Here is a 101,468-nt window from a genome sequence, read left to right as displayed (position 1 = left end):
AATGGTGCTCTTTAAACACATTTAAGTGGATCACCACGTACGTGCACACACACACGAACACACAAACATTCACACAGCCCGTGGTTCCCCTGCGAAGCCGCTGACAGTGGAAATGTTTTGCCTCGCTAATTAAAGTCAGATTTCCATAGGTGGCGTCGGGTGGCGGGGGGTTGTGGTTGGGAGGGGAGGGGGTGTGTGACAATCTTGTGGTTGCGTTTCATCAGTATGCAAAACTCAAACACTGCCACTCAAATGGGAAAGTTGTTTTGCATCTCTATAAGATGCTCATCAACTCCTCTAATTAATGTTTGCGCGAGTGTGTTTTATAGCGTCGGTATGTGTGTGTGCTTTTGCACCCATGAGTGCATTTTCACTTAGTAGTCGCTTCCACTGTTCTCGTTTTCTCTCGCTCCATTATTTTGTATTTTGGCTCAGTGAAATCAACCAGCTGTCACTAAGCTTTTTTTTTTTTTTTTTTTTAACATTATAATACAGGAAGCGACAATGTTGAAATGTCATTAGCAGAGCGGAGAAGAACTAATCCTCGAAAAAAATAATGTCAGCTACCAGTTTTGTAATATTTGTATGAGTCTGCTTGCAGTGATGTACGCCCGCAGTGCATCAGACGGCGAATGGTGCCAAATACTTCAATGTGATGATGAACATGATGAAATGTGAATACATAATAAAAAATGTCGCATTATGTGTACAGCATGTGGGAAAACCACCCTAACACATCGACCTAATGACAAATATGCAAAATTTAGACAATATCGCTTCGTATGACAAAACAGCTAAGTGAATGTTCCATCAAAAAAGTCAAAAACTATAAAGATGAAACAAGTCAATGTTTTTTTTTTATTTTTTTTTTACGTGTTGTACATGTTTAAGTATGAGTCTGACCTTTTTCAAATCTCAAACTAAGAGATTGCCTTCGAGGTCATAATAGGAAAAATATGTCACGTTTGAGACTACATCAGAATGGCACATGACCAAAGAGAGAGCCAATCACAAGCGTCGGCTTTCGAAGGAAGAGGCGATATGAGATTTAGTTTTAGCTTTTTGCGCCTATTTTTCCAGTAACTAAACTTGTAATTGTAATGGAAATGTTTTCCTCCCTCCCAGTAATGTAATGGATTACAATGATATTCCATATTCGTGTTACATGTAATTAGTTACTCCCAACGCTGACTATCACTGTGATTCCAACCCCTACTGTGCAATACTTTTAGTATCAAATCCCACTAAATCCTTGTGAGAGCAGCTTTCGAAATCGACTCAATAAAATAAGCATTCGGCGCAGTTGCGGGATGTTTTAAGAGGCGTTTAACCCGCTTTACGATGCAGCAGCATGCTCTAAAAAGACATCACAAGAGTGTCTTTTGTCGACATTTGCATCCTCCTACGTTGCGCTCGTCGAAGCCCGAGCGATTCGGAGAATTCCATTGTTGACTGTCGTGTACGTGGGCTTTATTGCAAAAGCGGGCCACGCTCGCGCCGAGCTGCGAAATGCGCCGAGGACGAGGAAAGCAGGAGAGAAGCGAAGCGTTCCACGCAGCTGCACGTCTTTCTGCATCCTGGAGCTACTGTATTTCTTCAAGCGCCGATGCAAACAGATTGCAGTCGGAGCCACAATCAGCGGTGGGAAGTGCAAGTAGATTTTTCAGCTATCTGTACTCTGGGTGGGTTGTTTCGGGAAGGAGATCCGGCGTAAAAACCATGCCAAAGAAATGACGCGAGTCCCTGATTGGACAAGCTGAGAGTCGCAACTACTTTTTGGACGTTGTACTTGTACTTAAATGTCCGTGCACATAAATGTCTTCGAAATGAGCAAAGAGTTGCTAACAAACCAGCCAAATTTCAAAATCATGAAAAACCAAGCCCTTTTTCCCTGCTCTCAAATTCTGTGGGCGTGGCCTCTGAATGCGTGAAACCACACCCCGCTGAAAAATGGCTGATACGTCGTCAAGCATCTTTCATGTGCCGACACATCTCGAAATGTTTGAGTTGCGAAAATAGATCCACTTGGGAGTCTTCCGCGGCTGGAATTTCGTGCACCGGGTTGCGGTTGGGCTTTCCGGCACCTAGCTCGCAAGCTAACAAGCTAGAAATAATAACTAGCAAGTGCGCCGGATAACCACTAATGTGAACGAAAGAGCTCACGTTCTTGTATAAGTGCGGGTCGCGGGACTCGTGCCTGACGCCCAAGCGTCGTTTTAGCCACATCCCAAACATACTGGAAAACTGCAATGGCGAAGAACATTCTAACGCAATATCTCCACAATTCACTTCTACATAGTTGTCAGTCGTTGCAACAATTTTAGCAATTACCTTCAAAAGTGTAGAATTTACCAAGAAACCAATCTCTGAATTTATTTTAGGGGGCCAAAAGGGGTCTTTTTTTTTTTTTTTTTTTTTTTTTTTACCTGTACTTCAACTTAAGTAGCGAGTGTGAGTACTTTTGCCACCTCTGGCCAGAATAGAACATTTGTCTTGATAACTTTAAATAAATAAATACACTTTTGGTGAATCATGCAAGCGAAAGAACAAACATTTACTGCATGTTCGGTGAAACTTTATGACCTTGCAATGTACTTTTTTTTTATAAATACAAAGGTGCTGTAGAAAAAGTAGAGATGCAAGTATGTGGTTCGGGTAAAAAGCTTCAAGGATAACTGAAGGACAATTCTAGTGATTTGTTCTTTCCCTTCGTGGGCCCCTGCTGCAGCCTCTGAACTTTTTAAGGCTTTTTTTCCAGGTGAACACGATGAGAGAGAAACGCTGCGGAAATGAATAAAAATGACTTTGATCGAAACGAGGCGAAATGCTGAAATACATCTGGATTGTCAAATTTCTCCAGCCGCTTTTTTCCCCCCCGTCTGTATGAATGTGGATCGTTTTGACAAGGTTATCGTTTGTACAGAAAACTTTTCAAAAATATTTTGGGATATTTGAACATAATCATAAATATATCAATATATATAATCATCACTTTTGTGAGCTGCAATTAGGATTCATTCCGACAATCAATCACACGAAAAGGAACTTTAATCTTGATGATTTTTATCATTTTTTTTAAATAACTACAGTGTTAAATCTGATTAAATGAATCATGCTAATAATAATCACTCAAGAAAAAGGATGGCACATTATTTGCCTGTGCTCAAAAAAAAATCTGGTAGTATTTTCGACAAAAACTAATAACATTAAGACTAACAAAAGTAGGTAAACACTGTAAAAATGTCTGGACAAGTGAAATCGGAACCGTTTCCCACGGCACCCTGGTTTGGAATCACTGCTAAACAATGGAATATATAATAAAAATTGAAAAATAATGTGGTATGTAAATACTTAAAAAAAAAAAAAAAAATTCTATTAAAATTTAAACAACTAAAATACATTCAAACGGCTGCATCGCACCAGAGCAAAACGATTTTGAAACAACAAGACAACACCTATCCAAATACCCCAAAGATGGTGTGCTTAGTGGTGTACATCCTATTTTTCTGTCATTCATTTGGCTTTCTGGTTTCCCCGGCGGCATCTTGTTGCCTCCGAGCCGTTTTCCTCGCACTGATGTGTGCAGTCACGTCGAGCGCTTCTATTTGCGTCCCGTGCTGTCAACACAACGTTCAAAGTCCGTCATCGGTCCCCTGAGGCCTACGTGACGATCGCTCCGGGTTTGCAATTGAGGCTTTTAGTGTACACTATGCGGCTGCAAATGGTTGCATTAGTCGTACTTCCGTGTGTCAATCCAACGCAATTTTTTTCCCACCGCACGGTGAGTAAAAACCCCAGAGGCTTGCGTGTGAACACAACATCGAGATAACATCTATACAGACGATAATTAGTCGCTTAGTGTTGTCGTGTAGTCGCACTTTCATCGGGTAGTTTTCATCGCGCTTCCGTTTCTTCTGAAAACATTTGCAAAAGTTTGCTTCCCACTGTTTACACTTTCATCACTCGACGGCGCTCCACTAATTAAAAGGCCCAACAAAGAAAGACAAAACATCAAAAGAACCACTTAGGAAAAGGGAAACGCTACATTTTTGGCTTCTTTTAACTTTCAGTAAAACAAAATGCTTAATGTTTATTTCATATTTCGACATATGAGAATTAGTACTCCCAACCCAGTTGAAAAACTGCATTCTATCGTCACCTATCCTTTTTTTTTTTTTTTTTTTTTACCTAAAATGTATCAAATGTAATAATAACGATTTCATATATATAAGGGAATGCTCAAATTTGTCTGGTTTGTGCCAGGCTGGAGAACTGACGAACCCGCTGAAGGAGCTCCCCGAAGGATCCTGATCAGTTTCTGCGGACACTACAAAGGTCACGACGCGACGCACGTGACAGCTTTGATAGACGATAGAAGAGTCGGATGCGGTGAAGGCATGCGGGTGATCGAGGACTGCGAGGACGGACCACCGCTCACCTGGGAGATTGATCATTGATTTGCTTCTCTTGAAATATCAGATGGCTTCTTTTATTTACACACAAACTGATTTATTCAGGCTCTTGTCAGGGCTCAGGAGGAGCCGGCCAATTAGACGTGAATTATTAACGAGGACCGCTCTCCGTCTTTTCTCCTTTCCACATTTGCTCTCGTTGAATCTTCCCTCACTTCCCTCCCTCTTCTCTCCATCTCCACCAGAAACCTCGCCCCCATATTTACTTTCACCCGAGAGCGGCCTGCTGCTTCTTCCCTATTTCTTGATGCATTACAAGGCTTTCAATACAAATATGAAATTCAAAGTTGCGGTGCACACCATCATGTATTTTCCTCGGCTGACACTGACAGCAGCGCTACTGTTTGTAGGCAAGAGCGTCTGGCTCCTGCTGATGTCGGTTACGCACATTCGACGCCGCTGAAAAAAGAAAACCTTTTAGTAGTTTTGCTGTTTTCCTCTCACCTTCTCTGCTTCATTTTCCTCACAATGCACCATAAACTGCTTTGTTACCCTCTCCGTGAATCAAGCCTGCACCTACTTAGTAACAAGATGGAATAGTCCATTGGATGAGAAGTGAGGGGGGAGCACTCAGAACGCTCACGATAGATTATGGATTATGTGTTTTTAAGCATGAAAATGAAGACGCAAACAATACCGGGAATAATGACTTCAAATCAACGGAAACTACTACTCAGTGTTTATTGGACATTTGAGTGCTGTCTGTAGTAATTTAAGTCATTTTATTTTTTTCCCCAATTGAACTAGATTCTATTGAAATATTTTACAGGGGCCAAAAAAAAATAAAAAATAAAATAAATCACCTAGGAAATTGTATGAATGAACTTTTGTGAAAATGTTGTACACATTGATAGTAAAACTATATCAAGTAGACATGCAGAGTTTAAAACAACATATTTACCATAATTCCATGGAAGTTTTTATTTTTATTTTTTTTAAGTAACTTCATTTCCTGCTACATTTATTTCAAAATTCAGTGCTTCCCAATAAAATCAACACGATATCCCTTTTTTTTTTTTTGGTACAAAATTCTACCTTAAAAAGTTCATTATAATTAAAAAAAAAATAATAATAAAAAATGTAGTTTCTTTTGCAGGGGCTGCAAGAATGATTACGTCAAAGATAGACTCGAATAAACACACATACACACAGAGAGGAAGATGCCCCAGTGCACAATGGGAAGGTGATGGCAGCTGACATTGTGTATTGCGTGTGTACAAGAGTTAAAAATCAGCATAAGAAGTAATTAGAAAGACACATGCTGGAGCATCATAACTGTGCTAATAGCAAATGTGTGTGCGTGTGTGTGTTGCCAAAGTTTGTCAGGCAAATTGGACCACAAAGAAGAAGAAGCAAAATTAGAAGAGCGTCAACACAAAAAATGTCACATAACATCCTCGCAATCTGCTTGATTTGCATAACCTTCGAGTAGAAAGAACGATAACTACACATTTCAGTAAGATTTAAGAGCATTTTTTTGTTTTGTCTTTACTCAAGTTTAAATCAAAGGGAGCTGTGACATGTTTACGAATATACAAACTCTGCCATAGATCAACTACGATGTGTCTTTTAAGTCAGGCGAAGGACACGCAAGTCAAGAGGAAAACAGAAGCGCTGGAACGCAGAAGAAGAAAAAGCCACCGCATGATTTCTCAGCTTAACGTGTCAAAGTCACCTTGATAAAGACAGCTGCTCCATGTCCTCAAATGAATATCTGATGGTTGTGATAAAAGCATTTCTTCTCCCTCTCTCTTTCTCCCTGTCACATAAACACACTTAATATTTAACACGGCAATATTCGACGCGTTAAATGCCGCGACACGCGTAAGTGCTTTAATCCATTACACAAATTCTGCCATCACGTCCAAAAACTCATGTTTAGCTCAATTGCACATTTATAAGATTGAATATGCTCTCATCCCTTTGTTGCCAAGTAATTTGTCCGTATTCATCACAATGGCTTTAAAACATTTCGCAACTGTAGGAGGAACTCTTGAAATTATCGATGCAAGTTTATTCAACATTTTCGAGGAAAACAATTGACTACTCACCTCAGTTTGAAGCTGTAGTTGTTCCAAAAAACAAACAAACAAAAAACATACCCATATGATAATCACTTGGGACCCTGGCTGACCAGGCACGAGAAATAATACCTAGTTAGAAACTAGTTATCCATTGTCAAAAATGAATCAAACCAGGCGCAATTCGGATTATCAGGATGAATAGCACTCTAATACCGTACTTTATTAAATACAAAGTAATGACATAATTAAATAATTGAAAATAAAGCACTTTGCATCACTTGAATGGCTATTGTGCAGCTGGCCGCTTTGGTCACCTGGGGGGGCAGTACAGACCGACAGATGTACTGTACATCGATGCCTCAGCTCCTCGCAGAGGACAAAGAATATATGACTGTGAGCACTCTTATATTGAATGTCTAAACGTGTTGCTGCGCCATTTGTGGCCAAATATCAGTCGCTTAAAGCGTAATGTGTACGCTTCCCATTGTGTGTTAGCATTAGCATTAAGCTAGCAGACTAAAAGCTAAACTGTGTGTGTGTTTTTTTAAATACACAACGTGTAGTTTTTACTGTGAGTGGCATTCAAGAACTTGATTATTATTATTATTTTTTTGCAACTACCCTTCATTTGCTAAAGTGATGCTTCTTGTGAAATGGGTTGATCTCAGTTCTGTTGTGTGGGACCCCCCTCGCACACGAGATGTTGCATCTCAAGGGGTTTATCCCACGTAAATAAAGAATGTTTGACCAATAGCATTATTAGGGTTTCTATAACATCCTTCACACTGTTCAATCTGTTGCTGCTCACACAAAACATGCAGTATGTTTGGCATCCTGTTCACTTACTGTAGTAATCCTACATTTTTGTGGTTTACTACTTACAAATTCATCCATTTGTGTTTCCGCAGGTTTTTGCAGGAAAACTCATCGACTTGCAATTCCTGTGCTTTCCGAAACACTGTAAGATGCCACAAAAGCTACGTCTAAACAGGGAAGTAGTGCAGTAATTGGTATCATGAAATTACGTTGTAGTGATGCATGTCATTTGGATGTCGGGGAGGAGCTAAGTTTAGCCTGGGCCGCTAGGGCGAGTCTTCCAGTGCTGTTATAAAAAAAAATAAAAAATAAATCAAGGTATGTAAAAAAAATAAATAAATAAAACCAAAAAAAAACAACATGATTTTTGGCGTACCGTTACTCAAGCAATTGTACATGTGGTTTTACTATTGTAACCCGCTCCACAAGCACGATGTGGCCCGTGCTTAAAAACAAGTTAGACTGCCCTGGTCTACCAAAATCGCGTTTGAGTCAGGATGCTCGCATGTTCAAATGAGAAAAAAAATACAAATAAAAAATTCAATTGTTGAAAGATCAGACGGAATGTAGAGAAGAGCACAATGACAGGAGACAGCGCGGGGCTTTGATCCATGATGATCTTTTTATTTGGTGACGTCTCCTCCATCAGGCAGCGAGGACTCTGAAAAATCCACTTGAGCGTATTCATTGAAAAATAATTTTGTCGCCTTTATCTGTGTCCTCTCTGCTCCTTTTCCTGCCTTTTGTGACCACGGATGATTACATTGAGTGATGTTGCCTCCGACTCGGGGGCCCGGTCTGATAAATGACTCTGCCAATCGACGAGGGAGGGGGAGGAAGAGGATACGGCGGGGGGGGAAGCCCGGGCGATAACCCCCCGCTTGTCCGTCTCCCTTTTGTGCGCGCGCCGAGAGGAGATTGGATATTGAACTGCGCTGGCCTCCTCGTCCAGGGAAGGAATGACACCGCAGCCTCTTCTACCTCCAAAGTGACGACTTCAGGGTCCTCAAATGAGCGGGTGTGTTCTTCATCTGCCCTCCGTGGGGGGAAGGCTACACTCCGACCGGCTTGGCCGACGTCCGTAAGCAGCGACTTCTCCACTCGCCGCCGACGCAGGAAGCCCCATCATATCGTACCCTGGCGCCTGTTGGAACACGTTCAATCCATGCCTCGCGCTTCCTATTCCACAATGGAGGGCGTCTCCCTGCACTCTCAGGTAAGCGGGCTCATTACCTGCCTCGCCACCGATTCTCCCGCCCGAGCGCGTCCCGCGGTCAGAGGCAGTCCCTGCACAGTGCCACCTGGCCGCGCCGGAAGTCCCTGCAGGGGCACAGGCGTCTGTATTTGGGCGACTGGCCGGCGCAGCTGAAGAGCAGCGGCTCGCGCTGAAGTGCGCACTCGCGCCGCAACACGGAGAAGCCCGGGAGGACGTGGTTCATCTCCGAGTCCAGAACATCACACTGAACCTCCAACCTACACACACACACACACACACACACACACACACAAAACAGGCTAATTTCATACAACATGTAGTGTGTGCAACGGGAGGGAATAAAACCTCCCGTCTGCCAAGGTGAGGATATTGGCACATCTTCAAATACATCTTTTGTTGCCTTCCTATTTATGAAAATGTGTATGTGACCAAGCGAGGCTAATTAACATTATAACCACCGCTGACTTGGAAGCTGGCACTTAAGTTCCGGAGTGAAAAAGCCATTTTCAACCAAGCACTATTATCTTAGTGGACATGGGTGTACAAATACAAAAATATATACAGTACATAAAAACGCCTGTAGTTAATAAAGTATAGGTTTTATGAAAGTGACGTTTTTTTTTAATATGATTTCATGGGGGAAAATGAATTGGAAATTTAAGCATCCTGGTTCAACCTGTTACAACTTTGCGATATGGACATCCTTATTGTTCATAAAAAAAGGTAAATAATGATTTGCAGGCTCACTATTTGGCGAGTTGAAAATAGTTCCACAGATTATAGTCAATTTATTGTGTTAAATATCTGGTCCTGTGGTCAGAATGAAGTGCTGCTGCTGTTTATAACCGGCATGGGGAGAGTGTTATTGTGAGGCGTTAAAATGTTATTTCATAACGAGCTACTTGTATTTATAACTGGCAAAGGGGCGCACTGTAGAACTCAATGCAGGCTCATTCATTGGAAAGCACGGGATTAATAAACACGTTCTAAACCTTTTATGAGGGTGCCCATTTTGAACAGAGCAACTAAATGCAAAAGATGCATTTCAGATGGATACAAAAGGCGTTACAAGTGTGTAGAAAATCACTGACAGAGACAATAGAGTTAGTGAAGAAGCAACCAAAGATGTTGGTGGCGCTGTTAGGCAGGTGCGAGACGAAAGATCGTTTGTGCCGTGCTGCAGACGAGCGCGCGCACGCACAGCAGACACGAGGATGACAGAACTCAAAAAGAAGAATGTCTCTATAACGCAACGAACACAAACGACAACTACACGTACCAGCAAAAAAAAAAAAAAAAAACGGAAGGATGCAGTGACAATAAAGAAGGAAACATGACTGATTGGAGGGGAGTGCGTGGAGAATAGCACTCAACACACAAATACACAATTTATACGTCAGGGCTGCGGGAAGGAAACATTTGAACCAAAGTTCCTGTTTTGGAGCAAAGTTAAATACATGCGTACATGCACTAGATTCTCGCTCATCGATGCTAAAAGCTCCCCATCACGTCTTCATATTTCTATATAGCAAACCACAATGGATTCATATCCGCTGACAGAATAGTTTGGGGATCCTTTGTGGCATGTTGCTCCATTGGTGCCCACTTTGACGTTGAATTTACTGTATATTACAATACATTGAAAAAGCACTGTATTCAAGCTTAATCAGGGAGTGGACATATACAGCACGTGTATCAAAAGAAGCTCAACAAACATTTAACCCCTTTAAGTTTTACAAAAAACAAACAAATCGTGAAGTTGACATTATTCCCTGATTAAGATGTCAAATTATAGTGACTAACCTGCATTGTTGAACACGGACATTTGTGGAAGTGGTTGAATGTTATGCTTGACTCCTGGGGAAATTCTCAGAGAAGACCCGGAGCTGCTCAAGTTTGGCCATAAAGAAGTGAATTCACTTGGAAATTCCTCATTCATGCTTGAAAAGGGAAAACGTCGACAGCTGACTGAAAGCGAAAGAGTCCGCATTCAAGGACTTGACGATGCCGAATGCTGCCCTCCCTGCTGGTGGTCTAATGCATTTTGTTCAGGATTGTACCAGGTGTGTCCCAAATGATATATTTCAAACCCAAACGGCAAACTACGAATTTTCCCTTTCAATGTGGGCCAAACAATCAACCAGCACGTCTACGAAAAGATCCTGCGGCGCTTGCGGCTGCTTCACCACGACAATGTGCCTGCTCGCAATGCATATTGTTACAAAAAGAATAAAATACAATTTTAAAAAAAGATCAATTATCCTCAGCGGGATACAATATTGTGGATTACATAATTATGAACTATGTTGCTTAAGCAAAGAGAAAGGAGGAGAACAAAATAACAAAAAGTGCCTGAGGCACTTGTTGAATTTGTGCTGCCATACCTGCGCAGAGCCTCCTTGTTGTTGATGAAGCGAAAGTGAGCGGGCTCGCAGACGAGGCCGCGGGCGCGGCACGCCTCGACGCACGACTCGCCCTCTTGCGACACCAGCAGCCGCAGCGAGCTGAGCGGGGGCCAGGCGGCGGGCGGAGAGGCCACGTCGGGCGCCCAGCCCAGAGCTGTGGAGTTGGGCAGGGGCGCAAAGAGAGGCCTCGCCAGGCCGCCGCCCACGCCGCCAGCAGAACCTTGTCTGGACACGTTGGCGGGGACGAACAGTGGCTCGGGGTCACAGAAGTCCTGAGGGGGAAAAGCACCATAAGCATTTGGAAAATAATTGTCAAGAATTTCACAGTTTTGTTTGGCTTAAGGGTTAACCCTAACCCTAGTGACTCTTGTAGTTCAGTTGAGGAGGTTCTTGGTTTCAGGTAAAGATGTACAGTGAACCCCTGGTATCCGTGGGTGATAAGGGACTGAGCCCTGCTGCGACGAGTAATTGAGGTGATTGCCTGTAGATGCCACAAGATGGCAGCAAAGCACTTCTTTCTATTAGACAAGGCTATGACCGGACTCAATGAAGCACCTTGACTCACTTTGACACAGTTTCTTGACACCAAGATTCCACAAGATAACACCAAAACAATATTTTTTAGATTAGACGTGGCTTTGGGCTATAGAATAGGTTCTTGTGGTAAAACAAAAAAACAAACATTCCGTAAATAGGTGAATTATACAGGTGGGACATAGTGGAAAATTGTTCTGAAAACATGTCTGTGTGCGAGACATGCTTTTATAACAGTGGTGGCTTCAGTCAATGAGAACGTGGTAGAAAAGTTCATTTAGTTCAATAATTCAATTCAAAAAGTTCAACCAGATTCGTTCCACACGACTCCTATTTTTGGATGGGTTATTGTGAAAATGTAAACACTTGCAGGATGTCTTCCATCTTTGAAGAGTGGTTGCCCTTTTTGATATGTAGCTGCACAGTGTTATACTTCAAAATAACTTCATATTTTCAGGCCGAAAAATCCAATTCTAGCTTAAATCACATTGTTTTGAATGCACATTAGGAACGATAGGGAGGCCCGCATGGGCCGGCCAGCGAACCAAAGACACTAAATCGTTTACTAAACAGTCTTTAGTCATGACTGACACCTGAGCTGTAAGTAATGACAGCAACTTTCAAAATACAAATCGTCATCTAGTTGCCATCCGCACTGCTAAAATACATCCTCTTGGCGCGTCCCCTCTTGCATGACACGCCCCTAGTTCATCAATATCATTAGATGTAGCGCTTCGGAGCCCGAGGGAGGGAGGGGTTCGATTTGTGAGTGAGTTGAGAGAAACTGACAAACGGCTGTAAGATATTGATGAAATGTTGTGGACTGGTGTTTAATGTACTGTGGTGGATGGTTTTGGAACTGGGGTCTGCAAGCCATAGCCTGGGGTTACACAAAATTTGCAAAAACAATCTTTTTAAAAAGCGCATATGAACCCCCCCCCCCTCTTGCCGCAGCGAGCTCTAGGCAGACCTTGCCTCTGCGTGTTGTTGCTGTACAACTGTTTGTGCTCATTCTGTTGCGTAAATGGTTGAAGCACCAAAACATCGATGTTAATTAGCATTCTCATTAAGCTAGGGGGCCCTTCTTCAGGCAGTTTGGCTGTGTTAAATACAGGTGTAATTCTGTTTGTTTTATGTTTAGTTTGACAGTAAAATGCAACTGAAAGTGGCATTAACCACCTTGAAGTGTTTTTTTTTTTTTTTGTGATGAATTGTTCACTACTTTCCAAACTGCTGTTTATTGTAGTGTGTTGACTTGAGTTCACAGACACCATAAAGCGCTCGTATCTCAAATCTGCGCTCACAAGTCAAAGGAAAAAAAGAAATCTGTTAAATGACGGCTTGTATCAAAAAAAACCGTTAAGTTGGATCACTTGTATCTCAAGGTACCACAATAAAAAATATAGTAAATGCTAAAGAGTCTCTCAGTCTGTCCATTTTCAAAATTTGCCCACCCATGATGTGTATGAATGAAGGTGACTAGCAGCTAGCATCTCACCTGCTGCTGTATGTAGGCGTGCACTCGCTCCAGCATGCCCTCACACGTGTACTCGTACGGCAGGTAAGGTTCAACCTGCCACACACAAACAGCACTCACAATTATGTCGCATATTGCAAATGGTCACCTCACTGTGGATGCACACGTCTGGATACATCATTTCAGCACATGCCGGATAAACTCCAGTAAAAGCGGCGTGGATGATGGATGGACCGCTCTGTATTTGCATGCCAGAGCAACAGAGTGCCCGCTGTGAGGCGACGTGTGCTTAAAATGCTTTATTTGCCTAATTAGCTGCAGACGAACTGCCGGCGTGATCTATAACTACAGAAATAACAGCACAAAGCAAATCAGAGTGGAGGTCTAGAGGTGCGATAGAATCGGGTCGCGCTGCACGATGATGCATTTTAAGGAGAAAAGCAAGACGGCTGGAGAGCTGATCTACTGTCATGAAACCTTTTTTTTTTTGTTTTGTTTTGTAAATCTTAAAAAACATTGAGATCCGTTTGATGAGGAGACAGAAAGAAAGAAAGATTTATTGGAACATGATGACTCGTCAGAGAGCAAAAGATTGCTTTGTCCTGCATGACTGAACAGAATGCGTGTGTGGTTTGTAGATAATGGCCATATGGTGCAGGTAGGACTTAGTGGGCTGATACAAAGAATTTCATCATCTCAAGACTATCCACAATCCTGCTATGGTCGTGTGTGTGTGTATAAACAAGCGGCAGGAGAAGAGCTTGCTGTGCGTTTTGCATGAAGGCCTCCACTGGCTGACAGTCAGGTCTGAGGAAATGTTAGCGTGCATGACAACTGAAAGGAAACCAGAGACAACCACAAGGAAAAAGAAATATTTTCATTTGCGAAAATAAAATAATTTTTATAATGAATGCTACAATTAAAAAAAAAATTTAGTAGTCAAGTAAATTCACGTATTGGTTGTCTAATTCAGTAAATAAAAATGCTGTCGGAATGTGTTAATGTCCTGCAGTGTCTATGAAAAAGAATAAATAAAAATGATCACAACATGCTAATTTAAGGGTGCTAAACTTTTATGCCGCAACAGTCTTACTCTGCAACAGTAGAGTTTTATATACTGCCACTGTGGTTTTTTGTATTATGTTGGATATTTATCATTATATAAATTTCAGTCGGACAGAACAAGGATTTAAAGGGGAGCGACAGAAAAGAAAAAAAGGAGAGGACAGGGAGAAAATTAAACAAGACGGGACACATGCTGGAAGAAGAACAAACAAAACAAAGCATTTTATGAATAATACAAAGTCGCATTGGATTTGATGTGACTTTAAGATTTGTAAGTTGAAAGGAGACTTTTACACATTATGGATTCCCGCTGCCCCCCCCTTACAATTTTACACAGTTCCCAAGTGTCTTAATATTTCTGTGACATCAAGATGCACCAAGGATAAAGAATTACGGCCCGCCTGTGTGAGGCGCAAGCACACGTCACAAACGCCAGCAAAAAAAATTAAAATAAAAAACTCACGTTAATTGAATCATGTGACAGGCAGTCTTAAACATGATTGAAATCTGTTTTAAAATCTACATTTTGACTTTCAACACGAAGCCCATTTAGTTTCATTTGGCTCGGACATGTACAGTAGTTAACTCAGATGGTCATGTTTCAAAGGATGTAAAAACAATTTGGGGACACCCTTTATGATGAGGTGAGGTTACCTTGGTCCGCATAATTTCTCTAATGGCAGCGTCAAACTCAACAGAGTTGTTGTAGTCCACCGTCATGACGTGAGGACGGCCGATGTACTGCTCCGCGTACGGATGCTGGGACGACACCTGCATAACAACAACAACAGCAATTTTTTTTATTTTGGACATTTTCTGTTACGGAATATATCACACTATCCATGGTCAACTTTTCATGCCACCAAGAGATCGAATTGCCTGGGTTAAAGCGGGCTGGCCTGTTTTATCCCATCATAAACTGGGATACTACGGAATATAAAATGAAGCAACACAAAATACACTCCATGATATAATACCGGCAAGACCAAATCCTGATATAATCTGGGGAGGTGTGACATTTTGGGCTGTTTGAAGAAACGGTGGCCTTGCCTCAAATCGTCCCTCAATGACTCGCCGAGTGCGCCATCCGCTGAAGAAATAAAAGGCCACACCCCAGCGCAAACACCATGAGACCATGATATCATATCATATATCTGGTCCAAGACATCTTCACCAGCACGGCGGACCTAGTATTTGTAAAGATGAAGTTTACAACGGCGAGTGCTGCTGTATGCATACCTCTTGCTACCCCTGGTACATTTGAGATACCCACCCCCCCACTCCCCCTCAGTTACTTGCTGAAAAAGTCACCTATTCGCAGCATTGTGTGTTTTTTTTGTTTTGTTTTGTAATGCCCTAAGATGTCACGAGATGTGCCAAAGATCTGGATAGTAGGAAAGTAGTAATCCGTGTTAAATCGAGTAAATCGAATGGCGACATCACTTTTTATATGTCGGGTTGCATGTGTATGTTTTGTGCTCTGCTGACTAGCTACGAAAAAGCTGAAGCTAACAAAGCATGGAGGTCTCGTGATTGCTTGACAATGGCTGTCTTGATGGGATGCCAAGGTAACACGCACGTGCATTTAGGGATCAGCTATTGACTTTTCTTAATGTTGTAAAATGAGTTTATAAAACTATTAAAGTGTTTGCGTACAGTTTGGGGTATATTTATGGATGAAACTATTAATATCGACAACAAACCATTTTGGGGGGGTGTCAATTATCGCAGGTTTTCGCTACTCGCTGCAGGGCTTGGTCGCTATCCCCGCACCAAATTTTGTTGGTATATACATGTGATTTAAGCTCGTGTGTCAATGAAGATAAGCGGCATAGAAAACAGACTGATGGAAAAACAACTGTCGATTGCGGCTTACTTCTCTCGAGGTGGGCTTTCCTTTGAAGAACTCGTGATTGAGCGAGCTGTGAGGCGGTTTAAATTTTGGCTGCAGGAAGACACAGCCGTTAGCGATGGCTTCCAGGGGGGCGGGGCCTTCGTAGGGAAAACCAAAGCCGATGAAGAGCTGCAGGCAGAGGAATAGACGCGGATGCTATTTTAACAAGTATGTAAAGTAGAGTCCATCTGAACAGGTTTCCCTTTACCACGAAACACAAAGAATGTCAGGTGACAACATTTTCACCTTGGCTTTGCGAAGCAGCTGCTGCAGCTCGTGCTGGGGCAGCAGGCCGTGGTTCTTGACGAAGGCCGGGACCTCTGGAGGTCTCTGCGTCTCGTAGTACACCGTGCCGTGGACCTCCATGTACTTGTGGAGAATCTGCAGGAAACCTTCTTTGCCCTGATGGGACCCACGAGGCAGACAAAAGGTGAGGCGGCTTGTGTTGCGTACTCGCAGCTTAGTTACAGAAGCACAGTATTGTTTTCCATGTTCAGCCGTAGTATTGAGTTAGATGTAAGATTTTTGTTTACTCAACTCCTCCGTTATTTGTACCAAAAATGCATCTTCCCTGGATGATGTCATAAAAGAACCCCTCACCCCGTTAATCCTCCAGCCGTAACTGGAAGCAGGAGCGATCGATCAGCTTCTCCGCGGGGAAGAGAGCGATTACTACGAGTACTAACAGCGTCAGACAATGGCAATTATTTTAAGGTGGAACAGAGGTGGCTTAAACTCTCCTTTGCTGTGCATTAACGTAGTTTGCAGGGCAATTTAGCTGCATATGTTACAGCTAGGCGGCACGGTGGCCGACTGGTTAGAGCGTCAGCCTCACAGTTCTGAGGACCCGGGTTCAATCCCCGGCCCCGCCTGTGTGGAGTTTGCATGTTCTCCCCGTGCCTGCGTGGGTTTTCTCCGGGCACTCCGGTTTCCTCCCACATCCCAAAAACATGCATGAATTGGAGACTCTAAATTGCCCGTAGGCATGACTGTGAGTGCGAATGGTTGTTTGTTCCTATGTGCCCTGCGATTGGCTGGCAACCAGTTCAGGGTGTACCCCGCCTCCTGCCCGATGACAGCTGGGATAGGCTCCAGCACGCCCGCGACCCTAGTGAGGAGAAGCGGCTCAGAAAATGGATGGGTGGATGTTACAGCTATTAAAGACGGATTCTTTTCCAGGAACACTTGTCACGGTGCAAGCCGAAACACAATTTCTGCCACGACCATGAACAGGCCACAAAACTGCTTAAATCTTGAAGCGGTCAGGCTTTGGGAATTCAGATTTTTCATAATTTATGATCAATTATAAATAAATTATAAAAAAAATGATTTTCTCTCAATAGTAACATTTCTAGGAGAATATACATGAAATGAGGAAAATAATTAATTGACTTGGCAAGATTTCTTTAATCAATTAAACATAGCTAGCCTCAAAACACCCACATATCTTAAAACTAGTGTATTTATCTAGAGATGTAGATTATCTAGCTAACCATTCATCCATCCTCAACAAAACAATCTAGTGACTTAATCTTTTTCTTGTCAGCTACATGGCTAATTGGACAACAATTGCGACAAGTTTTAGACATTTGATTGGTGGATTTAAGGATTAAGTGTCTGTTTTAATGATTTTTTTTTAGGGCCGTCAATTTTGGGGAAAAAAAAAAAGTATCTGTGGAGACAGTATGGATCATTTATACACAGAGATTAACACTCATTAACACTCTTACAATCTCGTGGACAGATTTGAACAGCTTTGATATGTGCGTGATTAGAAAGTGCTGGCTTGAATCGCTCTGATGTTATTTACACCAAGTAAAGATACACTTTTAAATTCGAAGCAAAAAAACACCTTTCAAAAATATATGAATTATAATTATGTTTAGCTATAACCCTGATATACGCTAAACCAATGCCTAATGCTTGTGCATCCACAAGTGTGTATACTTTTTGGAAATGAAATCCTACGGTGAGAAGTAAACATGCAATGGCTGTTAGGTGAAAGTTCAAGAAATATAATAAACAAGAAAAAAAAAGAAAGCGGCTTACCTGAAGCTTGTGTCCACGCAGACAGATGCAATGTGAGAAAGGGACAAAACAACTTTGTAAATATGCATTGCTAGACACCACATACATTTGGCTACAATTTGTAAACTACTTGAACCTAAAATAGGAACATAGCACGGGAGATTTTTCCCAGGCCAATTTTGCTTTGTGTTTGTCTGCCAAAATGGAAGCTTTAGCGTGTCGTAAATCCCGCGTTTGTCATTTGTCGTCGCTTTGTACCTTCCACATGCTGGCCTCCTTCCCGTACACCACTGCCATGCTGCTGACTTTGCTCTGCTGGATGCTCCTCTTCTCCGTGTCGTTCAGCTCCTCCGACACGAAGCCCATGAAGGAGTTGTCTGGCGTGTGAGCTAAATGCGGCCAACGGGGGCAATTCGTTCGCACGGTGAGACAAAAGGAGACAGACAAAGACAGTGTGTCGTGCTGTGAGTGAGATACACAGAGCATCCCGGTTTGTTGCATTCCACTGCTAATTCGGCCCTTCAGCTGCACGCCTCAAGTATTATAGTCATTGCTCGTGAGCCAGCTGCTGTTGACTAAGGACAAATAATACATGAGTGTGTGGGTTTAGTCTCAGTAGACAGGTAGTCCAAGTGAAACATGGGCAAGGACTGAAAGACGATAATGGCGCGGCTACAGCCGACTGGTTTACAAGTGAATGTGAGAAGAGCACCGAGTTATGTAGCCAAAAATTCAGTGAGTCACACTAAGGAGACAGAGAACAATAAGTGCGCTGGAAGAAAAAAAAAACAAAAAACATACATTTGTGGAGCTGCCAGTCGCAGCTAGTTAAGTGTGATGCTGCAGAAACTAGACACTGCAACGACGTTAAATAAAACAAGAGCAGACACATTAGTCACCTGTCAAATGAATGAGTCAATGGCCACTGTTTGTGATCGTTATAGCTAAGAGAACGTCTTCATTTTTACACTCCAACATTCTTTAATTACCCAACAAAATGTGCCACTGTAATTTCTTACGTATAATATGCATTTTTTCCTAAAACCAAACAAAAAAAACCAATCAAGTCGATAGAGTATATTATACATAGGTATAAGGAATTTCCCCCCCCCCCACATTGTACCTATGGGTTGTGTCCAATGTTATAAATGTATCTTGAATATAGTACATTTTCACTGCTCACTGGGAGTGCGTTCGTAAATTCAATCTGACACCTGAACACACAGGTGCCAAACTCAAGGCCCGGGGGCCAAATGTGGCTCTCCACATCATTTTATGTGACCGGCTAAAACAAATCCTGTGCATCGACTTCGTATTTCTTGCTAAAGACAGAAAAATAAACTATTCATTCATTGACAATATACCAAAATTGGAAACTGTCCTCACTTTTAATAACCGTGATATTACAAGCATTTTCTTGTCACCAATCCCCCTTTTAAAATCAACTGAATAATAGTTGAGCTAACAACTTTTTACTGGCTTCTGATATCAAAACATGCCATTCAGCAATTTTTTTTTTTTTTGCGTATGTTATTTTACGAGGTGATCATACATTTACATGGGTTCACAGTTATAACGGCCCTCCAAGGGAAACCATAATTACGATGTGGCCCGTGACAAAAATTTGTTTGACACCCTTCCCCTAACTCCACTCTGAGAGTGCGCGTGTTCCGCAAATTCCAATGTTTTGAGTTTCCAAACAGTTCGGAGTGTATCAGAGTAGTGCCGGAGTATATTTCCGACAGCGAGAATTTCCGACAGCGAGAATTACGACGGCCTCGCGGGTGACGGCATGTTGCCGTTTGATGGACGACATCAGATTTAGCGTCTCCGGCAGATTTATTTCTTGTACTGCCGCTTCACGGAGAATATCTCCCAAATTCAAACATTTACAAGGTACTGTACTGCTTTTAAAAAGAAAGTAAACATTGTTTGCTTGACTGAAGGGAACAGTGTAGCAGCTCAGCAGTTCAACATAAAACTAATGGAGGAAATCCAAGGAGAAGCTTCACTAGTAAGACTACTATTTTAAATTTTTCAGAGAATGTGGTTATTTGCGAGTGGATTTGAACACATCACGCTGCTCGGTGTGTGCGGGATCGGTTGAGGGAGAGAGACTAAATGTCGTGTTCAGTATGTTTTGTTTTGTCACAGGAGCAGCATAATACAGCAACAGCAGCCAGGGCAGTCCGCTTCGTCCTTGACAATTGCGCCCAAGTGTTTATGAGTATACTGCAAAGTATGTTTTACGTTTTCATATGTGACAATGAAGTTGATAAAAACCACCCTGAGATTCTTACGGAACATGGTCATGTACTGCCTGGCGTTCAGGTTCCAATAGCCCCAGTTGGTCCGGTAGCCGTGCAGGGTGGCGTACTCCTCGTGGTTGTACGCTGGCTCCGTCCCAAATGTGTCAATCACTCGGATGTGACACCTGCAACGACACAATACAGCCACTTTCAAAAAGTCACCTGGATGTTTTTTTTTTTTTTTTTACTTCCCCCTTACACACACGCACAAAAAACAACAACAAAAAAAAAACCAACAACAGCTTCAGCACAGAAAACACTAATAACACGTCAACAAACATCTGCAGCTTTAAATGATGCCAGTAAAGAAAAGAGAAAAAGTGGCAAACGAGTCGAATTAAAGTCTAAAGTGATTCATCGCGTGACAGCTGTTAAAAAACAACGAAGAAATAAAAGCTGTTTAAAAGTAAGAAGTGTGGTCAGGCATTGATGCATAGACACACATTTAACACACACACTATATGGCCCTGTGTGTGCCACTAAAACACTCACCATCTCACAAGGATTAACAAGGGCTAAAAGGTGGCTTCCACTTGCTCGCAGTCACATTTTCCTCCTGGCTGGCAATTACGGGAATATCTATTTTTAAAGTCTTTTTTTTTTTTCTTCCCCTGCTTCAACACTGACTGACTTGGACACAGGTGTGAAGCACAACTATTGCGTAACTGCGTTTTTTAAAGTGTGGGAAAAGTGAGGCTCACCTCAGAGAACAGCTGGTACAGTATTTTACATTTTTAGCCATTATTGCTGCTGTTACTATACGGTATCATCCTAAAACATTAATATTAACGACAATTGAAGATAAACAAATACATTACAGACATTACATATTGTGATCATTTCGACAGGAGTCTCTCGCATGCCGCATGTCTCGTGATGGACCCGTGTGATACAAATACAAGGAATGACTGTGATTCACGATTCGCCTCACAAGTCCCGTAGATGTATCGGTACATCAAGCACACACCTAACACAAATTCATGTTCTGCCACTCTCCCGTTTGATGGTCTATTGAAGCGGCTCGTATGGAGACATTGGTGTCATCGCCCCCGCTTCTGTGATGACATTTTTATAGGATTAAATAAATTGACAACTGAGGGTGAAAAAAGAAAAAAAAAATGTAACTGGGCCCTTACCTCCGCAAATAAGGGATGAAAATGTACCTTGCACAGCTGTTTGAGGCGTGGTATTGTATGAACTGAATAGAGAATGCAGTGGACACCAACGTTGTTAAACTTCACCATACTAGAAATGTGCAAAAAAATAAATAAATTCATGAACAAAATTGTGGCACGTATTTGTATTTAGATCGCCCTACAAAAGTAAGGTTGTATGGTTAGGTCAAGAGAAAGCGCAGAGTGAATTATTAATGAAAAAGTCAAATATTGCATCGCGTGTCCCCTCTCTCGCTGCCCTATCGCATATCACCCTGTCGGAAAGCGAACACTGTTTGCCATGGATAAGAGGTCCCCGAGGGAGGGAACGGGGAAAATAACGGTGGAGACATTTGAGCCGAATATCCAAGCAGGGATCAGAGTGAGAGGCTAATTTGGGTTAAATGGCTGCTCACAAAGGCTCATCTGATGTTAACTATGGAGCAACCATTTGATTTGATGTGTCTACATTTAAACTGTTGGTCAGCCTTTTTTTTTTTTTTTTTTAAAAGACGATCAATCTAGACAATAGTTATGCAGATTTTCAGTCCTCTAAGCGCACAAGTCGGTTTTAAATAGCTTTAAAATGACTCAGATGATGGCGCTACGTATCGTAGCTTGTGCATTGCCAGATTGGAATGGGATTCTTTTAATATTCCAACCTCCATCTGTGTCTCCAGTCAGGAGCTTCTACAAATTTACCAATTGGCTGAATTGTCATACATTAGTTAAGAGAGAGTATTTTCCTTCACACCGTCCCATTGAAAATGGGCGGATGCCACAATTTCAAGAACACAATGGCAGCCAACAGTTTGAAGATAGACTCCATTTCCTTACGCAGAGGCCGAGGAAGTTTATTTTTATCCGACTGAAGAGAGTCTATTAGGTTAAGGCCTTCATTTGTACACAATGAATGAATAATGCCTCTTTTGATATAGCTTCCTCCCACATTCCAAAAATATGCATTTTAGTAGCTCTTTAAAGACTGTAAATTGTTCATAGGTGTGAATGTGATCGTGCACGGTTGTTTGCCGATATGTGCCCAGTGATTGTCTGGCGACTAGTCCAGGGTGTCAAGTCAACCGGGATCAGATCCAGCTCACTCGCAACCCTAATGAGGACAAGCCCTATAGAAAATAGAAGGATAATAAATATTATATTTAATCTAAATTATTCTGTATTGTATTACAGACTCTCCATTGCGTTGTTATATTTCTGGACACGATTCAGTTGTGTCCTGCATGGAATAAATTCATATAAAAAAAAAAAAAAAAAAAAAAAAAAAAACCTCTTGAATAACTTTTTCCAGTCCTTAAATATTTCTGGGTCAGTGTCAAATTGTTTGCCAGCTTTTTCTCCAGAAGCACTGTAAGAACAAACTATACGCAGCAATTCATCTTAAAACAACATCGTACAGTAGATGTCAGCTTTACAGATGACAAATGTGCTCTACAGTAGGAGTGGAACTGTTTAGTCGACTAGTTAACGAATCAACTTTCCTGCACTGCATCGACGTTTAACGCTTGAGGTCAGCTTCTCGCTAATCGTGTTTTTGGCATCTCGTCTTCAATCGGCCAATTTACAGATGATTTTCGAATCGACTGTTTCGACTGTGCTGCCTCCGCCGGACTATAATTTTCTGCGTAGCAGCAAAATGTTCGGCCAGTTAACATTGTGAGACATTCATCATACGCCTGCGCGAGTCGGAGATTACGAAAATAAAGTGGTTGCGGATAAGAATAGCGGTTAGCCTCGCTAGCTTCGGCTATTCCGATTAAAGAGAGTCAAAGTGACGGCGAGGAACGAGGGCAGTGGTGGAAATATTTGATTAAAAATGAGACCTGCGGCACGGTCACTTTCAAAATATGTATGTTTATCCTCAAATACACAACGCAAGATGAGATCGACCAGTTGGTTGAACGGACACATGCGTGGGGCTCCCACTAATTGCTACAACTACATTTAGCGTAATGGTAAGTTGTACTTTTAATCATTAGTTTTTATTTGTTTCTGTGCATGCCCGTGAAAATATGACTTTATGTGAAATCCGTTCGTGGTGTAAAACTGGTTAAGGACCGCTGTACTGTGCTGAAAACATATCAATGACATCATCGATTAATCGACTTTCATTACATTGTAGTCGCCTAAACACAGGTGGTGTGTGTGTGTGTGTGTGTGTGTGGACATATCACCTTGATATTTTTTTTGTCCTGAGGGGAAATTATCAGTTCAAGTGATTCGGGCACCTGGGAATTAATTAGGGCATCTCGTCTATTAGAGCGGAGGCTGCTATTTAAGTATGCTACATTCATAACGCAACATATTGCAGCACGGTCTCATCCAGACACACCACAAGAACATTTAGAGTGATTGAAAACATAAAAAAGAGAGTAATTAAATGGAGCTGAAAAGCTCCAAAGCCCCAGAACAATTAATTAATGAGGCTTCTCTGCACCACAAGGCTTAACTGAACGGTTCCAGATATTGACGAGGAAGACCTTAGATGGAAGGCAGAGAACGCTAACCGTTCACAAGCTTGGCTATGTCTCAGAGGATTTTTGAGAATGAAAGAGTATTATTTCATATATTCATGCAAAGAGACCAGGAAAATGAAGCGAGATAAAGCAACGCCACACGTAGTTCGAGACAGACGGATGCACAGAGAGGAAAAAGCCATACGGAGACAGATGGGCAGGTAGACAGACCGAAAGACGGGCAGACCAAATGAGACCGAGACGGGCAGACAAGGACAGACAAAGGCGGGCAAGAGAAAGATTAGGCAACAACGGTGAAAGACTCACAGAAGGAAACAGACAAGAATAACAAAGAAAGACTGACTCAGGCAGGCACAGACAGTTTGTTGAAATGGATCAAGGTTACGATGGGAACGATAAACATAAGGAGAGACTTCCTGCAGTTGTACAGATTGATGCTGAATGATGACTGGTGCATGTTACACAGTCAAGCGTAAAAGATCTTCGTGGCTTGTAGGCGGATTGATCCAAATATCGATAGCACTGATGTTGATATTGATCGATATTAGCGTAATGAGGTCGATCCTTGACTTTCAGTTTCTCTCCTGTACGCACTGCTGCTGCAGGTGGATTTCGACACTTTATTGTACACCCACTGAATATGTTTTATTATTTTTTTCAAAGCAAGAAAATCAATCCACTGAAGGAAAGCCATTTAGCATTATTTTTGTATGACATTTTCTAAACACAAATGTTTTAAATGTTTCAAACATTTGTTATACTCACAAATAACATGGATTATAGTTATTATTGTTTTGGAGTGATAGTTTTCTAAACTACACCAAATAATTAGCGTCGTTTCTCAACGTTCAACTTGTTCTAGTGATTTTTTTTTTTTTTTTTTTTGTAGAAATAAAATCCAGAACTGAAAAAGTATAGGACGTTTTTGTTACCTTGTTATACACATTTATCATGATATATCATAATATAAAATACTAGAACTTTATTGTCAATGTTACAGGAACAATGGAAATCAGCTAAACGTCTCACAATTTGCAACGTTGAGGTAAAACAATTTAAGCACGCAATTATCAAAAAGACACTTATTTACAGAACATGCAGTTATTCACATTTGGGAAAAAGTCCATATTATGATGTGCTAGTAGTGTGACTATTTACATTCATGTTTTTGATCAGACAATATTGCAATTAGCTTCTTCATAATATTGCAGGTATGTGTAAATTAGTTCTTACCGTGGAGGGTCGCGGGGGGGGGGGGGGGGGGGGGGGGAGGAATTTTATTTACTCATTCACTCTGCCCAAATTCTGTTCTGGGCTTGAATGAATGAATGACCCAAAGAAAAAACAAACAAAAATTCATTCTGATTTATCATTTCACCTTCGCTACTTTGAAATCCTGATGACAGGCGAATGTATCGGCAATACTGCAAATTCTAGATGTTTTTTTTTTTTTTTTTTTAGTTTTACAGAAAGTGAAGAAAATGAAAATGTATGTTCATGTATGTTTTGCATCTTCCCGTGAAGCACTGAACTACTGTAATATTTAGTTCACTGCTTTTGAGAACTGCTTCACATCTGTGCTGCATGTACTGACCAGACTCGAGATACAAGCGCTGTATGGTGGCAGTCATTCACACACACACACACACACACACACACACACACACACACACACAAAACAAGCAGCAGTTTAGCAGATACAATTAGAAATAATTATTTAGGAGAGGCTTCAAGCTGTTTATTTCCACTCCAAGTCGAAGTTTGTCGGCAAACTAAACAAACCAAACAAAGACAAATTACACTTTGTGTATTTAAAACAATCTCGCTAAGCCTTTCAATCTGAGAGCTTAGCGCTAAGGTGAAAAAGCCTCAACGTCGTGGTGCTTTAACCATTTAAGCGATGGCCTGAACGCAAACAGTGCAACAACACATGCAGACCGACATAACGTTACTCAGTCACATATTCTTTATCCTCTGCATAGAACGACTAATACTAGTGCCGTACTGATGAGCTGAGTCACGGTAATCATAAAAGCTTCAACAAAATGCTACTTGAACACACGGAGCACCAACAGTGGATACGAGATTACACACATCAACAATGGCTATTACTGGAATTTAGTTAGAGACCTACACGGCCTTTTCTTCTTCTATTACGCTGCGTGTCTTTCAGTAGACCTCAGCGTGGCCCGCCATATTGCAGCACAACGTCATACCACCTCACAACTCCAAATTTGTCTTTGTCTGTAACAGTATACCGTATTTTAAAAACCCATAAAAAAATTATTGCTTAAACATCCACAATATAGCGGGGGTGTGAAAGGTGAGTGCAATTATCCACCTAAATAACATGTATAATAGGTCTGGGTCTGTGAAGAAAAGCACCCGGGTCTGGACCAGAGTCCATCTTTCGGAACAGTATTTCTATGGATCCGTCTCTAACGAGCTAATTGTCACACGGCACAAATCAAGACTCCAAACAACAACGCAGCACTGCTGTCCTCAGCAAGCAATTGGATTCAGACTGCTGCTGTGCGCTGACATATAGTCTGTGCTATTTTCGAAGTGCGACTGTGTGTGTGTGTGTATGACACACACACACACACACACACACACACACACACACACACACACACACACACACACACATGCTCTGAGTAAAAGAGAAGCAGCAAAATAGGTTGTGTTCAGGGGAGGGGGATAAAAAAAACTTCCTCTGTAATGCTTATAATTGGATTTTAAAAATACATGTCACGGCTTTCACAGCTCTGTGTTGTTTGCTACCAGGCGTGTCCCAGCAGAGGACTTTGTTTTTGTTTCGTTTTTTTGGGGCTTTTTGCTCTCTTTGCTCTATTGTCAACTCCCCACCTTCACTTTGGTTTGTATATAATCTCTGTTCTACTTTTAGCATTTGGCCTTTCGTCACATATCGCGCCTCCTCGATGCCGATCGCACTAACCACAAATGTCAATTGTTACCATCGTAGCAAGAACGTGATGAAGACTGTATTATAAAAGGATTTTCTTCCTGTGGTCTCATGGCCTACTTTCCAAGATGTTCCACCTCTGTGGGAATGCCAAAAGCTGTTAGGCGCACTCTGAGTTGTGCGAACATCCTACACACACGCACACACACAAGCAGGCACCTCCACATTTTTTGGTAATCTTAATGATATTGCTTTTGACAGGCATGCTATGTCATGTCTTTTTGCTGCTCCTTTGAATTTCCCTCATAGTTGACTCCAAGAACATAAAGAAAAAAAAAAACAGAAAAAAAAACAGAGCTAGCGCTAAGACCAGCTAATATGGCAAAATAGTCTTAGCGCCTGATTTACTAAGATCCCAACCAGCGCCCGTGAAATTGCGTTTACGATCTAACAGATAGCGCGCACTGTTGTTGGCCGCGTTACGCGTGATCGACTAAGATTGCGACTAAATCTCATCGTGATGACTTTAAATTTCATCGTGACAACTTTACAGTGCATCTCATCTTGACGACTTCATCACGATGACTTTAAAAGCGCGTCCTGTCGACTTTAAATTTTCTCTCGCCATCTCCCCACGATAGGCGACCCTAATATGCCGACGTAAAAGACAAATATTTTTTACTTACAGTTAAATAGAAGTGAACTGTACTTGGCCGGTGGTTCTTTCATGTAGTGAACAGCGTGTTGAAGTAAAAAATGTCATTTTGGTTTCTGAACATGTGCATGGGGCGCCTGAACAATGCCACTCATGACCCAGTCTGTTTTCCAACAACCTATGTCATTTGTTTCACATAAACGAGAAGAAGCCAACAAATTTGTTTGCCGTGGACTCATTTATGTTGATCCCTGTGATAGAGCACTTACATTTTCACACTTTTGCTGCTACTCCCTTTGTGACACACAAATGCACGGGGGAAAAAAAAAAAAAAAGGAAGTGCAGGACCAACTTGTGTCTTTTGAGCGAGAGCCCCATGTGCTGCTTCATCTGCTGCAGGCCGTGGTAGTCGGTATAGATGAGGTCAAAAGGCAGAGGACCAGTCAGTGGGCAACTGCCTCGGCCGGGGGGCACACCCAGGAAGCTGCAACACACACACACACACACACAAAAAAAATACATTTTTACAAGGGAACATGACGACTAATCGTAAAATATGAAATGACAGCCAAATATCCAAGCTTGCATGATTAATACGGTGTACTGTAATCATGTTTGTATAGCCTTATTTGCTTTCCATAAATACAACTGCATGATAATCCTATTATCGCAGGTTACTACTGCCTCACAGGCATGTGTTTAGCTTTGCCTCAGATTGCTGACAACAGCAATGAAAAAAACATTATGACAGTACATGGGGACTGCTGCTTTTTTTTTTTGCTGTGTGTGGTGCATTTTGGGCAAACAAAGCACAATTGCGGCATCACAACAACTGAGGTTGGCACAGTAGAGAGATTGTTTGATTGACAGATTATGTGAGCGATAAACAGCAGCAGTCGGTGCCAAATACATTCTCATAGCGATGCCTATCAACCAAAAGTTTCTGTCGTATGCAGATTTACTCAAGTGCACTGGTGCTGAAAATTGCAGAATATTTTGACTCGTGCGTTTAACCAATCACATAAAAGGAACACAATGTTGCTTCTCTGCTGCGCAATATCGGCTCGGCTCAGTTTTGGTTTCTCTTCGAAATAGCCCCACGGGAAGTTGCAAGTTTCACGGATCGAAGAGCAGAAACAAAAAATGAGGTGTTGCAGCAAAGTAAAGATTATGGAGTGTAATGCTGCAAAGACACACTCCGTGTCTCTAGACCTGTGTTACGGCTCCTGCTGTTTTCTTTTTTGGTAATTAGAGTGAGAGCTCATCTCATTGTGAGGATCTGTGTGTTTTGTTGCACTGTCAGCACTAAGCCACTGTACAACCTAAATTCTATTTGTTCCATGAAATTGCATTCGTTTATTCCCAACAGTCTATCCTCTTCATTTCATAGAGTTTCTCTTGGCTCCGCTGCTTCCAGCTCGTACATGTGGGTGTTCTGCCATGTCAACCTAAATCTGCTCAAGGCCTTCAGAATCAGTCGCGCCGCTCGATGTAACTTACTACGAACTATATTACCAATGGGACTGATTTTTCAATAAATCCGATTTCAAATTAGTCTCAGGAAATGGCGTCAGCGTTTTTCCATCCTCAGATTGGTTTGCCAGAGCAAGTTCAGTTCAACTGTTATGGGGTTCATAACCTGGAAACATCGGATGACGGGACCGTCGTAAACCGAGGACCTCCTGTAAAGATCTCGGTGATCCGAGTAGGTAGTGTGAAGTGAAAAAGGGTCAGAAGTATACGCTGGAGCAACGGGGGAGCGTTAATTGCCTTGCTCAAGCGCACCTCAGATGTAATTTCCAAGGGCTTTGTGAAGTGTGCACATTTCCGCATTTGAAGTTCCTAAGCAGCCAGAAAAATACAACTTTGCCGAAAGGTACGAAAGCATATTTTTCCACGAGGCAGCATCACATGCGTAGAGCGGTCGGTTCAATCAAAGTAAAGCCGGGAGTGTACCGGCCTTTGGCATAACAACACAAACAAACAAGATGAAAAGAGAGGATTGATGAGGACCTGGCTCGGCGGTACCTCGCAGCAGCAGATGGTCAAGCAATGGCGGGAAACGCCGCGGATGTGTTGTCGTGCGTATTTATTCATACAAACACAGCGTCTGCTGACACGCCTCCGTTACAAAACGCATCAACGCTGCATAAAATCACACTGGATTCATTGGGCGCGCGTGTAACCAAGCAAGGTGGACTCTGCCGTGACGTAGTCTTATCAAATACAAATAAAATGCTAAATACATTGATACATTGATCCAGATTGGATCAGTTGTGCAGCTCTCCAATACGATATACACTCGCGGGACACTTCATTAGGTACACCTACACAACCTAACACAGGATGAATAAAAGAAAAGCAATAAAGAGAAGATGGAGAAAGGGCACACATTAGTTCTTCCCTCTTCTCTGCTCTTCTTTCAATTGTTGGTGAACACAAAGGCACTGGAGCTGATGAAACCGCATTGAATACCTGTCTTAAGGTGAGTAGTGTGCAAAATAAACCACAGCTCCTTTTCCATTTGCCCTTTGTTAGAGCCTGGCGGAGAGTAAACAAGCGTCTCGCACTTGGCACTAGGCCAATGAATAACGCCCAAACACATTACGACACAGTAGAACTTCTACATTTCAACGTTCCTGAGGTTGTGCCATTCAAAATTTGACCAAAACTTTGGTTGCATATACTGTAAATTCACTTGTATCAATGTCGAAATACAGATTACGGAAAATGTACTTTTTAATTGCTTGTTTACAAATAGTTGGGTCAATGGCGGGATGGAGTGTCAAATTATACAGCCACGTATATCTTTCATCTTTGATTTTCTGAAAATGTGCGTGTCAGTGATACTGTAAAAGAACAGAATGTGTCTAAGCCTGGTGGTTCCACTGTACTGCTAGTAACTACATTAACAGTGTTCCTATGCAGAAGATGACAGTAAGAGACAAATAAAATGAAAGAGTTAAAAGCGCAGAGGGTTATTGGTTGCGTTAGCACACCAAAAACAAACAAAAAACCTACAAATGATCCTCAAACATAACCTTGCAAAGTCAAGGTTCCCAGCTACAAAAAACATCTGCTAACTGCTACAACCTTTACATAGCAGAAATACTTCTTGCATTTGGTGGCTTCTTTTGTGTTCCAACATAAATACACATAGACAGCATTTTTAGGGTTTTAGGAGGAAGTGAGCATGTAGGGGAAAAAAATAAATAAATAATTCAAATGATCAATGAAACAAAAAAAGGAACATCTGTAATTGAAATGCTTTTTTTCAGCATGTGGGCGGGCGGGGGGAGCACTTGGATTAATGATAAAACTGCACACTGCCATTATACGTACCAGACGTCTGTCAAATGTGCAATTTCTCGTCAGTACGCTCGACTGAGATCCGAAACAAACACGCACGCTCAGGATGGCAGCGCTGGCGGGCACAAGTCCAGCCCCATGCTGGGCCACACAGGATGCCAATTATCCTGTTTCTTACGGTCTCCAGGCAGCCGTGGTCAACAGGCACTCAGCGAACACTCCAAGTGACGGGCGAAGAAACGACCCCAAACAGCAGTCGTCCTTCAATGAGGATTCTGCTACCCGTTTAAACTGACAAAACTGTTTTTCTTCGTCTCTGTGACTGGCAACCAAACAGGACCCATTATGAAAAATGGACTTTTTAAAAAATACACACCAGAATATTAGGCTCTCTGGAGTGCCTATGACAGTTACAAAACAGGGGATGGTGTCTTGATGTGTCCACACATATAAAGAGCATAGACTCCCCCACCCAAAAAAAAAAAAATAATAATAATCTGCGACTAAATGAATCTGCAAGTCGTGAATTGCGAATATGTTGGGGAACACCGACATTACTTTCAAATGACAGCAACTGGTGCTAATGTAATGGATTGCATTTAATGTTACGTCAGAACATTTCACAAAACGCTGGTGCCGCAAATATAAAACAGCGCAGCCTAGGTGACGCGTGTTTTGCGTGGGCATGTTGGCACAGACAGCTGGAACAACCGCTGCCTGAAAAAAAAAGTTCCCGATGTTCAAGCAATACGCTCCTTTTACGACACTGAATCAGTGATTGTCACAACACAAACGCGCGCATGCGCACGCATCCCCGGTCATCAGCATAATCTAACACTCACGCTTGCGTGTAATCATCCATTTCCACACGCGCCTCTGATTACACCGAAGGGTTAGCAATCTGTATGCGTGGCAAAGTTTCTTTTAATTGACATACATGCGCGCACACACACACACACACAGAGAGCAGGCTGCTGACAGGCTCCAGTTATCAAGCGAGGCAGGTAGCCGTGGATCAGGCAGCCGCGAGGCATCATAAAGAACAATTCAGAAAAAGAGCGAGTGAGGGAGAGCAGCAGTGGGAGGGATGAATTGGAGATGAAAGAAGTAAGAGCGAGGGAAGTCGGGGGGATGAAAATAAAAATAAAATAAACACTCCTGTCAGAGATAATACAATTGTCAGATGGAGAGCTGCGGTGCAGAGGGGGTGAAGTTTAGAGATGCGAAATGAGAGGGCGATGGGGGTGGTGAGAGATGGGATGAAAAGGGAAACTTGGAATGTCAAGGGAGGGGAAAGAGGAATGAAAAGAAGGGGAAGGAAATGAGAAGGCAGGAGTGGCGGATTGAACAAAATCAGTCAATGATAATCAAAGCTCAAAACAGGGGAGAGGAAGATTTCCCAAGATGGCAAGTGGCACATACACAATGATGATGCGCTTCTCATCAAATGCAGCTTTTGCTGTTAGCGCCTATTATTTGCACTGTTTCTCATCAGGATATTGCCCTTGCACTGCTGTCTTCTCAGCCCGGTCCCCATTAATCAGGAGGATCTCTCACACACAGGCAAATACACGTCCGGGGTCGCACACACACACAAACACACACAGATATACTTAATAGAAGTAATTAAAACTAACCCAGTAGCACCGCTTGTTCTATTTTCCTGAGGGGAAAAGAGAGGCATCCATTTGTGCAGGGGTGTTTATAGGCCTTTATTTGGAAACACATATATATTCTAACTACCAAGTGTCTGTTATTTTACCCCCAATAATAAAGAATGTCTGTTGGGGTAGGGCATTTATTTGAAGGTGGGGTGCTTTTGGTGCCTGACATTTATTAGAAAATTGCTAGAGTAAAGGTAACAAAAAGGTAAGGGAACTATAGTAACTATTTAATTTTTTAATTTTTTTTACCTGCAGTGGAAAAAGGTTTGTTTGTGTGATATTTGAATTATTTGGCACGTTAAATCGGCGATGCTTTCTGTTTCGTCAAATTTCAATCATCTGATCCAGCAACACCAAACAAGAGTCAATGGCATCGGCAAAATAAGCCATCGTTTGCCATCGGCAGAGAAGATTGGCCAAGCGATGCTCCCAACGGTGATAATGGAGGTATGGCGTCAATTAGAGCGGAGGCTGCTATTTCGGGGCGTGTGGTAGATACTTCACTGTAACATATAATCATAGTCGCACACATACCGCATGGTACGAATCCACTCGGCAAGCGGCCACAGACACTCGTGAAGGAACGAAAGCTGTTCAGCGATGGAGCCGGCGCATGAAGTGGGAGTGTACTAAAGCCTGTGGATGGATGTGGAGGAACAAACACTCGTCAGCGACTCATGTCAAGTCGACCCCCCACCCCAACACATATTACGGGTATCAACAAGAAGCGACTTGATATCCATCAACCATCTTCAAGCTGCAATCTGCTGAGGGAAGGCAGCGCGATTTCTCACCTAAATTGACCTGACGCTGGTTGGAATAAAATAACAGCTACAGAATCATTTGGATGGGACATTTGCCTGTGATTGGGAGAGGAGCGTCGCTGTAATTGCCACCGGGATACACTAGTGGTCATATCAGTGGACCGGCCCACACACTATCATGTCGTGTTGGTGCCAGTGTTAATAAAAAAAAAAAAACATTACTGGTAATTCTACTAGTGCACAGAATCGTCTGTGCACGAGGACAAAGAGCGTACTAGTACATGGAGCTGAAGCGGGATATCAAGCATGTTGAAAAACTGCTCAAAGAATAATAACGATGAATGTTTATTTCAAGACATGATGCTACACAGCACATAAACCCAATGAAAGGTGGCACAGTTACAGTCGAATACTTACGTTGGGCCCCTTCTATTGTGGAAACGCGAAAAAAATGCGGAAGTTGCGTGGAAACAAGGCTTTCGGTTTATCCCTTCTTAATGCAAAACACCAGTACATGTGATTACACTCATGTTTGCCTTTAGGTCCCCATCCTGTTGTTTTTAATCATCTGCTCTTCCGTCTTCCCCAGGGAAACATCTCATGACAAATACCGCAAAAATGCGGGAAAGGAGGCTTGATGAATGGATAATGTCGGTTTTACTGAAGCTCACTTTAAAGTGTCCCCAGGCCCTGGAGCATTTCCAGCACTGGAGCACTGTTGGCCACTGCCTCTTATCCTCAGAAAAAAAAGATTGAAAGGAGATGATGAAATATAGAATCTCTTTGGCATGTGGTACAGTCTTCCCCTCATTTGCTGCGGCAATCCGTAGGGCTTTCCTTCATGTTCGCTTAGAATGAACCAATTTTGGCTGTGGATGGCGATCTCCCTGAGCCTCTAATATCTGCAGCACAACAGTGGAACCTCCGAAGTGGAACCCAATCCACTTGGGTCGAATTCCATGGTGTTCTAATTTCTACCAATTTCTCCTAGGTGTTGTGACAATCTTTTGAATCACTGCAGTGGAAACTCGAAAACACCCAAAGTCTTTGTCGCTTTATTCCTGCCTGCTGTAAGAGAGGTGGTGCACATGGAGTGCGCTATACAAGATCTTCCGACTATAACATGGCAGTTGCATCACTATAATAATAACATTGGATCATAACATCCATATATATGTTCTTGGCTGTGCTCTGCTGAGGTGCACGCAGTATAAAGAAATGCTTTAAGCAAGACAGGAGGTGATGAAAGGCTGTGAAAATTGGGGAAGTTGTTAGCAAGCACGTTGATTTGAGCTCGAAAGGGAAACAATTGGCCAAACAAGCGCCAAAGAAACGAGGAAACAAAAGGAGCATGCGAGCCAGACCACTAAGGGGCACGGGGGGTGGTGGGCTCTGTGTATTGAGGGGGGGTAAGAAAAGTGCTCCTGCAAATATATTGAAAGAACACTACAGTATGTGTGCGAGCCGAAGAAACAAGCATACATTCAATCAAAACTTGCACGGCGCTTCCAATTCTCTGCGTCTACGAGAGACTAAAATTAAACTATCCCACTATAGATACGATAGATAACGCTATCATTTCTTTAAACACTGTGCTTCATGGTTCAAGTGGCACTCTGGACAAAAATGGTAACAAGTTGTTAGAGAGATGCTCGTCTGCTTGCTGGCTACTGTCGAGGTGCCCGTGAGCAAGGCATCGAGTGAATATAAAAAGTCTACTGAACCCTCTTGTAAGGCCATGAATTTCCTCGGAATTTCTGGCAAAATCTACCAAACACACGCGGAAAAAGGTGTTGTAGTCCAATGAAACCAAGGTTGAACTTGTTGACCGTAATTCCAAAAAGGATGTTTGGTCCTACCTGTCGTGAAGAAGGTTGCGGCAGCATTATGCTTTGGGGCTGTTTTGCTTCAGCTGGAACTTGAGCCTTAGTCAAGGTGGAGGGAATTATTAACAGTTCAAAATACTAGTCAGTGTTAGCACAAAACCTTCAGGCTTTTTGGGGTGAATGTGAGGAATAGTGACAACTGTGTGTTGGTTCCCGTTTATCATCACTTTGAACTTGATTGGTTAATTCTTTACACAGCCACATGCCCACCTAGAAGATGCTGTGCTCACTTGTACTTTTTATATCTACTGGGAAAAAACAAAACAAAAAAACAATGTCGATGTGTACCGTAATCAGAATCATCTTTATTTTCCAAGTATGTGCAAAAAAAAAAAACACAAGGAATTTGTCTGCGGTAGCCGCTCTAGTACGACAACAGACAAGACAATTGACAGAGAACACAGTTCTCACAGTCACTGAACAATGACTAGTTATCTAGTTGCTAGTTATCTGGTAATGCCGGTACAATCAACATGATCGTTCATCCCACCAGCTGTCATGAATAAAGACTCGAAATAACGCGGGCATTTTAAGCAATGCTGTGTTGTATTATGAAGTCTTGCGGTGTGGACAAGTTCAACACTTGTGTGCACAATTTGAATACAGCTGGTTTCTTTGCCAGGAATCCTTCGTGCTGATAGACAGTACGTACCACAATCTATCTACTTGGGTGCTGAGTGCCTTTTTACTTACAGCAGCATAACAAACTCAGTGAAACAACTACTAACCCCACAAAATAACTTCTTCTGGGAGGCCTTCTGGGAGTGTAATGGATGAATGCCAAAAAGGGAAGAGCTGAGTGATGAGGGAACCTCATGACTTTGTCAGCAAAAAAAACAACAACAACACATGAGTTAGCAGAGCGTCCACCTCAGTTCAGTTGTGCGCGAGCCGGAGCAGCTGGAGTATGATATAGAGCAGGTGTAGCTCTGTCTTCCCTCGCTCTCGCACTAATCCATCTGGGGTGCCTTTGAAATCTAATTTGCAGCAGCTTTATTTCCATCGCGCTACACTTTGTGAGCCCACATTGCGAGGAACGCGCATTCAGCACAAAAACATGACAATGCAAAAAAAAAAAAAGTGTTCCATGATGTCCACGCTAGTTAAAAGGAGCAAGTGCATTCCTCACTTATGCATAATGAAGGACGGTCCAAAATGCATAACAGAGGTATCAGTGATTAACTGACACAAATATGCATTTTTGGGGGGGATTTTGTATGCCAACTCAGCACCTTGCTTTTCTCTGCTTTTTCCTTTACGGATTTGCACTATTCACATTTTCTTCTCATCTCAACCACCCTTACAATCATGAGACATCGGACTGAGATAAACCTATTATAGAACTACAGTGCGTGATGAAACACTGGGATACCGCAATAAACGTACATTTCTAGTCATTACGTGGCTCGGTTCAGGTCTGCTATGCATTATCCTCAAGGGACTTCCTAATTGGTAAAAAAGTTGTGTTCGTACAACAACTGTAATCATGCTGTTTTATGCTAACAATACGTGCTATTTAGTGCTGTAGTAAAGATCGCAAAAAACTGAGTCATGTAGCGAAGACCGAGTCTTTGAGGAGAAGAGACCAATTCAAGAACAAGGCAATGCGGCCGTGTCGAGAACAAGACGAAGACCGAACCAAGGCCAAGTCAAAGTGAGACTGCGTTAAGAACTAGATGAGGTCAGGTCGAGACCAAGTTCAGACAAAGACGGCATGAGGCCAAGTCAATGAGACAAAGTCGCTGTAGAAATGGACAAAGTTGGAGAAAATCAATTAACAAGGTATTGTCAACGCATTGGTGAAGCAGTTTTGATCTTTACTGGTCTTGTAAATTAAATCCTTACTCTCAGACTGGGGCAAAACCAAGGTAAAATACGATTGATTCCCATACTAGGCCCCTGGAAAAGGCCGGTCTCGAGGACTACGATACTCTTGCCAACTTCCTGCAAGCTTTCTGCGCGAGTCGGTTGACAACAGTCTACTTCCAGTAACTCAACTCAACTTTATTTCGACATATGGTAACTTTAAAAAACAACAACAACTGCAGCTGTAACTAACTGCTGTACATAATACATACTGAACATAAAACACTATAACAAACAAACATACTTCTTTAAAAACAACCTCCTGCAGCGGCAGACTCCGGAGTCACTGTCACAGTTGTTGCGTTGGCTGCCTGCTGTTCCTCGCTAAACCGTTGCATCTTTTTTTAAATTAGAATAAAATTTGGACCTGTACTACAACTTCCACCCTGGCCAAACAGTTAAGTCTTGTCTGATTGTTTGATTGCGAAATCAAGTACACGAAAGACCTCTAGGTGTAGGTGCTGGATCTGCTTGATTACAGCTCTCCATGCCCACAATGCAAGTGGATTGGGACACTTTACAACAAAGTTTCATGGTAATCAACTGTGTCATTTTTGTGTAAACCTACGAACAAACCGTGAATATCTCTCAGCTCTTGCTATCAAATAGTTGTCTAAAATCCAGTGTGCATGCATGTAATAGGATTGTGTTTTTCTTTGAAAGTGTAGCAGATGTATGCGTGCACTGTCAGTACATAATGTATAAGGTACAGCCACCTGATAGCCCTACGGGCCAGGGCACAAACTCGCTAGTCGCTCCCTTAGTGGCCAATTACACGTACACACTGCACACTCCACAGCATATCACCACACTGGGCATGGTGCATCAATGCAAAATAAAAAAAAAAAAAGTCAACAGCCTAGTTGGTTTTACCCACGAACCGTAAATACATATCAGTATTGTACAATATAACAAGACAATGGCACTTGAATGCATGTGGGCATGTTTTTGTGGGCAGCTACACACTCCGAAATCACCACACACACACAAATATTGTGTCGATTGTCCATCTCAATTGTGAATTCAAGCGTCCATGTCATCTTGAGAGCCATCTGCTACAGTCACGTCCACAGAGAGAAAGGCAAGGGTCGGGAATAAATACCGCGCTTCCTGCGTAATTTGTCAGGCTGTAAGTCAGACAACAGTGTGGTCCCTACAGACATCATTATATTGATCTTATCTTGATACCAGTGTCATTGCGAGAATCGATAGTGGCAGGAAGACAAAGGTTATTGGAGCGATGGAGGCTGAACAAAAGATTCCAGACCACAATGTGTGAATCACCCGCTTTTGCGCCTGCTTGAAATTACAATCGAGAATGGAACAACTGCACATCCGTCATCCATCATCGGGATGCGAGCAGCTCCACGAGCCACGTGATTGATGACATTTATGGCAAGAAAACAGATTTTGAATAGAATGTACCGAGCCAAGCCACAGGGTTTCCCCCCCCCCCCCCCCACCCCACCAACAAGGTATATTTACATCCATCCGTCAACATCCTGAATGCGTGTGTTTGCACAAAAGTTGTAAATGTCAGCAGAAACGTGGAAGCATGTTGACGCAGGGCACACAAAAAAAGATGCGCGCTGACGGCGTCACGCTGACAAGACTCCGCAGACGTCGATGCGGATCAATATAGGCAGTGACGAATAAATCAACGGGAGGATATCATTGACTAATCCACGCCGGATGCAATTATAGCACATACAGTACATGGAGTGGAGTGAAGACAACACCGATGACAGGAGGATTGTAAAATGTCATTGATAGCTTGTCGCAGCTGTCAATACAGGTCATTTCGAGCGCAACAGTTACACTTATGCTGTCCAGTGTGATTTATTCTGTGGGGCAGACAACACCACTACTCCTACATCCGTTGTTTGTTTTTCCCTCTTCCCTGTAGTATGAGTCTGTGTCTGTGCAGCCAACAATGGCAACCTTTTAAATCTGCTGGAATTAATTTAGTAGTACAGTGGAAACTCGATTTAACAGACTTCGGATTTAACGCACAGACAATAGTGTCCGGTTGGAACTCAAAATTACTCCTCCCATGCACCAGCGAGGTAAGTCTGTAGAATTTTAAAATGTTTAAAACATTTTTAAACTTTTTAATATTTATTTACAGTAATTTTGTACTATATTGGGTGTTTTTAGGCCACGAAAAAAGTACAAAACAATAATTTTGTACTTTTAGGCCACAAAAAAAAAAAGTGATTCAATTTATCGGACAATCTGACTCAACGGATGTCCACTCACCCTATTAGTCAGTTAAATCGAGGTTTCACTGTACCAATACCATTAATTCTGTTTATCGTCATTACATTATTACTACTAATAGAATTACAATGGGCCCCTGCATATTTGCGGTTTGGCACTCACGGACTCACTTATGCATGGATTTTTTTTCCAAATATAGATTTTTTTAAATTTAGTTAAATTTTCTCTCTTTCTCTCTTTCTTTTCTTTTTTTGAGGATGAACCAACCCCAAAAAACGCATATTGGTGGTTTATCCCTGGTTATTCAAGAATTTCTGGGGGTTAAAAAAAAAAAAAAAAAAAAAAAAAACACCAATGCAATTATCCGCAATAATAATAAAAATGCAATTTTCCAATGCAACTATTATTATAATTACATTATTATCCAAAGATTTTCGCTATTCGCTGTCTGCACCGGTGGTGCTCCACTCCACTGTAATACAGTACAGACTGCTTCCTTATACCGGCTACGAACCCTCGCTGTGATTTTCAAAGTGTTTTTTTTTTTTTGTTTGTTTTTGAAAGAACAGTTTAGTTGTATTAACTTTTAAGTACAATAATTTGTAACTTTAATCTTTAAGAACTGTGTATTTTAATCATTTGAGTACAATTTTCATGTGCCATACATGAATTGAATCATTATTATATTACAGTTCTTTTTTTTTTTTTTTTTTTTTTATATATATTGAAGTGCAGTGGTAATGTTCAAAGTGCACATAATGTTATAGTGGCTTACAATAATATTAAATTGAATTAAATTCTCTGCCACTGACCTCTGGAGCTCCTTGACAGACATGGAGATCTTGAGGTTGTGTCCAAGAACGTGGAGTGTGGTGAGGATGTCGGCCCACTGGACCATCTCTCCCAGAGGACCCCCTTTAAGCACCTTGGGGCTGAAAACGTCGCCAGACTCCTCTGTTAGGAACCCCACGTGGATTAAGATCTGCAAAAAAGGGCAGAAACACACATTCTTGTGAAACTTAAGGGTCAAGTTTACGAAGATCCCACATCGCAGACTTCATAGTGAACGTTCAACTCACCCTGACAGATTGCACGCGCTGTTGGTAACAGGTATAAAAGTGGCGGACACTGATATATTTAAAAGACGGTTTCACACTTTAGTGACTGATGGTTTTCACCATGGAACATTTGGGAGAGCAGCTGCCTTTCAGGCGTGCTATTTAAAGACGCAAAAATCAGCCTCCGCAATTCGGCCCGAGTTTGATAAATCACATTGCATGTGCTAAATGAATCTAAAATCGCATATACTCGTTCCACAAGATGCAAAAGGAAACTGTACGGCAAGTTCATGGCTTCTTTCGTAGACAGTTTGCATGCAAGTTTGTGGCCGCTTTCATACTGTATGTAGTTTCTAGAGTAGTTTCTATATTTGTGCTGAATGAAACTAAGGAGAAGCAAATATGGGTCACTCCATAATGACACGGTACAGTATTGTATAAAACCTGATTATGATTGTGATATTCACTAACGTAATAGAAGTGAAAATTGTTTGATAACATTGCTGATGTTTTATGCACAACACACAAAAAAAGGGCTTTTGGCTGCTAGAAAAAGAGTGCCTGTTTCTCAATAATTGAACAGTGACGACAGTAATTAAAAGAAATGTTTGAATGTAACACAATTACTTGGCACATTACAGTTTCATTAAAACATCATTTGTAAATTCTTGCTCTTTCACCCATTAATTTAAATTGCAGAAGGGAAAAAAAGGATAATGAACATTATTAATGACGTATTCATATACTGTAAATGCTCACACCAAGTTTGTTGAAAGGTAAGGTGCCATTTTAATGACTTTGGGGATTACAGAAATGAGAATTTCAGATGGAAAAGTTAAATTTGACAAATCCCCAGTGACTAACCTCCTCATGCTTCATTAGACAAGCAAGTCCAGTGCTTCTGCAAGTGTATGTCAATGTGTATGTAGGAGTATCCATTTGACCACTGCAAGCAAAAAATTTAACCACATTATATATATATATATATATATATATATATATATTTTTTTTTTTTCTGCACCTGCATAATCATCGCATCCCAGCAAGAACGCAGCAACATGTTGCTTTTCAGACTGGATTAGACTGGGCCATGTCCTAGCCTTGCTCTGTGAAGTAATCCTGATTAGCCAATTTCCCGCTGCTCGCTGGCAAGTGGGGTGCGTTTCTTTCGGCGTGTATTCCTGATGAGCCCCGGTCCAAAATGTGTGTTCATAATTTGGACGGGTCTTAAACCAACCTCACGCTACCTCTGTTTGCCTGCTTGTATGATGATAACGCGATGCCTCGCCTATTTATACGATTCTGACATACAACTACATTAGAGCCTTTTATGTCAGACGCCAAACCGCTATTACGCACCAATGGAGGTAGCAGGTTATCTGTCCTGGCTGCTCAGAATATCGTGAGTACATATACAGCGGTACCTTAATTTACGGGTTGAATTTGTTCGATGACCAAGCTTGCAAATTCAATCTGCTTGCATTCCAAATCAATACTCCCCATTGAAATGAAGTGAAATGCCATTAATCCGTTCCAGCCCACCGAAAAAACAAAATGAAAATTTTATGTGAAGCATTTATGTTTTTTTTTTTTGTATTATTATTATTTTTTTTTATAAAGGCTGATTGGAGTAGTCTGGTGAATGTGGTTTTTACGTTGTCACACTATTTTACATCGACATTTATAAAGACGTTGTCACAAGTTGTTGTATTGATCGTGAGGTGGATTTTTTAACATTGACATAAGGTTCATAGGAAATTAACCAATCAATTAAACCTGACTTTGGAACAAACAATTTAATTGTTACTGGAGCAGATTAATTGAATTTCCATTATTTTCCATGTTGTGTGTCATATGTGCAGGGCAACTGCTAGCTCACGTTGTAAACATAAACCAATATGAAACATGGACAATAGTCTGTGTGTGTGTGTCACAGTGTGTTTGTCTGCGCGTGTGCGTAAGCAGCAGTTGTCAAGCTCCACCGAGAATCCAGCTGGCATGGAAAAATCCGCCGATTTAATAAGCCGGCTCTATCGGCTCGTGCTTCATAAAGAAAAAAAAAAGGATAAGTGAAATTTAATTACAGTTATGGTGGCAGATGGCGAGTGACAACCCACGGCAGCAGTGCCATTACTTTATGACGCCAACGTGGTGAGGTGTTATGGCACAAAAAGCGGGCAAATAGTTCCTCTCAAGAAAACAGGGAAATGTTACCTCTCTTATCGCAGAGAAGGGATCGATAGCAAGACCAGACGCAAACTACGGGTGTGAGCGTTTTACTGTTTTAACGCGAGGACTTCACCATGTAGATAGCTTGTATACTTGCTCCTTGTATAATATACGAATAAAATGTTGCTAAAGCCGCACTTTTGCATTGCAATCCTAACCTGCCAAAGCCACTGAGGCGAGGGGAAAACAAAGATATTAATATTTTCGCCTTATTCATAAATATGCTCACGTTTCTCAACAAGCACTTATCCTACATATAAAATCAAATCATCTAGTCTTTTGTCATAAACAAGCATAAGCTGTATAGGACTTTTCACTTTAGTGGGTGTTTTTACAGAGTATGTATGTGTGTGTGTGTCTGTGTGACCCTCGTTGAAGGTCAGAACAGTGTGATGGAAATGCACAGGTGGCAACCCAAGCTGGCACAGTCAAACGACACCACTTCGCCTTCTCTCATCTTCTTTCACTCTGAAAATCTTGGCCATTGCTCAATATCCTCTCTTTTGAAAAATTGCTCACTAATTGCCAAAGTGCAGCTTATTGTGAGTCTACGCTCACAAGTCAAAGCAAAAAAAATAAAAAAAATAAAAATAAACAAGAAAAAAACATTTGCGAAAAACTCACAAGTCGAGTCACTTGTATCTCAAGACACCACTCTATATCCATCCATCATCCATTTTCTGAGCCGCTTCTCCTCACTAGGGTCGCGGGCGTGCCGGAGCCCATCCCAGCTATCATCGGGCAGGAGGCAGGGTACTGGTCGCCAGCCAATCGCAGGGCACATACAAACAAACAACCATTCACACTCACATTCACACCTACGGGCAATTTAGAGTTTTCAATCAACGTGCATTTTTTGGGGATGTGGGAGGAAACCGGAGTGCCCGGAGAAAACCCACGCAGGCACGGGGAGAACATGCAAACTCCACACAGGCGGGGCCGTGGATTGAACCCCGCTCCTCAGAACTGTGAGGCTGACGCTCTAACCAGACGCCCACCGTGCCACAACTCTATATCCATTTTTTAATTATTTGTTTTATCTTATACCCGTTCTGGAAAATACTGGGTTGTGTAATAAGGCTATGGTCACAAACTTCAGCTTTACAGATGCCATGTCTTGTGGGTGACTTGACCTTGACGCAGGTCCTGTTTATTTATTTATTTATTTTTCTAAACAGAGACCAGATGTCTCTTTGAGGTGTGGTGTTCAGTTGTTCAAATGGACAACACGCCCACGTTTAATTTAATTTTATTTCAGCAAATATTTCATTTGTCATCCTTGGCTAAATCCTCCAAAGCTCTTTTACTTGTATTAATCCTTCTATTTCCACCTGGAAACGTATTCTACCACATAATGCGCACTAGACTATCTGACTCTGAGGTCAGCCAAGTCTCCAAAGACCAGACTCTTGAAGATACAAAATATAATCAGCTTCCACAGATGCTTTAAGGTCACTCGACAAAAAAGAAAACTTAAGTCTCAGAAGCAGCAGACGCACTGCAACTGGTTTGTGCAGTAAGGTTCATTTCTTTTGATTTCTTTAAGCCTTGAATGGATCCTGTGATGTCCTGAAATACAGCAAAGGAAACAGCAATTTGCATTGGAAAAATCCGCTCCATAATATTCTGCAAGTTGACTCTGGCTTTTTATTAAGTTCTCTATTCTGTGCATCTAAAGGTTACTTCGCCAGACACTTTTCCCAGTTTCATACAGTAAATCCACCCCCACATAGATACGTTTAAGCATGCAAGCATCTCAGGCTCTATTCATTTTTCACTTATTTTCCAAAGTAAACCATATATGTAAACAGCTACTGTCTAGAGCTGGGGTGTGCAGACTTTTGTGCCCAAGTGCCACGTTAGAATAATTTTTTTTTAAATGCATATGTAAAACACCTAAAGTTATTTATTTTTCATAAAATCAATTAAATTTTTTATTATTATATTGTTATTATATATTGTTATATATTGTTATTTATGATGGAATTACAATTAACCAATTAGTTAATAAAATAAAAACAAAGGGTAAATTCGCAATATTTATTATTTTATTATATAAAATAAATCAATGGACCAATTAGTTGATCAATATATAAATAAAAAAATGAATAATGAGTTATCTGGAAAAAATATATATATATATTTTCCATAACCATTTTTAGGGGATAGGAGATTTTCTTCATATTGTATTTATGGTATGTTGAGAGGATACCGCTCTGAATCCAGAATTTCGCCAGTATCGGTTTTTGATCAACATGGTCATAGTGAGGGTTGGCGTTCAAAAGGTTTGTATCCAGAAGAAACAACAATCTCCATTTTTAATAATTTTAGTAATCTTAACATTGCCCCTGTGGTTTCCGATGCTTGCAACATTTTCCACATTCCAAAGCTTCTGGGAGATGGATAGAAATCCGTCCGAAATAAAAGTACAGACAGAAGACTCGACGTGTATCTGTATTGAATGCAGGGCATACATGAGCCTTAAGACGTGGCTTGTGTCCTCGACAAAAAGTTAAGCAAAGTGAATCACAAGAGAAAAGTTCCGGGTCAAATTTAATTGCAACGGATCATCGTTGTACTTTCCAGCGTCGCTGGGAGGAAGGATTAATTAATTCGTACCTTCATTATCTTCAACACTTCTCTTACTAGGGAAAGACAAAGTTTGAGTGTGCAGGAAAGGTCCATTTTTGGGAGAGATTGCCAGCCAATAACAGATCGCAGATATGCAGATCGCTACATACGTGTTTTGCTAGTCAAACTTGGCTGTAACAAGTTTTTCTCTGACCACCCAATCAGAGGACAGAAAAAATGCTGATGTCATCCAGGACCAGCGCTCTGGTTATGTGAGGAAGAATTTGAAATCTGACTGAAACAGTCCCATTGCTAATATCAAGTAGTTTCAATTACAACAGCCAGCGCTATTGATTCTGAAGGCTCCGGGCAGATTACATTGACCTGGCAGCACATCTGAAATTTAACTGGACCAAAAAAAATAAAAATCTAACATCCACTATGAAACTAAAGGAGTAGACTGTCTACTATTTCATTGAATAAATATCAGAATTTAAGAGTGCTTCTGATAGGGTTTAGGCCTTGCAGGCTCTGACTTCAAAGCAGAGATGAGAGTAATTCACAAGCGAGTCTCAAGGCATTGTGGGAAAGCAAGTCAAGTCATGCAATCTTGCTCCAGTCGCAACATATATCGGAGTGGTAAAAAAATGTTTTTTTCACGTTCCCCCCATAAATAACACTAAAAAAAGTATTCACACCTTATAAAAGCGATTGATTTAATTTATTGCTCTGAATTGTTTTAAAGTCGTATTTCAAACTCAATTTAACTGAACTTTATTTCCCGACAAACTTTGCTGTGTACTTTGCGATGAAAGCCTTTTAACACCTACGGTTCTTAAGAGAACACAATTAAGCAAATGCCAAGACTGTTTTCTGTTGCTCAAATATAATTAGATGTGTGTACCTAACGGGCTAAATAAAGGAGAATTAAAGAGATTCACAATTAAGGGAATAATACATGACAACAATTTTGCCATCCTTCAAAAAAAAATAATTAACAGTAATGTGAACAAAATCTGCATTCCTCCTGTGTCCTCCGCTGTAATGAAATCACTCAGCCGGATTTATTTAGAAGCACTGACTCTGGACAATTGACAACTGTGGTTGGATTAAAGGTTATGTTTCATATGCTGTGGTCTCAATATTAAAAACATACTCCAGACAGCTTCATCAAATGACATTTTGATGGTGACACTTCAATAAACATGATCAGTTGTATGAAAATTAATATTCACACCTAGCTACTCCAAAAAAAAAAGTAAAACGTCTCAAAAGAGAGAGAGAGAGAGAGCCATTCAGCATACAGGCAGCAAATCGATTTCATAGAGAGGCCCCAGGATCAAACCTTCTTGCTTCTGATACCCTGCCACCCTTCTGACACCCTGCCACCCGCAATCACAAGCACGCTTCCACTTGCGATGACTGTGACGAACTGCCAGCGACAGCAAGGCTAACCCGCGCAAACACGCCAACATCTGTTTGTGAGATAGCGGCGGCTCATCGTGAGGCATTTAGGCGCTTCACGCGGCCACGATGGGGAGCAACGAAGCCCCTCAGTGCGCCGTGAGAAAGGCAAACATCCATCAAAGTGACAGGCAACTATGGCTACACTTGTTAACTAACTTTAGAAAGAGATTGAGGTTTAGGGCGACACAAAAATGTGTTCATGAACTGCTTTTCTCACAAAAACTCGTTCATTCATCTTCATTTTCTGGGCCAAAACCTAATGTAGCCACAACATAGTGAGGGATTCAATCTAAATTGTAGTGGTTTCAGCAAGTTAGGGGCTTTTTTTTTTTTTTTAACTGACCGTTTGATCGAGTCATCCTTCAAACGACACCCTAAGTGTCATGGTTTAACTAGTTTTTAATGAAGCCAGCATTTTAATGAAGCCGGCAGCCACAAAGCTTCAGGACCCCCTCGCACCCATTCAGTCGTCCTTAATCCATTTTCTACTGCGCCTTCTTTCATACCATCCATCCCATTGTCCCCCCCGCCTTTGGCACAAGTACAGCTCGCCGTCTTTCGTCATAATCCCAATCACCATCATTATTATCATCATCATCATCATTTGTGACCTCCTTTCATTTCATTGCTCATCTATCTTTGAGTCCTTTTTGTCTTTTTCTTCTCACAATAGGCCTCTGGCATGTGATATGTACTGGAACCAAAATTAGATCATTATAACACTTGAATGCTTTATTATCTATCCACTTTAAAACAAAAACAGATTCTAGCTGACATGCACAAATTGCAAGAAGTCAGGACACTATGATGGGTGACAAGTTATTATTTGCTCTTTTTTTTTTATAATGCTGCCTATTAATGGATTGCTGCACAGCTCTCAGATACAACAGACCCATTATCAACATGACAAATAATTGTGTGCGAAGAAGACATGGATTGCATCCGTAAAGCTCAAGTTCACAGTCAAGTTTCTCCTTGACCCAAAAAGTCCACATACTCAATCAGTGCTTCTTGCCAAACAGTTAAAATCTATATATTGTCAAAGAATATCCAAATTAAAAAGACACAAAAAGGTTCACAAAAAGATGGTCAAGAATATGTGGATTACAAATCATGAATTAATTCCAAGAACAATCGACACTTTGAAGCTAAGCCTGTGATTCGGACTGAAATTATGTCTAGCGAGTTGTTACGATGGCTCGCTCCAAATAAACTTTGGGGCATATCTTGCAACATTTTGGTCAAACAACAAATTGTAAAAACAGACTACCACTGTTAATATCTCAATGAAATATATATGGACTTCCATTTTTCATATTAAATCTGCTTTTTTTTTTTTTTTTTTTAATCCATCAGCTATTTTATTACAGTTTAGGATTGCTGCGCCACAAAAAACAGCCGTTGCACAGAGTTAGGGTGAGAAAAACTCAAAAGGTTGCAACAGGGCCACAGCATCCCATCCATCATAGATCATCTACGCCACTTATGCCGTACAAGCGGGGTCACCCTGGACGAGCGCCAGTCAATCAGTGGGCAATAACGCTGCAACAGACAACTGGCCGCACGCATACTAATGTGTGCAAAGAGAAACTCTCAAATGAATAAACTCGAGTCAGACTTGCGTAAAGCGACAATTTTAGGACTTGCTTGACTGAATTCAGAGATGTGTTTTCTCAGCACATTACAAACGTTTGACGAGAATTGCTCTATGTAAAAGAGACTGCCGCTATTGAAAACAAAACAAAAACGTGTAGTGACGGATCGCGGTGATCCTCCCTTGCTACCTTCTTCTGGTCCCTCCACCGGTGCGCCAGCTTAGCGTCGAGGCGGTTGGCAGCCGTCGCCCACTGCGGCGCAAGGCGACGGATTCTACGCTTCATGAAGCTCAGAGACTCCTTTCCTGCGCCAATCTGGTCGAGTAACATGGACAGGTCGGTGCGGAAGGCAGCCTGGGAAAAAGGTGGATGGATGGAGAGAGAACAAAAAGAGGGATATAGTGCAGTTAAATTTGATTCTGTCAAGTCGAACAAAAACATCCACCGTAGCCGCTCGGTCTGCAGCGGGTCTCAACTGTTATTAATGTTTTGAAATCAAAGTCACACACACTGAAGCATGGTCCTGTAATTGGTCCCACTCAACCCATACTTCAGTGTAAAGTAGTAGTATTTCAAATATTTATGACTGCACCGGAACGCCATTACTTGCACGACGGTCACGTTTAACGAAGCACCCAATGTGAGCACCATCTTATTTGCTGATTAATGGCCTGTCTGGTATAAATTAAACAGTCTATGAATTCATTTTCTCATTTTCAAAAGTTGTGAGCTCTCCACCCATGAAGCTTTTAAATTCTAAAAGTCAACCCTCCCTGCATTCACTGCACAGGTCTTGGCACTGTATATGCACATTAAATTAAGAGTTTGCACCCACTGTAGACAATATGAGGCACAATGACAAGGGTGAACTGGGCCACATGACCTCTGAGTCAGCGATGAGAAAAAACAGAGCAGATGATGGATGGATGAGGCGTGTGTAATTAGTAGACTTTGAATAGGGTCAGATGAAAGTGAACTAGTATGAAGTAATGGGGACGGGCCGCTCAAACTTTCCCGAGCATGAGCTATGCTTGCCCTCTTCTCGTTTGTAAGTTTCATGATTGATGACATCTCAAATTTCATTCTTCGCCGCCTCGTTAAGGATTTGTTATGACCATACCAGGGGTGTAAGTATAGGGGCAATCTATAAACCAAACACTAGTGGCTACTTAAAATATATTTTAATCTACACAGTCGCCAATACCAGCCTAAACACGGCAGGGCCATTTTTCTTCAGAACATCGAGGCCGGCAGCTCTGACAAGCGTATCAATAACACAAAAAATCCAAATGAAGGGATTAGCGCAAGAGCAAACATCTAAGATAGAAAAATGTTTTATTCGTGCCTGAACAAACTTTTTTCTGTTTTTTTCTTTCCCGACAACATAGCTCACTTGCTGTATTAATTGGAATTCACAGTCAGATGGCTTCCACAGATCATCTACTTACAGACCCAAAACAGTAGTTATAGTCTTTCTCGCATAAAATTAAATGCGAGTGTAGTAAATTGTCAGCCAAGGTACAATAACCAAGATAAGCTACACCCCAGCGCTTTTGCTGCTTTTCTGAAGACATTGTTACCATGTTTAATTTAGTTGTGCCATTGAAGCGAGGCTTTAGACTGATGAAAAGGCTTGAACAGTCATCTATTTATCTGTACCACTGATTCTCAACTGGTGGGTTTGTGGGCCATTTTGGGGGGTTGTGGATATCTAGGAAAAAAATTAAAGGGGGTCCTGGGTCTCAAAATATTGCAGTATTATCATTTAAATCTTCCATCATCTTACAATTTGTGCCATCCTTGGGCGTTTACAGGAAGAGCAGAAGAAAAAAAAAACAAATGTGAGTTTTTGTAGTGTACAACTGAGGATAGATTCAACGGGGGGAAAAAACTAGGAGAATTCACAAATAGTGAAATAGGCAAATAGGTAGCAGTGCACTGTTCACCGTTTTCAAAGATTTTTCTTTTTTCTTTATTGTGCTAAACTTAAAAAAAAAAAAAAAAAAAAAAGTGTTTCGCGACTTCGCGACAAGCTTATTTATACAATTTTTCATGATAAAAACAAACAAACGATGTGGTTTGTATACTCACAGGCCTCTTGGTGCCCTTAGCCTGGTAGACATGCTGGGGGCTGGCTTGGCTGCTGTGATTCCTCCAGGCCAGCGGGGGGCAGAACCACTCCACTTCACTCAGGTAGACGAGGAAGGAGCAGTCGGAGCCATCGACGCCGTAGAAGGCGTAGCAAGGGTCAGAGGTCCAGCGTGCTCGCATCCACTTGAGACACATGAACACATTAACGCTACATACTAGTGGCATAGGCCTACTCACAAATTCAACACACATTCTTGGGGAGAAATAGCTCAGTGAGCAGCTCAATATGAATGCCTTTATTTGCTTTTTAGTATTTCTCTGTAATGCCAAAACAGAAGGGTACCAGTGATGATAAAAAGAACAACAATGATGATGACCTTGCAAATGGAAATGTAATTTATGGAGAGGGAGGAAAGTGCCGCGCGTGTCTCATGTCTAGACTGCTCAGTATAATGTAGCTAAATTGACAATATGTGTAGAACAGAATGTTCTACACAAAGTGCCATAAAGTCTGGCACTTTTCAAAACGTAAAACTTAATTTACTTCAGTAGCGCAATTTAAAAACAAAAACTTTATTATTTTTTTTATTTATTCTTTATTTTGTAGCTTATGAAAACAAAAATCCACTGAAAACAACAGCTCAAGAAATTAGAATATTGCATAGGAAACAACCCAAATTATTTTTAATGTCGACGAAAGGTTGGAGTAGCCTTCTGACAATTATTTGACTCACAGTTTTCTGAACAAGACATGCAATCTGTCTGAGATACAACGGGCTGTCAAGCAACACACTGACATCAACAAATATGCTCAGAAACTTCTGCAGTTGCAAAATTGGTTTAGTTTTTTTTCTTTTTTTTTTCTTTTTAGCGCATCAAAGCCAGCAAATCCCTCCAACACAAATGCTAACAAACATGAACAAAATATCAGCGGACGAGCAAAAGGATGCATGTGGCACGCGTGATAGTGACTGGTGTTCCGGATTGCTCCTGCTGGGCTCGACCTGCCCTGCTGGAAATTGATTAAATATGAATGAATATGAACACTGACGTGTACCAAACCCGCAGAACATGTGGATTACAGCTACCATGAATGGCAGAGACAGAGGTCGGTTAATCAATCTATATCTCTAGTTAAAAAAGAAACAAATATCATTAAGGGAGCCACACAAAATTCAATCTAGGAAAATTAACGATTGACACAGTAAATTTAACCAACAGTCGAAATCCAAATTAAGTCAGAATCGAAACTTACGTCCACTTTTCCGGGACACTCCGGGTAGCGGGGGTCTTTGGGTACGTCGCACTGGCTTGATGTCCCATCTCTCACTGCTGAAAAGACATTTTGGGAACTTGAGCAACAGTTTATCAATACAGCAAAATCCTGCCTATTTGCGTGTTGTTGTTGTTTTTTTCCCCCACAGAATCATATCACAAAAACCTGCCATTCATTCACATTAAGTACAGTCCATTTTTGAAGTATACTTCAGTTGTATTTAACTTTTAAGCACATACATTTGCAGTCAATCTTTAGGAACTGTTTGTTAAACTTTTATGTGCAATAAATTTTAAGTTAATTATTGAGATTTGTCCAAAACTGAACAAAATGTTGCACTACTGTGTGGAATTATTTATTTATTTTTTTTACTCTTTCATAGACAACCAGCGTTGTCACATGCTTGACGTCCCTTCAATCAATATAGAGGTGTATTTTTCAGCATTGAGGCGCTTTTCCCAGCTGAGTTAATTAATTACTGCCAATCAATCAATTTCAGTCACTCACGTTAATTTGGCCAGTGTCCCTAAAAGGGCACTATTTGAGGAAGTACTGTCGGGACAAAGGAACAAACATCCATTCCATTAGTAATTTAAATGGAGATTTCCAGATGAAATTTATGAACATTCAAAGGCCAGAAAGAAACAAGAGGACATGAAGATGTTGGGTTGGCTGATCCGTCGCTTGCTTAAATCCACCTTGGCAGCGCTTGACGAGTGAACTGGCAGCTCTCCAGCAACCAGCCCCTTTGGTGCTTTGTGGAATTTGAACTAACCACCTTCTTGTCCTTCCAAACTGAGCTAGTGTCAACCCCTAAGACACCAAGGCTTTGAAAAGTTATCTGAAATTTGTGTCCACAGGCTCCATGGTCCCAGTGTTAATCTGGATAGATTGACGTTAATGATCCATACAGCAATTAATCAACATGATACTACTTTTCAGGTCATTTAACACACATTGTACAACATGGTCGCACCCAAAGGGGCTCCAGGTCAGCGCGCCGCAGGTTCGGTGCTCCTCACCTGCTTGTGGACGGACAGTGACAATAACCTTCACTTTGGCCATGTCACGCCAGTGCAGTGCACACTGCTCACTGGACCTTACAGTGCAGCTTAGCCAGTCATCCTCTGGTTACGCCAGCAAGTGCATTCATGGCTCCACTGACTTGGATAAATGCCGCCTGACTGATGCTGATATAAAGCAGATAACGGGAGTTGTTTTTGTGTACTGTACATGTAGTCTGTGAAGGCTGCCTTTCTGTGCTTTCTTCCTCTTTCAAGCTACAACCCCCATTCCTTCTCTCTTTCTTTACATTCCCTCGCTTAATGAAACAGAGACATTACTGCAAATCAGGCCTTTCTCCATTTACTGAAATAAACATGCACAAACAAACATTCAAGATGAGGGTATTCACAGGTGAAATGTATTTGCTGTCCAAAACCGCACAAAAAGGGTGACTGGCAATGTGCCTTTATCAGTTTAATTAATAAAGCAGCATTTTTATATGGTTTAGCTTTGATAAAACAATCAAAACAGCAAGAATGAACCTTCAAATCACTTTGAAACAATCTGCTGGTTGTGTTTGCTGTTGAGTTATCCATCAATGGATTCATAAAACCAAAGGAAAACAAAATGAAATCAATTCCGAATTCCAGTCTGGATATTAATCAGTATTTTCAATGCCATTTATGTGAGTGTTGCATATACTGCATACAGCACAGGGGGTCTTCTGTTTATGACAGTGTGACTTACGAGGTTATAAATGTTACACAACGAACTAGTTTGTGCAGCGGCGTAATACGTCTTTCATTTACTGTATGTCCAAACTGACTTTTATATTGGATTGTTTTATGTTTATGGCCTAGAAGCGTTTTTCTCCTACAAATATTGACTAAAATGATGACTTTACGACTAAGTTAGCGTAAATTCGTGATTGACGAATTTCGTCTTAAATCGAGGACCCCCACTGTAATTCATTTTAATGACTGTACCTTTGCCTTGCATGATGCTGGTTTGCAGTATCTGCTCCACTCTGACTGCCATGTTGGAGACATTCTGGGCAATAGTCTGGATCATATCCATCAGGCCAGCTGGTTGAAATCTGCAGACGCATATCAACACAAACATAAACGTCAGCTCAAGTGTAATTGGCCAAATTGGCAAATACACTTGAGTTCCAAACCCCTCACATTTTTTTGTCTCTCCCACAGGGTCAGGGGACGCAACGCTGCCACAAGAGCTCAGACTCGCCGTCTTAATCCCCATTCGCATTGACAATAACAAATGACTAGCGAAACATAATCGAATTATTACTCCTTGCTATTCCGAAATGAAGACGTGTCATCGTCCCGCTAATGAAAAATCTAATTAGATTATTTCTAGCTGGTTACATCCTGGTCGCAGTTTTTTGGGGTAGCAGATTATGTCACAACACCAGAAAGAGGGTACGAGGACGCATTTTAGCAAAGCCCAAAAAAGGCTCCTAAAACGCTTCTTCATAGTTTAACTCATTCAGTGCCATTAATGAATTAAGTCCTCAAGTAGAATCAATACATTCCCTATCGTTGACGGGTTTTCTTGCCCAAAAAACCTTCTCTCGGAATTGGCCAGAGAAGAGTCTGACATAACTACACTGTAATTTTCAAGATTTCATTTGTTTTCTCCAGAAAACCGCAAGCAGAGGACAGCGAAGCAACCATTTTAGATTTGACAAACAGCCCTCTAAGCCTTGATTGTATCCACACAGCAGTGTTTGCAGGCCAGAAATGGCGGCACGTCAGACGAGCTGAAGCATTTTTACACTCGAAGATATAAAGTATGTGTAGTATTTGCAATGTATTGCAGTAGTGAGCACAATTGTGTGTGTGTGTGTCAGAAATGTGTATAACTGCGATGTGACAAGGACCACGTCAACAACAAGGAAATAGCACCAAGTGTCATGACTGACGTGAATTTCGCTGAGTTTGCATCACTCACAGAACTACATGATTATTTTGCAATCAAAAGTCATTTCTAAATGTTGTTTTAGCTGGATTATACAATAAAACACTTCCAGATGTTCGAGGTGTGACGAAAAACAAACAAATAAATAAATACTGCTTTTCACAAAAGGTAATTATCTCCATATTCTGTGAGACAGGACCAAAAAAGATTTACCTATATTTCACTGCACATAACTAAATAAAGTACAAAGGTAGGATCAAGCTTTTTTTCCTGCTGAAAGAAGAGTACATCCTTTTGGTATATTTGGGATGTACATAATTATAGAACACAATATCCTGTAGCCCTTGAAAGATTGCGCAAAAGCCTAGAAAATGGCTGGTACTCAGGGGGATTGTCTTTTCTGAAAATGGATAGCACTGAATTAGTTAAAATGGCTTACTTTAACCAGGATCCCTCTCTGTATTGGGGTCATGGTCTGTTTTGCCCCAGTCTCTGCCCCGTAAAAATGCATAAATTCACGCTGGTTGAGAACATTAGCTGCTAGCAATCATCTGCCACGATGTGATGTATTAATCTTGCACAATTTTCTCCCACTTATCCTGCCGCGGCCGCTGTCATGAACATCCATGCAACTCCTCGTGTCATGAACATGGTTAGGGCGACGGCGAGGAATGCAAGGCAAGAACATGGTGGACCCAATAGCAGGGAAGCAGGGAGGCAAGGCAGGAGTGCGGGAATCTCAAAATAATATTTAATTCCAAAAACAAAGGAAAACAAAGATCATGAAAAAGTCTAAATGCTAAATTAACAAAGTCCAAAATCTAAACAAAGTAACAAAGAAACACTTGAGTGAACCCAAAACAAGAAACAAGACATGACTGGTGAAATACCTGAGCGACAATGACATGGCAAGACATGTGACAACGACAATGAACCGACGAGAACTGAAAGAAACCAGGGAACTAAATACAAACAAATTGACGAGACAACGAGGAACACCTGGACAAGACGAGTGGCTAGAGAGAGCTGATTGGTCGACAAAGTAGACGAGAACAGGTGGACACAACAACCTAATGAGCACACGACAAACATGGAACACAGGAAAACATTGAACAAAACTAAACACAACCCAAACCAAAACACAGACCATGACAGTACCCCCCCTCTAAAGGAACGGATCCCAGACGTTCCCCAAACAACAACCAAAAAGACATCAACCCAGGGTGGGCGGAAGGGGGCCTGGAGGAGGGTACAGAGTCCACCCCTCAGGTCAGTCTGGTGGCCATCCAGGCCACCCGAGGTGAGGTGCTTGGCTGTGCGGTTCAGGAGGTCGTCCAGGACGCCAAGCACCAGGGTCTTTACAGGGCCATTCAGGCGGACGGCCACGGTGCCGAACCCAATGGTAATGCAGGGGCCAGGCAATAGGGTTGGGTGGCGGCCGCTGGACGAGCGCCGCCGGAGCGTGGTCGGGCGGCGGCCGCTGGACGAGCGCCGCCGGAGCGTGGTCGGGCGGCGGCCGCTGGCCGAGCGCCGCGGGCGCGTGGTCGGGCGGCGGCCGCTGGACGAGCGCCGCCGGAGCAAGGTCGGGCGGCGGCCGCTGGACGAGCGCCGCCGGAGCAAGGACGGGCGGCGGCCGCTGGACGAGCGCCGCCGGAGCAAGGACGGGCGGCGGCCGCTGGACGAGCGCCGCCGGAGCAAGGACGGGCGGCGGCCGCTGGACGAGCGCCGCCGGAGCAAGGACGGGTGGCGGCCGCTGGACGAGTGCCGCCGGAACATGGTCGGGTGGCGGCCGCTGGACGAGCGCCGCCGGAGCAAGGACGGGTGGCGGCCGCTGGACGAGCGCCGCCGGAGCATGGACGGGTGGCGGCCGCTGGACGAGCGCCGCCGGAACATGGACGGGTGGCGGCTTCTGGACGAGCGCCGCCGGAACATGGTCGGGTGGCGGCCGCTGGACGAGCGCCGCCGGAACATGGTCGGGTGGCGGCCGCTGGACGAGCGCCGCCGGAGCAAGGACGGGTGGCGGCCGCTGGACGAGCGCCGCCGGAGCAAGGATGGGTGGCGGCCGCTGGACGAGCGCCCCCGGTGCGGGAGCCTGGCGCAGCTGCCGAGGAGCCGGAACGGGAGCTGCAGTCGCTTCCTCAGCCTGCCGCCATTGAGGTGTGGGAGTAGAGGGTACGGGAGTGGAAGAGTGCACAAGGTCTCGGGAAGGTGAACTAGGAAAATTGGCTGGTACTGAACATGGCTTGGGGGCAGGTTTGACTAGACGTGACTTAATTGGAGCCGTGGAACAACGTGTGGGAACAGGTGAAAAATCAAGTGATTTGTGAACAGGGGGGAAAAAACGAGGGGGCAAAATTTGACCTTTACTTGGGCGCCTCCGTTGGCCACCACGCGGCGGTCCCGGGTAGATGGCCAAACGGGTGCCCAAGAAAAGGTCAGAGGGAAAGGATTTGGACTCACTGGGGTTGGAAACGTGGAAACGTGACAAAAACTGACGAGGACGGGATAAACTAGGGAAGGAACCAGAAAAATCTAAATCTGTGTCAGAGTCAGAATCCGACAGGACTAAATCAGGGCCATCTTCACAATCAGAAAAATCTGAATCTAAAGAAACATGTGGATGTACAATAGTAGGGCATGGTGAATAACTAGGACAAGTGGGGGGACCCGAGGAAAAGGACAGAAAAGACTGAATGATAGGGCTTACTGGAGGAGGGTAGGTATGGATGGCAGGCTGAGGACGGTGGGAGGCAGTTTGGTGGCGTCCAGGGTGACGCCATGTTCTTCCCGCTGCGTCCTGTTCTGGTCGGTTCATTCTGTCATGAACATGGTTAGGGCGACGGCGAGGAATGCAAGGCAAGAACATGGTGGACCAAATTGCAGGGAAGCAGGGAGGCAAGGCAGGAGTGCGGGAATCTCAAAATAATATTTAATTCCAAAAACAAAGGAAAACAAAGATCATGAAAAAGTCTAAATGCTAAATTAACAAAGTCCAAAATCTAAACACAAAGTAACAAAGAAACACTTGAGTGAACCCAAAACAAGAAACAAGACATGACTGGTGAAATACCTGAGCGACAATGACATGGCAAGACATGTGACAACGACAATGAACCGACGAGAACTGAAAGAAACCAGGGAACTAAATACAAACAAATTGACGAGACAACGAGGAACACCTGGACAAGACGAGTGGCTAGAGAGAGCTGATTGGTCGACAAAGTAGACGAGAACAGGTGGACACAACAACCTAATGAGCACACGACAAACATGGAACACAGGAAAACATTGAACAAAACTAAACACAACCCAAACCAAAACACAGACCATGACACCTCGGGCACGGCCATCCCGCGGAGATTAGCGTTTGGGGGAGACGGCAAGTCTGTTACTGTTGTACTATTAGCCAGCACTTTGGCAGCATATTAAGAGTAAAAATAAACAAACAAAAGCTGTGAATAGGTGAAATTTTAAGCAATTAGCTAAATAGAACACACATAGAACAACGCAAATATGTTAAATCGTAAATAGCGAACCACAAATAGGGAGGGGTTCACTGTGATAACACTGATCTCATTTTCTTTACTGGTATCCTGCTTCTGTCAACAAACTCGCCAACTGATTGGGCCTTTTTACAGTAAAAACAAAAACGGTGTATTGGTGACAGCTGAATTAAGGGAATGAAAATGAATGTCTAGGAAACAGGCAGCACTGTGTGTCACATTACATGTGGTAAGTGCTGAGGCTTCAAACACACAAAGAACTCTCAGCACAGCAGTAGAACAGGAAGTGACATTTGCAGGTACATTTATATGCTGCTTAATGTGCTGTAGCAGAAAAGCTCATTAGAAACTTCGTTTGCGGTACGGCAATAATGGCACACTTTCCACACTTTAGTGTATGCAAGTGGTAGATTTGTCCTCTTTGGGGTCTAATAGCGATTTGAATCCATTAGAACAATTCCATTTCAGTAGGACTTTGCTTGCATCTCGTCTCCAGGTCCCCACCCCCCACTTGGTTCATCACAATCCCCCTCTGCGCTACCACGTCGCCTGCTCGACCCCCCTCCATTTTTAACATCTCAAACAGATGTACAAGTGTTAGCTAGGGATGCAAATTGGTAGACACTTGGTTGGAGCGTGAAATAGAAAGGACCTGCGCTGCCACTTCCTCTGCCGGATGACAGAACTCCTCATTCATGAGATAAGATGTGCTGATTGTCTGCGTGTGGATTGTAGTAGTGTAATTTGAATGTGTGCATGGTTGAACATCATGCAGAAGTGAAGCTCTCATTATTGCTCATGCTCATTTCTGCTGCAGTGCCCATTAGCCCCCTTTTAATTGCTTGATTTTAGCGGGCACTTCAGCATTGTAATGTTTTCTATGCATTGTCTAATCAGCAGATGGCTTGAATCCTCATTAATTTCATGCTTTCCAAATGCAGCATGATCACAAATCACTCACAATGATACAATGGATTGTGTGTGCATGTGTGGGGAGGACGACACGCAACGGCGCTTGACTACATGCCAGCAGCAGAGGCATGAAAAGAGTCAAGATAAATCCAAGCTGCGGAAGTATGCCTGCCAGGAAATAACCTTTGTGGCTTTAAAGAAAATAAAGACAGCCAACATCAAATTCAGAGCCTCAACCTCCTGTTATTCTTATAAGGACAATACTTATTTGGGTTTGGCGACATTTACTTGATCAAACATGCAGAAAATTAATGTATTGTTTTTATTTATTTTGTTTTTTTTAATGAGATGGGAGAATCTCTTTTGTCCTGATCTCCCGTTTCCATGGCAGGTCGGTAGTGAGCAGATCAACGGCGCCTAGAGGAGTTGGGAGTATGTGTGTAAGCACAGCTTCCCATAGCTGACGTCATATTTTTACTTCTTTGGACAGCAAACTAGTTGCAACGGAATCAACAACACCCCTGAGAATCGCAGCCAAGTAGTGCACTCCATTTTGCCTTGGTTGCTTTAAGACAATTACTCAACAGCACATTCAACACAATTGAACAAATTCTTAGAATTTTTTAAGATCACTGCTGGGAGAAAAAAAAAAAAAAAAGAACAGTTTTGTGAGTGAAAATTGATTTTACTACATTGGCAGCACAATGGGGTAAGGGGTTAGCACATCTGCTTCACAGTTCTATGGCGCGGTGTTCAAATCTCTGCTCTTTCTCCTGGACTTGCTAAAATTTGGTTTTCTTTACGTGTGGTGTCTTCGGACAAAAGTTAAATACATGCATATCCTTTATTTATACATGTAAACACGAACAAAGCCTAAACAGCGGCTATTGTCATCTTTGGTAGTTCTATGGTGACGTCTTGTGTTAAATAGAAGGCATTGTAAAGTTCCTGTGAGTGCTTTGTCATGGTCCCCTTCGCCATTCACCCGAGCCGGAAGGAAGTGCTTCGACTCGTTTTGCCGAATGCAGAAGTAAGTGGGAGCTTAGACCGGATAGAAGACTAAATTGTTTGTCTATATGTGCCGTGCGACTGGGATTACCAGGTCTGTTCTGCCTTTCGCCCGCAGTCTGCAGGCATATACGTACTCCAGTTCACCCATGACTCTAAGACAGTCAAGCACAACAGAAAATGGATGTACATAGCACCATGTGACAGTAACACAACTGACATCAACATGAGTGTATGCATTGTTTTTTAAAATTATTATTATTCGCTCATTCACTGCCATGCTTGCATGTGTTTTCTACAGGTACTGTACTCCGGTTGCTCCCACGTTCCACAAAACATGTGTTAGGTACATTGAAGACGCCTAATTCTCCATTGGTGTGAATGCAGGCGTGAACGCTTGTTTGTCTAAATGTGTTTGACTGGTGACCAATCCAGGGTGCACACCGCCTCTTGTCCAAAGTCAGCTGAGAGAGGCTATAGCTAACAGACATGGGCAATGAGTCAGCGGTTCCAACCAATGGGACTAGCTTAAAAGTAGATGGGTGTAAAGAAAAGCTGAAATGTTGATCTCTAAGAGTGGCCTCACTATTACAACACTTTTGGATGGGAGTGTATCGTGCATATTTTAAACATTTCATTTATCACTGCCATTAATGTCAACTAAAGGACACATGTGTGCAGCCCGGGCTGAGATCAGTGCTCCACTGAGTTCCACTGTAGTTATGCATGTTTTATAGCGCTATATGTATTCATGCAGTTATATACTCGGTTCTCTTATTAACCTCCATTTTCTACCAGCCCTGCTGCTCAAAATTAAATAAATGGTTAGAATTTTTCCCGGCTGATGTGAGTGGTGCAGTGAGACATTATATTATTAGCAAAAGTATTGACCTCGTGTGGAATTTACCGAATTACTTTTTGAAATTACTAAATGCAGCCCGATGGGGGCACAAGCCAGTGCAAACTGTAGGCCGGTCCCAAGCCCGGATAAATGCAGAGGGTTGCGTAAGGAAGGGCATCCGTCTTAAAATTTTGCCAAAGAAATATGAGCGTTCATCCAAAGAATTCCATACCGGATTGGTCGTGGCCCGGATTAACAACGTCTGCCACCGGCGCGGTCAACCTGCAGGGTGCCGTTGGAAATTCAGCTACTGTGGGTCAAAGTCGAAGAAGAGGTGGAAAGCGGGTTCTTCGGCAGAAAGAGAAGAGGAAAGCACAGAGCCTAGAACTGAATGTTGGGACTATGACAGGAAAATCTCGGGAGTTGGTTGACATGATAATTAGGAGAAAGGTTGATATATTGTATGTTTAAAATATTTTACCATGGTGTAAATGGGAAGAGAAATGGAGGTGGGGTTATTTTAAAAGAAGAGTTGGCTAAGAATGTCTTGGAGGTGAAAAGAGTATCAGATCGAGTGATGAGGCTGAAACTTGAAATTGAGGGTGTTATGTATAATGTGATTAGTGGCTATGCCCCACAGGTAGGATGTGACCTAGAGGTGAAAGAGAAATTCTGGAAGGAGCTAGACGAAGTAGTTCTGAGCATCCCAGACAGAGAGAGAGTCGTGATTGGTGCAGATTGTAATGGACATGTTGGTGAAGGAAATAGGGGTGAAGAATTGATGGGTAAGTACGGCATCCAGGAAATTAACTTGGAGAGACAGATGGTGGTAGACTTTGCAACAAGGATGCAAATGGCTGTAGTGAACACTTTGTTCCAGAAGAGGCAGGAACATAGGGTGACCTACAAGAGCGGAGGTAGAAGCACACAGGTGGATTACATCTTGTGCAGACGATGTAATCTGAAGGAGGTTACTGACTTTAAGGTAGTGGTAGGGGAGAGTGTGGCTAGACAGCATAGGATGGTGGCGTGTAAGATTATTCTGGTGGTGGGGAGGAAGATTATGAAGACAAAGGCAGAGCAGAGAACCATGGGGTGGAAGCTGAGACAGGACGAGTGTTGTGCAGCTTTTCGAGAAGAGGTGAGACAGGCTCTCGGTGGACAGGAGGAGCTTCCAGAAGACTGGACCACTGCAGCCAAGGTGATCAGAGAGGCAGGCAGAAGAGTACTTGGTGTATCTTCTGGCAGGAAAGGAGAGAAGGAGACTTGGTGGTGGAACTTCACAGTACAGGAAATCATACAAGGAAAAAGGTTAGCTCAGAAGAAGTGGGACACTGAGAGGACTGAGGAGAGGCGAAAGGAATACATTGAGATGCGACATAGGGCAAAGGTAGAGGTGGCAAAGGCCAAACGAGCCATATGATGACATTTGTGACAGGTTGGACACTAAAGAAGGAGAAAAGGATCTATACAGGCTGGCCAGACAGAGGGATAGCGATGGGAAGGATGTGCAGCAGGTTAGGGTGATTAAGGATAGAGATAGAAATATGTTGACTGTAGCCAGCTAGATGGAAAGATTACTTTGAGTAGTTGATGAATGTGGAAAATGAGAGATAAGGGAGAGTAGAAGAGGCAAGTGTGGTGGACCAGGAAGTGGCAATGATTAGTAAGGGGGAAGTTAGAAAGGATGAAAAATGGAAAGGCAGTCGGTCCTGATGACATTCCTGTGGAGGTATGGAAGGATCTAGGACAGGTGGCTGTGGAGTTTTTGACCAGCTTGTTTAATAGAATTCTAGCGCGTGAGAAGATGCCTGAGGAATGGACGAAAAGTGTGCTGGTGCCCATTTTTAAGAACAAGGGTGATGTGCAGAGCTTTGGGAACTATAGAGGAATAAAGTTGATGAGCCACACAATGAAGTTATGGGAAAGAGTAGTGGAGGATAGACTCAGGACAGAAGTGAGTATTTGCGAGCAACAGTATGGTTTCATGCCTAGAAAGATGACCACAGATGCATTATTTGCCTTGAGGATGTTGATGGAAAAGTACAGAGAAGGTCAGAAGGAGCTACATTGTGTCTTTGTAGATCTAGAGAAAGCCTATGACAGAGTACCCAGAGAGGAACTGTGGTACTGCATGCGGAAGTCTGGAGTGGCAGAGAAGAATGTTAGAATAATACAGGACATGTACGAGGGCAGCAGAACAGTGGTGAGGTGTGCTGTAGGTGTGACAGACGAATTTAAGGTGGAGGTGGGACGGCATCAGGGATCAGCCCTGAGCCCCTTCCTGTTTGCAGTGGTGATGGATAGGCTGACAGATGAGGTTAGACTGGAATCCCCGTGGACCATTATGTTTGCAGATGACATTGTGATCTGCAGTGAAAGCAGGGAGCAGGTGGAGGACCAGTTAGAAAGATGGAGGAATGCACTGGAAAGTGGAGGAATGAAGATTAGCCGAAGTAAGAGAATATATGTGCATGAATGAGAAGGGTGGTGGGGGAAGAGTGAGGCTACAGGGAGAAGAGATAGCAAGGGTGGAGGACTTTAAATACTTGGGGTCAACCTTCCAGAGCAATGGTGAGTGTGGTCAGGAAGTGAAGAAACGGGTCCAAGCAGGTTGGAACTGGTGGAGGAAGGTGTCAGGTGTGTTATGTGACAGAAGAGTCTCTGCTAGGATGAAGGGCAAAGTTTATAAAGCAGTGGTGAGGCCAGCCATGATGGACGGATTAGAGACAGTGGCACTGAAGAGACAACAGGAAGCAGAGCTGGCGGTGGCGGAAATGAAGATGTTGAGGTTTGCTCTCGGAGTGACCAGGTTGGATAAAATTAGAAATGAGCTCATCAGAGGGACAGCCAAGGTTCGATGTTTTGGAGACAAGGTTAGAGAGAGCAGACTTCGATGGTTTGGACACGTCCAGAGGAGAAACAGTGAGTATATCTGTAGAAGGATGATGAGGATGGAGCTGCCAGGCAAGAGAGCTAGAGGAAGACCAAAGAGAAGGTTGATGGATGTTGTGAGGGAAGACATGAGGGCAGTTGGTGTTTGAGAAGAGGATGCAGGAGATAGGCTTACATGGAAAAGGATGACGCGCTGGGGCGACCCCTTAAGGGACAAGCCCAAAGGAAAAGAAGAAGATTTTTTGAAATTACTACATGGTGCTCCGTGTGTGTGTGTGTGTGGTGGGTATCGGGGGGCCCACTGAAAGATCCCAACTAATCTCACCTTGATGAAACAAAATTATCTCTAATTCAAAAGGGAGGGAAGGTAGAAAAGATACATAAAAAGCACAAAAGTGAGATAAACAATGAGGCCCAGAGGACAGTAAAAAAAAAAAAAAAAAAAAGAAAAAAAGATAGATATATACAGCGTATGTTGCATAAAAGCTGTCACGAAATAGTAAGCAGATCAAGCATGAGCAAGCAGAGCACCGCAGGGCACGGCAATAAAATGCCCCTCTTCCTTTTCATTTAGAGGATAACAACAGGGTCTGACTGAAACGACAAATTACACTCATCAAAGGGTGTGCAAGAACACTTTTTCTGTGGACATCCAACAGCTGTGCGACGCTCACCGATGAAGCGGCACACATTTTAACGAGCGTCTCCTCGACAAATGAGCAAAACAACAACAAATCAAGACGAGCCGGAGAATGAGAACGTGCGGTGGAGTAGATGAAGGGGAAATCAGCGAGCGAGGGAGGGAATCAATGAGTAAAAGAGGAGTCTCGATGGAGGTAGGAAATGAAAATGCCTTCTCATATTCAACTTAAAAGAGAGCTGCCCCCCCTCCCGTCCCCCCCAGAGCACCAGACTCTCGCTCTCATCTAATGAGCTCATCCTCTTAAGGCCGAGAGGATGGTCTGTTGGGCGGGACCGCATCACTGGACGCCATCCAGCACGAGAGATGTATGTGATGTGGTGTCAGCACATCTGTGGTTTAGCCCCCGTATCGCTCACAAAACAGCCACTTCATTGTCATATGCGTACGAGACGGGACGGCCATTTCATGATTATTAAAGGGAAACAACTTTAGTACTTCCTATATTTATCTGTTCTGTTATCTGTGGTTGATCTAATGTTTTCTTGTTTGTTTTACAGGGCTCCGCCTTCATCAGCAAATCATGATGAAGATTTAACTTTTTCTTTGGCTTTGTGGATTTGGAGACGGACCACTGTCAAGCAACTTCAGCGTACCTCTACACGCAACTTCAGTGACCAAAGTATAAACTATGCAAGTGTGTCCTCGATTTAACGGCCCTAAATTTTAATAGACTTCTGATTTAACGGACAGAAAAAAAGTGTCCAGTTGGAACTAAAAATCACCCCTTGCATGCACCACTAAGGTAAATTTGGATAAACTTTTCAAACATTTTAAAGCTTTTTTATATTTATTTTCAATAATTTATACTGTACTAGGTTTTTTTTAACCCATGACAAAAGTATAAAACAGTAATTTACTGTTGTTTCTAAGCCACAAAAAAAGTGCTTCAATTTAACAGACAATCTGATTTAACGGGCGACGCCCCTCCCCCCCCACATTAGTCCGTTAGATCGAGGTTCCACTGTAATCTGGATTTGAAAATACAGAGTGTAAAGTAACCAAAGAACACCTTATGCAATGCAATTAATAGAAATTTGTAAGTTACTTAAAACAATAAACACAAGACAGGGCAAAGTATATAATGTTTCTGGTTATACACAGCATGTCCTTCAGCTTTGTACTGTGTTGATGCTAATTGGCTAATGGTAAATTTCTGCCCAAATTACAAAACAAGTTCCAAGTGAACATGCTGGATATAAAGGTTGCTAGTGACTAAGTTAAGAAGAAGGGGGAAAAAAAGAGAGCAAAGGCCCAAAGGCAAACATACTGCACCAATAACCAAAATATAGCGAGTCAACTCAACATTATTGTGCCTCCATTCGTCATTGTTATCTCTCCTTCTCCTTCCTTTCCTTGTTATTTTCTGCCCTAATGAGTGGCTGCCCCATGGGTGAATTGCAGGCGGAGGCCTCAGACATCCAGTCCAATTGGCCATGACACGGCAGTGTGTCAGCCCCCATGAAGCTCACGCAAAAAGATGAGACTCCTGCCCAGCGCGAGCCACATCTTTCTGTGAATGCGCCCCTGACTGCCCTGGATTTTTTTTTTTTTTACTACAAAGTACTATATTTCCATTAGTTCCTCTTCCCACTGCGGCCACAGAAGACAGAAATGCAGAGAAAACCTAAAAATGAAGCAAACAAAAAAAAAAGTCTAGTGAGTGTCACACATTTAATGGCTGGTTCACGCACCTCTCTATGTCCAAGAAAGCCAAACTGGACGTGAATGTAGACGAGAGGGTTGAGGAGGAAACTCATTACACTAAAGTGTGTGTGTGTGTGTGTGTGTGTGTGTGCGCGCACGTATGTGTGTGCATAGATGTGTGGCCATTAATTCTGTTGGCTGCATACTCAATCAGGTTGCTGTCTGTGCCCAGACTGAATTTATTAACACGTTAGTTGGAGTATAACTAATGGATAATCATTACGATGATGCGAGATGGCGCGTGCAAGTGTACCTTTCTTGAGTGTTCTTATTTTAGTTTTTTTGCTTTAAGGCTCTATTTAAACCCAAATCAAACACTGCGGAATGAAAATGTAATCTATTTGTGTGTGTATGTGTGTATTTAACGCCACTTTTATAAGTGCTTTAACTACTCTCCGAGTTCAGCGACAACAGGCCAGTTCTATGCATAAGAAATGAGGATGGTTGCAAAGGGATTACCCTGTAAACGTGAAGAAAAAGTCAGCATCGCTCAATGGAATATGGAAAGTACCCATTACTCTATAGTAAAATGCCCCTGAGGTCATGCAATTTGGAATTTCACCAACATTTTCTCAAAAAATGCACCTTTAAAGACACAAAACGTCCTCTGCGGCATTGAGTGACGTCAGTGTATCTCCCAGTTCCTTTTCATAAGAAGAAATGGAAACGAAATCGTCAGATTGGACCGAGACTGTTATCATTTTGGCCACTGCTCAGAAAGCTGAAGTACAGGGTGGGTGCCAGTCATGTGGTTAATTATTAAGCTATCAAAACGTATTTTTGTTTTGCTTGTTTAATAGTTAAGGCCATTCTATTTTTCTTAACATGGTAGTATTTTGTCAAAATGATGTGATGAGCTTGAAACAGATCATGATGTGCATTGGTTAAAAGACCAATATTTTGTTGTTGTTGTTGTTGTTACTAAAAGTTCTGCGATTGGCTGCGAGCAAGAATGTAGCCCCGGCCGAAGTCAGCTGTGATTAGGCTCCAGCACACCCGCGAACCTAGTGAGGATAAGCGATGCAGAAAAAAAAAACTTTCTGAGATTTTGTCGACTAAAACTATCATGCATAGAAATAACTAAAATTTCACAAAAACTAATAAGCATTTTTATCCAAAAGACTAAAACTGAAACAAAAATGGCTGCCAAAAACATCCCTGTCATGGAGTTATTTATGTGCACTTCGGGCCTCATTGGATATGTGTCATTTGAAATGTATTTTGGAAAAATACTACAGAAGCTTCAAAAAAAAAATAATACAAAAATGTGATTAGACATTAAATAAGAATTGGGCACTCAGACCTGCATTGTAAATACAACCTAAGTCAACTCACATTCAAAGCAGGAATACTCCATTGTCAACATGTCATTAATTGATGGTTGCAGGTTAACTTCTTTTTACACTGAATAATGTTATGAAGTGTGACATGCGAGGTGCATCTGCAACATGATTACATTGAACCTTGGCATAGTCACGGTTCGGCATTTGCCAATTCGCCAATTAGCTGAATTTTGCGCTTGGGCCCGAGCTATAAAAGCATTGCTTTGCCACCAACTTGCGGCATCTTGGTGTCAAGGAACTACAATGAAGTGAGTTGAGGTGCTTCATCGAGACAAAGGTAGTGCTTTGCCACCATTTCGTGGCATCTTAGTGCAAAGGAACTATGTTGAAGAGAGTTGAGGAGTTTCATTAGACAAAAGTAGTGCTTTGCCCCCATCTTGTAACAAATCTAGGCAATCGTAAACCATTTTCGGGGCGGTGCCAATTACTCGCAGGGACAGACGCAACACTGCATATCACTGTCATTCATCATTTCAGTTATTTTATTTATTCTTTTTTGACATTTTACTAACAGGGGATAAAGGATTCTTTAACACTAGGGTGACAGTTAATTTTAAAATGTTATATATTCATAATTTTTATTTCTACTAGTAAAAATGGTTTCAAACTACAAAAAATTGAGGGGCGACATACGCCCCTGCAAGAGATTATAGCACTTTAAGACGGTCCAGTGTAACTTTAGTAGAAAGGGCATTCTGTCACATCTAATTATATAAAAAAAAACCTTTAGGTCATGACCACAGACTACCTGCTGTCAATACAAATAATTCAGACGTATTTATCCGAGCCCAAACCTGTCGTGGCGAGAAGCAGTATTTATCAACCCTATTTAAAAGAGGATGGACACACAATATTGATTTGGAGTGTTTGACCCCAATTACGTATCAACAACAACCTTTTTTAACCCATTCACACTAGCCTGGCCAAGACAAAAACTGCGTATTGATTCCTTTTAACAATTCCTTGTGCACACAGTGACAAAAAGCATACTTCACATCCATGCTTTAAGAACAACTGTGCTTCTTTCTGCATTAAATAGTCCATTACTCGACATTGATTGCAGTTAACGCCAACGCCAGACCGTATTAATTGCTCCATCCTTCCGTTGTAGTGCCTCTGCAGCGATGTGAAGCTGAATGCTTATCCAAGATCACTTAACAAGGTTTGGGGATGTGTGAGAGATTACAGGATGTCAGCATGTACCACATCGCTACTCATGCACAGGGATTTAGGCCGTTTAAATGCGAAAGAAGCGTGTGGAATTTAGTGACAGCGAGAAGGCAGAACGCAAGCATGAAAAGTTAGGAAGTAAAATTAGATGGGATCCAGGAGCTAGCCTTATTTCTACAAACAGTGTCCCACCCTCAATATTTGCAGAATAGCCTCCTCCGGAACATCACAAAATGTCCATCCTTTGTTTGCCAACAGCTGGGTATAAAACTAGCAACCAGAAGCAGAGCGAAGGGAACTCGGGCAGCTAAGAGGATTCAGAAGCGACTCGGAATTAGCAACAATTTCTGCTCGCCAGGTAGGTTTACCACCTCTTTGAAGGTTAATTGATTGTAAATTCCCCAAAATAAAACTTCAAACCGATAAAAAGCTCGTTAGTTATCTTATTTATCTACATATTTGTTTTGCGTTTCTGTCGCAGAAAATAACCATACAATAATTACCGCGTAAACGAAAACAATTGCCGCGAACGAGCGGAACTCGTCTTTGGGAGGACCCCTGAGCTGCCCAACAAGGTGCCTGACAGAAAACACAGGACACACGCGGCGACCAATGCATGCACAAACACAGCAATAACAGGGAATGACTCACTCTGTCTGCATTGTCGACAGGCTTAACTGGGAAAAGAAAACAATAAACTCCCCACATTTCCCCGAGGATCCTTTCGCTGCCCAACAAGGTGCCAAATGTAAAATACACGTCAATGGCTCTGTTGTTGTAATGCAGAATTGCAGCCTGGGGGGCGACAGAAGTTATTCATATTAGCTTTAAACACAGCGGCACACGTTATTCAGCCTGTGGCTGAAACTGACTGGCGTTTGAGCACATACTGCAAGAACGTATTTGAGTGACAGGTGAAAGCAGAGCGGGACGTGTTTTTAGCACATTTAGCGGACACGCCCACCGCGTCCGACAACTGGGAGGAGGGCTGTATTTTTCATGATTTTGGCGCCTCATTTTACATACTTGCCGATTTTTTTTTTTTTTTATTATTCATCCAAATTTGACAGGCTTGTTCACAACACTACTCCCAGTGGTGCATCAAATTTTCATTTTCACTTCAGAAGGACTTTAAAAGGAATGACGCACCCAGCAAAAAATTATGGGTGTGCCGTCTATTAAAGGGATGGCCACTATTTGAGGCAATGTACTTGACTTGCATGGAGAAAAGGAAATGCTAACAGAAAATGTAAAACAATTACGTTCTCCATTATTTCCGAATTATTGTAATGGCTTGAGCTAATTTTTTGTGTACACGATTGACACAATTCTCCAACGACATTTCCTGAATGTACAGTTGACAGACCCCTCCTGAAAAACCTCTATCTGAGTAAAATGATTTTGAAAATCCGTAAGATAATCTGCCTTCTATATTTTCTATACTTGAACCAAATATGATGTAACCTGGTCGAATCACACAGATATTTTTTGGACCCGCCGCTGGCCAGGTCCCTTGTGGTGTTACTTAGTAGACCCACCATGATGGCTCATATTTTCCGTCACTTCCAACACTAATTTCATGAATTTTATCAACTACAAATGCCTCTTAACTATACATTTATTCCTTCCTGTGCATTTTAACAATTTATGAAGTGTTTGTTCATTATTGACTCTAAATGTTTTTTTCCCATGCACGTTTGAGGGCCAAAAAACTTGGCTCTTGACCATTATTTTGTAAACCTGGTTCATTAACTTTTTTTTAATTACTTGAGGTTCGTCATTATTGTATGCTGTCTGTTTCTCTGTTTAGCATGCTTTGCAATGATAGCAGCATTTTGAAAATAGGACAAAGATTAAGAAAGGTATGAACATTTGAAACTCGGATTCAACAAAAAAAAAAAAAAAAAAAGAGGGCAGTGTTCAACATTATTTTTAGTACATGCTGCGGGCCAACAAAACATGGACAGCGGGCCGAAAATGGCCGAAGAAGTCTCTAGCATGATATGGGATTGCCTGATTCAAAATCATTGCTACAGAACGGTTATAAAAAAGAAAAAAAAAAAGAAAAAAAAAGCTTACTTGTTGATTGCGGAGCTGAGCTCGTCCAGGCGTCGCGTGTCCGCGGCGGTGGTGTTGTCCAGCTTGGCGAGGCTGTCCATTCGCTTCAGAATCACCTCCAGCATGTCACTGATCTTCCTCAGCACACCGCGCGACTCCACACCTCCCAGCACTGAGCGACATGAAGATGCATGCAAAGCCAGTTAAAAAAGGGAGGAAGACAACACCACACCCCTGGGTTATTCTTTTATCTTTTCACAAAGAGTTTCATTTACATTGTTAACCTGCATATCTACAGCCAGAGCTGTCATTTCCTATGCCCACAAGCATGAACTGAATCCTGCCCAGTGCTATATTGTCATAACATGTCAACGTGGGCATTTTCCAGACCAGACATCCACACACACTGCAGCATGATATCTCAATACGAGCTTACCTTCATATTCGTTGACATCCTTTGATATAAAAATGAGGCTTGCGCTGTGAGTATGAGTTATGAAGCGCCAGGAATTAATTATGTGGAGGCTCTGTGTGCAAAAGCCAATTATTTCTATCACCTCACATTGCACAGCGGGGTACTCTTTGCAGTGTGCGGAGGGGCCTTCTATGTACTTAAGGGCACATAGTGGGATAAACCCTCTGGTTGCTGGGATTAAAAAGTGGAGTTTTAGCACAAGTAGTGTGTGGAAGATAGAATGGGATTTAAAAAAAAATAAATCTTCTTTTAGTACAACCCCAATTCCAATGACGTTGGGACACTGTGTTAAACAAATAAAAACAGAATACAATGATTTGCAAATCATGTTCGACCTATATTTAATTGACTACACTACAAAGACAAGATATTTAATGTTCAAACTGATAAACTTTGTTTTTAGCAAATAATCATTATATGGCTGCAACACGTTCCAAAAAAGCTGGGACAGGTGGCAAAAAAGACTGAGAAAGTTGAGGAATGCTCATCAAACACCTTTTTGGAACATCCCACAGGTGAACAGGCTAATTGGGAACAGGTGGGTGCCATGATTGGGTAGAAAAGGAGCTTCCCTGAATTGCTCAGCCATTCACAAGCAAAGATGGGGCGAGGTTCACCTCTTTGTGAACAAGTGCGTGAAAAAATAGTCCAACAGTTTAAGGACAATGTTCCTCAATGTACAATTGCAAGGAATTTAGGGATTTCATCATCTACGCTCCATAATATCATCAAAAGGTTCAGAGAATCTGGAGAAATCACTGCATGTAAGTGGCAAGGCCTAAAACCAATATTGAATGCCCGTGACCTTCGATCCCTCAGGCGGCACTGCATCAAAACAGACATCGATGTGTAAAGGATATCACCACATGGGCTCAGGAACACTTTAGAAAACCAATGTCAGTAAATACAGTTCGGCGCTACATCCGTAAGTGCAACTTGAAACTCTACTATGCAAAGCAAAAGCCATTTATCAACAACACCCAGAAACGCCGCCGGCTTCTCTGGGCCCGAGCTCATCTAAGATGGACTGATGCAAAGTGGAAAAGTGTTCTGTGGTCCAACGAGTCCACATTTCAAATTGTTTTTGGAAATTGTGGACGTCGTGTCCTCTGGGGCCAAGAGGAAAAGAACCATCCGGACTGTCATGGACGTAAAGTTCAAAAGCCACCATCTGTGATGGTATGGGGCTGTGTTAGTGCTATTGGCATGGGTAACTTACACATCTGTGAAGGCACCATTAATGCTGAAAGGTACATACAGGTTTTGGAGAAACATATGCTGCCATCCAAGCAACGTGTTTTTCATGGACATTATTTCAGCAAGACAATGCCAAACCACATTCTGCACATGTTACAACAGCGTGGCTTCGTAGTAAAAGAGTGCGGGTACTAGACTAGCCTGCCTGCAGTCCAGACTTGTCTCCCATTGAAGATGTGTGGTGCATTATGAAGCGTAAAATATGACAACGGAGACCCCGGACTGTTGAACAGCTGAAGCTGTACGTCAAGCAAGAATGGGAAAGAATTACACCAACAAAGCTTCAACAATTAGTGTCCTCAGTTCCCAAACGTTCATTGAATGTTGTTAAAAGAAAAGGTGATGTAACACAGTGGTAAACATGACCCTGTCCCAGCTTTTTTGGAACGTGTTGCAGCCATAAAATTGATGTTGATGATTATTTGCTAAAAAAAATAAAGTTTATCAGTTTGAACATTAAATATCTTTTCTTTGTAGTGTATTTAATTAAATATAGGTTGAACATGATTTGCAAATCATTGTATTCTGTTTACACAATGTCCCAACTTCATTGGAATTGGGGTTGTACAATTACATAGTTGCAACACTTCAGGGTCAGTGGGGCTATACATTAAGCCACAATGGGTGACAACAAAAAGATGTAGAAACCAAATGAGCACATCTTACATCCAGTGGAACCTTAAAAAGGTTAAACACAATCAGGTCAACGACAACAGCCGAGAAACAAATTTCTCACGGAAAAATAATGGTAAATTAAATATTCCGTTTTTTACCCATGCTGTTAAAAGTTTTATAACAGTAAGAACGTTAAATGTCAGACAAGTGTAAAAACAAGCCTCGGATAATGATGACTAACTATGACTAATGCAATTCCCGCTTAACTGTGATTATGCTACTACTGCGATTATACGTATTCCTTCGGATTCATCTCAATTATGAGTATTTTTAGACAACTTAGAATAGAATGCCTTTTATGGTCACTATACACATGTGCAATGAAATTGAGAGCAGCTCCTCCATTGCATTTTTTGGTATTATTAACAAATTGACATTTTTATTAGAGCCGCACAAGGAAATAATGTTATTTTACTGCTGAAATATGTGTGTGCCTGGGAGGCAAGTTTCCATATCGACAATAAACACAGTTGACTTTGTGACATACATTCAGCTCTTCTCTTTTTGTTATTGACGTTAACTTCTTGTTTGCGTTAGCCACATTATACTGAGCGGCAAGGAGAGAGACACACAACAGTTATTTTGCAGTTCGTTCTGTTTGCGGTTCTACGATCATCATCACATTTTCATCACATCACAACTCGGATGAATGTTACGCGTTTCAAGGACTGGTGTCACTAAACATATTTCAAATCCAAAGTACAAACTACACGTATTCCCCTTGGAAGAGCCAGGTTGGGTAAAACGGGAGGTTGCTGCAGCACGGCGATGTGCTTGTCGGCCAGGAATTGTTGGATGGTCAGGGCATTGTGAGCAGGCGTGGAGACACAGTGAAGCAGCCATGAGTGGTCCTGCCCCAACTCTCGCCTCTTCTCGCAATGCAATGAACAAAGCAAATGCCGCAGCATCTCTTTGTAGACGCGCTGCTTGATCATCTGGCCCACAGTGACGGGGCAAATTCGGCGTTTCTCTTTTGTGACGTCAGTCCTGGAACCTTTCTGACACCTTGTATGACTTAAGTCACAGTTGTGTTTACTTAGAATACAGTCAAATTTGATTCCCCAGTCACTTTTAACATGTTGCAGCACAATTACATGAAATGTATCGTCATGCTAATACATCATGTCAATTCCAAGCTTTCCTATTCTCTATGTACTGCATCAGGAAACGTAATAGTGGCACAGAATGACAAAACAAGAAACTGATTAAAAATGATCTATAACAACAAATATTTATGGTGAGGCATTTCAAGTGGGTGTGATCATTCAGAGCTTGAGGTTTATTGGTAGTAATTTTTGCCTTCAGTCGCAATGATTATAGTCATGCACAATATATGGCAGTTTGTAATGAACATTCCCATGTTAAAATTGCTTCTCTTAATGAACGAGTACATAAGTCAAAGAATTCTCCAATTTTATTGGAATGTCACCTTTAACCAGGAGGAATTGAGAAAAAAAAGAAAATTGGATGGAAGTGTTTTGATGTCTCACTTCACACCAATTAATCAAATATTGAATAAAAGCAGTACTGCGAGGTGTTTGCATTTCATATGGGAACCAATTTGCTTGAGTTTAATTGCAGAATATTAAAAGTAGCGAGCTGCTGGTATTCTCTTTTATACCCTTTTTTGCATGGGGTAAAATAAGTCTGCATGCATGCACACACACAAACATGCATCTAGTTAGTGGCCTGCTTTTCTCCACCATATTGGATTGAATCGTTTGTGTCTCTGCGCATTGCATCGCTCCAGAGGCCTATAAAGTGTGAACAGGACACTTTTAGTGCGTCGAGGGCGACTAAAGTGAGAAGAGTTGTTTATATGTGCACATGCAAATGTCTACTTATTCCGCATGCAAAAGTCTTTGCCATGGGAAGCACAAACATTATTATATGGAGTCCTTGGGTCCCTTGAAAGACGATATATAAATCGAAGATATCATTATTATTATTATTATTATTGGCTGCAATGTAAATCGTCAGTCTGTTTGTTTTCGTGCATTTGTGTCCGCTTGCATTAGTGGTAATGGGAATGTGACCCTCAGGAAAATGGATGGGTGAATAATATGGCACATTCATACTCTTAAAAAAAAAACTGATTCCTTGATGGTTATTTTTTTCCCTATAAAGTCCATCAAGATAATGTAGTGAAATGTCCATCCCTAGTTCAAGTACAATGGACTCATCTCTCACAAATTCAAGGCTGTGTATGTTCCCAAAAGTGAGCTCATGTATATTAAAGCAAAAGGGGGGGAAAGGGGGACAAAGGTGACCGAAAGTGCAAACTAAAACTGTTGTTCTGTTGGAACACAAAAGCCTGTTCAGAGGTATTTATTTTTAGATCGGCAAAAGGCACTGAAGAATTTCCTTAACGGTTTAGAAATGCTCATCAAATGCCACACAATGCCCTAAAATAGCAGTTTTAAAACAGGAAATTTAAAGAGGGGGGCGAAGAAGTGACGGATGAATGTTATGGCACTTTGAAAACTCTTCCACTGTCTTGGTGTCTTGCAGAGTCTTTGAAAAGAAGCTAAATCGTCTTGACGCGAACATTCAAATGTGAGTAAGCTCGGAGCGTCAACCTGTGAGTGACTCACATCACACACGTCTACAAACACACACACACACACACACACACTCCTATGCACCACAACAGGATAGTGTTTTTTTTTTTTTGTTTGTTTTTTTTGATGGGCCGTAGGGCGTGTTTGCATATTCATGTTACGAGAAAGCCATTTGTGAAATGATGAATACTGACAGGACCGCCTGGTCGACACTAAATTAACCGGCGATTTGTCTGCGCAACTTCCAGCTATGAAGCGGCTGGATTTCTGAAAAAGGTCGTCGCATTATTCATTGAGAGCTCTGCGAATAGTCATTGTTAATACAGCCAACTTCCCGTTCATCACGGGGAAACATATTCAAGGATTCGAGGACTTTAATTGTCATGCACAACAACACATTTACACGACATGGCATGAAATTTGATACCAGAGGTCCCAGATTAGCCCAATAAATTGCCATTTACTGTGTTTTCGCGATGGCTCTGCCCTGGTCAAATGACATCAAAGTGTGTGTTTACTCATGTTGCAAACAGTGTTTTAATACCCTCAAGTGCCTGTTACTCCATGGCAAAAAGATCTACAGTATACATTAAAAGCCATAAAAACCACAGATTTCCACAACGTCAGGAATTTCTGAGTCAGACAGATAAATTCCACAAACAAATCCAAGATATGGCTGGAGCGGCATCGATGAACCGAGATATTTGGAGGGAACACCATGAAGTGTTCGGCGTAAAAGGCAAGACATACGCTGCTCTTGTGTGTCCTTAACATGGAACGAAGCGACACAATCCAAAAACCAACTCCTTTCCCAGCAGACAAGAGGCTTAATGGCCCGACGACCGCTCCAATCTCCACAACAACTCATCTCATCTGCACACCAACACAATTACCACAAATTGCATTCATGTTAATTATTATGGCGCAGGAGCTCTACTGTTCATTAGCTAAAGAACAGCAGGAGTGGCTGTATATGTTCCTCTTTTTTCTCTATTTGCTGCACAAATGCTTTAAGCAAATGAAAATGTCGCCATTAACGCCTGCACCCGGTGAGAGACGCATGCAGGGTTTTAATAGAAAATATCAAAGACCAAGCACGGGGGAAGGAGCAATGATAAAATGGTGACCAACCGATAATGTTTAAATAGTTTGCTGCATCCTATTTTCAGTTCTTATCGTAGTGGCTTACCATTGAAGGAATCATTGACACCAATAGCTGATATTTTCTGGTCCACGTAGTATGAGTAACCTGTAATTGGCATGTACCTGTAGTGGAACCGGAAGCAGCCTCAGAAGCGGATATCGAACTAGTAGCCCTTCACATTACTCTGTACTAAAGAAGCAGCTCTCAGTTTCACCAAATAGAATAGAATAGAATAGAATCAACTTTATTGTCATGAAGTAGAGAATCACTCCCTCTCGTGCGATATTGCTTAATTGTTGTGTATTTGGTTTTGTTTAATCATTGAACAATGACCCAAAAAAAGAACTGGCTACTATGCCCATTTTAAGGCTGGTCAGATTTGTCTTTGTATAGTGAGAAACAAGGGGATTGTCAACTCCCAACCGGTTATCCATTAGGAACTATATTTGCTAGGTCTTCCAATCCTCTTGTCGTCTCGATCACTTTTTATGTTAATGTGTTCATTCTCATTTGCGGTGAAATGTCAGTTTGTGTCTACGTGCGACAGTCAAAAATAACAGCATATACGCAAAAACAGCATAAAACACTAATCTGTTTGGACTTGGGTCTTGGTGAAACTATGACAAAATAGCACAGAGCCTTTAAGACGGATGTTTCCAAACGCCAGCAATGCAGTGTTTATGAACAATGGCCTCCCGACTGTTGGCAAGCTCCTTCTATTCATGCGCACCACACACCCTCTCGAGCCAAGCGGACAGGCCTGACGGACGCCAGCCTTGACCCTCATTAACATGTCCACCATCTAGCGAGGTTGACGTCTCTCGACTGGCCGCCGTTCGCCACAAGTGCGCTGACAGAAGCGGGGCTGCGGGGCCCTCCTTCCATCAGAGACCACATCAATGCATGTTAGCGCGACACAGCACTGAGGCAGAGACAACTTGGGATGCGGTGTGTCCACAAAACGTGCGCGTTTGTGAGGTTAAAGCTAATGGGGGGGTGTATGTTCTAAGGGAGATTTTAATGAGGTGAATAGTGTCCGTCATTACCATGACAACCCCAGATCAGCCACTTTAGTCTGGTGGTTAATAGCAATAAATGTATTCCATGTGCTGTATTTTCTTATGACCACCCGAAGGGCTTTTATCAATCAATGAAATCTGATTAAAAAAAGGAAGGAGCTAAAGCAAGGACAATGGAAGCGAAAGAAGGACAAAGCAATAAACGGGGTTTCATATAAAAGGATTTTAAATGATCATCCAAGTGTACTTGGGAAATATCACATCAGTCCTGAAAGCCTGTGTCCTATTTATTGTCATCACGTAATAGTAGCAATGTCTGAGAGACAGACAATCTAATTTTAAACATTTTAATCAATGGAAATGCTTTGGGTTATTTTGTCCCATTGCCGCCACACTGATGTGGCGACTGATATCTACTGTAGATACAGTAAAAGTTCAAATGTTCACCTTCCGTGTGCAAATACAGTATATCCTGCATTTGTCCACTCCAAACAAAAGCACCATAGATTTATCATTGCAGCAATACACTTTTCCCAAGCAACTCCAATCCTAAATAATAAAGAGGATTGACCAAAATCTCCGTCATCATACCAAAATTCAAGTCCATCCCTTTAATCGTTTCTTTCATGCTTTGTCTCCATTTGCAATCCCATTGATGTGCACGCGAATTTCTTCAGAATGTCATCTGATCTTACATTCTTTCAATCCCCACGTCACAAGTGTTTTTCTGTGGTAAAAATTAATTAGCATCTGTCCAGGTTTCGCTCTGTGAAGGGAGGGAGCTTTGGCGGAAGCCGCAAGAGTTTTTTATTTTATTTTTTTTTCTATGGCACACTTCAGCACTCTGGCGCTTTTTAGTCACAGGTAATGCAGCAACGGAGCAAAGTTGCATGTGAGAAAGGTCAAATGTTGCGCTTCAAACTGAGGATCACTCTGGCGCACTCACTTATAAGGTTATTTGCTTTTTAGTCACAGGTAATGCAGCAACGGAGCAAAGTTGCATGTGAGAAAGGTCAAATGTTGCGCTTCAAACTGAGGATACACTGATTAAAATTTTACAGCTGGGGCAGCTTATGTGCTCAGTGCAAATGTGTTTATACAAAGGCCAATTAAAACCAGTTTTTCTTCTGCTTAGTGTCGTGGATATTTCTCTTATGAGATGATCTGCTTTCTGTTGCTGTTATTCAACAGAGCATTTACAAGTGAGTAAATGACCATGAAGAGAAAAGGACCGATCTAACTTGTATGTTAGCCAAACACAATGATCGCATAAATATGTTTGTACTATGCATCCGAGGTTAAGGCATATCTACATTGCTGCATGCATGCACACGCGCCGGGAAAAAATTACAGCTGCTATCTGTATTTGGTTGGTTGGTTAGGAAATCGTGGTAACAAATCGGTTACAACCGCAGCACAAAAAAAAAAAAGAAGAAAATCATCGCAAATGTCACAGGAATCAAGATGGAGGTAATAATAAGTGTCCAAAGATGCAAATCAAAGGGTATGTTGTAGCTAACATTAGCAATTTCCCATTGCGGCTGTAGCAAATAAGTTACTCCGTTTAGGTTTTAACATGCAAAATAGTCCCTTGTACATACGAGCCGAAGGAAGTTGTGGAGCCCATACGAAGGCAAAGAACGTCCGCCATTGTTGGATTTGTTATCGTTAGGATAAAGGATAAACGACAGCTGGCATATTTGATCTGCTGTGATTGACATGCACCTGCACACAATGCACATGCTTTTTCAATCCCATGGTACAGTGAATTATTTATCAATTCCCTTGTGCTGAGCATGGCGTTCTTATGAAATATTGATGATCAGTTACAAGACAGTGGCAAGCATTGGTCTTGTAGTCCGACTGTGTCCTTCTACGTCCAAAGACTATATAATGTATGTATGTATGTAATATAATATAACATAATACAAGTTATTTTGTGTTGTTGTATGTTCCTTTCTCTGTCGGATAAATTGGCTCGGTTCTATCGGCATGTATCTTTGGCACCCGTCCCCTTCTCTTGTTCTTCAGTTTGCTTTTGAATGTGATCAGCTAAACGACCACAAACATCATTTTTCAATCACAGAATCTCAAAGAGGCTTTGCTGTATTCCCTGTTAACTCTCGCATTTCGTTTTCTCCTGCAAAGTGCTTCAACTGCTCCATGGCGGGTTTCAGAAGCTGCTGGTTTACCGTATGATGCAATTCACTTGCCGATCGAGTCATTTTCCATCTGTTTTTTGTGCATCAGACACTGATGGGAAAGCTGATCATTGTAGTTATTTAGTTTGTTGAGCTTCTGCTTAGTTGCCTTTTATCCCCGATGTGCTCGGAATTTTTTTTATAAAAAATAAAAATATATAAATTTATATGATTTATAGAAATTCATATATGAAAATATATGAATTTATTCCCACGTATGTATACTCTCTTCAATGCATAGCATTTCTGTTTTCTGCACTGCATCCAGTATGTTTATGTGGCTTTTGGATTATTATTTTTTTTTTTTTGTCCAGTTAGATTTCAGCTTGTATGTGGTGCCATATCAATCTAATCCGCCCGGGATCAGAATCAGTGCTGGCCGATGTAACTTAAACTTTATGAGCAATGGGAACATTTCTTTAGCCATTACAATTTCAAATTTGCCTTAACAGAATGACATAAGCATTTTTCCACCCCCCCATCCTCTGATTGAAAACTTGTTACAGCCAACTTCGGCTCGCCAAAACACAGCTATCTGCACAAACATTTAATATTTAATTTAACATTTACTAATGAGAATCCCTGAGAAGTATGGTGTATTTTATTTATGTTTCATGTTTTTGTCAAGTTCATAAATATTGATTTGGAACTGCTTCAAATGATGAACACAGCACAACTGTGTTTTAAAAAATTCTTTTTTGTGGTTTTCCATGGTATTGATGGTTTCTATAATTGCGACATGAGAGTGGTGGTATCAAGAGGAAGATTAAGCATCTCGATATACAAATCTAGATAATGGTCCTTGGCATGAACAGAGAGGCATTTGGTGACACCTTCAGAAATGTACTTTTCTGTACTGACTTATGACAATGGATCATCCACTTCAATTGTACCGAGATGGACATTTAAATAGTACTTAAGAGCTTTAGAAATAATGTTGCCTATTTTATTTTTGTTGTTGTGAAGTGAATCGTCTCAATACAACTTTTTTTCTCAACAATGACATGAAAAATGTTTTTTATTTTACTTCATACCTGCAGTGAAGATTTAAACTTTGTACACAACAGCTTTTTGACATCCGCAAATGTGTGACACGTGGATAATATCAAAGCTGTTGCTCTGATTACAATGGTCACATGAACATTGAAAGCACTGAAGGTTGTGACATGAAAGTGTTCACTCCGTGCAGCAGATGGAAGACAATTGAAGGGTGGAGGGGAAAACAAGGGATGCTGAGAGGCTGATAGTAATTTTAAGTGACTGTGCAGTGATTGCAGTGTGCATTTGGGTTTTGGCCACACACGCATCTCCATTTAGATTGGCATCATGGTGTTTTCCCTGCTTTTAATATTGGAAAGAAAACATCTTTGGTGCCTTGAAACGAGCTTGCTTCTTTTCACAGCAATCACTTCTGACATTGACACCTACTCTCGGTGCTGTCAAAAAACTTGGTTTTTCCACTCTTGTCATATCTTCCGTAGTTGTTTTCCATGACAGTGTGATTGAATAAAAGCACAAGAAGCAACAGAAAAGCTATCCATCCATTTTCCGTACCTCTCTAGGTTCAGTGGGGCTATACATTAAGCCACAATGGGTGACAACAAAAAGATGTAGAAACCAAATGAGCACATCTTACATCCAGTGGAACTTTAAAAAGGTTAAACACAATCAGGTCAACGACAACAGCCGACATCCTCTTTGTTTCATAATTCAAAACAAATTTCTCACGGAAAAATAATGGTAAATTAAATATTCAGTTTTTTACCCATGCTGTTAAAAGTTTTATAACAGTAAGAACGTTAAATGTCAGACAAGTGTAAAAACAAGCCTCGGATAATGATGACTAACTATGACTAATGCAATTCCCGCTTAACTGTGATTATGCTACTACTGCGATTATACGTATTCCTTCGGATTCATCTCAATTATGAGTATTTTTAGACAACTTAGAATAGAATGCCTTTTATGGTCACTATACACATGTACAATGAAATTGAGAGCAGCTCCTCCATTGCATTTTTAGGTATTATTGACAAATTGACATTTTTATTAGAGCTGCACAAGGAAATGTTGTTATTTTACTGCTGAAATATGTGTGTGCCTGGGAGGCAAGTTTCCATATCGACACTAAACACAGTTGACTTTGTGTTTTTACTTTCCTTTCAGTAAGAAGGAACAAAGCAAGAACAATGGCGACCGTGGAACAGTGTCTGCTAGAACAAATGGACCTAGATGACCAGATGATACGTTTAATTGTGCTGCAAAATCGATCAAGAAGGCGGCAGCGTAGATGGTATGTAGAACCAAGGCGCACGCTGAGTACGTCATCACAGCATGTGACTAAAAAAAACGGACCAATCACAAGAGATGATCTCCGCGGCGTTCGATGCGCAGCAACAATTTTTGCCGTGTGCGCATCAAGCTATGCAGAGGGGCCGCACGGGGCAATTCGTCGGTCACGTGAGGCAATGCGTGCGTTGTCGAGCGCGGGAGTATAAAGAGGCCTTGACTCTGGGCGAGAGGTGGGGTACACCCAGAACTGGTCGTCAACCAATCGCAGGCCACATATAGACAAACAACCACTCACACATACATTCAGACTTATGGACAATTTAAAAGTCTTCAAGTAACCTACCATGCATGTTTTTGGAATATGGGAGGAAACTGGAATACCCGGAGAAAAAACCCACGCAGGCACGCGGAAAACATACAAAGTCCACACAGGGGGAGGCCGGATTTGAGGCAGAAGTGCTAACCAGTCCCTCACCGTTACGCCCAACAAGAAAGCTAAGTTTGGGAAATTTATATTCCCTTTTCACCGTAAATTTCATAGCTTCAAAATCATTTAGATAAATGACATTGCAGAGGGAGTCCAGGACCATAAGGTCCATTTGTCATGCATGGCAGTGGGCTAAAGCAGCTGGGACTCCCCTCAGTGTAAAATTCCTTGATATTTAGTTTTTATTTTTTCTTTTTTTTCTTTTGAGGCTTTACCTGCAATCAAAAGATTGTTAATCAGATAGTAGTGTGATGCACGTGTTTAGCTCTGTGTTTTGGGTCTGGTCGGATGACCAATGAGACTTGCCGGACCTTTCCGACACTGGGTAGCACATTTCGCTCCACAATAACATGGTGTTGAATTTCATATCCTGAATAGATTCAAGACACCTGAATGCAACGCAGCCCCAAAACATAAAAGACTCTGCTCCAAGCATCACGGTAGGGACGGTGTTCTTTTCTTTGTATACTTCATTTTTGCGTCATTAAACACAGAGCTGATGAGACTTTTACCAAAAACATCTAGTTTTGTCTCAGCAGTCCAAATGATATTCTCGCCAGAAGCTTTGTGGCAAATTCTAGTATCAGTTTCAAGCAGGGCTGCACGATGAATTGTTTGAGCATCGTCATCGCGATGAGCGCATTCGCAATACTCACATCGCAAGGTCCTGCGATGTAAGAGGCAAAAGAACTTTGGTAATAACATGCACTGCGCACATCATTCCACCATTCACAATCTTCCCGTGAAAAGTTTGGCAGAGAACAAAACATTCTCCAAATAAGAGGCACAACCTTCTTGCTTCAAGTTGTTTATTCTTCACTCCCAGCTGTAATTTATTGCAAAACTGTCACATAAAACAAATAAACGATGAATGTCCACTACGATGATAAGAGAAGCAAGACATGCTAATAACATCAGCGTTGATCTTCCAGTAAATTATAACCCTTCAAATAGCACACGGAGCAGCCAAGAGTATTATATACTATATATATATATATATATAATATATATATTATATACTATACTCTTCTTGTATGATTATTTAACTATTAATGAGGACACAGAAAACAATTTCACATCTGTATTTAATGTAGAGTATCGCGCTTCTGAATGCAACAAATGAATGCAACCCCCCCCCCCCCTGAAAATAAATTAAGACCACATAGACTTTTCATAAGACTACAATAATATAGCACGGGCTATTACAGGTAACTAAAGGCTGATGTGACAAATACAAGTATAAGCTAGCATGTATAAGTCATGTTCTTGCCAGTGATTTGGCTTGGTGGCACAGTTAATGCCACGCGTTGTCTTCACCATATCCAAAAGTGTTCTGCTGCTTATGACGGCTGCGATGCTATTTACGGAAGTGCTCCGTGGAGGAAGTGAAACGTCTCTCGGGGCACATGTGGGGAAAACAAAGAACGAGAGAGGGGGAGAAATTGCTGTAATATGACTTAGCGCTCTTCACTTTGCATCTTTCACACTTCAATAGACTTGTCTTTGATTTCTGCAGCATGCTGCGGAATTAGGATTTTCACTCATTATTTTTATCTCTTCATCTTTCTTTCCCTCCCTGTTCTTTTTCCCCATCCATCTCTGCGGGTCTGTGGTTTGAGGGCTGTAAAGTCTGTACTGCTCACTGAAGTCACGACAATATGAATAATCACTGCTTGTGATTAACAACTGAACAGAAATTAGCTGATTTAAGCCCCTCCCCACCCATTCATTTCAAATGTATGCAACAGCCAGTAAGAATCTGTATGATTTTTAAATTAATCATCTAATCTAGTTTTTACATTTTCAAACTTGTACTTTTTTTTTTTTTTTTTTTTTTTGCTGTCACACCTTTCATTTGTCCTTGGTGTACTTGTTTTGGCATTGCAACTAATACAAACTACAGCAGTTATTTTTTATTTATTTTTTCTCCCCCAAGCAGTTATGATGCCATCAGTAGGACGGAATGACAAGCTGCGAGTGTGACATTATCTAGATCTAGGAAAATAACCAGTTTATGGCAGAGGTGATGATGAGCTAGTGACACGTAAGACGATACAGGGAAGGTCATTTAGACAGCGGATTACGGTGTACAGTACTTACACAGTCACCTTCCCAGATCTCATAACCATAATACCGTGTAATATAATGGAGAAACTTCTCATTCACAGCTAATGGCACTTGGGTCAGAACAATGGCTCAGGCAACTTGGAAACTGGGTCAGCTTTCTCATTAATATGTATTGGAGTTAAAAGTTGGATAAAGTAGTGCAAAGCTATGAGGGATAAATACAAATCTGGATGGTGACGCTGTGTGCTGTGAAACACTAACAGTATTGACTGGTGAAGTAGGCACTGTCCAGTAATAACCTTTTAATTACATTTTTAACAATTGGAGTGTCTGTGATTTCCTGCAAATACTGTTTTAAGTGTGTAGGGACGGCGTGGTGCCGAAGAGCACACCCCGCAACCGGCCGGTGGCCAGTTCGTATCCCCGCCCGAGCGCATGTTGTCGTTGTGTCCCTGGGCAAGACACTTAACCCACATTGCCTATGAATGAATGCGGTTGGATGTTTGGTGGTGGTCGGAGGGGCCGTAGGCGCAGAAAGGCAGAGATGCTTCCATCAGACTGCCGACGGCAGCTGGGGCTACACGAGTAGCTTACCACCCCTACGGCATGACTGCGGACTGAATGAATAACGGGTACAATAGGAAAAGAATCTTTGAGTCCCTTGAAAAAGCTCTATACAAGTCAAATGCATTATAATAATAATAATTATTATTATTATTATTAGGTGAACAGCTAGAACTGTCATTCAAAATATACTTCCACTTCACAGCACAGCTCCCCTAGTTTGTTCTGAAAATGAGCAAAGACACATAAATCACAGCGAAGACAGGAGCTTATTGTCCTTGCTCGTTTGACAAAAGCAAGTGCCATAAACTTGAGATAACAGTGTTTTTTGCACGAGGAACGGACTCCGATAGATGCATGATCAAATTCAGTTTGCTAAATTGGCCAATAGTAAACTAGAAACGCACGCTGCATTGTATCCCACCAGCCATCCTCCAACTGATGACCATAATCTCTGTTAGAGTTTGTTATTTACCATTGTCAACCAGAATATTTCAATCAAGTCAATAATGCCTTACAGATGTCTCAAAAAGAAGTGGCGGTTTGTGTAACATATGTCCACAACTGTCCCCTGCAGTTCAAATGAAACCGTCTTTTCAATAACCTAAAACCACAATAAATGACGATAATTAGCGGTACACCTTTTTTGGGCCCATGTTGAGATCTCTTATAACCGTTACAAACAACAAAATGCCAAACAAAACAGTTCCACGCATAAAATATATTCAGAGGCAGCAGACACACCACCTGTCTGTTCAAAACAAAAAAGGCAAGATTTGTTGCGGGGTCTGACAGGCAGTCAATGTAATCCACCATAACATTTGCCTTCCACAGTGCTAAGTGGCCTTTAAACTGCTGACACACAGACACACACGCACATCTGGCAGAACTGCCGCTGACATTGACGGGTCAAAACGGAGCTTGTTTTAATCTGCGTTCATAAAAAGAAATCTGTTTTGTCATGTTTAATCGCAAAGTCATTGCTTCACAATATTTCATCTGTGGCCATCTAAAAGTGGCTCACTCAACAGCTGTCTGGTTGCCCGCCAAAACACAACTGTTGAGTGACATCTTCTCCTTCACCAAGTTAAAACTTCATGTCAGCACCATGTTCTCCTCCATCTCATTCCACTGTTCTCACCTCTTCCTAATGTGTTGGTGTGGCTGATTATGTCAATCAATGTGCAGGGGATTACCAAAGCAATTTTTTTGCCTTACCCTTCTATCTCCATCCTGCTTCAAAGCTGCCGAACAAGAACAAATGTGCTCAATTAGATTTCAAGTCCAAAGCCACCATGTATTGACTGAGCACTCTTGGTCATTTTGTTTTTTAAAGCAGCAGCAGCCTAAGATGACAATTGAGTCAACAAACCTCAAAAAGGCAGCATGGAGAACAATGCTCTATTGTTTTTGCAAAAATCAGGCGCAAACAGATGTGGAAGCTTGACCGACTACCCGGGCCCACCCAGGGTGAGTGAACACGCAATTTAGTGAGCGCTATTTGGGATCTTATTAAGAATCAGGCAGAGTGTCCAATGCTCACTAAGACACAATTTACTTCTCAAAAAGAAAAGCGGTGGTAAATGATATGTTCAAAGACTGTTGAATATTAACAGCAGGTAACATTTTTAACATTTATGATCGTTTGGAATGTAACTGTCAGCAGTTAATTTTTTATGAAGATGCAGTTTTCCCATTTCTATTTTCTGTGAAGAAAGGTTGATTCCAAACAAATAGGGAAATGCTCAGCAACCTGCAAAGGTTGTGTTCAACTGTATAACTTGACTGCATTTCACTTCAGTGGCACCATGCCCTCTTTAATGGAAGAAAAAAAAAATAATTCAACCCTGTATTTTCATTCCTTCTACGAGGCAGGTCATGCTTGTAGACTAATTCTAGTAGTACTAATAGTCGTATTTGCCGTCATCATCATCAGCTCCAAATCTGCCAGATGCGCACATCTGTAGCATGCGAGCAAATTAGCACTGCAGAACAAAACGATTTGTATTGCGTTTTAATGCCAATGAACCCACTGTACAGCTCATTTCATCTGCCTAGCTGCCATTGTTCAACAGTGTTTTAATCACAACTCATTAACACTTTCTATTAGCCTGCAGTTATGACGTTGACATTTATGATGAGCAGTCAAACTGCAGCGTCTGAGACAAGGTTCATTTCATTGGAATCGGGCCGAAACCTCCTATGTCCAAATTTTGGAAATGTTTTAAAATTTTGTATTTTACCACAAATCTACAGTATACTATTGGTTCATCCTGATGTGTGTGTTATTTTTACAAATTAATGAAACAATCAAAAGTATTGTAATTTACTTGCTCTTTTCGACGATGCAATGTTTATGACTCAACAAAGAGCGTTTTTTTTTTTTTTTTGGCTTCCTCAAAAGTGATGGTTTGGGAGATACAATTATTCTGCCCCACGCTGGCCGTTTAGAGTCACTCTGATCCACCTATACAATTTCAATTTGGTTTCCATAATTTGAAATATGCAGAGGAAACAGATAGTTTTCTGTCTCTTTGTATGTTTTGTACAGAACACTTTATGAGTGCCACATATTCACGCAGAAAAGAACAAGTACAAGCCAATACGAAGTAACCCATTAGCTTGTTGGCCCTTGGTGGGTGAGGTTACACAGAATCACATATACACACACGCGCACGCACGCACACACACACACACACAGAGAAGGTCCCTAGGCTACAAGTGCACTGATAAAGTGTACTCCCAGAGTGACTTGCGATGCACCTTACACCAGCGACGTGCAGAAGATTGTCATGCCACATTTGTTCTACATGAAGTGATGGGAAGGAAACATCACTGCAGGGAGTTTGTGATGGAGATGAACTGCCAGCTAGGGAGGAAAAAAAGGAAAAAAAACACATGAAAGCAGGCCACAGATTAAGGCTGCACGATGCGCTCGACTGGTTTCCTGCATGACGATGTTCTGTGGGGGGGGGAGTGACCAAAACAGCAAACGACTAAGAGGTAGTTGAAAAGTTGAGAGAAGACTTCTACCAAAGTGGAAAGACTGTCGTCAACAACACAAAGGATTCCTGTCATTGTTACATGTAGAGAAGTGTGTTCATCCAAAAAAACAATATGAAGGCTCTCTGCCAGGACCCAAAGGGTTTAATGAATTTGTATCAAATGCTCAGGCACCATAAAAAAAATACCGGAAAAAGATGCTACTATGCCACGCTGTTGACTTAATTGTGTGAAGCAATGTATACATGACTTTATTAACTATTGGGAGGGAAGCAAACAGCCACGTTGGGAAATTGAGGACGCGCCCGTGTCGGGTGTGAAGTATAACATTTGTGAGACAGCCACTATTGTTTTTAACATACAGGAAACCAGGAGAGGCGACTATTGGGGTTAAACTTGGGGTTAAACTTGACATTTCTGTACTACCTTTCCATCAGTCCCTTACACTTTCGCATTGTCCCGGGCCCTGAAGGCAAAAAATCGACAGGTCCACTTAGTCATTCAGTCCTTGTTCGTGCTGTTTATACAGAACAGCAAGCCACAAAGAAAAAGCTGAAAAATGCCACTGCATGTCATAAACCAATGAAGTAACGGGTAAACCTCTTCATGCTTGGCGGAGGTAAATGATGACCTATCTGCAGCTAGTAAGTGAGTAAACTGTTGGTAGGGGTCTTTTTAGGACATAGAGGAGCAACGCTTTGGGGGACTTGTGCCAATGTAAAATGTTAGCATGAGTCTTCCTATGACTAATGTGAAGAAAGGACTAAGTTTAATGCAAGCCCGGCCGGCCCAAGCGCGGCAACATCTACAAATGCAATGTTCACCTCTCAGCCATATATTCCCCGTTTCGTAAATGACAGCAGAATCTTCAAGCCGTCGGCTATTAGACCTGGGGAGTTTCCGAAATAATAAAAGAATACGTGAGAGAGGAAAATAAAATTAGATTCTCCATCCCATCAGGGAGCACAAAGAGTTATCAAGCCTCGGGTCGTACACAGCTAGAACAAACAGCGTCGTAAGAGTCAAGCTGAGGCTAAAAGGGACTTTCGTGGCTTCTTGTTATTATAATAAACCGACTGCATAGTATGAACACGCTCCATAGGGAGAGCCTTTGATCAAACTAAAATCTCCCTTGTGTCGGATTCATTTTAACGTGGAGATAAAAGCGCACCTTTTATGTCGGCTACCTTTCATCTGTGGACTATGTGAGAAATATAAGCTCTAGAAGTCTAATTTGCTTTCTTAATCAGAGATGCGCACAACAACATAGGCCAGAAATCTGTTTCACACTTACGCCTCATTTTGCAAACCACCACCACCACCACCACCACCACTGAACTTGTGTCAGCTCACAGCCCATGAGGAGTTTGAGAGTTACTGAGGAGAGGCAGGGATTTAAGAAGATGGAAGCCGATAATCCAGGAAAGAGAGAGGTGGCAATGGGATTCAGCTAATACTCAAACATTCGCTAGGCTTTGCAGAGCAGCTCACACTATGATGATAAGCCCCACACAAATGTAGGTTTTATTGTGCTAAGAGAAGGTTAAACCCCAAAAGTAAAAATATCTCAAAACATCATACGAGATGGTAACGCTGCAACGTACTGCTAATATTTAGCCGACACGTCGTACTGAAAATGACAATTTTGTTGAAATGCTATATTCTATCAGAATTCCAAGTGTAGAAGTTTGAGTGGACGTTTGACTGTCAAATGCTCATAGGTCATTGAATTTGGAATATGACCAAAATGTTCAGGAAAATATCTTAAAGGACTTTTACACAATTCTAATCAGGCCCTTAATAAGATGTGAGTGCCACATTTAAAGACCCCAACATTTGTGAGTGCCACATTTAAAGACCCCAACAATTTTCACCGTCTCTGAACAGCCCCATCCTGCCTCTCCCGCGGGGTGTGCCTACATGACTACCGGTTTGTATTACCGCGACTACAGAGTGTGAATCCTAGGAGAAACATGGCTGCCGGAAGAAGTCGAGCAGTACAGCCGTACGCGTCTGAATCCTGAGTTTGACCCTTGAGTTGAGGAGAATCCTCCACTCTTTAAAAACAACAGGGGCAGATACAAAGTTCTGGATAAGCAGTTCAGAGTATGAATGAATTCATGGATGGATGGACATAAAAATTAACATAAGACAATTGAACATAATTTAAAAACAATAAAACAGTAACAATGCCAAGGAATAAAAATGTATTTTAGGGCAGGTTTAAAAAAAATGGACAGCAAAGGGGCTTGTCTAACGTGCACCAAGAGGTCATTCCAGTGTTTGAGAACAGCAACAGAAAAACCTTATGCTCTCTGAACTTCCGCTTGGACTTCAGTACCTCCAGGGAGCAGCTGTTCAGCTGACAGGTGAAGCACCGGGCCGGAGCGTCAGGATGGAGAAGTTCAGAGAGGTGAGGCAAGACGGGACCATTTTGAGATGTGAAAACAAATTAGAAGAATCTTAAAATGAACTCTGAAGTGCACAGGCAGCCAGTGGAGGGAGGCAAGTATAGTTAGGTGTTCCAGTTAAGAGATCAGCGGCAGCATTTTGAACCACCTGCAGACATTTGAGGGAGGACTGGCTGACTCCAAAGTGAAGTGCATTAAAGAAATCCATTCGGTATGGGATGAAGGCAGAGATTACAGTTTCAAAGTGCTGCTGTGAAAGAAAAGGCTTCACCTTTGCCAGCTGCATGAGTTACCAAGAGCTTGACTTAACTACCGCACCATTTTGCCGATCCAATTTAAAATCACTGCCCAAGTTTGAAACTGTTCGCTTAACAAAGTATGGCATGGGGCCTAAATCAACAGGGGGGTGATTTACAAGGGCCACTGCGACCAAACACCATCACTTCTCTTTTCTATTTATTAAAGTTTAAGTTCAAGGCCATCGAGGCTTTATAATGTCTTCAAGAGATAATAAAAGCAGTCTCGAGGAAAGGGCATCTTTTTCCTGAACAAGTTGGAGAGGCACAGGTACAACAGGAGGAACTTTATTCCACTTTGCACTTGTTGGTGCATGTTGCCATATATGTAACCTTCATGCATTTGTTTTCTTGCTGTGGCGACTACCACATAATGTTATACACTTGATGTGCTAACACTGTTTGCTAACCCCAATCTATGTATCAAACAACACTGCAGCTCTGTTTAGCTACTGGCCTGGACATGATAGTGTTTGAGCGTAATCCGACCCCTGCTAGCAACAAAGAAAAATGGGATCGAAGGCTTCATTCTGCCTTTTTTTGCTTGTTAGAGATACTCAGCTATACCACTAATTTTCCATCATTATCTGCTATTGGAAAAATTGTTTCGAATTCTGACCAAACACCAGGTGGACTGGCGTGCCGCTAGGACTGTTTGATCTTAGAGGTTCCACTTGACAGCAAACAACACATCCATCCCAAAAAGCAACCGATAACACATCTTGGGCAAAAAGAAGTGACAGACAATAGTTTTCATATTTGTAGTCCACAATGCTTGTAGTCCACAATGAACATGCCGGCACAGTTTCTGAATATAAATTCTAAAAAAAAAAAATATTTTTTTAAAAGTCAATTGAATAAAAAGTGTACAATTGATGGAAATGTCATCACTTGCAACAGCTATAACTTCTCCAATGGCAATGATCATAAAAACTGAGTATCTCATCAAAAGGTGCTGCATTGTCACGGTTTATGATATTGAAGAAAAACTTTTCCAAACAGCTGTCAAACTTTTAAAAGGATGACACCTAATCTGGAATGCATACAAGAGCGGAGAGAAAAAATTCTAATAATTTAAAAACAAATCACAGTGGAAAAACAATGACATCTCCAATGGGCTTAGAGAAAGCCCAAAAGCAAACATAAGTCATAAATCAGTGTAAAATGAAGGATCTTGGCATTAGAAAGTGCAGAATGATTAGGGCAAAGTACATAATCTCTTTTGTATTACATGGAAGACGTGGCAAAATGACATGCAAACACAGAGAAACACTGCAGGTGGTGAGCGGAGGCTTAATGAAAAGGACCAGTTGTTTTTCAGCGAGCAGATGGATCGGCCTCTGGGCCTGCGCTGTCTCAATCTTGTCCCACATTGCTGCAGTCGCCCCTTTTAACAGCGGCTTCCTGCCAGCTCATCACAAACGCGGATAAGCACACGCTCTGAATGGGCAGGGAGTCGCGAAAAACAGCGTGGTTGATCTGCACAGGGGCACGCATCAAAAGGCTGAACTGGCAGGGCATTCACATAAAATGTATCTCTGTGCTCAAAGGCATAGTTTCCAGCAATATATGATGCAGACATCATTGACAGGCACAACACATGGTGAAATCCTTTGGGGAAGCACGGTTGGACATTATGCAATTTTAATGGGCTTGCTCCAAATTCCTTCCCAGGCTGCACAGCACGAGCAGTTGATTAATCAAGCACGTACAGCCCATTCTTATCCTTAATTCATACCAACTTGCATTACCTTACAGTTGTCACAAACACAGTAATCCCATAAGAAAATCCTCCTCTTCCATTATCTCTCATACACAGGCACATAAACAGAGCAGACTTTGTTCACTGGTTGACTTCCAAGTTTCAACTATTTTTCCCATAGGAGATAATGTGAAGTGAATCAATTTGTGCCGGATTCAAAAATGATTATGCCACCATTATGAAACCTTTATGAACTCGACAGTGGCGCCTTGAGATATGAGCTGCCGCTTGCCCCATTTTCTGTCTTGAGATAGGAGCATAATTTGAGATAGGAGTGTGCTTCAGACCCCAAACCACTCGATGGCGGCAGCACACTTCACAACATCCAGCCACCATCAATTCACATTGGTTTCCTTGCAGGGGAAAGACAATGAATGTCAGTTGTTGTCAGTTTAGCACAAAAGAAAATGGATGGATTGAGATTTATATCTGCTTGGTAAAATGTATTTGTGTGTGTAACCTGGATTTTTTTCATATTGGTCATATTGTTCGGAGGAGCCAGACCGTTTACTGTGGTTGTTGCATTATTTCCAGGTTGTACTGTTATCACTTTCCCTCCCCCCCCCCCCCCCTTTTCGCAATCACTGGTGCCCTTTTGCGTTGACACCACATACCGGTAAACATGAAAAAGTAACACACGCTTGTGAAGTTGAGCTAAATTGATGATTTCATCTATTGTGGCGGTCGGTCTGGAACCTAATCCCCGCGATAAACGAGGGATTACTGTAAAATCATTTTGTCTAATAGAAGTCTCAGTAGGTTCTACTTAGCATTTGGGTCATGACCTGGCAGGACGCATAGAGGGGTTACAGGTGACATGGGGTACAAGCATAATGACAATTGGGTCCTATTTGAGCATTTTCCCCTCCCTTTTGATCAAAGTTAGTAAAGGCCTGATTATCGGAAGACTCAAAGAGATTGTCCTGATTGGTTATCCTGTGCTGTGGTTTTTCCTCTCCGATCTGCTTGGAAAACAGTCAGGGCCGACAATTGTAAATGTTAATCCTGTTCAATATGTATGATCGCAAATCCTTGCGTGTGGTCAACACTGAATTCGGCAGAGGACTCTTTGACCGTGATGTCAAACGGAACAATAGCCAATTAGAAAGCGACCTGAAGCTCGCGCCATTACCGGACACAAATAAGAGGGGCAACTGGTTGTGTTGCGCGTTTGTCTTGTTATTTAGTTATTTAAGTTACTTACCACAATAAAAATGTCAGTGTAGTTACCAGACGCGCTAACAGTTTGCCCAACTTCTATCCCTTCTTCTACTCCTACTCTTGTATTTTTTTATTTTCCAGCATTCTGGATGCCCTGTGGCACCATGCTGCCTCTCACCAGTCAGTTTTGGTACCACGACAGACATTATGTATGCTGCGTGCTCTGCTGGTCATCATCTTTCTCGACACCACACACACACACACACACTATTAGAGCAGTAAAAACATGCATGGTGATTCCCCCCCCCCCCCCCCACATGCGTTGCTTGGGTCTCTCACATTAAAAAAATAAATAAATAAAATTGTTTAAAATGTTCCAAATCGTTATCATGTACCCATCCCTAGTAATACTACAACATAGTCATGTTTAGTGCAGCACAAGCAAGATGGACAGGGAGCATTTTTAAGCACGTGTACACACAGAAAGCACACGTCGGTTGTACCTTCTGTACGGATGGTGAAGGGGGCGTCCCCCAGTCTTTTGGCTGAAAATTGCCCCCCCAGAGAAGTCATTAGAAAGCACAGGCTGAAGAAGCCTATCCCCACCACAAATATCCTGCAACACACAAAAGCGGGGGGAAAGAGGGAAGTGTTAAAAGGAGTGAATTGAGTTTCATGTGAGAATGAAGAAATCAGGCGAGGCATTTAGAGGCAGGTAAATTGTGGGTGGGAGAATATAGGCAGACAAACAGGCAAAGTATTTTGGGTTAGGTTGGCAAGGCAACCATTGACACTGCAAGGCCAATGGAAAATTGGGGATAAACGTCAGAAATATAACAAGCAGACGCAGAAGCTGAAGTTAAACTTCAGGAAAATGCAAAGGTCAAATATATAAATAGTATGTAATGCTTCTTATAATGTATGGCCCCAAGTAATGTCATGATAGAATTGTATATACAGTGTACACGCTCTCTTACAGTGCAGTATGGATGAACCTGCATTAAGTATTGTGGTGCCAATATTTTCTGTATTACTGTAATCACACTGAGAAACACCAGGAGTCTTTTTCTCATTTGGATCCCTGCATGGAAGAGGAGAGTTTGTGCAACACACCCTATGAGTTGCACTACCCAATGGCTTTGACTAACCTGACAGCTGTGGTCCCATATACTAAGCAAAACAACAACAACAACAAAAAACCCTCCTCGTAATCATAAAAACAAGTAACACTTGCATAATAATTATACATTTGAACAATTTCATAATGTGATAGTATCCTTATCAGCTGAAAAATATTGTGACATCATATCATGATTCCTTTACTGTAGGCAAAATATTGTGACATCGTATTGTGATGCTATTATTATCATTGATACCATCATTGTGGTTGGCAAAATACTGATTTTGTAGCGTGATACTATTGGAGTCAAGGGCAAAATATTAAGTAATCACAGACCCTTTTTGAAACAGCTACTTCTTGGGTAGACTACCAGTTTGATACACCTTTGTGAAATAACAAATGTGCTCCAATTATCAAGAATGATATTTATCTATATGAAGACACTGACCATTTTAATGATTTTTACAATAATTACTAACATTGAATTAAGGCAGGAAACAAACCTCAAAATGCAACAGTTTATCATTATACGAGTGTCTACATTGTCATATGATCACGTCTACAACATTCCTAGGAAATCACCATGTTCCCTTACTGGTGAGCTATTCTTATATCGGGCCCACATGTGGTCCTTGGTGACCTCAGTGTTATTGTATTGTTGTACTATAAATATCATTGACAAAATATTGCAATATCGTATCGTGATACTATCAAAAATCGCGATGTTAAGTGTTAAACTGTGTACATTCTTGCACACCGGCAGCATCTCGTCTCTAACATGGCTGATACTACCATCGAAGCTGTAAAATTGGGGAATTAATTTTGTTCCTTCTTTCAGTGTTGGTGGCATTAACACATCACCGCACGTTTTGTCTTTACAGGCAGTTTAAAAGGGGGCTCAAAGTCCTAAAAACCAGGGCAATAATGGGCTCTTAACGCAGTCTTAGCAGCATCAGCTGTTGCGCTTTACATAGACTACTTTTATTGGTGACACACGGCTACACACTCCCTGGCAGTTGTGCATACACGTGTTTCATAAAATCTCATGGTTTAAGACAAGAGTGTGTGCATTCTCCCTTGTTAAGACAGCCCAGAGACGTTCACATGACTTAAAAGAGGGTAAAGGCAGGTGTTTTGTATCTATCTTAACCCAGTTAAGCTACTGTTGTCAAAAGAAAAGGGATCAAAGGGTTATCTTAGTATGCCAAAGAGTCTTTGGGGAACTGGAGAGAGGTTAGGGGGAAAATCCACTGGACAAAATAGCAATTGGCCTTCGTGACTTCGTGATTTTTAAGCCCCAGTTTTAAAAATTGAAGACACAGTTAAGGTGACAGACAGATTTATGTGACAATTAATGCATTTCACTCCAGAACAAATTCAAGCAGCAGACCACTCTCTCCAAATAAATGAAATCAAATAGAAACAGTACAATTCATAATCTTGAGGCAGTCCTTCAAAAGCAACCTTTGTGATGGATAAATTATAAGAGTGTGCTTGGTAAATAATGTGTCAAAGTAGCGTCAGTCACGCAAACGTTCTGAACAGAACCAGCGAATATTGATGTGGCTTGCTAGGAAGGAATTCCCAATGACAGCGAGGAAGTCACAAAATTTACTGATCCGGCTCGCCCAAAGGTGATGAAGAGGATTCCGAATGATGCGCGAGGGGATAATATGTCTTGTTTTTACGAGCCTAATATTCTAAGAGCGGCCAAGTCGTAAAATTCCTAAAAGGAAGTGTTCGTTTTTAGCTGAAAATGAAAACGTACAGCTTTAAATTCATTGTTGGATGGAGGAGTATGGGCAGCCTGATGGATGAGTGGTTAGCACATCTGCCTCACATTTCTGAGGGTTTGGGTTTTAATCTTTTTGTGTGGTTTTGCATGTTCTCCCAGCACTTGAGTGGGTTTTCTCCGGTTACTCTGGCATTCCCAAAAAAAAAAAAAAAAAAAAAAAAACATGCTTGTTGGGTTGACTGAAAATTTAATTGCCCATAGGTGTGGATGTGAGTATGAATGGTTATTTATCTACCTGTACGTGTGCCCTACAATTGCCTGGCGACAGGTTCAGGGTGTCAGCCCGTCTTCACTCAGTCATCTGAGATTGGTTACAGCTCACACACAACCCTAATGACGATCAATTGAGAGTGCTATATAATACTTATATATGACATACTGATTTGTGCATAGTAAAGACGTCATCGTCATCGCAATGTACCGTGTGCACAGTAGTCACATCGCTGGGTCCTGTGCAATGTTGCAGACAAACAACAAAGGCAACAAATCAATAGTGTTAGGAATGTGTGAATGGCTCTACAGTATCACTGGACAGGAAAATAAATGATTTGTCCAGCTGGACTATTGCTCAATATTACAGTGCATTTAAATACTGCTAGACGTCATACAAATGACTCTTTATGCTTTTGTGCTCTACTGAGCACTGTTTTTTCCAGAAAGGGAAAAAGTTACGTGTGCTAGTTCTCACGTTACGTGTATGTCATCCTGAATTTTTTTAACATCGCAATATATAAATATCGCGGGGTTCAAGAAAATCGGAATGTAATTTTTGTCTCCAATATTGTGCAGCCCTACTTTGTAGGGATTTTATGAAGAGATGGACACATGTTCCTGCAATGTCTCACCATCCGAGCAGCTGGCACAAGTTCACCGTTCGGCGGTTACCTTTGTGCTTTCGCATCTGCTGGGCACATCTTGGGAATAAAGCCGCAGCTCAGTCATAAGTGATAAACACCAATTATGATTGCAGAATTACAGTGAGAAGTTCAAGGCTGAACACAATCTGTTGTGAGATGCTGGTTGACTGTCAAGCTGTTTGAATTTCACAACTATGAAAGATAAAAATAAGCTGCAAAATAATGTCACTGGGTACGAGTGGTTAGCACATCTGCCTTACAGCTCTACGGATCTGAGTTTGAATATCATCTCTGCCTTTCCTGGATTGTTGTTTTAACTTCTTAATCAAGTCGATTTAAAAACAGAATAGAAAGAGTTTTAAAAGTGAATCCGTTACATGAGGAACTCTGTTTCATTTGGCTCGAATCTAGTGCATTTGCAAGTGGGGAAGTGCAACACCCGGGGTCGATATGAAGTGTAAAGAGGCATGAAATCTATTTAGCCGGAGTAAAGGTAGAGGAGCTGCTCCGAAGACGTCCGAGGGTGATCATCATCCCCTCTGATTATTATTCAGCCGTTTTGCAAAGGGCTGTTAGGTGGGTGACGTGGGAGGATTAGACCTTGCTCCTCCTGCGCTGACGAGCCTTTAATTAACAGGCTTAAAGTAAATGCTCTGCTCCCTTTAATTGGATCAGGAGAGGGGATGCGCTATCGGCTAATTGGCTCGCTCTAACATATACACCTATCTGATTTGGCCTCTCGGCAGATGATTTAGAAAGCTGACAAGTTATGCCAGCTATGCGGGAGGTGTTGGCGTTCTCCGACAAAGTTTTGCTGGCGCTAGTAATCAGCCTTCTGGCAGTTTTGTGGGTATTGTGGCAAAAAGAAGTACTGCTGGAGACAGTGGTGCGATTTGCAAGTTGTATATAAACTGCATTGTGAGCAGAGTGTGTTACATCACATTTGCAGGTCTTAAACTACAAATTGAACACATTTCAAATCAAAATCAAGCAGGCTGCAGCTGCCCGACTAACATTTTTTAATGACATGAAGAGTTATTTGTAAAGAAAAAAAAAAAAAAAGGCATTCATCTCTTTATTTGTGCACAAACATTGCTCAGCCATATGTTTATAATGGAGCTACCCATGCAGCAAGTGCAGCGTCAGGTGCTTGTTTCACCACTCGCTCCATGGCTGCTAAACAATACAGTTCTGACCCAGCTATAATCCTTCTGCTACGGGGGAAACATCTGCTGAGCAGCTGCTGTGTAATACTTGGAAATGCCTTTTTATATGCTATGCACAGTAGCTTTGAGGGGTGGCAGCTTGAGAAGGCAACCAGAACACCCCGCTGTCACAAAAACTGACCGGAGTCAGGCGTGCAAGAGCAGGGATCCAACTAATACCTGGGAAGACTTGTTACATGAGAAGTGTTCGGGGGGCTCCGTTTAATTCATTGGGCGCCCGCTTGAGAACTCAATTAGACTTGACCGGTGTGACGACATCTAATGAGAAGCAAGCGCGTGGAAGCAAACATCTCCATCTGACAAAACATCCCGAGGTGTCTCCTCCAGTGATGTCGTTTTGAATGAGCCTGAGCTCTGAGCGTGCTATCTGCACATAGCAATACGCTGCATTCCAGTGTTATGCAGTGTCGTGCTGTAAGAATCTGGCTTAAACCTGAACATTTGGAACATTTCTTAACTTCTACCACTCAATACCAACATACTATTATAATTACTATTCCTCCTTTTTTTCTGCATTTAATTGTAACTTGTCATTTATACTGATATTTTTTTTGTCGCTAGGAAACGTTGCAGGTGGTCAGAGAGAGCACCGCTGTCCTCTGTTCGAATCCAAATGAGAGACGCTAGCTGTTGAGTCATGTGCATGTGTTATAGTTTAAGGTAAAGGTGCTACTGACAAGCTCACTAAATAAATGTTGCAACATGACAAGTCGCCGCAGTCTTTGAGGGATTTGCTAATATATATATATATATATATATATATATATATATACACAGTTTAAAAACAAAACATGGAATGAGTCATTCTAACGCCTACATGCCAAATAAATTAACCCCAAAAAATTATGAATTTAAATTTAAAATTTAAATTTAAAAAATCAATTGATAACTAAAATATATGACCGATTCTACTGCCCACACTGCTGTGCTCGCGAATAATGTTACATTGACACAATTTTAAATTTTGACCCGTCGACTTTGAGAACTCCTCGAAATTTCTCCGGAAGCCATCATCAAACAAAAACAATCAAAAATAATAATAGAAAATTGGTGTGTTGCCCTCAGGTTGAAGTGGCCATTCCAACCAGACTCAAGATTTTGACAGACTGTCATTTTTTTCATTTCAAATGGATTTCCCATTAACATTTTCAGTGTAATTTAGGAAAAAGAAAGATGTAGGACCAAAGAAAATCATTGAAATATTATTATCCAGTCAACTTGTGTCCATGTGCTTTAGCCTACACGTTGTGCATTGCATTTCATATAAAGTCTATATTTGATATTTAGTCCTCACTATATGGCAATTTGAAAATGTATTTTAATTGTGTCAATTGCGAGCCAGCATGAGTCATAACAGACTGATTTACGTTCTACACGTAAACAGAGAAGTGTCAATCACAACGCACCGATATGACAAAGAACAAGCATGTGCCCAGTTCCATAAAAAAAAATTAAAAAATAAATAAATAATAACATATCCGTGTGCTTACCTGAACGGCTTGAAGGTGGCGAGCCATCTTCTGAGCATTATTTTGCCGTCGGTGCCGCCAGTGATCATTTCCCGAAACGAGCGACCCCTGACATGGACGCCAAGCTCCCGGCCGCGGTGTGCTCACCGAACATGTTGGCCAGTCTTCCCACCGGCGTCAATGAAACGTCTTCGAGTTCAAGTGGAGGAAAAGTGGAAAGTTTTAGCCAGAAAATATCCCGTGTCAGTCGACTTTTTTTCTTCTTCTTCTTCTTTTTTTCTTAAATCTCAGCGGCCGTCTGGCGACTCCGAAGTAATGTGGCCGCAGGTTGTTGTTGTTTTTTTTTTCTCCCCCGCCCTTCAACTTCTTTGCGATAACGGCGTCGTGTAACGTGGAGCGAGTCGGCGAGCTTCTGCCTCGGACGAGTCCGCGCAGAGCTTCGCTAAGCCGGCTTGAACTTGTCACAGACGCCCACCCGAGTGTGCCGACACTCACTGGCTCCCGGCGATTTCTTCGCTTCCCCGAGTCGAGCGCCATTACTGATGTACACGGTATCCGGTGATTATTTCACAATAAATCATACACGCACGCTTCACGGCAAAACACGCGAAGCGGCGGTGTGTAAACCACATTATTGAAGATAATATCCAATTTTAACTAACAAATATCTCGATGTAACGCGTGCAACGCCTAAAGAAAAGAAAACGTAAATACGTTGGTCGCTCTTATTTTGGGCGACACAAAGCCATCTTTTCCGGGTTGCACCTTACTTCCGGTCATGTAAACGCCGCACCGATGGACAGCTCCGGTTGCTCCAACTCATTTGCTTGCATCAGCATTAAACCTCTGTATGCAACCAACGAATTAGTAAGTAGTACTGCTACTACTAATCATCATCATCATTATCATACTTTTCAATTGTTTATATACTCTATATTTTCTATTTATTTATTGAATATGTATTTCTATTTCTATTTTCTCTATATTTTCTATATAGTTAGGCGGTCACCAGTCACAGGGCACATTAAAATAAAAAAAAAACACACACACACACACACCATTCACACTCACATCAATGTC

At 41.8% G+C, this 101,468-nt stretch overlaps 1 protein-coding gene across 5 annotated transcripts; it reads right to left on the bottom strand.

Annotated features, from left to right (window-relative positions):
• Positions 1 to 7,911: 7,911 nt before the first annotated feature.
• LOC133477180 (alpha-1,6-mannosylglycoprotein 6-beta-N-acetylglucosaminyltransferase B-like) lies at positions 7,912 to 100,908 on the bottom strand. Of its 5 annotated transcripts, XM_061771658.1 has the most exons (18): positions 100,410 to 100,908; positions 94,425 to 94,537; positions 70,568 to 70,718; positions 53,458 to 53,567; positions 51,446 to 51,522; positions 50,191 to 50,373; positions 48,289 to 48,453; positions 39,992 to 40,161; positions 27,823 to 27,954; positions 20,232 to 20,365; positions 18,190 to 18,320; positions 16,150 to 16,305; positions 15,886 to 16,032; positions 14,664 to 14,780; positions 12,966 to 13,040; positions 10,913 to 11,205; positions 8,546 to 8,785; positions 7,912 to 8,456 (listed from the first exon to the last, which is right to left on the bottom strand). In XM_061771658.1, exons 1-17 carry the CDS (start codon positions 100,475 to 100,477, stop codon positions 8,587 to 8,589), a joined length of 2,421 nt encoding a protein of 806 aa, XP_061627642.1. In that variant the 5' UTR covers positions 100,478 to 100,908; the 3' UTR covers positions 7,912 to 8,456; positions 8,546 to 8,586. The 5 variants fall into 5 exon arrangements, with proteins under 5 accessions (XP_061627642.1, XP_061627641.1, XP_061627644.1 ...); XM_061771657.1 differs by having other exon boundaries at positions 7,912 to 8,785; XM_061771660.1 differs by lacking the exon at positions 94,425 to 94,537 and having other exon boundaries at positions 7,912 to 8,785.
• Positions 100,909 to 101,468: the final 560 nt, after the last annotated feature.

Source organism: Phyllopteryx taeniolatus, chromosome 4, assembly GCF_024500385.1.
Source record: "Phyllopteryx taeniolatus isolate TA_2022b chromosome 4, UOR_Ptae_1.2, whole genome shotgun sequence".
Lineage (NCBI taxonomy): Eukaryota > Metazoa > Chordata > Actinopteri > Syngnathiformes > Syngnathidae > Phyllopteryx > Phyllopteryx taeniolatus.
The sequence above is the reverse complement of the archived record's forward strand: the minus strand, read 5'-3'. Positions and strand labels throughout refer to the sequence as shown.

Excerpts from the sequence above, each read along its gene's own strand:
- LOC133477180 (XM_061771657.1), bottom strand. The coding sequence starts at position 100,477 with ATGATCACTGGCGGCACCGACGGCAAAATAATGCTCAGAAGATGGCTC. Across the intron at positions 51,523-53,457 it reads CAGCATCATGCAAGGCAAAG|CAGTGAGAGATGGGACATCA; the intron begins GTACAGTCATTA and ends ATGTCTTTTCAG. Across the intron at positions 48,454-50,190 it reads CTAAGGGCACCAAGAGGCCT|GCTGCCTTCCGCACCGACCT; the intron begins GTGAGTATACAA and ends CCTTTTTCCCAG.